General features: G+C 39.9%; 1 protein-coding gene across 2 annotated transcripts; it reads left to right on the top strand.

Moving 5' to 3' along the window:
• The first annotated feature begins 21,296 nt into the window (after positions 1 to 21,296).
• Positions 21,297 to 127,917, top strand: smarca1 (SWI/SNF related, matrix associated, actin dependent regulator of chromatin, subfamily a, member 1). Of its 2 annotated transcripts, none has more exons than XM_060832512.1 (25): positions 21,297 to 21,494; positions 23,943 to 23,993; positions 35,719 to 35,805; positions 36,784 to 36,950; positions 58,193 to 58,293; positions 59,217 to 59,317; positions 64,532 to 64,711; positions 67,460 to 67,615; positions 81,510 to 81,641; positions 85,581 to 85,649; positions 86,082 to 86,191; positions 86,941 to 87,167; positions 88,705 to 88,826; positions 91,198 to 91,350; positions 93,441 to 93,573; positions 103,649 to 103,797; positions 104,498 to 104,614; positions 107,749 to 107,859; positions 112,992 to 113,105; positions 114,191 to 114,313; positions 115,414 to 115,546; positions 116,836 to 116,954; positions 117,620 to 117,832; positions 118,943 to 119,053; positions 125,372 to 127,917. In XM_060832512.1, exons 1-25 carry the CDS (start codon positions 21,420 to 21,422, stop codon positions 125,441 to 125,443), a joined length of 3,126 nt encoding a protein of 1,041 aa, XP_060688495.1. In that variant the 5' UTR covers positions 21,297 to 21,419; the 3' UTR covers positions 125,444 to 127,917. The 2 variants fall into 2 exon arrangements, with proteins under 2 accessions (XP_060688495.1, XP_060688494.1); XM_060832511.1 differs by having other exon boundaries at positions 23,940 to 23,993.
• Positions 127,918 to 137,456: the final 9,539 nt, after the last annotated feature.

The raw sequence follows: 137,456 nt of genomic DNA, 5'->3' as shown, positions 1-137,456 counted from the left end.
TCATAACCATGGTTTTCATGATACCATTAATTCGGCCTCTCCGTCAATTCAAGTCTTAGTTCCTTCGTTTGAAAACATAAGTCTTAAACTTAACCATCCCAGCAGTGTCCTGAAACTTATAAATGCTTACTACCGAAAACTATACTACTTGAAAGGCAATCACTCTCTGGCATATAACTTCCCTGCCATTATTCATCACACTCCTTCTCATCTCTCCCTGTTTGGAACCAGAGTTCAGTTAGCAGTATTCCTCTGCTGATTCTGATAATTCTCCCCAAATTTCAGGGTCAAAATCTGCATCCTCACGGTATCAAAACCAAACCTCACTGCAATATTTGGCTCTCTCTTATTCTTCCTGAGAAGCTTCTAATAGACTTTAGTCTTCCCAGGCATTTCATCACCATTTATCAGATGCAGAATGGTTTCTTCAATCCCCAATTTAGAGGGCAGGATGTGATTGCTCATTATGAGGGAAATGCATCCACCAGAATATTGGTAAAGGTCCTGGATGTATATAAGAAAATCAGTTCTACAAGTCACCTAACAGGTAGTATTTGAAGGTACCACTTGCTCAGAGGCAATTAGCAAGATGTGTTTTAATTTACCTGAAGTTTGATCCAGAATGACCTTGAGAGATTCTCCCAACCTCATATTCAAGAACAGAAGCTTTGATTATCAATCTCTGCCAATATTGCCACCAACCCTGCATCCAGTTACCTGAGGAGTGCTGTTAACTGAACAGCCTAATTTTCACTGAATCTTTAATGGGTGAGCTACCTTTTATACCCCCATTATTAGCATGTCTCAAGCTTCCCCATTCAGGCATATACCAAACTCACTACATGCAGAGACTGAAGCACGACCAAACTTACAGGCCCATATGTTATCAGCTTCAAAACATATCCAGATGATTTTCCATGTTTGTGATTTCCAGGTAAATGTAATCACATTATAGAAATATAGAACATAGGATCAGGAGTGGGCATTCAGCCCTTCTCCACTATTCAATATGATCATGACTACTCATTCATTTCAGTACTCTGTTCTCACTTTGTCCCCATGTCCTTTATCACTTTATATTAGAATGTATTTATGATTTCTCCCAAAATAGTAAAGATAGGAAATTTCATTGCGTTTTCACAGGTCTTGTGCCTTAGTGGGTATATCTTTGTTTCTGGGTTGAAATCTCTGAGTTCAAACCCTACTCAAGGACCTGTTGGCTTTGAAACAACAATCATGATGTAGACTCACAGATTAATAAGCAGCAGGTTAATTCTTCCAACGTTTCCTCATTATCCCACAAAATGAAAAAAAAGTGTCTAAACGTACAAAAAAGCTCCGTTTTACAACAAAAATAATACATAGCAACCATATATAGCCATTATGACTGTGCACTGGAGCTACAAACAATGGCTAATTCAAACATGATCAGAGCTAAATTCACTATATTAGTGTAGAACTATCCCAAAAATACATTCTTATTATCATTTGAAATATTTTATTTAACAAACTTTAGCTAAACATTTTGACTTCTTTAACGATGAGCAATTTTTTGAAAATTTTTCCGACATAATACAGAATCTATATGATCCAATTCCTTCAGTGTTTTGACGTGAAGAATAACAGCTATTAAAGTCTACAGGCATTATTCCAATATGCTTATTGCAAGGTTAAATCTCACAGAATACAGGGAGAACTAGCCATTTGGATACAGAACTGGCTCAAAGGTAAAAGACAGAGGGTGGTGGTGGAGGATTGTTTTTCAGACTGGAGGCCTGTGACCAGTGGAGTGCCACAAGGATCGGTGCTGGGCCCTCTACTTTTTGTCATTTACATAAATGATTTGGATGCGAGCATAAGAGGTACAGTTAGTAAGTTTGCAGATGACACCAAAATTGGAGGTGTAGTGGACAGCAAAGAGGGTTACTTCAAATTACAACAGGATCTTGACCAGATGGCCCAATGGGCTGAGAAGTGGCAGATAGAGTTTAATTCAGATAAATGTGAGGTGCTGCATTTTGAGAAATCAAATCTTAGCAGGACTTATTCACTTAATGGTAAGGTCCAAGGGAGTGTTGCTGAACAAAGAGATCTTGGAGTGAAGGTTCATAATTCGTTGCAAGTGGATTCGCAGGTAGATAGGATAGTGGAGAAGGCGTTTGGTATGCTTTCCTTTATTGGACAGAGTATTGAGTACAGGAGTTGGGAAGTCATGTTGCAGCTGTATAGGACATTGGTTAGGCCACTGTTGGAATATTGCATGTAATTCTGGTCTCCTTCCTATCGGAAAGATGTTGTGAAACTTGAAAGGGTGCAGAAAAGATTGACAAGGATGTTGCCAGTTTTGGAGGATTTGAGCTATAGGGAGAGGCTGAACAGGCTAGGGCTGTTTTCCCTTGAGTGTCGGAGGCCAAGGGGTGACCTTATAGAGGTTTACAAAATTATGAGGGGCATGGATAGGATAAATAGGCAAAATCTGTTCACTGGGGTCAGGGAGTCTAGAACTAGAGGGCATAGGTTTAGGGTGAGAGGGAAAGGATATAAAAGAGACCTAAAGGGCAACATTTTCACACTGAGGGTGGTACGTGTACGGAATGAGCTGCCAGAGGAAGCGTTGGAGGCTGGTACAATTGCAACATTTAAGAGGCATTTGGATGGGTATATGAATAGGAAGGGTTTGGAGGGATATGGGCCTGGTGGTGGCAGGTGGGACTAGATTGGGTTGGGATATCTGGTCGGCATGGACGGATTGGACTAAAGGATCTGTTTCCGTGCTGTGCATCTCTATGACTCTATGACTCTCGAGGAATGAAAGGGGTTAAAACATTCATTTGTAAACTCCACTGCTTCACACCTGCTTTTCTTTTCTCCTTCTCACTTATCTCTATATTTCTGGACAAATGTACCATGCTGATAAGTCAATTCTACACTTTGTTAAATAACCATTCTTTAGGATATGTTGGCAGAAGTGTCAACCAGGTTCAGTTGTAGCACTCTTATCTCTAAATGACAAGGTTGAGAGTTTGAATCCCCTAGTCATGGATTGAATATAAATTTCAAGCCAACATTTAGGCGTGGAATGAGGCAATGCTGCACCACTGGAGTTGCTGTCTTTTGGGTGAGATGTTAAATTGTGGTTCTGTCTGCCCACTTAGGTAAGTATAAAAGATCCCATTGCACTATTTGAAAGGCGAGGAGGGGAATTATCTCTTGCCATTATTTGCCTCACAATCAACATCAATCAACAGATTATCAGGCCAATATCACAGAGTTGTCTGCGGTGCTCAAATTAACTGCTGTACTACCTGCATGACACACATGGCTACACTTTAAAATGTGTTAAAGTTTCTGTAAAGCATTTTGGAACATCCCATTCTCAGAAAAGATGTGGTCTAAATGCAAGTTCCTTTCTTAATCATTTGTGGAGTACATTACAGCCAAGTCTAATCTATCAGTACGCCCTGTTCAGAATGATCTGTCTTACATGTTATAACACATATCCCCAAGAATTAGAATGGCCTGATGCTTTCTTCTCTTCCTAGCCCCAGAACACTGACTCTAATTCAAGTTTGGAATGGCTAAGATCAGGTAATTCTGTCAAGATTGGGAAAGAACCTGACTAGTATGGCGCACAAGCACATCAGATTTACCCTTTAGGATATCAGTGGTCTGACATGTGATTAGTTTAGTAGAAACTGGCCATTCAGCCCAACAGGTCCACACCAACCCTTTGAAGAATAACTCACCCCCCTACATTTACACCTGACTAATGCACCTAACACTATGGGCAATTTAGCATGGCCAATTCACTTGACCTGTATATCTTTGGATTGCGGCAGGAAACCAAAGCACCTGGAGAAAGCCCACGCAGACATGGGGAGAACATGCATACTCCACACAGACATCAATCGAGGCGGGAATCAAAACCGTGTTCCTGGTGCTGTGAGGAAGCAGTGCTAACTGCTGAGCCACCGTCCAACACCATATGCTTAACAATATTTACCAAAAAGCTTCAAAGACAATTGTTTGAAATTCAATGAACTGACTAAAAGCATGATGCCTTGCAAATTTTCAACTGGGACAATGACTGCCTTGGTGATCTACTAAATTACAATAGGATGTGATACATTGAAAATCAGAAAAACCAGGAGATATGAGGAATAATAATCAGTTTATGTTATGTGAGATGATCTGAACCAAGATGACAGTTGCATTGTCACAAGTAATCTCCATGCAACTTAGTTAGGGAGGGTAAAGAGATATTCATAGTTCTTGCTGTAATTCATTCTCAACCATTTCTGCTGAAATATGCATGGTTGTGGAAGTTGAAGGAAGGCAGGATCTGCATTAGTTATCCTATAAAAATAGCTAACTAACATCAATTTTTGAGATTCACATGCGAAGAATGACCAAGTGGAGGAGTTGAAGGAGTTTGACTAACATTAATAAAATCCTGCCTGAATCAATTACTTCAGAAGAGGAGGAGAAAAAAAAGACTACAGTGTGATTCAAAAATGTGGCAGTCAGAGTCATCAGGGATACCATACAAACCTCTTAGTCTGTAATTGACTTGTGACATTAGCAGCTCATCTGTTGCACAATACTTAGATAGATACACATTATCACACAATTAATGATTGGAATAACAGATTATTTACCATGAGTAGTGGAGATCTGGATCCCAAAGTGGTATTGATGAAGAATTTGTTTATCATTCCAACAAGAATGGACAAAACCTGTTTAGTATTGTTTTCTTAAGGGGATTTGGGTTTTGCTGATTGAGCCAACATTGATCGCCTATCCCTAGTTACCCTAGAAAAGGTGGTGGTGAACTGCCTTTCATGAACTGCCATAGTTCCTTCAGTGTAAATACACCCCAAGTGCAGTTCGGGAGGGTGCACAGGATTTTGACCTAGCGACTACAGTACAATATTTGTAAGTTAGAATAATGAGTGGCTTACAAAGAAACTTGTAAGTAATAGTGTTCAACATATGTGATTGATTTTCAAGATAGTCATAGTTATGGGTTTGGACTTTGATGTCAAGGAAACCTTGGTGAATTTCTGCAATTTACTTTGTAGATAGTAATTACTGTTGTTACTGCACATTGTTGGTGAATGTTTGTGGATTTGGTGCAAGTCAAGGAGCCCTTTCTTGTCCTGGATGGTGTCAAGCTCTTTCAGAATTATTGGAGTTGCATTCATTCAACCAAGGGGGTTGTATCTCATCATATTTCTGATTCGTGCCTTGTAGAAAGTGGGCAGACTTTGGGGAGTCAGAATTAAGGGAGTCAGAATTTAGGTTACCTGCTGCTTAATTCCTAGCCTTTGACCTATTCTTTTAGTCACAGTATGTATGCAGCTAATCCAATTCAGGTTTTGGTCAATGGATGATCCCAGAATCATAGAATCCCCACAATGTAGAAGCAGGCCCTTCACCCAACAAGTCCACACTGACCTTCTGAAGACTAACCCACCCAAACCCATTCCTCTACCCTATTACTCTACATTTACCCCTAACTAATGCACCTAACCAACACATCCCTGAACACTATGGTCAATTTAGCATGGAAAATTTACCTAACCTACACATCTTTGGACTGTGGGAGGAAACCAAAGCACCTGGAGAAAACCCACGCAGACACTGGGAGAATGTGCAAACTCCAGACAGACAGTCACCTGAGGCTGGAATCAAACCCAGGCCCCTGGTACTGTGAGGCAACAGTGCTAACCACAGCTACCATTAATAAATGGCTGCCAGGATGTACATTGTGGGGGATTCAGCAATGGTAATGCTCTTAAATGATGGTTATATTTTCTCTTGTTACAGATAGTCATTTCTTGACATTTGCATGGTGCGAATGTTACTTGTCAGTTGTCAACTGAAGACTGTATATTATCCAGGATTTGTTGCATTTGAACATGGACTGCTTCAGTATCTGAGGAGTTATGAGTGGTACTGAACATTCCCTTTTCTGATCTCAGGCTAGGGTGAAGGGCGTTTATGAAGAAAATGAAGATGTTTGGACTGAAGAAGTCCTGCAGAAATGTCTTGGAGCTAAGATAACCAACTTCCAACTATGATAACTGTATTTCTTTCTGGTTGACATCGCTTCCACCAGTCTGGAGTAATTTATCCCCCTCACCCTCTGACTTACTAGGTCTGATTGAAATCTAACCCACTTAGCACGTTGGTCATGCCACACAACAAACCAGTGCACCCAGAAGAACCCACACAGACACAGGGAGAATGTGCAAATTCCACACAGTTGCCTAAGGGTGGAACCAAACCCAGGTCCCTGGCGCTTTGAGGCAGCAGTGCAAACCATAGAGTCACCATGCTGGGATACCATGAATATGATGATGATGGCAGGCTTTTGGTTGACTATTCTGTGGGACAGTTCTCCCAATTTTGGCACTAGCTCCAGATGTTATTGAGGACAATTTTCCAGGGTCAACAGTACTAACTTTGCTGATAAAAACCAAAACAACTGTGGATACTGTAAATCAGAAACAAAACATAAGTTGCTGGAAAAGCTCAGCAGTCTGGCAGTATTTGTGAACAGAAATCAAAGTTGAGGTTTCAGGTCCAGTGACATTACTTTGATTTCTCTGCACAGATGCTGCCAGACCTGCTGAGCTTTTCCAACAACTTCTGTTTTTGTTTTTGACTTGGCTGATGTTGTTGCTTCTGGTGCATAAGTCATTGCCAGGTGGTCCGTCCAGTTTCATTCCTTTTCTGAGACTTCTTAGCAGTTAGATAAATCTGAATGGCTTGCTAGAGGGCAATTAAGAGTCAACCACCTTCTGGGTCACATGTGGGCCCACCAGGTAAGGACAGCAGTAGATGAAAAAGTGAAATAGATGGGTTTGATTACAATTGAGAAAGGATTCATGATCATGATTAGATTTTTATTTCCAAAGTATTTTTTTGAATTCAACTTCCACTATCTACCTTGGTGAACTTCAAACCTGGGTCCCTGGGTGATTGCCTGGGTATCTGAATTCCTCCATGCCCAGTAACTATACTGCTAAAGTGACCACTTCTCAATATTTATTTTTATGATGAAGAAAATAATGTTGGAATGAATTTTCTGAAAAGAGCAACAGAAAGACATTATGGTTGTGTTAGAATTATTTGGTTTAGAATTCTTGTGGATAAATGTCAATCATTTCAGAGCAAGCATTCAAACCAACTATGTATTGACCATTTCCCTGAGACGATAATAAATCCAGCAACCTATATATAATTTATTTGTAACCCACGTCATGTATAATTAGGTGTATAGAAATAAAATTGTGTATCATTGTGAACAACATGGTTTCTGCTGACTCTTAGAGCAATCCCAAGGTACAGATGCTCTCCATTACATAATGGAAAACTGTTCCCTTTTGCTTACAATGGATATTAACAGTTTGACAATACCCTGTGAAAATTAGCAGTAAGGTTCATGAGTAGTCCATCCTGACACTGACATTGAGATAAGTAAGTCCCTGAAGACTTTGGTGGTCATATTTATTACAAAATTAAGTAACCACGTATCTCCCACTTTCTGCTAGCTTCTGAATCTTTACAGGCACTTAGAGATAAGGCTGCATCTTACTAGGTACACAACTGATACATTGCACTGATTCTGGTATGACTATTACTAAAGCTGACAGAAGAATAGTCTGGATGTGAGTTTGAGACACTGTACACATATATTCTGTGGTATGTCTGTCCTACTGCCATAATGATACATGATAAGTGTCTTGAGCACGACTCCATCATAATCATCGATACAGCTGTAATATGTGTGCAGTTGTGTCAATTTCACCTCTAGGCACCAGCTGAGCTCCATACCATTAGGTTGGCTCTATCTGTTCATCAATAATAAACTCAACAACAAGGAAATGTTACAATATCCACATCCTCACCTTCATTTTCTATTTTCCGTTGCTCTGAAAGATCATTTTACTATAGCAATTCTTTTAGGCTGATTAATAATTTAACATGACATCCTCATAACATTGGGTGGAACCTTCACAGCTTCTGAATAACATTAGTCGTGGTGACAAAGTTTGCTAAATTGGGTAAGCTGGCCAGTTGACCTTATCAAGAAGAAAAAAAAACACATTTTCCAACTAGGCTTTGAATAATGAGTCAAAATTTGAGATCATAAGAGATAAGAGAGCTATTTGCATGCATTAGCATTTCATTATTCCTTAACCTTGCCTCATTATTATGCAGTTTCCCATTCTTCCACCCAAGAAATAGAAAACAGACACCAAGAATTGCCGACATGGAAGTAAGAGCTATCACCTGTCGACTCCAGCTTTCAATTTGGTGTTCTGGATCTCAATCTTGGACACCTAGTACCAACATCTTGGGACTCACATTATTGACAGCACACACTCCGTATCCACATACATCATCCTCTGCACCATCATGCCACATCTCTGATTTACTTACAGTGTGGTTCTGCACTTCAATATTACACTTTAGTGCACACTGGTATCTTTCATTGGAATGTTGCTGCCAGGACTTTTTGAGTGCAGGGATGGGCACTCAGCTGATGGATCCATCCTGTGAGCATCTTAGGGATCCTGCTTGCTCTCTTATTGATTATTCCAATACTCACAATATCTCTGCCTTGTTACACTCTGTCCCCTAAATCAGAACTTAAAGGCTCAAGTACTTCTGTCTTGCTTGCAATTTTGCACAGATACAAATCCTGGCAATTTGTCATATCTGCGAGCAATCATTAGACAAAAGAGTGAACATTATGCTGTGTATCAATGTTTCATCTGCACTATGTGCTAGCAGCACATGTGAAACACATCGCATGTGCTTCAAATAATTAGTCATGCCTCAAAGTCTAAGGGAGGGGGGTATTAGATTAGATTACTTACAGTGTGGAAACAGGCCCTTCGGCCCAACAAGTCCACACCGACCCGCTGAAGCGAAACCCACCCATACCCCTACATTTACCCCTTACCTAACACTACGGGCAATTTAGCATAGTCAATTCGCCTGACCCGCACATCTTTGGACTGTGGGAGGAAACCGGAGCACCCGGAGGAAACCCACGCAGACACGGGGAGAACGTGCAAACTCCACACAGTCAGTCGCCTGAGTCAGGAATTGAACCCAGGTCTCTGGCGCTGTGAGGCAGCAGTGCTAACCACTGTGCCACCGTGCCGCCCCATGTTAGTCCTCAGTCAAGTTGAGTGAGACACTATTCAGTCAGGAGGACTTTGCGCAGTAGTCAAGGGCAGCCTCCAATACCAAAACATAGGCTTGGACACAGTCAGTTAAGTATGGGTTCAGTGCAACTAATCTGGGAGTTGTGGGCAGACAGTCAGCACTGAACGGATCTCATGACACAGTATATGGAGGAGAAAAAAGAATGAATTTTTAACGAACAAGGGGTAGACGTTCTGGCTTGTTGAGAATTCATGATGGAGTGAATGGGAGAATAGCACAGCAATAGACAATGTTTCTCATTTGGATGCTAGTATATGGATATCTCAATGTGCCCACAAGATAGTTCCAATTCTTGCTAGTGAGGGTCAAGAAGTTCTCTCCACGGGGCGGGGTTAGTGATTAGCCGAATGTCAGCACCCACTATTCTCCCTTGCTCTTTTGCCCCAATATGGGCCATTTTACCCTCAAATTAAACAAAGGCAGGCACAGCCCTTAGTGCCTGTGCAGGTGGGGAATGGTGGGAGGTATCCTGAGTAAGTAAGCAGCACAGAGGCCATTCAGGGTTAGAAGAGTGAGTGAGAAATTGAGTGAGAGTGCAAATGAGGGAAGATGTTGTATGCAATAGTTGGAGTGGTAGAGCATAAGTCTTGGTGAGAGGTGCATAAAATTGAGAGAGAGAGTGAGTATGAAGCAGCAGGGTGAAGATGATGGCATTCACCCTACCCTGTTACATGTTCTTTGGAGACCACACTGACACAGATGTGAACCTTGGACCCAGGGTCTCCACTGCTAGTCCTCAGGGGAACAGGATGGTCCTCTTCTAGAGCACCCTGTTCATGAGGACCTCTAGATCACTGTAAGTCAAACAGGACACTGATTTCCCTTTATCTGCCATGTCTGGGACAAATGTCACAAACTATGCGGGGTAACTCCAGGCTGATAGCCTGAATGGATACACAACAGCCTTTTAAAGATGGTGCTAACACCTGGAATCCTGGATGTCCTGGTCGTGAAGAGTACTTCAGCCTAAGGTGGGTGAGAGAATTCAACGATTGGTATGCCACAATAGAGTTATGGGTGGATAATGACCCAAATTTGGGACGACAGTGTGAGAAAATTCATTAGACTTTGTGGAGAGAGAAAAAATCCTTCATGAAACTCAACAAAAATGACACTTAACTCATTTCTGGTAAGACTTCGCCCATAATAACTTTAATGATGTTGCCAGTGATGCCTACATCCCCTGAAGAAATAACAGAAGCAAAATCTCAAAGACTGAAATAAATAGGAACTGAATCAGGCCGTTCAGCCTACTGAGTCTGCTCAACCATTCGATCATGGCTGAAACAGTTCTTAGCCCCATTCCCCTGTCTACTCCCCAAAACCATTGATTCCCTTACTGATCTATCTATCTATCTCTGTCTTAAATACACTAAATGACTTGGCCTCCATAGCCTTCTGTGGAAATGAGTTCCACAGATTCACTGCCATCTGGGCTGAAGACACTCCTCCTCATTTCAGTTCTAAAGGGTTGTCCCTTCACTCTGAAGCTTTGCCTTCCGGTCCCAGTCTCTCCTATTGGTGGAAACACCTTCGCCATGTCCACTTTATCCAGGCCTCTCAGTATTCTATAAGTTTTAATCATTACCCTGCTCATCTTTCTAAACTGTATCGAGTACACACAGAGTCCTCAACTATTCATCTTGTGACAATCTCTTTATCCCCGGGATCATTTTTGTAAACCTCTGATTCCTTCCAAATGCCAGCACATCCTTCCATAAAAAAGGGCCAAAACTGCTCACAATATTCCAAATGAGGTCTGAAGATACTTCACAGGGGTGTAATCACCAAACCAAAGAATACATTAGGACATTAGATCAAAAGCATGGTTAAGGGATAGGCTTTAAGAAGGGTCTTAAAGGAAGAGATGAAGGTGGGGTTGCAAATGGGGTTTTAGGAAGGAATTTCAGAGCTTCGCACCTGGAATTGAAAGAAGTAAATGGTGCGGTACAGAAAGTAGTTGTGGACAAGAGACCAGAGTTTGAAAAATGCAGAATTCTTACAGTTAGTGCTGAAAGAGATTATAGAGAGAGTGAGAGACTAGTTTATGGAGAATTTGAGTACAAGAAAGAGAATTTGGAGTGAAGATATCAGGGACCAGTAGCCTATTTAGGCCAGCAGCTGGAATGATGAGTAACAAGACTTGTTGTAGTTTTGGGCTTGACAGCAGGGTTAGTTTGGCTTAAATTTACAGAAGTTTAAAGAAAGAAGGCTATGCACTGGAATAGTCATATGTCAAGAATATCTTTCTCGTTTGAATCTTCTGGGCTTGGAGATTGTGAACCTGGTTTTCTTAGTAATATGGCTTCAATGTGAATAAATCCTTAATTAGAGCTGTTGACAGCTTGAGATGTGCTAAAATTAAAATGCACATTACTTCAAACATATCTGGTTTGCTGATCTCTGTGGCATTCAGCTACATAGGAAATGAAAATGAAAACTTTTGATACTCATGGTCTCATAGGCAAATATGCCATCTGGTACAATGATCGTATAGTTGAGAAGTTCATGTTTGGTTATGTGTATAAGCTGAGACACACACAGGTTGTGGCTTACAATTGTATCAGTAACCTCCTCCCCACTGTATGATGGCAACATTTTAATTCTATAATCATCAGTTATATCATGCTTGTGAATGTTGATGACATGAGAATTGAATTCAGATGCTATCGTTCTCCAAATGTGTACGACTAGCTTGAAAGTACAAAATTCCTCTGTAAAGAATGGCCAATTGATTTGGGGGTTTGAAACATTATTAGTGTCTGAAACCATTCCTAAGCAAAAAAAAAACCATTTTCAAGGTACTGGGAAAAGCACACATACGTTCAAATTTAATAGTGATGTTAGTATTATAAAGTTATATGCTTCACATGCAGAAATTGACAGGAAACCGGATACCAAATCATTAAAAAAGAGACTCAGGTTGGGGGTATTACTAAATGCATTGTTGAAAAGATGGACCTTGATCAGGTCTTTAAAGAAAAGGAGAAAAAGGAAGAAATGAAAAGGCATAGGGAGCCGAGGCAAGACAGCCGACAAGTGTGCCACTCGCAATATGGACAACAAACAGGGATGTTGCACAAAAGGACAGATTCAAAGAATGAAATGGTGTAGGGAGGGGTGGTCATCGTGATGTTTGTAGCTATGGTAGAAGATTGAAAGAAATTGCAGAGATAGAGTGAGATAATGCTGCGGAGAATGTTAATGAAAAGAATGTACATACATGTAAATATGATGGCTATGGAATAGCCTACTGGCCCATTCAGCTTACTCAATACAATCGTAATGCTTTATGTATCTCAACACAAGCATTCCACACCCACCTAGAGTCATGTAATCTCTGGCAGAGGTAAAACCACAGATAAAATCTCAAATAAATGCGGAAGAAAAGAAACTCCTCCCTGGCTTCCTTGAGCAATCAAAACTAAACTGGAAGGTTAGATTGTTCTGAGTTTATGTCTGAAGATGTCTATCTCTTGTGTGATGTAATTTCCAACCCAGCCAGAAAAAGGCTCTTGCTGGATGGAATTTAGCAAATCCATGTTCACTACTTGAACTGACAACCTGTTTGTATTCTCTGGAAAATAAAATGCCTATCATTCAATCTAATTCTATCCTTGCATAACTTGCAGGTGTGGCCAGTTGTCCTCCTTAATCTAGTCTGTTGAAATAATTGGTCTGTATTGACACAACTAGTTCCATCATTATTTTTAAAACCTTGATAAATAATTCTTCATTTGTGCTTTTTTTAAAGTAGGTGCACCCAGTTCATTACGTCAATCCAGGTTACAATGGTATTTTATTTCAGATTTCTAGCATTTACAATAATTTTGATTTTTAACATATTTTAAGCTTTAAGTTAATCATATGACCATTTTCTGTGATTTGTCCAAAGCTTCAATGTCCCTCATTTCCTTTGAAAAGGCCAAAACCCTGGCATTGCGTACTAAATGTGGCCAAACAAAGGTCTTGTATAAAGTCAAGATGACATCATCCCTTTTCTATAGTGATTTGTTCTGTGCATATACCTGAGAAACTGACCACTTAAAAAAGAAAGGTTGTACAGTGATAATGTTATTCAACTAGTACTTTAAAGGCCCAGACTAATTTGTGGGAGACACTGAGTTCAAATTACTAAATAACGTTTAGAGGAATTTAGATTCAATTAATAAATCTAAAGTAAAATGCTGATGTCTTTAATAGTGGTCATGAAACTACCAGTTTGTTATAAAAAGCATATAGTTCACTAATGTCGATCCAGGGAGGAAATCTGCTGTCCGTAGGCTCACACATAATACTAGACCCATAACTCTGTGGTTCACTTTTAAATGCCATATGTAATGGCACAACCAGCCATTCCGTTGTATTAAAATGTGTTGTATTACCAAGATTTTCAAATAATTCCTCACAAGCCTATATTTAGATCATTGATGAATGTCATAAATAGCAAAGAGCCCTGTATTGATCCCTGTAGGATTTACTGGGTAACTGGTCTCCAAGCTGATCCACATTTATTGATAAACAATTTTTGCGTACATGCAATTAGCCACTTCTCAATCCATTGAAATATATTAATACTAATTTCACAAAGTTCTTGTCATGAATTCTCTGTTGGACAATTCTGATTTGTTAGTATAATTTAAGATCATGGAGTCAAGACACGGAGAGCTGCCTGATCAACACCCTTTATTTCTATAGTATTACAAATCCAACACATACAGATTTATGAGACTGGTATCAACGTTTTACTCAGAAGTTTGTGAACTAAGTGCTCTAACAGCTTATTTCAGTCCTGTGCAAGACTAATTAGACATCCTAAGAGTGCCAATGTCTCCCACCATCATATTCTTCACTGGATAAGATTATCATAGGTTTGATGTACAATCATAACTATAGGGGTTAAGTGACAAGTTGAATAGTTGTATATAGGGTAATACGTGAACAGTTGTATTTTCTTATCTCTTAGGATATTTTACAATTTCAAATCTTCACACTTATCATTTTTCTACCAGAAATCTTCATTCTGATCATCATGTAATATTTCGTTTTCTCAAGATTTTCCAATTCACAACTTTGGAAGAATGGTGTTGGAATTGGTACTGTTAACACCATTATCAATGCACCTTTCCATTACAATGCTACCAGACTGTCAACTCAACTTACTAATAGTGTCATACACTGTGTCTATTTCAGTTTGCTGCAATTTCTATTTAGTTATGCTCATATGCTAAATCTTGTTCAAAAATTCAACCAAATTAGAAAGTCATTAAACTATTTTCCAAAAGGTATGTCCTTGACATAGGCTTCCTAATCAACATGTTAATTAACTGAATCAATCTTGATGCAAGATTTACAGATATGTGATCTGGAAGGACAATGGGTTTCAATTCAGATATTAAATTAGGAATTAGTGTAATTCAATGAGCATAGAGGTAATGAGCAACTGCTGTCTGAGCAGGGGACAGAACATGGCCAGCTGTGCTTTGGACAAATTTGTGAAGATAGAATGATGGAGATTGGAAAGGATGAAATGGAATAATTGAATCTAGATGTAATGATAACATGGATAAGGGATATAGCAGTAGAGAAGATGGGGTAAAGATAGAAGTTGAAAATGTGTTGCTAGAAAAGCGCAACAGGTCAGGCAGCATCCAAGGAGCAGGAGAATCGACATTTCGGGCATGAGCCCTTCTTCAGGAATGGAACCCTTCTTCAGTGCTCCTTGGATGCTGCCTGACCTGCTGCGCTTTTCCAGCAACACATTTTCAGCTCTGACCTCCAGCATCTGCAGTCCTCACTTTCTCCTAAAGATAGAAGTTGACAATATTTCACAGGTGGAATTAACCAATGTTTGTAATGTATACGAAGTTGGTTTTAAAGTTCAATACAAAGCGAAACAGAACACAAGTAAAAGTAATGAGTTGGAATTAGTGGCAAAGTACAGAATTTATATACAGTGACTTCAGACTTTTGAAGATTAAATTGTTGGATGGCAGCCTGACAACAAAGCAGTGTGGGTTAAAGTGGCTAATAGGGAAGTAATGCAATGTGACATTAGCATACACTTTGAAGCTGACTGGATATTTTGTATCTAGTGTTGCAGAATGGCAATACATGGTGGAATAAAGGAGATGAGCAAAGGCTGGAATCTTGGATGATTCAAAAGATGAAAATAGGAAGTTACAAATTTAAGCCATTGTTGGATATGCGTCAGGTGGATGAAAGTACAATGAATTAAGGCAGAGCCATAAAGTTGATCACAAAGGAAAGACAATGGAAGGATATGACATGATCCATTGCACCAAATGTTGCACAGAAGTTGTGGAAACGAAGGCTGAGTATTGCAGTCATGCAGGCAGTCAACCATAATTTTGTCTAGAGCTATGTCAGGTATGTGAACAGGATGGAGAGATGGCATAGTGCTGACAGATTTTGCTTCAAGAAGTATCATTCAAGTAGTTACAGAATTATTTGACTTGCTATGATGATCCAGGAAGTTTTCTTTTTAAAATGTACTTAATTAGGAATGTGAGTCTTGATAATAAGGTCAGATGTTATTGCTCAAGTCTAATTACCCTTGAGAAGGTGGTGGAGCACTCTTTCTTTGACTGTGGTCTGTATGGTGAATGCACACCCATGGTTATGCAGAAAATTCCGGGATTTTGATCTAGTGAAAGTGTAATGGTGATATAATTCAAATGTCCATAATTCACGATGATGTGTAACTTGGTGATTGGTGGTGTAATCCTTCTAGGCTACAAGTTAATAAAAACCTAAAACATTAAGCACGTGAACATGCTATAAATATATCTACTGTACTTTTTATTTTTCAAAAGCAAGTAAGACAGCAGCCTTTTTGGTTATAGTGGGCTTAAAGTGTCCCATTGCTGTATTAAGAAGACCAGAAAGATTTTTAAGGTGACCTTGGTGAGGACTGACAGATGGAATTTAATTTAGATAAATGTGAGGTGCTGCATTTTGGTCAGATAATTCAGGGCAGAGTTTGTACATTTAATGGTAGGGCCCAGGGGAGTGTTGCCAAGGATACAAGTGAATAGCTCCTTGAAAGTGGAGTTGCAGGTAGACAGGGTGGTGGTCAGTGCATTGAATATAGGAGTTGGGATGTCATTTAGCAGCTGTAGAGGACATAGGTGAGGCCACACTTAAGAGTACTGTGTTCAGTTCTAGTTTCCCTGCTGTAGGAAGGATATTGTTAAACTTGAAAGATTTCAGAAAAGATTTACCAGGATGTTGCCGGGATTTATACAGCTGTGAACCAACATTGCTCACTGGAGCCAAATCATTACACTGGTTCTAGGCTCATGGTTCCTGTTTTCTTAATTTACACTTCAATAATACTTCTTTGGCGAAAATGTTTGAAGGGTTAAAAGATGCTCGAAAAGCGCAGCAGGTCAGGCAGCATCCAAAAAACAGGAGAATCGACGTTTCGGGCATGAGCCCTTCTTCAGGAATGAGGAAAGTGTGTTTCAGCTCTGATCTCCAGCATCTGCAGTCCTCACTTTATCCTAAAAGATACTCGAAGAAAGTGTAAGCTTTATCTTAATCAAAGTTCCGTTCTTCAATAAAACAGCATTTTAATGTCGATCACTAGTTAATGTGAATTAAATAAATGTTAGTTTTATATTGTTCAAATGCGGTTCAGTGTCAAATATTTCTCAAAACATCAAGGTATTCCAACAACCTTGGATCTTGTTTTTGTCATTGTTTTACGATTTGACTGTCTAAGCGGCGCCACCTCACGGTCAACCTCAGGAACCGCCACTACCCAACAAGGTCGGCGAAAACCCAGGAAATAGAAGCCCTTTTGGGAATTCTGCTCCTTTTGCCGATTTGGAAAGTGCAAAGTCCCACGAGTGGCTTAGGGATTTGTGCTTTTGATTTTACAGTTGACTACTGTAACGATGGGATTTAAACCACTAATTACAAAACCCTTCCTATCGCGGAATACAGTAGGCAATGGAAATAATTCAACTTAAAATAAAACCCTCGATTTTACTCCAAAGCTGAGATGTAAGCGCAGGGAAACTGACAGCCCTTCACATGGGAACCTGGTAGCATCAGAACTGTTGCTGTTATGCCACAGAACCAACCCCATCCCTCTTTATCCAAGAGCCCTTTGTAACATAAACAGGATTCTGGAGTTCTGAGGTAAGGTCACTGGACCCGAAATGTTAATGCTGATTTCTCTGCACAGATGCTGCCAGACCTACTGAGCTTTTTCCACCAATTTGAGTTCCTGTTTCTGAATTCCAGCATCCGCAATTTTTTCGGAGTTTTAAAAAAATTCCCTTCCTAACTTATCCTGACCTCTGGTTTCTGTGGTGAACTGAGATAATACAATCAGCTTCTTTACACATACAAAAAAAAGTCTAAATTTCTCCCTCTTCTAGTTGCTAACTTTGTTTGGTCATGTTCCTGGTGTACCTCCTGCCCCAACCCATCAGTCAATTAAACAGCCTTTTCTTTGTTAGCCTTTGGGCCTTGTCAACATTTCTATAAATGCCCAATGGGTTAAAAGCAAATGTGAATATGTTTAATACTACAGTGCTTTAGCTTCTAATTCACCCAAGTGATTTCCAAAAGAATCCTTAATTCCTGCAGCTATCAGGATAATGTTGGAGGGTTGCTACCTGTCCCACTGTACAAAGCAACACTGAGTGGCAGAATGATGGGGCAGCCTAATAACTCTCTGCTTTAAGAAAGGGTCACCAGACCTGAAATGTTAACTCTGATTTCTCTTCACAAATGCTGTCAGACCTGCTGAGCTTTTCCAGCAACTTCTGTTTTTGACACTGTGCTCTAACTGATGCAAGGCTATCCTAGAGCTGAAAATGTGTTGCTGGTTAAAGCGCAGCAGGTCAGGCAGAATCCAAGGAACAGGAAATTCGGTGTTTCGTGCATTAGCCCTTCCTCATTCCTGATGAAGGGCTTATGCCCAAAACGTTGAATTTCCTGTTCCTTGGATTCTGCCTGACCTGCTGCGCTTTAACCAGCAACACATTTTCAGCTCTGATGTCCAGCGTCTGCAGACCTCACTTTTTCCTCGAAGGCTATCCTAGAGCAAAGATAACCACAGATTCCTTATCTTTACCATCATCTTCTTAAATCCCTGTCATCTCCACCTTCATGTCTAACAGTAAATGGGGAGCTCATGGATTTCTTTGACTCCTTTAGTTCAACTGCCTTTCCTGTTTTTGTCTCATACTGATTAACTGAATGTCTTGCCTCATCCCCAACCCAATCCTGAATCAGTTTATTCCCCATGTTTCCTCCTCACCTTGTCAATCTTATCCATTACTGTCCTCTGAGAAAACTCTGCCTTAAATTTTAATTTCCTGTCTTTTGTTGTTGCATCCCAGTTCGTATTTGTCTCAGTAACTTCTTGTTTGAATTGCTCCAAGCAAACTTCATCTTTCTACAGAGACAAAACCAAAATCAGACCCTATATTCTCCTTCTCAGTGCCTGTTTTTATTCTCACTGATCCCTGTGTAGCATTTAATGGACATTCATTCTCTGACACCTATTCACTGGTGTCCAGTTCTATGGGACTGCACTGACTTTCTTAATTACATTCTTATCTATTTAGTTGCAACCAATTCCTGGTAATGATTTTCATATGCACTAATAAAGTATCATCTCTAGGCAACACCAAACACACATCTTTAGTCCTTGCTGTACAAACTGCCCCTTAGTGACATCACCCATAGCCATGGGTACCTCTGCTACATAAATACCAATCATTTCACTCAATCTCTCCCTGCCTCAATTGGAAAGATCAACGTGCATGTCTTTGGCTCTGACCATAAACTGTGTACAGCAATTCTATCATACCTTGGCAACTTAACTAGGATCAAATTAGATTGTTCCAACCTTATATCTTCCCCATCATAACCTTACTCATTTCTTGGCAATTATAATTCGAAGGTTTGAAATTCACCTAACTAAAATCTTTATTATTTCAATAAACTTTTCTACCCTTATAAACACACTTTTACACTTACTTATGGTACACACCCTCATCCATTTTCATCCTGATCTTATCTTAACTCTCTTTGCATCCTTTAAGAGATTAATTTAAGCCCACTTATTTGAAGTGTCTTAATTTTTCACATCCGCGATGTGCTCTGGAATGTTTGTCTATGCTACAGATGGTATATAAAGGCAAATTATTGTTGAAAATATATCAGATGTATTAATGCAGTTTGCATTAATACAATGTCATATATATATCAATAGTAGGAAATAAAATGGTTGTAAAAGAGCAGGTAGCTGGCAGAATGTTCCCCTGACATATATCCCAACCCCATTAAAAATAATTTCTGAAAAGGTGGTCTAAAGGGGTAGGAGGGAAAGTGGAAATGAGTCCACAATCAGATAAGCCATGGTAATTTTAAATACAGGGTCAGGCTTGAGTGGCTGAATAGCCTACTGATCATATTTCATGTCTGTATCTCTTGGTCATAGATTTTCATTTTAAAATTTACCTTTTCTCAAAAAGCAGTGACCATATTTCTTAGTAAATTCATTTATTCTAACATCAAGTAATTTTCAAACACTCTTCCATTTACCTGACGTCATCAGAAAATGTAGAATACTAAGTATCAGAAAAGATTCACAGAGCCTTTGAGGGAGCTAAAAAAAATCCCCTGTTAATCACTAATTACTAATAGGAAAAACAATTGAAGTATATGTTCAAACATTCTTGTCAGGTAAAATAACATACCTTGGAGAACTCAGGTCATAGTTAATGACACTGTTGCATCAGTACTAAGTGGGTGAAAAGCTAACTCATTTATCACAGCAGAACTCAGTCTGCTATAAGCCGAGTAAGCAGTTGCAAGGCAGTGCATATCGTGTGAATTTTGATGATATCACAAACATTTGTATCATCAGACTTGCAACATTAGCTGCCAACATAAATTCATTTTTCAATATATCCAGACAGGACAGGATAATTTAAGATAACTTGTTGAATTCAGAGCTTCTTTCAAGTGAATTGAAATCCTAACGCAGGTTGGTACTCTTATAGATTGGTTCTTAAATTACAATCTTGTAGCTTTCAGCTTCAAAATTGATTAGACTACATTTAAAACGTGTGCCATAAATATCCCCAACCATATATGCAACCTCTTTTGGGGTTCTATAGCTAATGTACAGGTAAATAAAGGCAAAATCTTCAATATTTTTGCATTTTACCTGTTGTTCTGATGAATATATGGTTCCTATTTAGATTACATATTGGAGATTTTTCCTGCCATCTGATTCGGCGTGAATGTCTAGCACATTAGTAACATGAACATGGAAGTTAGTTCATTCTCAGTATTTGAGTACCTGATTCTTCAAACAAATAATGCTGGAATTTTAATTTATCCATAAATCTCTTCAAAAGTAAACCAATTAGTTATCAACTTAATGAGTGGTAACAATGTTGTGACAATCTCTTTTACCCAGGCCAACTGGGAAAGTATTATCTAAACATAGCAAATTGTTGTGAACCATGTCGTTCACTTGCTGCACTCCATACAATAGGGCTTTTACAAGTACCTTCACCACAATCAGCAGAAAGCCACTACAAAGCAAAGTACAAATCTTTTGTTCAAAAAAAAGAAGTCTGCTTTATATTTTAGCTTGGAGATTGCCTGTGGACAGTGCATATGAAAAGCTATACAGTCTGTGATAACTGGTCTTACACCAGAAAATCATGAGAATGATGTCGTTTCTTGCACCAAGGCATTTTCCCAAGTTTGTTTCATCGCGGTATCAGGAGTAACTGCTGCCCACAAAGAGCGCATTTCTGCATCAATCTAGGAGACTGAATCATTCTCTGGGATGCAATCAGTCAGACTTAAAGAGTAACCATTTCCCTGACATTTGGGGAGAAAGAAGAAGGTCGTTTCTGGTAGCTGATCCCTGGGTGGGGGGCACTCACATTCGAAATATTTCACAGACTGGCATAGGAATCTGCCGAATGATTGGCGGAATGATGAGAAATCTCGCGATGTTTCTGGAAAATGACAGAACGGTTTTTCTTCCTCTCCCCTCAATAACAACAACGTGATGAGGAGGATCTGCGTGCGAGCGAAAGCCTGATACCCTTTTGCTGGTTTGTTGTTGTTTGTCACGCAGGCAGCAGAGAGAAAGTGTCGGCGGGATGAGTGAGGAGGAGGAGGAGGCGGCGGTGGCAGTGGCAGCGGCTGGTACCTCTGGCCAGGGGGACGCGCTGCGGGTGAGTGTGTAACAAGTACCGGCTCATTGTTTCCAACTTTGTATCCATTGGCGATGGAACGTCGGGGGAGTAGCAACGTTCGATGGCGGGAAAAGTCCACTCTCCGCTGCTGCTGCTCCTTACCCTGAGGACACTGCTTCCTTCCCCACAGCTTCTCAAAACCTGCGGGCTTCTCTTTAATTAATAACACACATAACATACAGGGTGCCGAGACTGCACTGCGACTGTTTATTTTCCCGATGGAAGTACGAGGAGAAGTTTAATTTAAAAAAGGACATTGTGTATATAAATATTTCAGCTTCCCTCCATGTTTGGGCCTCAGATTGTGTGCTGCTGGCTGGCCGTGTTGGTGACATGTCGGCAAGGGTGAGCTGCAGGAGGGACAAAGCCTCGCAAAGCCAGGCCTTTGCTCTACTGTACGTCAACGCTGGCCACTTACGTGTATCAATGTGCATTGTGTGACGCCTCCCACTAAGGAACATTCTGGTTCAACTGAGGGGAAAATATAAACACCATCCTTTTACATACCGAAAACGAATATGGTTGACAAGACTGACTTTTTTTTCCCGCTCTATAATGGGAATACATAAAAAGGTTGTTGAGAGAGCATGAAATGTTAAATTGAGTTGGTGCAGAAACATAAATAATTCGAATGATACCAAATAAAACAATATTATAGGGGAAACGGATCTTGTCAGGGGAAAAAAAAACTTATCAAAGGGGCAATAAATACACGGCACCTCTCAGGAAAAGCAAGACTTAATTTTGAAGTGCAGCGAATGATCTTTTATAATAGACATACACTTGTAATAGACCAAATAAGTTAGTAAAAACAGAAACATTGGTCATACTCAAATTACTTACATGCTGTGGTATGAAGGCAGATTAGGTCTGTTAGAGGGATGTTTTTTTTGATAAGCTATATAGTATATTCTCAATTGAGACTTTTAAATTATTTCCTTAATAATGCAGCAGTTAAAACTTGATGTGAGTTACAGTGCTACCACTTTATTCCCCTTTCAGGACATTGCAAGAACAAAGCTAGCTGTACAAAGTGACTTTAGTGAGCGCCATTGAACTTTTATTATATTTTCTCTAATTTCTCTCCCTCTAATATCACTACGAAGGAGATGGGATCAGTCATGAGTTTACCATGACTCAGTGTTCAGTCCAAATTATTATAATTAAATATTTAGTACTCAAATATTCCAGGAACCTTTTCACACCTGAAACCTCAAATGATTTCATGTCTCAGAGCATCTCTGCATATTTCATCCCAATGTTCTGTCTACTCTTCAAGGTCCTAAAATATTGTTGACTCCATGTGTACTGTCCCTTTCTCATTTCTCTCAAATATTAGGAGACCAATAACTCCTTCCACAACTCAGTATCCTGCTCCACCCATTCCTTTAATCAGAGTCAGCTTTAAATAATGCATTTGGGGTTTTGTATTATCACTTGGTGCCTGGGACTAATACTTACCGTTCGCTCTAAGGTGAACAGTACTGCACTTTATTTCTTCTTCTTTGGTTCATTAGGTCTATACATCCATTACCAACCAGGGACCTCCTAAGACTGCCTAACTTAAAGGAAAACTGAAGTCAGCAGTCTCCCTCTCAAAGCTGTAGGTATTTCGATTTAAGCTTAAAAAGAAACAACTTCCAGGAGTCGCTAACAAACATGAGGACCCATCATTTACCTAAAGCCAGGCTTCAGATCTGTTTAAAAGAAATTACTGTGGCTACTGAAATACCGTATATACTCATGTAAAAGTTGATTTTTTTTAGACTTTAAGGTTAAATTTATGGTTGTTTATTACATGGATATTACTTCTGAGGGCTGAAATTCATGCTACAGTCCAAAATACCATATCATTAGCAAAAGGCCAATTGATCTCTAAATGAGTAAAGAAAAAACCTGTTGATTTGTGATCTGTGAAGAACTAGGGTCGACCTTTACATGAGATTTATGGAAAAGTCCAGATCATTTGACCAAAAATATTTGACAAAATCAACTTTTACTCAACTGTATATGGTACTTGCAAGTTAATGATTAACTTGAGACACACAGAAAACATGTAGGTTATTAACTCAGAGTGAAAGTGAGGACTGCAGATGCTGGAGATCAAAGCTGAAAAATGTGTTGCTGGAAAAGCACAGCAGGTCAGGCAGCATCCAAAGAGCAGGAGAATCGACGTTTCGGGCATGAGCCCTTCTTCGGGCTCATGCCCGAAATGTCGATTCTCCTGCTCTTTGGATGCTGCCTGACCTGCTGTGCTTTTCCAGCAACACATTTTTCAGCTATTAACTCAAAGTGCAAACTTACAAAAAATGGTTATCTCTGTTTTATATATGTGTATGATATACACATAGTTTACTGCACAGAAGTTAAGTTTATAGCTGCTGTAAAATATGATCGAAGTAATACGCCACAAATGTTTTTCAGCAGCTGTGTGAACAGGCTGGTCTTGAAGTTAAACAAGAACCTTCAAATGTGCAGGTATGTAAGCAATATCACACTGGGCTGTTCACTCCGGTATGTACAGGTGCATGGCATTTATTATTAAATTGTTGACATCTGTGGACTTCTTAGCTTGTACTGTATTTAATTTTTTTAATTTAGTTCAAGTTTCAGATGAACCGTTTTGCAGCGGAGTTTTGTTGTTGAATAACTTGTTATGAAGTTATTTTTGTTTTCCTCTTTTCCAAATTTTCCCAGTTTTTAAAAAAAACGGGTTTCAAAGCTCGTTGGTTGCAAGATTAAATGAAACAATGAGTGAATGATCCCCTCCCTGGTGTGGTGCAGACAATGGCCAGAAAGTTGTTAAAGTGTGGTGAGAATGAAAAAGCGAGAACCTTGATTTCAAAAAAGGAATGACCGATTTGTTTTTCCCCTTAAGCTTTAAACATTGACTTCAGAATCTTGCTATTCAGTGGTGATTACCTTATTCAAATGCATTTGCATTTTATTATGAGCCATAGAGATGTACAACATGGAAACAGACCCTTCGGTCTAACCTGTCCATGCAGACCAGATATCCCAACCCAATCTAGTCCCATCTGCCAGCACCCGGCCCATATCCCTCCAAACCCTTCCTATTCATATACCCATCCAAATGCCTTTTAAATGTTGTAATTGTACCAGCCTCCACCACTTCCTCTGGCAGCTCAGTCCATACATGTACCACCTTCTGTGTGAAAAAGTTGCCCCGTAGGTCTCTTTTATATCTTTCCCCTCTCAACCTAACCCTCTGCCCTCTAGTTCTGGACTAATCATCTCTCCATTTTCTTTCAGTCAAAATATTTTACATGTATTGTGACCAGTTTCCTAACATCCTGAAATGGGACTTAAACCTGGACCTTCTGGCCCAGAGTTACGGTAACTACCATTACAACATAAGTCCTGTGAAGACATCTCTTTTTGTAGATAATTAATTAACTATTCACCTTACAGCTCCTTACACACACTCTTCCCACCTACGTCTGCATTGTAGATATTTTTAATTAACCTGTTCATACGTGTTATGACACATATCTGGAGCAGTTTGAACTGGTAACAAAGCCTTCTCGCCCAGAGTTACAGACAGTACCACGGTACTAGAAAAGCCCTATTGCTTCTACTTTATATCAACCGAGTAAATTAATCGATAAATTAACCTTGAGTGCTTGCTTAACTACTATATTTACAGATTCCCCTCTGCTTATCTAAAACTTTTGAAGACATCCAGACAATCCATGAAAAAGAGCTTTTAGTGCATTGGTAGGGTATCTACTTCTGGCCCTGAAATCCTTTCTATGAGAATCTGGCCCAGTTTATCAGGATTCAGTTAATACCTTCCAACTAAGGCTGTTGATCTAAAGTCACTCCTGATATTTTCTGCTTAACTTTTCACCCAACATATTTGAAGATCCCTGAAGCCTGACTCCCAATCTTAAATTCCCTTTTCCTTTTATCTCCCATACATTGCACAAATTCTGCACAACCTCCTCAAAGGAAATTAATTATCAATCTGCATCATAAAGATGCCTGCCAGTTTCTCTTGGTGATACTCATAGAACATTTCTGGGTTTACTTGAAGCTGAGTGCTCCTAAATTTCAATGAGATGTCCTAACAATGAAATACTATTTAAAAAAACCAAAATAACTGCTGATGCTATAAATCAGAAACAAAGACAAAAATTGCTGGAAAATCTCAGTAGATCTGGCAGAATCTGGAGAAGAATCAATGTTTGGGTCCAGTGACCCTTCCTCAACTGAAATATCAGACCTTGGCTGAATCACTCAACTTAAACATTAATTCAATTTCCGTATCTTCACTTTTTAATCACCTGCTTCTTCAGGTTGTTTTAAAATTATTGTTTTTGAAACTTTCCAGCTTGCAAAAATACAGCTTTTATATTGATTAACTTAAATTTGCAGGAGTTTGTTACTTAAAAGAGCTATGAAGATATTTAAGAGTACTTTCCTTGTAGGAGGAGAATCCACTCTAACATCTGGAATACCATGCTTCTCTTTAGAAACCTGAGGCATTTTACTGGCTTTAGCCTAGTATATCCCATTAGGGAGCACTTTTCCTTTGCATCTGTAAGATAAGTCTGGCTGTCTGCAGTCAGTTCAGAGGGAGGTAGGTTGAAATGGGTAAGGGGGCGCGGGGGGCAGAGAAATTGAGATGACCAGTGTCATATCAAGAGTTCTTGATGAACAAGTTGATTGCAGGTAAGAGGGCAGAGGGAGGTGCTCCAGGTGGAGGGAGAATGTTGGAGGTGGGTGAAAGGAGTTGAGGGACAGGGAGAGGACTCTTGCCCAAAGAAATGGGCACAGAGGTGAAGGCAACAGAAGAGTTCAATGTCATGTCGTGTCAAAAATATATTAAGATGGGGATGCAGAGGGATAAAACTGAAACCTTTGCTGAGTGCAAAACATCCAACATCAGAAAGCAGACAGTCAGGAGGAATAGTAAATACATGACAGGAAGTGGGGTTGGGGGAGTGGATAGAGTCAAAGGGAAGAGTTGGGGAGGTAGGTTCCAAACAGGCATGAGTATCTTAGGTTGTTGCATCTTGTGTTCCTTCATGCCTGAAAGGAAAAGAAAACATTTCTTGTTAGAATATCAAGTCAGAGGATGAAGTGGAATTGGGAGGGCAGGGCAGCTCTGAGCCGGTGTGAGATCATGGTCTTAGAGAGAGTTTGAGAATATGCATATGGTAACGCATGGCACTGAGTGTGGTTCTCAGAATGTAGCGAGAACAGGTGTCTGAGGAACGTTGTACATCATGGAGATCCTATGATCTGGTTACATTCAAAGCACAAAGGATGAAACTTGAGTTGGAATCCTCATGGGGTGTGTCTGAGCCAGAGGCAGTTACTGAGGAATATGATGTAGCTGTGGAAGAGAGTTTTGGCAAATAACTGATCAAACATCAGGAGTGACAATGAAAGAAATGACAGTGAACAAGAAAGAAAGATTACAATGAAAATTCTGTCGGAGAGCGGAGCCGAATTTCTTCAAGGTGGCCATAGCTGGAAGAAATGTGACAGTGGGTTAAACACTCAACAAAAAGCCAAAGGACTTGCAGATGCTGGAAATTAGAAACAAAATCAGAAATTGCTGCAAGAACTCAGCAAGTCTGGCAGCATATGTAGAAAGAAAGCAGAAAAAAGGTCAATGGAATGCAATGTTAGCTCTGCTTTCTCTCCACAGATGCTTCCAGGCCTGCTGATCTTTTCTAGTGATTTCTGATTTTGTACTTGTTCTCCAATCTTGTTCTGGACTACTATAAGATCTTCACCTCCTATGATCACAATTCCTTTTGCAAATTTGCAACCTTTTGCTTCAGCCATTTTGACTTCACATTTTGACTTTTGGAAAGTGTGCTGCATCTTTACTTCAGTTTGCTGATTGTGGATCTTGCCATCTCGTCCTCATTTTGCACGTTCAAACAGTTTCTATATTTTCAAATTGTCTTCCCTGCTATTCTTGTGATGATGGCATCTCTATATTCAATGGCCCTTTCTGGCACATACAGTATTTTAGTGCCAATGTTTGACAAGGCAAACAGCCTTGTCCTGCATCTCTGTTTCCACTTTGTCCATATTTAATCAGCCCATCTGCCATAAGCTGGTTCACATAATTATGCAAAGTGCATGATACCTCATTATTTTCCATTTCTTATTCAGTTTCTGTAAGTGTGTAAGCACTGCCAGTTAATCTTGAGGTCAACCAAAGCTGGTTGCCGTGCTGTAAAATTCATGTTTTTTCCATCTCCGCCTATGTCCTTAATATACTTTCCATCTCATTCTGCCCTTCTATTTTGTACTACACCCTGGATTAATTTTTTTTGCTGGCTCTATTTAATTCCATAAGATGCTCAAATTTTTTCTGAAACCTTCATGAACGCCACTCTCCCTGCATGCAGGGCATTCAAATCCTCAGAAAAACAGGGGATAATTGGGTTATCTTCTCAAGCCAAGATGATCACTCATTGCTGAAAGGAATTTTTGGATTTCTTCCAAAAACCATTTAATATGGACTATAGTTGCCAACCATTTGCAGTTCTCTACATGGACTGTCTGTGTCATGACAGTTTACAACATGGATGTCTTGTTAGATTTTATGAAGCATTTAATTGATGACTACATGAGTATTTCCACACAATCTTGCTTGTTCTCCTCCTCTCACATGCTTCACCCCATCCATTGCCATTTAGGAATTTAGCCAATGCCTCCAATCCAGTCCCTAAACACTTTTTCAATGCATTGTTCACTATTACAATTTTTAAAAAAAAGTATGTTATTATAAATCGACAAAAAGTAATTGTTATGCCTACAAAATGCAATATGATTATGCTTTTTCCTTAGATTCCTAAAGTTCATTGCTCCTACTTTATTAAAGTTTCTTGCTAATTGGAGACTCACTGTGATTCATGATGATATGTTCTCTTTTAAATTTTTCTCACATTTATTGGTAATATTTTGATAAATATACAGTACTCCTCAACCCTTATTCCTGCACTTTTTTAGTATGACTTTTAACTTGTAAAGATGGATGAGAAAAATGCTGATGTAGTCCTAATATAATTAGCCCTTTTCTCTTTAATTTCCTATCACTGACACCAACACCTTCTTAATATTTTGATTCAAGAAGGTAGGCCTTAGTAAAGGAATACAGTTGTGTCTGTATTGTGCAAACTAAATCTGCTGACTTCCCAAAAACATTTGCAGGTGAGTTTCATTCTGGCCATTTACATTGATGGCCTGTATAATAATAAAGTTATTTCACTTTTCATTACACTTGCTGATGAAATCCTTTACCCCAGCTATTTTAGAGAATCACAAGTCTTTTTTAGTGGTGGCAGTTCATTATCATTCCCAAACCATGAAGCAGGTAGAATTTCAAATATATTCAGCGAAGGAATAATTATCTGACTTTCCAGATTTGTCAAAGTATGACAATATTTGCATTCATTTAACAAGCCTTCCATCTTATACATTTGTCCATAACTGTCAATGTCCTTACTCAGTGTTTAATTCTTGGCCTCAAATTCTGGGAATACACCTGATCCACTAACTGCATTTTTGTTTGTTCTGTAACATTCTAATCTGTGTCTGTATCTACTTCATTTTTCATTTGATCACTAGGTTCACAGCATGTTGGTGGGAAATTGTACTCCAACAACTTAGACACATTCTTCTCAAACTTAAATGACATTTTTCTGTAAGAAAAGAACTTAGTTTCCAAACTTCACCTTTAGGCAACCTCCTCTCCTATCAATGTCATTCTGCAGTGAAGTAGAGACCAAGACATCTTTTTCTGTGGATGGAGTTTTTTAACTGATCAGTCTTTCAGCCCATTCTACACACCATCTCCAGCTGTTGCTTTTATATCTACCGAGTCAATTAATCAATTAAAGTCATTTAATTACTTGCTATAGTTACATCTCTAAATCTGCTATTCTTGCCGTTTTAACTTTCATAACAAATGTATTTCAAATTTCATTTTTGTGATGAAAGTAGCTTGGTCTTGGTATGTATTCCTCTTAGTTTTATGATGAAAATATTTGAATGCTTTTGAAGGAAATGTGAATGTACACAATCTAGCTAATTGATTAATATGTATTATTGATTAAAATGTATTAGCAGCTGCGACATTTTATAATTTCATATTCTAAAGTCCTATTTGTTTATGTAAACCCTGCTGAAGCCAACATCCTGCCTAATCAACCACAAAATTAAATCTCCCTCAATTGTTCTATTTGTCTGTCTTTTTAATCTTGTTATGATTTCAATGTCAGCAAAAAAGGGTTGCTGTCATAAGATGTTCTGCCTCAGTGTCACCAATTGAAAAAATCCACATTTGTCTCAGATTCTTATGCTTTTGAAATTTAGCTTGAAACAACTGGCCAGATTTTCTGTGCAGTTGGGCCATATCTTGAAACCTTTCCACAGGTGGGATTCAGATGTGGAATCCAGCTGATATTTTCAGCAGCTCCCATTTGTGCTGGCAGGGGAGTGTGGTCAGGTAATGAATTTCACTTTCAGCAGGGTCATTTGAAACTTGGAACATCAGTTATGTTGAGAACATTTTGTTTGGGTCCAGGGGTGACAACATAAATGGGTAGGACCTATATCAGCGTCCTGGGAGTTACTGTTGACTGGAAGCTGAACTGGACATGTCATTTAGATATTGTGGCTGCAAGACCAGGTTAGAGGCTAAGGGATTTTGTGGTGAGTAACCATGATGGCAAACCAAAATCATCCATAATTGACTGACAGAGTAAGCTCGATAGACGATATGTTCTAATTCTGTTTGGATTTCACGTTTTTCTGTTCAAACAAAACAGGACTTGAATAGTGAGATTTTAGCAATTTCTCCTATGGTGAGATGGCTTCTATAAAATTTTTAATTTTATTTCTTGTCATTATTTTTCGCCAAAATATCAAAAAACATTGTTGCATTTTTGACACTTGTCTTCATCGTGTTAATAACTGTGCCATACGGAAAGGAGATTACCTTAAACTACAATACTATTTGTGTAAGGTTGATCATCTCCAATGTAACCATCTTTACTTTATCCCAGAATGATACACCTCAAAATGATCTCAAATTTAATTCACATTCTGACAATGAGGTGGATTCTTCACAATATAAATGAATAGACCAGTTGTTTGAAACATTTGCATACCCATCATTAATATTTTACTGAAATTCTAATACATTCATTTAGTCTTTTATTTTAGGAGAATATGGAGAAAATAATGGGAAGAAATAAGAAATTTGCAAACGGATATGGGTAGGTGAGTGGGCCCAAATTTGGCAGAAGATTCTTAACGTGGATAAGTGAAAGTTTATGCATGAAACACAAAATTACTATGCAGTTAATGTAGAGAATAAGAAAGGCAAAATGGAATTTTGGCATTTATTGGTAAAGGAACAGAGTTTAAAAGTGGGGAAGTATTGCAGCAATTTTGCAAGACATTAGTGAGACCATGAATGGCATATTGTGTAAATGTTGGTCCTTTTGATTGAGGTGGGATGTGGTTTCATTGGAACCAGTTAAGAGGAGGTTCACTAGGTTGATTCCAGAGATTAAAGCTTTGATTTAGGAAGAGAGATGAAGCAATTTCTGCCTATACACTTTAGAATCTAAGAATGAAAGATTTAATTGAGATATATCAGGTGCTAGAGGGAATTGACAGAGTCGACATAGAAAGGATGTTCTCTCGTGGAGTAATCTAGAATGAGAGATCATCGTTTTAGAGTAAGGAGGTAGCAGATCCAAAACAGATGAGGAAAAATTACTTCTCACAAAAGATCATGATTCTGGAATTCATTATCCCAAAGTGTGGTGGAGGCTGGGACATTGTTTATCTCTTCATCAATTTTAACCATTTTTAATTAGTAATTGGTTAAGGTTATGAAGAACAGGCAGGAATGTGGCATTTATGCTGAGATGAGGTCAGCCATGATCATATTGAATGGTGGAGCAGGCTCAAGGGGCTGAATTGCCTACTCCTGCTCCTAGTTCTTATATTTTAATGAAAATGCTGTTATATTTATGAAAACTGTAATGAAAATCTGTTATGGAACACTAGACAATGATCAGATAATTGATTATACCAGTGATACTAAGACAGTGGAGACTGTTGTGACCGTCCCTCCTGCAGTGACCTATGCCCTCCAAGGCTTTATCATCTTCCACCCTTTATAAGGAGTTGACCCCCACCCCACACACACACACACACACACCCACCCACCCACCTTTTACAATATTATCCCCTCTGCATTGCAGCAAGCTGCCTCCAATTTCTACAATTGACTTTACCAATGTTCCAATGACAGTAGTGGTCCCTGTTAGGCTCCCTTAACTTTAAGAGCACAGATCTCCCAGAATGATCATGGCTCACTGCTGTAACCAGATACGAAGGACAGCCCTGACTGACACGTGAGCAGAACCTTGACTGATCTCTGTACGGGACCTGCAGGACTGATCATGGCCCACTCCTCAGTTGGAGTACTACAGAGTATCTGATTCAGAATGCACCAAGCACTGACTGTGTTCAAGCCACAGGGTAAAAACAATGACTGCAGATGCTGGAAACCAGATTCTGGATTAGAGGTGCTGGAAAAGCACAGCAGTTCAGGCAGCACCCAAGGAGCAGCGAAATTGATGTTTTGGGCAAAAGCCCTTCATCAGGAATATTCCTGATGAAGGGCTTTTGCCGGAAATGTCGATTTTTACTGCTCCTCGGATGCTGCCTGAACTGCTGTGCTTTTCAAGCCACTGGACCAAGATCAAATGATGCCCTAGACTGACTAACGTGGGATCCCTGATCGAAATCAGTCCCTCTCGATGTGACTGAGAGCTGCTTCCTTTAGCCTTTCAGATAGGGCCGTTAGGTTAAAGTATTTTTTAATGCATTTGCCATGTAGGCTGCTGGCACAGGGAATAGATGTGAAATTTGTGTCGCACAGACAGTAACAAGCTCATCTCCTTGATTCTTCATTGCTGGCAAACAGTACAAGTTCCCTGGCTTAATGCCTACATTAAAAGGCAAGGTAAGGCAGAAATAATGCAAGCTTTTTAAGTCCTGAACATTGTGGCAATGCACAGAAAAGTAAGGCACAGATGTTGTAAGCATCCAAATAAAGGGAGTGAACATTGAGAGTAAGCTAACAGCCATGGGATGCACCCTTTACCGAGTCATGAGATAGGTGCCTATCTCTGCGATCAAAGTGGCTCAGCAGCAACATTACAATGACAAAGTGCCTGTGAGTTTCAAATCATGCCATTGAAGTTGTGAACTGTTGTGTAAGTGAGTTGGCGCTGCCATGTTGGTGTGCTGAGACTGGTATATGCTTGATACCATCCTCGGTGGACAAGGGAGAGGTTGGCAGGCAGTCACTGCCCGAGGAGTGTGCCCTGAGGAGTGGGCAATGCTGACCATGACAGAGACCCACAGAAGATGGCAGCAAGCACCAATCGAGTCCCGCTGAGACTTTAATGTTGGAAATTAAGAGTCTGCTTTCTCTCCATTGTATGGAAAAATGGTAACTTGAATATGAATGAGGTGAGACAAGGTCAGAAGGAGATGTTAATGCATGCAAAGAGACCCCTCACCTCTCACTAGCAAGATTCTCATCTAGCTATTTAAGCCTTCAGTGGAAAATTGTAAATTTCTTTCTTGACATTGAGAATCTCGTTTTCCTGTTCTCACCATTCTTGCAAGGGGCTGGGGAGATCTACCTGACTTTATAACTGTGAGTTTATTTTCCTGAAATCTTATCTCTGGCTTTAGAGTTAATTGTGAAGTTTCACTTTTGCTTGTTTCCCGATTCACTTGCTGTACCTGCAAAACAAGGAAATTGACTGGCTTTCTTAAAAATACAGCTCAGTATGAAAGTATTTCTGTTGCAGGAGGATTGTATCAGCCTTATTTAAAGTTCAATTAATGCTGAAATTAACTCAATGTAGCTTTTATTTGTGATTATACATTGAAGAACTCTGCCTGTTTCCAGCCAGTGGAATCTTCAGATAGTCCAGGATAGTAACATTTCTGTTTTACCTTCTGTCATTTTACAGCAATTTTCATCTTGTTGCATTTTTCTGTTTTCTGTTGGACATTCGATTTACTTAATCTATGATTGGTCCTGTGATACTTTGTATGTATTTCTAGAAATGTTTTTGCTTTTTATTTCCCTGCCTACTTAGACTCCTCAACATCTTAATCTGTTTCCTTTAAAGTATATACTCACCTATTTGGGATAATTACTGCTGTTTGGTTTCAGAAGATTGCTACAGGCAGATTTTATCCACTGTGGAGATGATCTCCAGCTGCCTTAAATTATTTGATGCTTAGATAATATTAGATATTGGGAGTCAAGGCATTTGAGAATGCCAGATGTTATAAAGCATGAGGAAATCCTATGTAATTTAAATCTGATTGGCCTTATACAAAACACAGTTTCAAGATATAATTTGAGACCTCTTTAGTGGACTGCCGAAGATGACTAATACATTTAAAATAATATATATTTAATGACTGTTGCAGCTATTTAAGTTAAAGCCTACTAGAACAATAATGTATCCAATTTATGGATCAAGTTACAGCAACTAAAGGGTAGTCTAAAGTGTTTTGTGTTATTTAGATGAGACTAAGCAATTTGATATTATAATGAGCATGTTTCTTTTGGCCCTTTTTTCCATTCTAGACAAATGTAGAGAAGATACGATCTTTTACTTGGAAAATCTTTGAGCTGTTCAAAGTAGGTAATATTGATAGGTAGTAGAATTGAACCAGATGCAAAAGAAGGCTTAACCAGAGCTGCTTACAGCAGGAATGACTTCAACCATAGTGAATAAGCAATGGAGATTACAACTACACATTTGATCATTCATATTCCTTAAAGAGAAAGGACAGGTTATCTTGTAGGGGAGGCTTTAAGTTAGTGCTCTTGGTCTTCTATAAAAAAGATCTTTATGTCTTTTCTTTTACATATTGATGGCCTATTGTTTATAACCAGCAATTTCTGTTACATTATTTTATAAACAGCTGTCCTTAGCATTATATCACTGCACCGTATATGGGGATGTGAAGTAAATATTTTTTCCAACTTGTATTGCACCTCATTCCGAATAGCTCAGGAGCTGAATGGGAGGTAAGATTACAGTCACACAATAAGTTGCTGATGATTACAAACCAGGAAAGACTCAAGTCTGATCCCTGACTCTTTGCTTATTTGAGTTAGCTGCCCTCAACAGGGAAGACCATTTCATTGGGGAACAAATCCAAGTGACTCAGAAACAGAAAATGCAGTTAAACAGAACATTTGCTTTGAATAGCTGCAGGCATTTAAGTCTTGAGGCCACTCTACAAGAGGCAGCAACCTGATGAGCTGAGATTCCTGAGCTAACCTATTGTCATGTGGGATTGAAGCAGTTGGAATTGATGCAGTGATTGACAAATTTACTTGTAACTAATGTTCTGGCAATGCCCGCCAGTAAAGCATGAGTATGTTCCTTTGGGCCAGTTCCTCTGAGTATTCAGAATGTAGCATGTTGCTTTTATTCAAGAGTTACGAGCGGTTCTTTGTGGTCTGTATCCTTTCCTTTGAATATTTGAAGGGAAGAATCCCTAGATGCTGGTGAAGTGGGTGGATTGTCAGACAAGAATTCTTTAAATAAATCACAAAAGCATCTAACTTGTGTTAGATGGAATGAGCTTGCGGCATGTATTATGGAGATGAAGCTGGATGCTGCCTCCTGCTTCTACAATATCTCTCGAATCCAGCTATACTTAAATGTACGGAAGGCAGAACCATTGTTGATCTTTATTGCAGCAATTTGACTATGTCTTATCACCATGTGCAGTTTTTCCAGAGCCCTTAGCTGATGTCTGCTACATTGTTTTACATCAAAAGTTTGCTTTTTGAATATTTTGAAAGAATGTAATTGAAACCTTTTAATCTATGCAAGTAGGAAAGCCACAACAATAATCATCACTCTGAACTGTTCACGGTGCTCAGAGAGCCACTGTTGCTCAGCTCAGATCATTTGTGAAATATTTGTAGATATGGCTTTCCTTTTTCTGCAAATATTAATAAGCAATTGAGCACAAATGAAGTGATCTGTTATAGTTTAATAATATCCTTAATTTAAAGAATGAAACTGAAGTTTAAAAATAATATATACCCTGAGACTGATTTTATTTTGTTTCCAATTTTCAGAGCTACGTTTCACCTTTGCAACTTAAAATGCCTCTGAAGACCACAAACCCAGGGAATGATGTTGATCCTGAATATGAAGAGAAAATGGTAAGACATAGTCTATGAATATGGAGACCTCCATTATCTACTATCTTGTTACCTCTCTATGATTTCCAATTATTTCCCAGCATTTTACTGGCAAAATATTTTGCATGTCATCAATCCTGATATTTAAGGAAGTTGTGGGAGGTGGCAGTAGTCTTGCATTTGTGAGAAAGTGGATTCCTGTCGAATTGAGTGGCAGAACCAGCTAACATTTCTCAAGTCTGCATTATGGCAGCAGTGAATGAATTGAGAGTCTGACTGGCAAGCAGACAAATAGGTCTCTGTTACCATGTTGCAGCCAGGATGTTTGGAAGAGGAAGTGATGTATCAGACTTCTGGGTGGGAGGGGGCATGGACATTTTAGAGGAGTATTTGTAAAGATCGGGTGGGGCTGGAAAGATGGGCCATAGAGATCAGAGGAGGGAGAGAGTATCAGAGAGGAGATGGAGTAGGGTGACAGGTCCCTCATTCTGGGAGTTTGTGGGGAGTTCCAGTCACCTGGGAGAATGAAAGATAGTTTTACTTGGGAGCTGCAGTGACGAAGCACTTCTCCTTTGGCAATCATTTGACTCTGAATTAAGTATTGTTTCATTTGAACTAACTGTTAATCAGAATTTTTTGGGGGGACAAAAATGACTCCTCTGATCATGAGTTTGAATTGTTGATTAATAATTTTCCATGAAAACTTTGTCATGAAATAAAATGACCTGACTGCTGTGGCCCTGTTAAATGAAATTATTGTAAGCTTTTGTCCTTTTTTATGTCTTCATTTGTGCATGAAAGCTATTTATTTAACTCTGAACTTTAACACTGTTTGGCCATTGTCAGAGATGGGGACAGAGGGTGACAAGGGGAAGGGAAACCCTCTTCCTTTGTCAGAGCTAATGTTGGTTCCACCCATATCTTACTCTTGACATTTATTTTGTGCAAAGGTGAATTTTTTTTTAATGAAAATTATTCTTTTGATTTTCTTCACAACAGAAAATGGACCGGACCAAAAGATTTGAATTCCTTTTAAAACAGACTGAGCTATTTGCACATTTTATCCAGCCAGCTGCTCAAAAAACCCCATCATCTCCACTCAAGCTAAAACTGGGGAGACCTCGAACAAAACAAGATGAAAAGCAGTCACTGCTTTCAGTTGGCGAGTAAGCGCTTCATTATTGATCAGAAGTTGGAATTTTTTCAATCTGTTTAATTGTCTGCTTTTCTAGTGCATGTTCACAGTTGGACTGATTTGGTGCATCAGCACTTTTCAACTCTTTAGTTTTCATAAGTTGAATCCTGAGGCTGTTTCTTCTTGTCAGAATGTACTGACATTAGATAAGTTACCGTTATTCTGTGCTTTATCTTCCCCACTTTGACCAAAATTTTTTTCTTCATTTGTTCCCAGTTATGATGGTCTGTGTCTGTCTGAAATAGTAAGCTATTTTACTGCTTTCAATTGATTATCAAACTGCTGCATATTTCCAGACGATCCATCATTGACTCAAAAGAAAAACAATAGGGTGACTGTAATTTTTAGTTTTAAGATGCCAATAATTTGAGCATGAACTATTGAAGTGGTCTAACTGAAGGCAGTGGACAGTTATTGTTGAGGTGGATTGTACTATTTGCTTTGAACCCAGTTGATGGTATTGAGTGTGCCTTGTAGCTGTAGTTTTGCTCAGAAAAAAGAAACACAATCACATGAATAACAATAAGATTAATACTTGAGAAATATAACAGTTTCATTGGAATTTATGATTGTGCAAAAATCCTGAATGCTCCTTTATTGTATTTAAAAAGCTAATTTGGCTATTAGATTGAGGTCTGGGTCATTCTACTTGTCATGGGAGAGGCAACATGAATTGTGAGGATGTATGCAGAGAATATCTATTGCAAATTTCTTCTGAGACCCCTGTGAGGCTTTTGTGATCTGCAGCAAAAATTAAAGCTATTTTCACTTCCAAAAAAACATTTATTTGATTGGGTTGGTGTTAATGTTCCAGTTACATTGGGAAAATGCCTCAGCAATGCATTAAATATTTATTGCAAATACTGCCTACAGTAATTTATATTCCTCAATACTTTCTCTCACAAGTCTTAGGATTTGTGTAGTGTATATCAGGTCATCTCTGGATCTCGAGAAAGATGGGTCTATCGAGGTCTTTGTAACAGTACTACTTGTACCTGATTGCTATCATGCTATAAACAGTATGTTATTTTAAGACAAGAATCTCTTCTCATTAGATTGCTCTGTGTTTTTTCTTTCTACCAAATTATACCAAGTAGGTTCTGAAGATCTAGTCAGAAAAGAAGATTGAGGTAACAATCTATATGGCCACTGCTGGGTTGGTGCCATATGCTCATAAGTGGTGCACTTAGGGTTTTAGTTTATTAGCACAGAACTAATTCCAGTGATCTTAGAGGAAATTTCCGACTACAGCTACAAGAGCAACTTGGGCAGACATTAAGCAGCAGATTTTGTTTTTTCTTGGCCATCCTAGATGTCCTTGGAGAAGGTGGTGGTGAGCTGCCTTTTTGAACTGCTGCAACCATTTGCCATAGGCCGAGACACAATGATGATAGGGAGGTAATTCCAGGATTTTGACCTAGCAATAGTGAAGGAATGACAATATATTTCCAAGTCATGATGGTGAGTGGCTTGGAGGGAAACCACACGTGGGTGGTGTTCCCGAATATCTACTGCCCTGGTCCTCCTTGATGCACTGGCCATGGGTTTGGAACATGCTGTTTAAGGATCATTGGCAAACTTCTGCAGGACATCCTGTAGATAGTATAAACACTTTCTGCCCCTGAGCATCGTGGTAGAGTGACTGAATATTTGTGGATGTGGCGCCAATCAGGCAGCTGCTTTGCCCTGGCTCATGTCAGGTTTCTTGAATGTTGCCGTAGTTGCACTCATCAGATGAGTGGGTAGTATTCCATCGTACTCCTGACTTGTGTCATGTAGATGGTAAACAGGCTTTGGGTAGTCATGAGGTGAGTTACTCACTGCAGTTTTCCTAGCCTCTGAGCTGCTGTAATAGCCACTGTGTTTATGTGCCAAGTCTAGTCCAGTTCTGTTTCTCATCAATGATAACCATTAGGATGCTGATCATGGGAGATTCAGTGATGGCCATGCAATTGTGGGTGGTTAGATTGTCTCATTGGAGGTGGTCATTGCCTGGCATTTATGTGCGATCATTACATGCCACTTGTCAGCTTAAACCAATTGCAAACTCTACTGAATTCTGTCATCTGTGCTGTCCAGTATTGATTTGAATAGAAATCATTTCAGCCATTGAATTGGGCGAAGACTGGTATCTGCAGTGCTGAGGACTGCTAAAGGAGGTTGATCATCCACTAGACGGTAATGGTTAAAGATAGTTGCGAATGCTCCAGTCTTCTCTTTGCACTGATGTGCTGGATTCTTCTGTTATTGAGGATGGGAGTATTTGTGGATCCTCCTCCTCCAGTGAGTTGTTTAGTTACCCACCATCATTCATGGTTGGATGTGGCAGGACCACAGAATTTAGATCTGATCCATCTATTACTTGCTGCTTCAACTGTTTGGCATACAAGTAGGTCTGTTTGGTAGGTTCACTAGGTTGACACCTCATTTTTAGGTTATCTGATACTGCTTTTTGCATGCCCTTCTGAACTCTAATTTGAATCAGGGTTTATCACCTGGCTTGGTGGTGTGATTGTGCTGCTGTTGAGTACCTCATGGATGCCCATTCTTGAGTTGCTAGATCTGTTTGAAGTCTGTCCCATTTAGCATGTTGAAAGTGCCACACAACACAATATGATATGGTATCAGTTTGAAGGTGGGACATCAAATCCCCAAGGACTGTCAGGTGGTCACTTTTACCAGTGGTGTCATGGACACCCGCAGCTGGCAGATTGAGATTAAAATTAGATTAGCTGTGATTTTATTGAATGGTGGAACAGGCTGGATGGGCTGAGTGGCTCATATATTTGTGATTGGCGGAAATGTTTTCTCTTCTTATTAACACTGAAGAACACAGGACAAAAATCAGGAAAATTTGCGAGAACTTGCGCTGTGTGAAGTCATTGATAAATTTTTACCTGAAGTTGTTTGGACAGAAACACAACCTGGGAAACAAACTGTTTTGACAGATTTGAATTGCAACACCTATCCAATCCTTGGCTTTCCAGTGGGCATGGGTGGGGGTTGGAGGGGAGGGAATGCAGAATGTTGGTTAAAACAAGGACCAAATTGAGTCAGCATGTTTAAACACTGAATCTGCATGTTACAGCACAGATTGACCTGCAGGTTGAGAATAAAGACTTGCTACTACAGATTGAAGATGGGCTGCAATAAAATCCATTGAAGCCACTGCTGAAGTGACAAGTTTAGGACACCAAAAAGAAACAGCTGGCACAGAGATTCCGGATACTTTTGATGAAATTGCCCTGCCTTGAAATCCACAATACTGCAAAAAGTAAATACATGTTTCAGCAGGAAAGAGTTCCTCTGTGACAGAAATTCTCAACATGAGAGAATCGATTAATTGCACGGTTGAGTAGAAACAGTATTCTCCATGAAGAACATTCAAGGGATACAGAACTCATGGTTGCAGAACACAATCAAAGACAATAGTCCTCGAGAGTCATGGACCTATAAACTTCCAAGATTGAAGTGAATAACTTCTGGAAGAATTGTGAAATGTCCAGGGCACCTGAATTTGTGAACCATTCAGGCATGATAATGTTTGTAAATGTAATTATGTACAGGAATGAGAAAATGTGAACTATAAAGAAAAAAAATCTTGAAAGGCGATATTGCATATAGTAATGACATGAAAGGGTTAATGCTGAAGTCATACTAAGCTTCTTTCAATCTGATAATACCGTAAGGATTTGGGTAGAGAAAGGCAGAACAGCTCTGGATTCGATGAAGACAGAAGGATCACCTAGGTTTCTTGTTTGCCACAGGGTCCATAACTTGTACTTGACTGCTATCTTGTTCCAGATAAGAACCTCCTCGCACTTGCCTTCATTGCTGAGATTTTTCAGTATAGAAGTTGGGAAGCCATGTGAGGTTGTACAGGATGTTGGTGAGACCTCTTCTGAGATGGTGTTCAGTTCTGGTTGCCCTGTTATAGGAAGGATGTTGTTAGATTGCCAAGTTTTCCTCTACCATTTTTGACTAAGTCAAAAGAGCAAATGGTTGGAAAGATTGCAACCCATCATGCACTGAAGTGGTTGAAATTATGTGCTCATAAGACAAGAAGTCCATGCTAAAGAGAAGCCAAAAGAGAAAATGCTGGAAAATCTCAGCAGGTCTGGCAGCATCTGTAAGGAAAGAAAAGAGCTGACGTTTCGAGTCTAACTGATCCTTTGTCAAAGCCCCTCTCTTTTGGTTTCAGATTCCAGCATCTACAGTAATTTGCTTTTGCTAAAGAGAAACTGTTATTCATTCTGATTTTAGAGTGTAGACAATTCATGGCCAGATAAAATAGCTCTTGGAGCAGACTGGTCCTTCTCTGGTAAGCCAATCAGCAGTGTTTCAGCTTGAAAGGAGCAGCAAGTTGCAGTGAAAGCTTAGTAAGGAATAAGGTTCTCATTGGGGCACATCTCTACAACACTTATAAATGTAAAATAGAAAATGTATTTTGAAATCAGACGATAGCTGTTGTAGATGGGGCCATGGAGGGTTGTGGGTATTGTGGAGTAGTGCAAAAACTACCTGGAGTCTGGCCTGTGGCTGCCCTCTGCTCCTAGACTGACAGGGGTGGACTCTCAACCTGCCTGGAATGCTGGGCCTATTGCTCACAACTGGGAGGTGGCTTCCGGAAGTGAAATGGGCATTTGCCATTTGCAGAAATCTGGAACTTGAATTCTTCTTTAACAGCTTTACTTGGCCCTTTATTAGCTGGTTGAAAATGTGTTGCTGGTTAAAGCGCAGCAGGTCAGGCAGCATCCAAGGAGCAGGAAATTCGACGTTTCGGAAAACGTCGAATTTCCTGCTCCTTGGATGCTGCCTGACCTGCTGCGCTTTAACCAGCTACACATTTTCAGCTCTGATCTCCAGCATCTGCAGACCTCACTTTTTACTCTTTATTAGCTGGACCTGCTGTATTATGGTGTGTAGTCCTGTCTTAAACATGCCGCACCTATAATGCCTCTGTGAAAAACAGCCTAGGGGCAAGATAGAGCCAGTGAACTGACAAGCTTCTCAGGGTGGGAGGAGGGCAGTTAATGCCTATTTCCGTCTGCTTTTGGCCCTAGTGAGAGCTGAAAATCTTACACTGGCTGGTTCTTTGGCATTGCGTTAGCTATTTCTGTAACCTTTGGATTAGTTTTAACAATTGACTTTATTAAAGTAATGCTTTATTGCTGCTGATTATAGGCTAACTGGAACATTTTGTGCCATAGTCACAAAGTATGTCATCAATGAGTGAGTTTAAGGCCATCATGGGAGTGGGTGGTGGTACATAAAGGGAAAATTTTTTGTGAGATTGGGTCTGAGCAGACAGCTGAATAAGAAGGTCCACAGCAAAGGAACCGTAGAACAGTTGAGGTTGCTGTGGTAGTAGCCTCAGTGGGCTCTTCAGGCAAAGTCCACCAGCACAGAAGTCAGCAGGGGCTTATCGAAGCATATTGGTAGCTGGGGGGATGGGGATAGTATATATGGGATGGCAGATAAATAATGATGATATGGAGCCAAGAAACAAAAAGGCATGGCTGGGGGACAAGTAGGGTAGAAGTCACAAGAAGAGTCAAAAGGGGAAGGAAACAGAACTAAGATGGAAGTGACGGACTAAAGGTGCAAAGGTGAAATTGTTAATGGCTAACTGATATTTGTGGTGTAACATGTATGAATGTCTTATTGTTCACTGATTTAAATTTTTTTTAAAACCAGTGGAAGCTTTTCTATTTCCAGTAATGGCTGACTTGGCAAAACATGCTGGCTGGAATATTTCCTCAAAATTGAAAAAAAACCAGAAAACCTGCCAAAATGCCCTCTTGCTTATGTTGTTCGAGAAAAATCCAGACTGTATATTGAAGTGGATTCATTGCAGTAATCTTTACTTTCAATAATGGTATTAACTTGCTTTATATCAATTGTTGAATGTTTTACAAACCATCACTCATCATAGTCTGTCAGACTTCAAGTTGAAATAATTGGTGACTTATCACAGTTTAAGTTTGCATGCTATTTCGTTATAACTGTGAAGCTTCTCAGCTCTCCGGAACAACGTTGGCAGTGCTTAGTCAGTTGGAGAAATAAGATGAGGTCGGATTTTCTACATGGAGAAAATAAAGTCTGATTCTGCAACCGTGTTTGAACAACAGCAAGGCAAGAATCTCACTCGTCAGAGGCAACAGACTTACTTGCCTGCATCTACATGTCGTTACTACCTAATCTTGCCGTAATTATTTGAATTTCTCACCTGTTAGATGTGCTAGAAATTAGACAACAACAATTCCTGACATGGAGCTCAGCAAAGCTGCAGTTTGCTGCTTCCTTCTTGGTCTCCAACTTGGATTGCAGATCCCAACACCTCAGATCATGCTCCATGGGCAGCAGCTGCCTGCACCCTCCACCCTCAGACATGCACCTGCCTCACCACATCTCCATGGCACATCCCTGACCTACATAGAATGCAGTTCTTGACTTTACTTCAGCACCTCAGAGCACACATCCACCTTGCACTGTAATGCTGCTGCCAGCCATTTTGCGCTTCCGAACAATTACCTATCTAATTGATTTGATTAGGGTGCATCTCAGGGCACTTTGCTTACTCACTCCATGCTCAGTCATTTTGGATATGTGCCAAGTACTTTGCAGCAGTCACACAGGGTGTGCTACTGCCAAAGGCCTTTGTCTCAAAGTCTATGGTGAGCAGTCCTTGGTCAGGTCAGTGGGGTATCTGGGGCCATGCTGTGGTAAGACAGCTTGGGAAGTCCTTTATGGGGCTTGAAGGCAGTATGCCCTGATGTAGAAGAAACAGTAATTTTGAAGGGAAAGCAACTCAATGTATAAAAGTGGGGAGCTGAAAGGGAGGAAGGGTCATCAATGGTAACAACCATTCTGGCTTTGCTGGGGGTGGGGGAGGGAGACAGTGCAGCATGGTGGTTGGCGTGACTAAGTTGTAGGGCCAGGGTTCAGGGAGATGAAGACATAAATTCAAGATTTGGATGAGAACGTGGAAACTCAGAAAGTGGCTGTGACCACATCTGCTGGAGTAAATGGTTTATGCGTCTGAGCATGTGGACGATACTTGCGAGTGATTGTAAGGACCAATTGCATTAATCAGCATTTACACAATACAGACCGAAGACATCCTTATGCTGAATGTGAATCGGATTGAACAAAATAACTCCATGAAGCAGTCATTTTCGCAGGCAACCTTAGAACTCTTCCCTTGGGCCACAATTCATGAGGACAGTCTGAAATCTGATAGGCTACACAAGGACAAGGAGCTGATTTCCTCTCTCCTTGAACTGGAAGTATTCACCAACATGCTCTTATGTGCGATGCTGCTTTTCATGGGTGATGAGGTTGGTGGGCTGGGATGCAGAAAGACCAGGGCTAGAAGGCACCAGTAATCGTACTGCACTTACAACCTCCTATTGTATTTGTGAACTTGGCTTGTGCTGCGTACATTGGAATAAGGTTTCCCCAGGTCAGTGAAAAAGAATGCCTCTACAGAGTCCTCCATGTCCCACTGTGTGGAGGACTCTGCTAAGCTGTCTTTTGGATTACGAATGCTGGGTGTTCACATTACTAAGGAACTGTTTTTTATTGATATTCCTCACACAGGTTCATCAGAACCATTACCAGTGGATCCAGCTATAGCAGGGGGTTTTGTTGCTGTGGCCGTGATGTGAAGAAAACCGAGAAATAGAAGAGGAACAGATAAGACCATAAGACATAGGAGTAAAAGTAAGGCCATTCGGCCCATCGAGTCCACTCCGCCATTCAATCATGGCTGATGGGCATTTGAAATCCACTTACCCGCATTCTCCCCGTAGCCCTTAATTCCTTGTGACATCAAGAATTTATCAATCTATCTGTTAGCAAGCCCAGGATCAGCAGCAATCTTACACAGTTTTCCAACAGCCTCTGCACGAAGAGGTTGTAGCTGGAGGTCTCCTTGTGATGCAGAGTACCTACAGGAGGCCCAGAGCATATCATTCTCAATTCTATTTCCTCCAGATGCGTGAAGTGCATTTCAGCTGTAAACTGAAGATGTTTAAGTTACAGAAGTTCACCAACAGCTGTAGTGGAACTTGTGACCTGAAGGAGTGGGTGACCATTCGATGTTGGCTGTCATCAAGATGACAGCTGCGTTAAGGTTTCATTCAGCTGGCTGCTTCCCTGGATCAACTGAGGACCTGCGTGGGATCTCTCTTTCCTCAATCCACGGATATATTAAGGCTGTTACTAATGCAATCTATGACAGATCACACATCTTCAAATTGTTTCCCTTAGGAGAGGGGCACTATAGACTGTAACAGATTGCATTGAGAGCATCACATCAATGCAGTAGACTTCTTCTGTAGAAAACTGTTATGTTCATTGTAGAAATGATCTTAGGAATCTGTGCCAGGTACTCTGGAAGGTACCATGGTGCCTTTTTCTTTCAGACCTTCCATGATCCTGCTTCATTCGAGAGCTGATGCCTTATAAAGATGGTTCATGGGCTATAAGACCTGCCCTCTCCAACTACGGCAGCACAAATAAAATTGTGGAGTAGATGATGGGCCAATGGAAGATGTTTCAGTTTGTCTTGGGCCATGGTGGGGCTCTTTGCTGCTACATCCACACAGAGTGCGCTGCTTAATTCTAGCACACTGTGTTCTGCAAACATGGAACAGGTTAAAAAAAGAAAGATGGAGGATGTTGACCAGGAAGAACATTATCTTCACCATGATATCACAAGCCAACAGGGTTTAATTAATACTCGGTTCCAATACATATGAGTTCAGTGCAAGGAATTATTCATTGGCCATAAGTCTGCTGCTACCTGAAAGGGAAGCAGTCCCTGTCTGTTTCCATTAGCTAAAATAGCTTTTTTTTCATTATTTTCCCTTTGCTTTTGCTGCTTTTGAATAAAAGTGAATGCTTCCAATTGTTTGGAGCTTATCCAACTTGTAATAGTTACACATTGGACAACGAGAAGATGTTATGCCACTCTGTGCATTTGGGAACAAGGATCACTGCCTTCGATAGGGTTGTGACATGGTGCTAAGGGTAGGGCAGCTGGTATAAGTTGATCCTTGTAGATGCATCTACAATAACTGTTGATCAAACAGGTGACAATATGAAAGTGAGCTGTCTTTGCAATGAAATGTCACCTTGCTGCTTACGTGCCCTCGGAAACTTATCTTTTTTAGTTCCCACTTCATGCACTGGCAGTGCTCAGTTTGGTGCCCGGCTGAGCTTTAGATACAGCACCAGCACAGGGAACTTTTCAGCAGCGTTCCCTCTAATTTGCTTGCAGGCCTCTGGGGTCCCTGCATAGCCACGATGTCTGGAACCAGAAGTCAATACTGTATTTGGTGCGCCAACGTAATCGCCATGCGCAGAACCTTGGATTCTGGATTAGTGGTGCTGGAAGAGCACAACAGTTCAGGCAGCATCCAAAGTGCAGCGAAATCGATGTTTCAGGCAAAAGCCCTTCATCAGGAATAAAGACAATGAGCCTGAAGCGTGGAGAGATAAGCTAGAGGAGGGTGGGGGTGGGGAGAAAGTAGCATAGAGTACAATGGGTAAGTGGGGGAGGGGATGAAGGTGATAGGTCAGGGAGGAGAGGGTGGAGTGGATAGGTGGAAAAGGAGACAGGCAGGTAGGGCAATTCCGGACAAGTCATGGGGACAGTGCTGAGCTGAAAGTTAGGAACTAGGGTGAGGTGGGGGAAGGGGAAATGAAGAAACAGTTGAAGTCCACATTGATGCCCTGGGGTTGAAGTGTTCCGAGGCAGAAGATGAGGCGTTCTTCCTCCAGATGTCTGGTGGTGAGGGAGCGGCGGTGAAGGAGGCCCAGGACCTCCATGTCCTCGGCAGAGTGGGAGGGGGAGTTGAAATGTTGCCACGGGACAGTGTGGTTGATTGGTGCGGATGTCCCGGAGATGATCCCTAAAGCGCTCTGCTAGGAGGCGTCCAGTCTCCCCAATGTAGAGGAGAGTGCATCGGGAGCAATGGATACAATAAATGATATTAGTGGATGTGAAGGTAAAACTTTGATGACTGTGGAAGGCTCCTTTAGGGCCTTGGATAGAGGTGAGGGAGGAGGTGTGGGCACAGGTTTTACAGTTCCTGCGGTGGCAGGGGAAATTGCCAGGATGGGAGGGTGGGTTGTAGGGGGACGTGGACCTGACCAGGTAGTCACGGAGCGAACGGTCTTTGCGGAAGGCGGAAAGGGGTGGGGAGGGAAATATATCCCTGGTGGTGAGGTATTTTTGGATGCAGAACCTTGGAAACTAGTGGGAAAATTGATTCTGAGAGGTCCTAACAATAGTGACTACTTCCACCATTAATGAGCATACAGTTAGTGCCATGCTTGCCCTTATATATGTGGTACATATTTAATAAGGTGAGCACTGGACAATTGTGTGAGATAAATCATATAGAGCTCACAGAAAGAAACTCTCTAAGGAACATCAAAATTCTGACAGGGGTGGATAGACCGGATGCAGGGATGATGCTTCCTCTGTGCAGGGGCTTTGAAGCAAGGAGTCACAGTGGCAGGGTATGGAGTAGGCCATTTCAGACAGACATTTCTTCACTCGGGATGGTGAACCTGTAGACTTCTCTACTACACAAGGTAGTGAAGACCAAATCACTGAATATGTTTGAGTCAGAAGCAGGTAGATTTCAAGAGACTAAAAGTGTCAAGGGATATAGGATGAGCATGTAAGTATCATGTTGAGATTGACGATTAGCCATTGTCATGGTAAATGGCAAAGTAGACTCAGTCGACCAAATGTTTTTCTATTTCTAAATCCCCAGGAATTGACACTTGGTCATTTTTCAGTGAAATTCAGCCCATTTTAACCATTCACTGCTGAAAAATCACTTACTAGTAATGCCTATAATGAGAGAGCAGCTTGATTAAGGCTGGCATAGATTAAACAATCCATACAGGCATGAATTATCACAGGCAGAGACACCAACCTACATGACAGGGAGGAGGATAACCTTTTGGAAAGAGTGCCAACTATGAGATATCCTGTAGGGTGTAATTATCATTTTCTCTTACGTTGTCTATGTATTAGAGGTTTAATTGAGATTAAACAAGTCAGCTCTACTAAGTTAACAAAGTTTAACTGAATAGTCGCAGTAGAAATTTGTTTGACATTTTGAATTATATTCTGAATTATAATCAAAATGTGGAAACTATGCATTAAAATTGAGGCCGTCTGTGGATGAATGAATGAATGCACCACCAGGTGTACGTACATACCCGAAAGTCCTTGAGCAGTTCGCCACATGGGCTCTACTTGGGATACCACAATTACCTTTTATATTGTAAAGTTGTACATCAGGTGAGCTCAATGCATTCTATGCATGCTTTGAACAGAAGGGCAATGAAACAATATTTGTCCTCTCAGCCTTAAGTGCATGTGTATCCTTGGTCATTGCCTCATGCGTTAAATCGAACTTTTCAAGGGTAAACCCACGGAAAGTGACCGACCAGGTTGGAGTTCCTGTGTGAACCAAATGGCAGGAGTATTCAGAGACATCTTTTTTAGATTAGATTACTTACAGTGTGGAAACAGGCCCTTCGGCTCAACAAGTCCACACCGACCTGCCGAAGTGCAACCCACCCATACCCCTACATATACCCCTTACCTAACACTACAGGCAATTTAGCATGGCCAATTCACCTGACCCGCACATCTTTGGACTGTGGGAGGAAACCGGAGCACCCGGAGGAAACCCACGCAGACACGGGGAGAACGTGCAAACTCCACACAGTCAGTCGCCTGAGTCGGGAATTGAACCCAGGTCCCTGGTGCTGTGAGGCAGCAGTGCTAACCACTGTGCCACCGTGCCGCCCAATCTTCAGCCTCTCCTTACTGCTATCTGAAGTCCCCACCTGTTTCAAGAAGACCACCATCATCCCAGTACCAAAGAAAAATCATGTAGCATGCCTCAATGGCTACTGCTCAGTGACTTTAACGTCTGCACAGGTCATTCTGCTGTAACACATGTTTCGTTAACACAACTTTGCTATAATACGATAGACAAATTGGGGACACTGTTTCAAAAGCGCCAAGTTTTAAAGTGTGTATTGATTGTAACCTGATTCTAGCCCCTTTAGTTTAAATGATGCTACTATTACACGATTTTTTTAATAACATGGGATTGCATGAGAATGGAACTACTGCATTTATAGCAGAACTGATTGTACATGGTGGCTCAGTGGTTAGCACTGTTGCCTAACAGTGCCAGGGACCTGGGTTCGATTCCTGCCTCGGGCAACTGTCTGGACGGAGTTTGCATGTTTTCCCCGTGTCTGCTTCTGTTTCCTCTGGTTTCCTCCCACAATCCAAAGATGTGCAAGTCAGGTGAATTGGCCATGCTAAATTGCACAAAGTGTTAGGTGCTTTAGTCAAGGGTAGATATCGGATAGGGGAATGGGTCTGGGTGGGTTATTCTTCAGAGGGTCGGTGTGGACTTGTTGAGCCGCAGGGTCTGTTTCCATACTGCAGAATCTAAACTAAAAATTATGAAGTACTTTGAGAGGTTGGTCATAGCTCACTTCAGCTGCAGCCTCCCAGATTGCCTTGATCATTTGCAATTAGCCTATGGTCCTGCACTCTTTCCTGGATCATGTGAACAATGAGGATATTTACGTTGGGCTCCTGCTTACTGACTACAGCTTTGCTTCAACACCATAATTTGAAACAAACTCATCTCCAAACTCACAGACCAATGTCTGTGCTTCTCTCTCTGTAAGTGGATTCTTGACTTCCTGACCAACAGATTGCATTCAGTAAGAATAGGTGACAACACCTCCTTCATGATTATTCTCAATATCCCCGCGAGACTGCATACTCAGCCCCCTGTTCCTTATATACACACACGACTGTGTGGTCAACTTTTGCACCAGCTCTATTTTCAAATTTGCTGATAGCACCACCGTTGTAGATCAGATCTGAAACATTGACAAGATGGTGCTCAGGAAAAACATTGAGTGCTTAATGGTTTGAAGAGAACAATCTCTTCATCGATGTCAGTAAAACAAAGGAGCAGGTCATTGAATTCAGGAAGTATAATGGAGGACATGCCTCTGTCTGCATCAACGATACTGAGGTGGAGATGGTGGACAGCATCAAGTTCCTCGGAGTGATGATCACCAGCAATATGTCCTGGTTCACCCATGTTGACACTACAGTCATGAAAGCACAGAAATACCTTTACTTCCTTAGAAGGCTAACAAAGTTCAGCATGTCCTTAAAGACACTTACAAATTTTTAAAGATGCACCATTCAAAGCATTGTACCTGGATGCATCATTGTATGGCATGGCAGCTGCTCTTCCCAAGACTGTAAGAAACCATGGAGAGTTGTGAACACAGTTCACCCCATCATGCAGACCAGCCTTCTGCCCAATCAACATAATCAAAGACCCCTCCCACGCCAGTTAAACTCTCTCCAGCCTCTTCCCTAGGGCAGAAGATAAATGTTTCTATACACGTACAAACAGAAGCTGTTGATGATTCTTCCCTGCTGATACCAGAATTTTGAATGGACCTTTTTAATGCTGATGTTGATCACACTCTGTACCTTCTCAGCAGCTGTAACACTGTATCCTGCACTCTGTTCTATTTCTATGATGCACTTGTATGGTACGATCTGCCTGTAAAGCATATAAGACAACAATTTTCACCATAGCATAGTACGCGTGCCAGTAGTAAATCAAATGAAAATGAAATAAAAAAATATAGGACATTGTTCATGCTACACATGGCCCGAGCTAGAGATTTGCAGTCCCAACATCTGCACTATTGCAGCAGTGTTTTTACAGGTTAAAAGTTTTGTTCCTTGTATGAGATCCTCTCTTTGCACAAGTTTGGAACATTCTTTGCTCTCTCTAAATAAAGGTTACTCGAAAATCAATTTTAACCCTTCCCCTTGCATCATCTGGAAAGGTATAAGTGAAGAGTTAAAGATAATTGGCCAAATCTTACCATATTCTGATAGAACGTAATTTTCGTTAGTTTTCAAGAAGGCTTTCCCTCAGCGAGGCATGGTGACACTTTTCATGCTCTCATCCTAAACTCGTCTCATTAGCTACCTAATGCGCTCCCTATTACACTCCTCTCAGCTGATGTTAGCCCGATTCATTCACAGTGGCCAGACATTCTCAACTGCTGCAATATCCTTCGATTCCTTGTGCTCTTACCATCTTTGAAAGGCTGCTGTGCACCATGTCAAGCACTGTCAGTTCAGGGCTGCCCAGCATGGATTGTAACGTTCACTCTGGGTGGCCAGGGACCTGGAGGATGGGGTTCATGTGGAAGGCTATCTTCTTCCCCTGGACTGGCAGAGGAGGCCACGACATTCGACCCTGCCTGCTGGTCCAGGATTGGCATCCTGGTCAGTGTGGTCTCAGCTGTCTAGATGAATATACAGCAGTATAGGGAGAAAGACAAAGATCTTCTCTGCTCCTGCCTACTTCAGTGCCACCACTTTCTCTCTCTAACATCATACTCACTATCTCTGCCAATGGCACACACATCCCACCAAGGCTCATGCTTTACCACTCTCATGAACACATGCAGCATTTTCTTTTATTATTTGACCTTCCCCACACTCTAACCTCCCAGTGACTAACCCTGCATGAACTCTGGGCTGCCTACTCGCTCATTTGGGACATCTCACCACCTTTGTTTCGCCTGCTAAACTATGCCTTCCACTTTCATCTCACTCAACCTTTCCCTTTGTCTCATGCCAGGTGGAAAAAGCCCACAGTCGGGCAGAAAGAGTCAAGGTGGACAATGCAGTGCTTGGCATTATGTAGCTCACTTCCTATGAGGAGAGGATTCTGACCGTGACTGCCTGAGTGGCCAAATAACTGAGCCCAAATGTCTGGATTAATAATAGACTTACTATGCTGGGAACCCCAACAGATGGAGACATGGCCATTTGATTAAAGTACACGCAGTGTCTTTAGTGCATAAGCTGCTGGCATGTGGTGCAGTTATGAAATTAATATAACATGGTGCCATATAACAACGTGTCCAGCCCTTTGACTGATGATTGCTGACAACCATGAAAGTCTTTCTGGCTTTGTGGCCTAAGCCAAGTCAAGATAGAAGTACTTTGTGCCTCTGGGCATCAAAGATCCCATGGCTTGCTATGCGATTACCTATCTTGTAAATGTTTTTGGGTAAAATATTTATTTTGAACCTGGTTACATTTTGGCTAACAGTGGTCTTGCTTTGAAACACAGTGATTATTATGTTGAGAGTCACTGTCGTGTCCCTGACGAATAATTATTTGAATGGCTCTTGTAGGATATTTGCTAATAGCCTTCCAACAAAGGAAAATAGTGAATGGTCTTTTCTAAGTGAATTATTCCTACCTTTTTATAATTACTATGTTCTGGGCCTTTTCCAGAATGGTTTCAGAATTAGGTCAAAATATCTTAATTAAGGTTCATAATTAATTGCCCACTTAAATGATCATTTGACGCCACATTTTTACAGAACAACATCTATAACTCGTCTGATGTCTCCACAAACTCACTTCTCATTTTCACTTCAGGCAACATATTATTGTCCTAATGCTCTAGATACTAACATGTAGTCAGAATGAGATAGCATTCACATTATATAATTAGTGACAACTTTGTTGTTTAGTTAAAGTTTAGCAATTACTCATCCATAATTGCCACAGAGTCAATTAAATGTTTTCAAGGCAGAGATTGATAAATTCCTTATCTTGTAAGGAATTAAGGGCTATGGGGAGAGTGCAGGTAAGTGGCATTGAAATGTCCATCAGCCATGATTGAATGGCGGAATGGACTCAATGGGCCGAATGACCTTACTTCCATTCCTATGTCTTATGGTCCTAAATGAAAAAATAACTATATCAAACCATTGACCAAACATCATATGCTGCTAATCTCCATTAGGTTCCATCTCATGGTATATTCCTAACTGCCAATCGTAGCAGTTTTTGCATGAACTAAATGTTGTTACCTGGAGTGAATTGAAAGACAGCACTGAGATTGATTTTATAACTAGTATTGTTACCGTATGGAGAGCTCTTCTTCTTATTAGATTTGTGTTAATTCAATATGTGTGTGAAAAATAAAGAATGATAGCATGCTATCTATTCTTGTAAGACTTGCATTCTTCAACTTTATTGTATGCTGTACAGTGCACATATATGTATTGCAGCGTTGTGCATATATATATTCACAGGTCATGCAAAGTTAAACTTTGAAAAAAAATTTGGCAGGATAATTGGTTAGATACTTTCAAACAATGACGCCTGATTCTAGTATTCTTAGGCCATGCGGTTAAGAGACCACTTGCAGCATCGGCATTGTCTTGGTGACATTTTTATATATTGTCAATACATGGGGCATGCCTGGAGAGCCCTGCATCACCACCTTTAGTGAAGCCTCAATACGTTAAGTGCCAGTCAGCGCAGGACTTTCCCAGGATTGGGAACTCTGGGCGAGGACATGCTGACAGCTGCTGCACAGTCAGAAGTAGGTGGCTCTTCACTGAGCAGCAATGCCTTGTGGAGATGGTGGATACTGATGTAAGTGGAGGTACTCTTCGCCCAAATCAAGATTAGACCGATTAGTAATGGCACAAAGTGGCTCAAGGAACTGGTTTAACTGTATGGACAAGGAGTGACATTCAGCAAGACACCCCTCTCTACTGCGAGGTCCCTTGATCTGACACAAGAAGATACTGCAGATGGAGACATGACCATTTGATTAAAGTACAATCCGTGTCTGTAGTGCTGCAGATGCTGAAATCCAAAGTAGACGGGCAGGAGGCTGGAGGAACACAGCAAGCCAGGCAGCATCAAGAGGTGGAGGTCGACATTTCGGGTATAACTCTTCTTCAGGAATAGAGGTGGGGGTCGGGGGAGCTGCGGATAAAGGGTGGGGGGGATGGTTTTGGTTGGGGAGGGGGTTGGAATGATGAGGTAGTCTTAGATGAATACAAGTGGTGGGTATGACCTGTCCCTTGATTTGACCATCAGTGTCTTTGAATGAGGTAGGGCATGCTCACAATAACACAGATTGAGTTTAATTTCTTGGATTCTCACATGGTGAGTCACCCACTAATCACTGGGTAAATACCAGTAGAGGCAAGATAATGCACTAAAGGGAATATTAATTGACTATTTAAGGGTCTCCTATGGCACTGGGGTTGGAAGGACATCCATGGCCCTTTCAGCAATAAACTCAACTGGAGCAGAGGCAGGAAGATAACGGGATCGCCATTTGCCTCATTTGCCTCATTTTGATTAAATGCTCCACCCTGCCTAGTAGGAGGGCATTAAATTCTGCTCATGATTTTTCACAAACTATTATGTGTGAATGGAAACTGTGATCACAGAAGATATTAGACAATGTTATAAGATTCCATAATGTCTAAGATGAATTATAAGTGATGCTGTGTAAGTACAAGATATTGATTTCAGGGTTTTTATATTTCTCAGTGATTGTTATTTGTTATCAGAGCTCGATTATGAATGTCCAGGTTTGTGTAGTATGTCATTCCATTACTCACCCATCTGCTGAACTTCCCCATTACAGTAACATCCTCAAGAGAAGATGAACAGATATCCCTATACTAGGATAAATATATTGCAAGTTGATTGGATAAGTACTAGTCTGCATTGCCAAATACAACAAATTTTGTATTAGAAGAGATGGTCAAGTTGCATATATGCTGGAATACACAAAAAGTTATCTTTATGCAGAATGGGTTCATGTCTAGCTTACATTGACTGGTTGACCTCATCATGGGTGTCAGGCACTTGTAGGAATATTGTAAGTTAGAGAGAGAAAAGTTAACATAAGGCATCCAGGTGAATCGGCATAAAAATGACCAACGTTTTCATTTCCTTATTGCTGTCCAGTGAGCCCTGCTAGATTGTGCACAGGTTGACTATGAGATCAACTTCCCTTCAGATGAATAGCCTGTCATCATTCTCTTCTTGCAGATGGTAACTCCTGTGCATCTACTAGAAAACAGCTGGTTGTCTTGGTATTGCATGCTGACAAAGGGTCAATACTTTCAGGGTGTAGAGAAGAAGTGATAATAAAGGGAGGATTCTGTAAACCAGGAAGCTATGCAGTCGAGGAAAGCTTGGAAGGAGAGTTGAATTGCCACAACAATTGAAGTTTGGAGTTTAATGATTTTTTGGAGTCACAAAAATCAACAATTCTTTCATTTGAAATTCTCAGTGACACAAATATCAATATCTGTTGAGTAATAGCTTGCCCAAGTGAATGATCTTTCACCTACCAAATATTCCTGGATGATTAATAATGTTTTTGCCTGTTTTATGTTTTAAAGATTATGGCATGGGAGAAAAGAAATGAGAAAAACAAAATGGAAGAGAAACTGGTAACAGCTAATCAGGGAGCTAAGAATATAAGATTACCATTTATACAAACCAATAGTTAAATGTGATTTAAGCCTTACATATATAACTGAATGATACTGAGTAAGGAATATAAGGATGAATCTTTTCAAGAATGGGAATAATAGTTCAAAGCATTATACATTAATGTAAATTTATGATGGAAATGCAAACTACATATGTGGCCTTGGGCACTGAAACAACTCCCTGCTTTGCTCTTTTTGTAATAGGTAAACCTCTGAAAGTAGGACTTGGAAATTTAAATACCTGATTATTAAAATTCTGAAGTAATCAGGCAGTAATTATGAACAAATCTCTGGGGATGAAAACATTATCTGAGAAGAGATATTGTTCTGGATGGTTGAGCTCAGATAGGTTTTGAGGCCTTTTACTCCTTCATGGAATGTGGACATCACTGGCAAAGCCAGCAATTGTTGCCTTTCTCTAACTTCCTTTCGAAGTGAGTGATTTCCCAGGGCTGTTTCAAACAGCAATCGACCATGTAATTGTATAAGGATGGAAGATTTCATCCCCTAAAGGGCCAAATGGATCTTTACGACAATCAGTGATGGCTTCACAGTCACAATTACTGGGATAGTTTTTAATTTCCAAATCCTACCATGGCAGATGTGAAATTTGAATTCAACAAAAATCTGTAATGAAAAGCTAGCCCAGTGGTGACAATGTAACCATTTCCAGCTGTTGTAAAAGCCCATTTGGTTCACTAATATTCTTTAGGAGAGAAAATCTGCCTGACCTCACCGACATGTGAATCCAGGCCTATGGGACTTGTGGTTGATTGATAATTCGCCATTCGGCATTTAGTGATGGGAATAAATGCTAGTCTAACCAGCTATGCTCACATCCTCTGAAGGAACATTTTAAAAAATGGATTGGATTGGAATCGAGCATTAACTTGGACGTCAGGATGATTGTTTCATTCACTACACCAGCATCTCCTCCTAAATGGCCTCCCTTGTTCATATCACTCTTTCGAATATGAGCCTGCTACTTTTCTTTTATTAGACTAACTCCACTAAGGCTCTCAGTATTTCGTCAGCCTCCTACAAGACAAGCTGGAATGTACTGTACATTCCATCATGACATGAGAATGTGACTCTAAAGGTGCACTGGGGTCAGGTATGGTGGAAGTTTGCGAGCCGTCACAATTTCATTTAGAACATCCTTGGTAGCTGCTGGTAGATTTACAAAATAGCTCTGCCTTTTATTAAACTTCTTCGTTTGTTCTTTGTTCAACCTGCTGTTTCAACTGTCTTGAAATAGACTCCCAAGTCAAAACCAAAACAAGAAAAGTGTAGAGGAGTTTGAATGGCCAAACTTGAGGATTTCTAAAATTGGATTATTTTTCATCTACATTGCCAATGGAATTGCCATATCTTATCATTTTTAAGCACCAACAAAAAAGGTTGTGTTCCATGCAGCTCCACAATGCTACAGCATCTTTCAGCACTTATTTTGAAACAAAATTTCCAAAGGAAGGAAAAGACTTGCCACATCACATCTCTCGAACGTTTCTTTTACATACAATTAATTGCATAAAGAGTGATGGATGTTTTGGAGGTAAATGCAATAATTCTGTTTTCACACATGGATGAATGAGTCAGTGGTATTGATTTTGGGAATGTTGGTGAGGATTCTGGAAGAAAATGTTTACTTTGAATAGTTTTATGGGATTTTCAAATCAAATCTAAGCCTGAATTGCAGATGGCCTCTCTTAAGTTATTTTTTCTGGATGTACCTGGCACATTTATGCGGAATTGTTACAATGTAAGGTGCATAAAAACAGTTACCGCATCCGAAAGAACTATTAACTATGTGAAGTATACAAAACCCAATGGACGAGATGTTAGGAGTAATGAATAAGAGAGCCTTCACCATTTAATTGCTACAATTGGCACATAACTTATCCAAGTAACAACTACAGATATGATTCTTTAATAAAGGATTTCAGTTTAGAAATCAAATTTGATTTCTGCAATTTTTACAATGCAACTCTGCTTATGTAGGCATTTCCATAGTTTAGTATGGAAGTGTGTTAATGGATTTTAGTGTGTCTTAGGCATATAGCTCATCTCAAACCCATTCATTCCTTCCCCCTCAAGGAAGTGATGGATGCAATATGGACACATCGACATATACATGAATAGGAAATATTTGGAGGGATATGTGCTTGCAGCGGATAGGTGGGAGTAGAATAGTTTGGGATTATAGGTAGTTATGCTATAACACGCATTTCGGTAACACAAATTTGCTGTAATGCAATTGACGAATTGAGGATAAGTTTCTAAAGTGAAATCTTTTAAAGCGTGTTGGCTATAATGCAGTTTCATTGCCAACATTTTAAGTGCTCTCACAAAAGTGCAATTTTTCTATAATGCGGGGTTTCACAAGAATAAAGTCATCACATAATAGAAGAACTGCCTGTATGTTCGGCATGGACTGCTTAGACTGAAGGGAAATCGATGTTTCCTGATGAAGGACTTTTGCCCAAAATGTTGATTTTCCAGCACCTCGGATGCTACTTGACCTGCTGTGCATTTCTAGCACCACACTCTCGACTCTAATTTCCAGCATCTGCAGTCTTCAGTTTCACTTGCTTGGACTGAAAAGTCTGTTTCTATGCTGTATGACTATAATGACTCTAATAAGATTTGTCAGATTATCAACTTACCATTATTGTCTTATTAAAAATACTGCTGTAAAATAAATATCCTCTTATATTTTTGGAAAGTTCTGATTTTCCCTATTAGTTTACTGATCCTTATTTTATTGATGTTAAGCAACCGTCATCGGCGTACTGAACAGGAGGAAGATGAGGAACTACTTTCTGAAAGCAAAAAGACATCAAATGTTTGTGTTCGATTTGAAGAGTCACCATCCTGTAAGTATGACAATTTCATTTTTGGGATTTGTCATGGTTGGTAAGGGCCAGATTTTCATAAACAGCAACCTATCAGGCCTCTGGGTTCTTTTCTTAGTATAAACTGAATCGTTTTTTTAAACACCTACCAAATATGTCTATGACCTGAGTTGTGCTCCATCCATCCTTGTCTCAACCGTTGCAAAGCCTTTCAGTGCCAGTGAGTGGTGCTGCTGCACTTACAGTAGTTGAAGTTATTCAACAGTACTGTAATGAATCCACATTGCCAACAGGATTTAAATCACATTTTTCTCTTCTCATTTTGCTATTGACTAATCACATTTACTCAAGGGCTGAAACCTGCAAACGATTTGAGTGTTGAATGAAGAACAATAGCCTGACCTTGTGTAAGAGGGACTTTGTTGAGCAGTGATTAATTTTTAATGTGCACATTTTTCTTACTAGTTTAGGAAAAAGTAAACATACTAAAATATAGATATTCAGAATTTCAGTTGACTGTATTACCTGGTGTAATGATGTTAAATTTCATAAGGCCGTTATTATTCATGCCGTTCTATGATTAACTGCCTTGAGATCTGTGCACAGGGAGTGAGAGAGATTCATCACGCTGATATTTTGTTTGAAATTCTATTGTGTATTTGCAGTAGCTCTTTTTCTGCAACTTATTGCCAGAAGGAACTTAATTTTCCAGCAATTCTTCTGTAACAAGTGAAAATAATGGAATTCTAAGCTTTATGGTCCAAATGATGTGCTATTGCAATCTTTTGAGGATAGCACTATTATATAAACTGAATTTGCTTACAATTTTATACACTTTTGAGAGGGGTTTTAAGTAACTTCTAGATTAAATTCTAGATTAATTTTGCAAGTTTATAAATATGGGATTAAAATAAATATTTTTTTCAAATGTTTTTGTATTCCAGATGTGAAATCAGGAACACTTCGAGATTATCAGATACGTGGGCTGAACTGGCTGATCTCCCTCTATGAAAATGGTATTAATGGTATCCTTGCTGATGAAATGGTATGATTCAAACTTTTGAAGATCAGAATTGCTCATGAATTTGTCTGCTTTTAAGTCGTGAAGTTAAACTGATGGTCTTAGGACCATAGGTAACTGATCTTGAACATAAGCTTTCTGATTGTGATGTTAAATCTGATGGAATGCAATTCGTCGGGTACAAAGTACAATTAAAGTTAAAAATTGTACAAAATACAATTAAAAATTCAATCTAAGTAATTGAAAACTGGAGGGAGGTCTTGTGGTACAGCAGTGACATCCCTACTTTTGTGCTAGAAGCCGAATTCAAGTTAGGACTTGATGGTCATTGGTGTGCTTGTAAAATTATCAAACAAGTTGATTATCAGCCCGTAAGTCCTTCCAGGGTGCCTGATGGTTGGTGATAAGAGAGGGAAAATGTGGTGGTTAACTCTTTCATAAAAAGCAACAGTATATCTCCCTGCCATGCGTAATCCTGCAGCAAATTATTGGTAGTCCATGGATGACAATGCCATCCTAAGACATGGTGCTAGACAGAGATTGAGAGACATCATTGTCTACCTACAGCAGTTCCAGAGTAACACAAAGAGGTGCATCTCTTGCTTCAGACTTGCTTTCAATATCAGTCAGCACCAAGAAGATGTACTGACGCAGCTTCAGTCTTCCTTATTATATACAGGTGACTGAAAATTTTCAAGGGGGCATGAGGTGCCAGAATTGTAGCCATGACTATCATTTGTTAATATGAAGGAAGTCGCAAGCATGCATGATTTGCTTATTTTCTTTGTAATTTTAACATTGCTTATTGTTGATGCCATCTTGAGAGAGGATATAATGACTTGTTTGCGAGAGTATTTTTGTCAGTATTCACGCTTTTTGTCAGTATTCACGTTGTCCTTTTCCAATGTTGGTCAGAACATGGTGATGCATGCTACTAGATTAGGTGGGATTGCGGTTGAGGAGGTTTTAGCAATTTTGGAAGATCTGAAAATAGGTAAGACCCTGGGCTGGATCGAGGCCCTTAGGCTCATCAGAGAGAACGAGATCTTTCTGGACAAGACCTTCAGCTAGGTTATTACACCAATTGTAGCAGAAGAGAGCAGATGATGAGGAAGGCAGAGAGGAAACAGGTGCAAGAGACCCCAGGGGAAGTACCTGTCAGGAACAATTGAATCTTTTGGAAACAGTAGAGACAGATGACACTGCCAGTCTGCGAGGCGGCCAGGTCTGTCAATCAAAAGTGGTGTGGAGACAGAGTGGAAGAGTCGGGCTTCGCACAGAGCCGTGGTAATAGAGGACTCCATAGTGAGAGGATCTGACCGGGGTTTTTGTGGCAGCAGACAGGACTTAAGCATGGTGTGGTGCCTTCCTGGTGCCAGGGTTAAAGACATCACACACAGAGTGCAGGAAATCCTCAAGGACGAAGGTGAAGAGCCAGAGGTGGTGGTACATGTTGGCACAAATGACGTTGGGAAGAAGAGGAGGAACATACTACAGCGGGACTTCGGAGAACTAGGAAGAAGGCTGAAAAGCAGGATGTCCAAAGTGGTTATCTCCGGTTTGCTTCCAGTTCCTCGGGCTAGTGAGGCCAGAAACAGGGAGATAATGGACTTGAACGTGTGGCTAGGGAACTGATGCAAGAAGCAAGGATTTAAATTCTTGGATCACTGGGGTATGTTTTGTGGTAAGCATAAATTATACAAGAGAGACGGTTTGCACCTTAATAGGTTGGGGACCAGCATTCTGGTAGGCAGGTTTGCTACTGCAACATAGCTACGTTTAAACTAAGTAGCAGGGGAGAGGGGACAAGTGGATGTTTAAGAAGGAAATTGGAGGGAAAGTTAGAACAAGGGAAGTCAAGAAAGACAACTGTATCAATGAGGCAGAAAACCCAGAAAGGGAGCATGCTGTACCGTTGAGTGAAATAGGAGTTAATGGGAAGGGTGAGGGCGGTAACAAATTAAAAATACTATACATGAATGCATGAAGCATTAGAAATAAGATGGATGAGCTTGCGGCTCTTTTGGAAATTGGCAGATACGATATTGTGTGGATAACTGCGACGTGGCTTCAAGTGGACAAGGCTATCATAAGGACGGACTGACGGGCAAAGGGGGTGGGGTGGCCATGTTGGTAAGGGATGATATTCAGTCCCTTACACGGGGGGACCTAGAATCGGGGATGTAGAGTCAGTGTGGATAGAGCTGAGAAATATTAAGGGTAAAAAGACCCTCTTGGGAGTTATCTACAGGCCCCCAAACAGTAGTCTGGATGTCGGATGTAAGTTAAATGAGGAGCTGAAATTGGCCTGTTGCAAAGATGTTACTACTGTTGTTATGGGGGATTTCAACATGCAGGTAGACTGGGAGAATCAGGATGGTATTGGACCTCAAGAAAGAGACTTTGTAGAGTCCCTCAGAGATGGATTCTTAGATCAGCTGGTGCTGGAGCCGACCAGGGAGAAGGCAATTCTGGATCTGGTATTGTGCAACGAACTAGAATTGGTCAGGGACCTCGAAATGAAGGAGCCATTGGGAAGTAGTGACCATAATACAATAAGCTTCAATCTGTAATTTGAGAAGGAGTGGCTACAATCGGAAGTGACAGTACTTCTGTTGAATAAAGGGAACTATGGAGCTATGAGGGAGGAGCTGGCCAAAGTTCAATGGTGCAATACCTCAGCAGGGGTGACGGTGGAGGAACAATGGCAGATATTTCTGTGTATAATGCAGAAGTTGCAGGATCAGTTCATTCCAAAAAGGAAGAAAGATCCTAGGAGGAGGCATGGGTGACAGTGGCTGACGAGGGAAGTTAAGAAACATATAAAGTTAAAAGAGAAAAAGTATAACATAGCAAAGGTAAGTGGGAAAACGGAGGATTGGGAAGCTTTTAAAGAACAACAGAAGATTACTAAGAAGGAAATACGCAGAGAAAAAATGAGGTACGAAGTTAAACTGACCAATAATATAAACGAGGATAGTATAAGTTTTTTTAGGTATGTGAAAGGCAAAGAAATGGTTAAGATTAAAATTGGGCCCTTGAAGACAGAAACAGGGGAATATATTACAGGGAACAAATAAATGGCAGAAGAATTGAATTGGTACTTCAGATCTGTAATCACTGGGGAAGACACAAGCAATCTCCCTGAGGTAACAGTGGCTGAAGGATGTGAACTTAAGGGAATTTATATTTGCCAGGAATTGATGTTGGAGAGACTGTTAGGTCTGAAGGTTGATAAGTCCCCGGGGCCTGATGGTCTACATCCCAGGGTACTGAAGGAGGTGGCTGGAGAAATCGTGGATGCGTTGGTGATTATTTTCCAGAGTTCGATAGATTCGGGATCAGTTCCTGCGGATTGGAGGGTGGCTAATGTTGTACCACTTTTTCAGAAAGGTGGGAGAGAGAAATTAGGAAATTATTAACCAGTTAGTCTGACCTCCGTGGTGGGAAAGATGCTGGAGTCTATTATAAAGGATGAAATTACGACACATCTGGATAGTAGTAAGAGGATAGGTCAGAGTCAGCATGGATTTATGAAGGGGAAATCATGCTTGACTAATCTTCTGGAATGTTTTGAGGATGTAACTCTGAAGATGGACGAGGGCGACCCAGTAGATGAAATGTACCTGGACTTTCAGAATTTTTTAATAAAGTCCCACATAGGAGGTTAGTGAGCAAAATTAGGGCGCATGGTATTGGGGGCTAAGTACTAACTTGGATTGAAAGTTGGTTGGCTGATAGGAAACAAAGAGTAGTGATAAACGGTTCCATTTCGGAATGGCAGGCAGTGACCAGTGGAGTACCGCAGAGATCAGTACTTGGACTGCAGTTTTTTACAATATATGTTAATGATTTAGAAGGTGGTATTAGTAATTACATTAGCAAATTTGCTGATAATACTAAGCTAGGTGTCAGGGTGAAATGTGAGGAGGACGTTAGGAGATTACAGGGTGACCTGGACAAGTTAGGTGAGTGGTCAGATGCGTGGCAGATGCAGTTTAATGTGGATAAATGTATGGTTATCCACTTTGGTGGCAAGAACATGAAGGCAGATTACTACCTGAATGGAATCATTTTAGGTAAAGTGGCAGTACAGAGAGATCTGGGTGTTCTTATACACCAGTCAATGAAGGTAAGCATGCAGGTACAGCAGGTAGTGAAGAGGGCTAATAGCATGCTGGCCTTCATAACAAGAGGAATTGAGTGTAGAAGCAAAGAGGTTCTTCTGCAGTTGGTGAGACCACACCTGGAGTACTGTGTGCAGTTCTGGTCTCCAAATTTGAGGAAAGACATTCTGGCTATTGAGGGAGTACAGTGTAGGTTCACGAGGTCAATTCCTGGAATGGCAGGACTACCTTATGCTGAAAGACTGCAGCGACTGGGCTTGTGTACCCTTGAGTTTAGAAGACTCAGAGGGGATCTGATTGAGACATATAAGATTATTAAAGGATTGGACACTCTGGAGGCAGGAAACTTGTTTCCGCTGATGGGTGAGTGCCGAACCAGAGGACACAGCTTAAAAATACGGGGTAGACCATTTTGGACAGAGATGAGGAGAAACTTCTTCACCCAGAAAGTGGTGGCTGTGTGGAATGCTCCGCCCCAGAGGGCAGTGGAGGCCCAGTCTCTGGATTCATTTAAGAAAGAGTTCGATAGAGCTCTCAAGGATAGTGGAATCAAGGAGTTCAAAGTTTGTGAGAAGATTTGTAGCTCGGGTGCTCGTTGTTGTGGTTCTGTTCACCGAGCTGGGAATTTGTGTTGCAGACATTTCGTCACCTTGTCCCCTGTCTAGGTGACATCCTCAGCACTGCAACACAAATTCCCAGCTCGGCAAACAGAACCACAACAACAGTACTAAGGGTGTGGAACGGCCTGCCTGCAACAGCAGTAGACTCACTGACGTTAAGGTCATTTAAGTGGGCATTGGACATACATACGGATAATAATGGATAATGGATAATGGATGGGAATCAGATTAATTTCACAGGTCAGCGCAACATTGAGGGCCAAAGGGTCTGTACTGCGCTGGACTTTGCTCTATGCTCTATGACAGTTTCCTATCTCTCATCATAAAAATGAAGGATTGCCATTTTTTGACTTCTTTACTTTCAGGTGTTGGATATTTTGCATCGGTTTCAATCTTAAATCTTACAATTCATTTAGCAAATTGGAATGATTTGCTATTTTGAAAATAATTCCATTTCTAAAATTTTATTTCTTTTTATTTTAAAAAAATAGGGTCTTGGTAAGACACTACAGACCATTGCATTGCTGGGTTACCTGAAACATTACAGAAATACACCTGGGCCACACATGGTTTTGGTACCAAAGTCCACGTTACATAATTGGATGAAAGAGTTCAAGCGTTGGGTTCCATCACTTCGTGCAGTTTGTCTTATTGGAGACAAAGATCAAAGGGTAAAGAAATTTATTTTCAGAATATTTCTGAATACGGCCTGTATGTGTATGCTTTTCTATGGGACACCATTTAACATTTATAAGAGTCTGTTAAATTCATGATTGCTAAAAATTTCCATCTGTGTGTCCCCCCCCCCCCCCCGTTCAGTTTTCTCCTACATTTTTGAAGACACTGACTGTCACCTCCAATGCTCCGCTTAAGAAATCATTCTTCATATGTGAAATGAGATGGAGAGTGTTGGCAGTCTTGGGATCATGAAATCATCATTGCTGAGTCAAACTGTCTAATCACCCAGTTTTAGCACAATCATGCTTAACAGCAATATCACTAGATCTGTCAGCATGGAATTTATGGCTGATACATTTTCTGCTCCTGCGCCGATATTGGTAAGAACAATTGTTTCCCTCACACTGACCCGCCTGAGAACAAACTCAGCACAAACCAATATTTGAAACTGAGATCTACTGATCAATGTTGCTCAGACCACCCTTGCCAACTCAATGATTTTGTGTATGCAAGCACGGGTCTACCATATCATAATCATAACCTCTTTTGGTTGAAGAATATGCTTATTACTTATTCACGGTTATTCCCTTGAGAACTGTAGGAGCTTTTCACACTTCTTTGAGTGTTTACAATGATGTTAAATCAAACAGTGTGCTTTTGAATGATTTTCAGTGCTTTTGAGCTGATCAGAGTGCTGCTGTTGCATAGAGAAGGTGTTGTTTGCTCAGAGATCAACATTTGCAGATGAAATAAACTTAGAGGGTGTCGTAAATTGAGAAAGTGATGGTCGTCAATTTCAGCAGATCATTCAACTGGACAGGATATTGATGTAATTTATGTAGAGGAATGTGAACTATGTTTTGGAGGAGGTATGAGGATAAATATGCACCAATTGTTAATATTTTAAGATATACAGGTTATAAATAGATTCAAGGAAGTATTTGGATACAAATATTTGAAATCTAGTGAGTGAAGCTACATATTTTTAAAGAAAATGGAATGCTAGTTTAACAATTAGGGTTGTAGAGTACAAGCCTAAAGGGATAATGCTAAACTAATACAATTCATTTGTTAGGTTGCATTTAAAATATTGAATCATGTTACAGAAAAAAAGGAAGATCAGCGAAAAAGTGCAGAAGTGGGCTTTAGTTACAAGGAAGGAATAAAGAAACTGAGATTCTTTCATTGGGTTGTCGGAGTAATATACAGAAATCTAAATTGAAAACTGCTAAAATTACAAATAATTTTGGCCAGGCAAGGAGGGAAAAAGAAATGCAAGAGGTTCGTAACCAGACAACTCAAATCCAAGATTATCTTCATAAAGAAAACAGAGATTAGGAAACTGTGGAGATGCTGGTGTTGGACTGGGGTGGACAACATCAGAACTTATATGACACTAGTTTATAGTCCAACAGGTTTATTTGAAATTACAAGCTTTCGGAGCACTGCCTCTTTGTCAGGTGAAGTGAGGAAATGCATATAGGCGCAGAATTTGTAGGCAGAGAGATCAATGGGTAGAAAGATCAAAAGATCATACAAATGATGTGATTGGAGTAATGAACAGTAGGTTTCTGCAGATGATCAAAAAATATCAGACAGTGTGAGTAAAGTGTCAGCAGCTGAATACTAATTGAGGGGGAGGACCTAGTATCCAGTTAATTGAGGCAGAGAGATAATTAGAAAAAAAATAAAATGAGATGGTCCTGGAGGCAAACCAAACAGGTGGAATAACACGATAGGTATAAGAGTTGCATGTCAAGGGTCTCATCAAAGTAACATGTAATCCAAAACTGAACAAACTAATTAAAGTAGGGGTATCATAATAAGTTATCAAGGTGATGATGTTAACATAGGACAGTAAGGAAGATTTTACAAATACAGAACAGTATGATGGGTTACATGTAGTGTGACATGAACTCAACATCACAGGAGATTATGATAAATTAAGATTTGCCAAAAACAAATTGTACAGGATATCAGAAGTGATGAGGGAACTGAATCCATAACGCTCTTAAGGAGATAATGTATAAATGGAATGAAAAGAGATTTGAAGATTAATAAAGGAAAAGACAGGACAATGGGCTTAAATTGGCGTGGGCACCACAAATCAAAATGCCCTTTTCCCTATGCCATAAACTTTGCATAGCACAGAAGATCATAGGTTCAATTGTTCATCTGACTCAGGTTGGCGAAGGCTTGTCAGAATGCCAAAGAACTGCACTCAGTGGTCTTTGTAGAGAGAGAGGAGGCAAAATATCAGCCAGAGTATCTACTCCTCACCTCTGCTCTGGAATACATGTCTGACTGCAGTAATAGAACAGAATTTAAGGCAACACATGCTGCCTTGCATCACGCATGAATAATGATTTTTTTTATTGCAAAGATCTGTTAAGAAGTTGACATTTTTATTACCTCTTAGGACTTTTAATATAAAATTGTGGTAGTCAAGCAGGAAATTGGGTAGTAATTTGCGGACGTTTTCATGAGATGTCATGGCATGACAAATCACTTGCTTTAAGAGTGGCTACTTGAATGAATGACTGCAGGATGTTGAGTAACTGGAACTGGAAACCATTTCTCAGTACTGCTGAGTATCTTCAAGAGATGAGAAAATGGAGGGGATCAAACAATCAGCAGTACCTTTCTTAATCTAGAAATATTGTGCCTCTGCACTGAAGGTATGATGAAAGATTTATAACCATGATAATATTTTCATCAAAACTTCTTTGACTTGAAACCAGGCTGCCTTTATTCGAGATATCATGATGCCAGGCGAGTGGGATGTCTGCATTACATCTTACGAAATGGTCATAAAAGAAAAATCTGTTTTCAAGAAGTTTAACTGGAGATACTTGGTCATTGATGAAGCTCATCGAATCAAGAATGAAAAATCCAAGGTAAGAACACTACCTTATTCCTAAGTGTAAACTTCATCTGAGCAACTAACTGGATAGACAGTGAAATGAAGGGGAGGTCTCCAAGGGAGAGGGGACATTTTTGAATGCTAAAGGGATTTCACTAACATTGCAAGGCTATGTTGCAAAAAAATAATGAACAGGCTTGTTTGTATCTTTTGTAAAAAAGATTAAGGTGTAACCTAATGGATATTTTTTAGAGAATTGAAAATGGCAGAAAATGGAAATGGTATAATAATAATTGTAATAGTGTAAAGGAAAATGGGTAGTTGCCACTCAATGGTGAGATTCAAAGGTTGCTATTTAAGGCTTGATTTAAAGAAGACAAAAATGGTTCTCAGTCTTGAGATTCTGGTTTTCTCAGTCTTTCTGTATTTCATCACCTTATGTGCCATTGGTCACACCACAAGGAGGGGAAGGTTCTGCCTTTTAGCCCTAAAACTAATTTATTTGGATTCTGCCAGCAGGCATTCAATGCCAGACCTCAACATAGCAACACAGACGAAAGAGCTGGACTGAACAGGTGAAGTGAGAATGACTGCATTTTCATGAGTGCATCATTGTGGCAAGATTGTGGCATTTAGGGGCTGACAGTTAAATTGAATTCAGAGTGAAAATCCTTCCCCTGATTACCCACGTTCAAAATACATAAGATGGCAGGTGGATTCACCCCTCCCTGCTGCCAACACCCTTGGTTCCTCCTGAAAATTAAATCTCAAGAAAGATCCATTTCTAAAAAAGTCATCTCTCTATAGAGGAGAGAGGCATAATCTGTGAAGAGCTGCTGCAGTCGAAGATTCTGTTCCTCCCTTGCTCACTTGTCATTCACAGATTGGCTCTCTTAGAAACCTGTTGCTACTTCGGTGACAGAATCTGTGTTTTGACGAGCACTAAAGGTGGGAGGGAAGCGCCTGGTGATTGGAGGAGCTGATAGGCGTTCTGTTGGCAGCAGAGATCTAGGAGGAGGCTGGAAGTATGGGTACTTAGAGAGGTGAGTATCCATCAGGGCCATGCCCAATTTTCAGCAAGGAAGAGAGTAGAGATGGAAAAGAAATCAGACCACAAATGAGAGCTCGGAAAATGTTCACAGACACTAGAAGCTACTTTGATATGCTGCAACTGCACCTGCTATAAAAAAAACATTATGTTGGTGGTACACTTTATCAAACCTCAGGGACTAAATAATTATGTTTGAATTGTTGCATTGAAATGTGTGGTGTCTGGATAGGTATTTTGTTGAATTTTTGATTTTAAAATAGTTGTGTAACTCAAATGTTGTCAGGGCATGTATGACCTGAATGATGACCAGGAGTGGGAAGGACATTTGGCAGCTACGTTATTCTAGATAAAGTCGTCAAATAGCCCGAGAGAGATTGGGCATGCCTTTGATGTTTATGTGAAACATCAAACCTTTAGTGCCTCTTGAGATTTAAAAAATGTTTGGTTCATAAAAGTCACAATATATTGGTACTGTGCAGGGACTCAAACTAAAATGTTACAATGGCTGTTCAAGCCTTCAATAACATTAAACAGTTCAAGATGACATTGCTGAATCTCGACTAAGGGAGCGTGAGGTTATTGATGGTATTTTAGCAAAACAATTTGGCTGTGCTGAAACAAGGAGTGAATATTGTAAATGGTGTATGTTGAGGAAGAGGGTCTGATTACAGTGTGTTTGATCCAATTTTGGCAAGATCCTACAGAAAAATTGTTTTTATCAGAGATTATCTAGTGTATGTTATTTATAAATTTTAATTTAAATGATTTTATAATTTGTATGTATACCATCTTTTGTGTTGTGCTGTCTGTTAAGAAAGAAATCCTATGAACATTCAGCAGACTTACAGGTAATGTTACAAGCCTGCATCATCCAGTGAAGGAGATAGAAAGCTAGAAAAATTTGCTCTTAAAATCAAAAATTATTAGATTAGATTGGATTCCCTACAGTATGGAAACAGGCATATCAGCCCAACAAGTCCACACCGACCCTCCGAAGAGTAACTCACCCAGAACCATTTCCCTCTGACTAATGCATCTAACACTACGGGCAATTTAGCATGGCCAATTCACCTAACCTGCACATCTTTGGACTGTGGGAAGAAACCGGAGCACCCAGAGGAAACCCATACAGACATGGGGAGAATGTGCAAACTCCACACACACAGTCGTCCAAGGTTAGAATCAAACCTGGGACCCTGGTGCTGTGAGGCAGCAGTGTTAACCACTGAAGCACCGTGCTGCCCTTGAGAATTAACCTTGAGAATGTCTCAAAAGTAAACTATTTCGACCCCTGGATTGGAGCCACAATCAATACAAGTAAAGATAATTGTTAGAGGTCAGTCATTAATCTAAGGCACAACTATAGGCATTCCTCAGAGCAAAGTCCTAGGCTCAGCCTTTTCAACTGCTTCACCAATGACCTTTCCTCCATTATAAGGATGGGCCAGGATCCTGGAACTCAGTCATTAATAACACCGTGGGAATACTTTCACAACATGAGTGATAGCATTAGGGAGATGCACTGCTGTGACCCTCTTGAGGATAATTACGGATGGGAAAAAAATGTTGGCAACATTCCATAAATGAATAAAAAGAAAATCTCTGTAAGGTATTTAATCAATAATAGGCCTCTCTGTGGCGCAGACCTCTCAGTGGAGTGTTTTCCAGGGTGTATGTGGTCAAAAGTATAAACTGGTTCTGCAGTTTCTTAACAAAGAATGAATTCCAACTTAAGATGATATGATAAGCCATGTTACCATACTGCAAGCTGGAGAAGAAAAGTCCATTGGAGAGTATATATGGTACTACAGATGGATTGTGTAATCTGGACAACTTTGCTATTAAAGGATTTGTCTCACTTTAGAAGGAAATGATTCTGTAGCATCAAATGACATTGTGTTTGGTATCTACCATTTACCAAGATGCAGCCAGTCCTTTGGGGATGATGTAGTTTTGTATAATACATTTTTGTTGATGTCTGAAGAGACCAACACATAAGCGGCAAGTACTTTCATAACGGGTGGTTACCAAGTGCTAGATTGCTGTTTTTGGCATTGGCTGTAATTTCCCTCTCAGTTGCAACTCCAAGGGATCACACTTGCCAAACAACATGCTGTCAGCATTTCCATTGACTTCCAGTTTTGGAAGTTGCTGCTGCACGTGGACCTCAGAGGTCCATATGGATGAAAAAGAAGTAAGAGGGATCATATGTTGGTACACATAGTGGCAAAAATACTAAACAAATTGCTGGATGACAGATGATATTGCTTTGTCCATTTCATTGGCCGGTGTCTCCCAGATGTGAAGAATTGATGTTTTGTTCTTGATGTCAGGCTTTGGCGTTTTAGATATCCTACTGGTCTTCTGACTTCAATTATTTTAATTAAATTGTATTAAGTTTACTGTTATATGTACTCTCATGAGTACAGTGTAAAGTTTACAAGTCACCACATACTGTGCCATCTTGGGTAGAAAGGTACTTATGTACAGAATCTTAGTTACAAAGCAGAAAATAAGGAAAACAAAGTTTAAAAACTTAAACATTATTGTCCTTCTTACTAAAAAAGTATAAAAACAAACAAACACAGTTTACAGCTCAACTCTCCATAAGTGCTTTGCCATGTCTGGCTAGCAGTCTTCACAAGGGTTGTACCTCACCCACCACTCTCTTCTCCCCCCCCTCCCCCCCAAGCCATACTGGGCTCCCTGATCCTGTTGATGTCACTGCTTTCATCATTGCTGCTAAAAAGAAGAAAAAGATGAAGGTGAAAGAGCAAAGAAGAAAGGAAAAGAAGGATGCAGCCAGTCTGCTAGGGATCAGACAGGTTCAGGTACCAGAAAAATACCCATCCTGCTGCTCCCACCATCTTGAAATACAGAAAACTGTGTTGAGGATATGGAGTCTTCAATCCTAAGAACTATCCTAGTTATATTTGCTTGATAGCTGTTGCTATACTTGGAAATTTTGTCTTCGTAAGGATGGTTGCTTTCATGATTTTGTCCTTCCAGGAGGTACTGAGACTACTTCGCAGACAATGAAGCTGCTAGTTGTTGGTCTTCCTTTCCTGGTTTCTGTAAGTTCTCCATGTTTCACAGCAAGATACGATGCTGAGAACACAGTTGTCATAAATGGAATTTTCCCAGCCCCTGAAATGATGTGGACTATGTGCGAAAATGGACAGAATTGTGAGTGGTCAGTGGTAAAGAGATTCCCGATGTCAAGAGCAAAAAATCCCATCCTCCAACCAAGACAAGATTCTCACAAGTGAACAGTGAGAGGCCTGTTTGCCTGCATTAGAATCCTCAATATCATGTCATGTAGCCTCATTGATATGCAGTTTCCCAGTCTTCACCCATTGGATAGAAACGAGACGGTGACAAAGTTTGCATGTGGTACTCAGTTACCTGGTGAATCCTGCTTGCTCCTTGTACGACCAGCTCTCTGTCTTGGACACTAGGCACCAACATTTCATCGCCCGCCATATTGATAGTGACTGTGACTCACCTGCCATCCACCAGGTTCTCCAGGTCCCTGTCGACAAAGTGAGGTGACAGTTGCCCTCAGTTCAACATGTCACTTGCCAGAGACTATGCAAGGCAGTTGCAGACTGCAAGTGTTTGACCGGTATACAGGTAGCATCCAGTGCTGGGGACCCCTGGAGGTCCCAGCAGCAGACAGTACATCTGCCTGTAGCAAGTGGGAGAATTTAACAAGCAATACAGTACAGGGCTGTTGTGTAAGTAATAAGAACTGTTTGGGATGATGGCATGAGAAACCTCACAGGGTTCATGTAGAGAAACCTCCATAAAACTCAACAGAATTGACACTAAATATATGGCCGTTCCTTTACTTTCGCTGGGTCAAAATCCTAAAATTCCTTTCCCAATGGCACTGTGGGTCAACCTGCAGCATGTAGATGTAGTGGTTTAAGAAGGCAGCTCAAAATCACCTTGAGGGCAGTTAGGAACAGGCAAAAATGCTGGCCAGCCAGAGATGCTCAGGTCCTATGTCCCACAACTGAATAAAAAAATGATATAAACTATTGGCAAATTACATTACTAAACTAAAATACTGAACACTTCATAAACTCCTCATTTACAGAGAGATGAACTAGTACGGAAAATAGCTATTGGCAGAGGTAGAATAATCTGGAAAGCCAGTTCTTTGCATTCCCAGTTTCGATGTTGATATGATTTTTCTTTGACTAGTCAGTCATTCAGTTGCCTTTCTCTGGAAGATTTCACTAGTTTTTAAAAAGTAAGTGTGACTGAGTTGTCTCCAGCTGCTGCAGGATGGATAACTTGCTTTTCTTCAAGTTTGAACTGAGTCTTTTTATTGCAGAGCACAGGCAGCTTCTGCTGGGCAGGAAAATAGCACACTCTTCTCTGTGTTTTTGTCTCCCAACAGTCAGTATCAAATTCCTTACTGCGAAATTATGCAGCCATCCTGGTCAATACCTGATTTCCAAACGACAATTCTTCTTACACTCCATGATTCTTAAAGGCAGAACCTTAAAAAATAATTGTCGTACCAGGAGAGACATAAATTGACCAGTTTTCAAAGAATGACTGTTCCTTTAAATTCAGCTGCTTTATACATGAGTTTTAGCAAAACGTTTGCAGTCCTGATCCATGCATCAAATTCATTATGATGCAAGATTGCAAATGTATTTGGTTACAGACTAGAGGAAAAAAAAATGTCCTTGAGGACTGGAGGGTAGCTGATGTCCCCTTGTACAAGCAGGGTAGTAGGGATATTCCGGGTAAGTACAGATCAGTGAGCCTGACGTCGGTGGTGAGGAAGTTGCTGGAGAGGGTACTAAGAGATAGGATCTATTTATATTTAGAAAAGAATGAGCTTCTCAGTGATAGGCAACATGGTTTTGTGCAGGAGAGATCGTGCTTTACCAACTAATAGAGTTCTTCGAGGAAGTGACCAAGTTGTTACGTGAAGGAAGGGCTGTTGATGTTGTATATATGGACTTTAGTAAGGTGTTTGATAAGGTTCCCCATTGTAGACTAATGGAGAAAGTGAAGTCACGTGGTGTGCGGGATGTTCTAGCTAGGTGGATAAAAAACTGGTTGAGCAACAGGAGACAGAGAGTAGTTGTTGAAGGGAGTTTCTCGAAATGGAGAAAGGTGACCAGTGGTGTTTCACAAGGTTCAGTGTTGGGGCCACTGTTGTTTGTAATATACGTAAATTATCTAGTTGGTATGATCAGCAAGTTTGCAGATGACGCAAAGATTGGTGGAGTGGCAGAAAGCATAAGGACTGTCAGAGAATGCAGGAGGAGACAGATAGACTGGAGAGTTGGGCGGAAAAGTGGCAGATGGCTTTCAATCCAGACAAATGTGAGGTGATGCATTTATTCAAGTCTAATTCTAGAGCGAATTATACAATGAATGGAAGAGCCTTGGGAAAAGTTGATGGGCAAAGAGATCTGGGAGTGCTGATCCATTGTACCCTGAAGTTTGCTGCACAGGTGGATAGAGTGGTCAAGAAGGCATATAGTATGCTTTCCTTCATCGGATGGGGTATTGAGTATAAGAGCTGGTGAGTCATGTTAAAGTTGTACAAGACATTGGTTCGGCTGCATTTAGAATATTGTGTACAGTTCTGGTCACCACATTACCAAAAGGATGTGGACGCTTTGGAGAGGGTGCAGAGAAGGTTTACGAGGATGCTGCCTGGTATAGAAGGTGCTAGCTATGATGAGAGGTTGAGTAGTTTAGGTTTATTTTCACTAGAGAAAAGGAGATTGAAGGGGGATCTGATTGAGGTTTACAAAATCATGAAGAGTATAGACAGGGTGGATAGAGACAAGCTTTTTCCCAGGGTGAAGGATTCAATAACCAGAGGTCGTGCTTTCAAGGTGAGAGGTGGAAAGTTTAAGGGGGATACACGCGGCAAGTACTTCACACAGAGGGTGGTGGGCGTTTGGAACGCTTTGCCAGCAGAGGTGGTAGAGGTAGGCACAGTAGATTCATTTAAGATGCATCTGGACAGATGCATGAGTAGGTGGGGAGCAGAGGGTTACAAATGCTTAGGAATTGACTGACAGGTTTAGACAGTACATTTGGATCGGCTCAGACTTGAAGGGCCGAAGGGCCTGTTCCTGGGCTGTAAATTTTCTTTGTTCTCTTTGTTCTTTTAAACAATGCTCTGTGATTAGTTCACTTTGTGGCTGATCTTTAAAATTTCAGTAGTGGAATGGTTTCAAATTGCCTGTGTTTTATTTGTGGGAATCTTGGATGTAATAGACCAATTCCCCTGACTGTGGTGAGAGGACAGTGCAAAAGGATCAGTCTGGAAATTGCAGTGAAATAACTGCCAGTTTAAAGTGCTACAGGAGAAAAAAAATGATTTGGATTTGCAAGACATTAATACAGTTTTCTGTAATATCGGTAAGTTCGTAGAAAAGAAATGCTGTACCTTAAAGGGTTAATTATAGAGTTTAGCTTAGTTCTTTATGTTGCAATCGTAATATTTCAAGCAAAGAAGGAAGGGCAGCATAGTGGCTCAGTGGTCAGCACCACTGCCTCAGCACCAGGGATCCAGGTTTGATTCCAGCCTTTGGTGACTGTCTGTGTGGAGTTTGCATGTTCTCCCCATGTCTGTGCGGGTTTCCATTGACTTCCTCCCACAGTCCAAAGATGCGCAGATCAGTTGGTTTGGCCATGCTAAATTGTCCGTAGTATCCAGGATGTGCAGGTTAGGTGGATTAGCCATGGAAATATGGGTTTACGAGTCTTGGCCTGTGTGGGCTACTCTAGAGGTCATTGCAGACCCAAAAGGCCGAAAGCCCTCTTTTTGCACTGTAAGGATTCCGTGATTCTATTCTATGATTCTAAAAGGATGGCTGTTGTAAATGCTTAACTTCATTGGTTATTTTGCTGTGATTTTCAAAGTAAATTTTCTTGATAATTCTCATTTTAAATAGACTCTGTTGCAATGTTGTCCCGTGCTCAAAGATTGCTTTTGTAATTGCTTAGTTCAGTAGATGATATGAAACTGACACATTTTTTTCCATTATGTCCCTGAACATGGCAAAAATTTAACTTACTCTCAAAGCAAGGACAGATACATTCAAATGAACTGGAATTGGGACTCAACCATGGAAGTGATTTCTGAAAAAAAATAAAAGTATCTCAGACCGGCTTAAATCTTTTTGGACTGTGTTGGTAATATGCTTGTGCTATAGCTTAATATCACCCATTTCTTTCATAAATGGGACACCTGTTGCTGACTGTTGCAATGATGATAAAGGCAAGACTAGGGAAGTAGAGTTGAGAGATTTAAGCTAGGAAGCAAGAGGAACGATTTTTTAACGCAGGCTATAGAATGTACTTGAAGGGTTAGGAATTAATTGTAAAATATGCCAACATTTGCAAATAGTTACACAGGTACTCGGAGAAATGGGAAGTAAAAGGATATGGGTAAAAGGCAGGTACATGTGATTAAGATTATTGATCATGTGGGAAATAAACACCAACACACACATGGCTGTGTGTTAGCTGTGGCCCATTTGCAACCTTGCTTCTGAGTCAGTGATTATCATTTCCTGTATCACTGCACAACTTGATTACAAAATGCGAGCTGATTCGCCAGCACAAGAGGACTGCTACACTATTAAATATACCTTCTTTTGGATACGATGTTAAACTGAAGCACTGTCAGCCCTATCAAGTTGATCTAAAATATTGCAAACAATAATTACTGTTATGCATAAATCAAAACAAAATGATGGTGTAATTATGATGGCAATGTAAATGCTGAACCCTGTGAAGGAACATCGAGAAGACATAGCTTAGGTTGAGAGAAAAAGGAGGCAAGAGACTGATATGATTTTGTCAAGAAAATGATCTAATAGTAACAAACACCATCAATAAGCAAGCACTGCAGAATTCACCAAAGATCCTAAGGTAACCCACGACTATTTCCACCTCAAAGGACAAGGGCAGCAGATACATGGGAACACGACCACCTGCAAGTTCCCCTTCAAGCCACTGTGAGATATTGTGTTATAGATATCTTTACTAACTCACTCACCAGCTCATTGTATTCATTAATAACGTATTCCCATTCATTCATTAATTCACCATACTTGAGTAATCCGTTGTTCACTATACCACGTTTTCATTAATTCATTCATAAAACGGCATTCTTGTAGTGCAGTTTACTATTGCAAAGACTAAATTAACACATCCTTCCAAACCATTATCAGACCTATTTACATCAAAATCTACCCCTGAATAAATATCAAAGACTACTCAGAAACAATACCTTCCCCACACCGTGTCTAGACCACACACCTGAAATTATGGAAAAATTATAATATTAATCAGCCCTTACCAACCATCTCTCAGGACCTGAATAGATTACAGAACATCAAACCGTTTCCCTAACTAGTAAATGCAATAAACTCTCCCCTTTACTGTCAAAACAGTGCTTCTGTGAAATTGCATGAATGAATGAAACTCACTCCGACAAATAGTAAACAAATCTCAAGACCCAGTTGCAATAATCCGTTTAATATCCTTGATTCTTTTATTAAGTGCACGTATAATTTCTAATTTATTCAGAGCACATAGGTTTCGTACTTCTACTAATATTTACCAACTTAAAAGCTAAAAGGACAAATACCTCTCAAGTATTCAAGGAAACCGGACAGACATTCTTAATCCCATCAGAAGTAACAGCCAGCACTTAGCAAATGTTGAAACAATCTCTTGCTTACAAACCTTTGTGTATGATAGATAAAACTATATAGAACCATAGTGATGGAATTTTAATATTTGCAAGAACTGTGTATCAAGAAGCTGCTGTAAGAACTGTACTTCAGATTCGATCACCACCTCAAGCTGTGCTACTACAGTTGCTGAATAAAGATGTTGGTTTCGTCACTCACCGATTTCATTTGTTATTTGAACATGTTCCAACACCACTCACCCTCCTGACTTGGAAATATATCGCCATTCCTTCACTGTTGTTGGCTCCAAACCCTGGAATTCCCTCCCAAAGGGAATTGTGGGTCAACCTAAAGCATGTGGACTGCAGCATTTCAAGAAAGCAGTGCCACACCACCTTCTCAAGGGTAACGAGGGAAAGGGCAATAAAAATGCTGACCAAACAGCAATGCTCATGTCCCACTCATGAGTGGAAAAAAAATGAAGAATGTACATTTGGAGAAGTCCAGGTTATGGGCACAGAAATTAAATAGATTGTATGATGTGAAACAATGTTATAGGAACAGTGTAAGGGCATTCACATATTTCAGGTGCAAATTTCAATTCAGTTCACAGTCTTGTTGTGGGAAAAAAATAACACGAAATTGAAAATGCCAAAGATAAGAACATCAGAGAGATATTCGGCTTTAATTTTAAAAAAAACTGTCTTAGGAATGAGAAAACTGACCAAACATGAAACTTAACATGCGGCAGAAGAATGGAAAAGAAAAAAAGGAATGAATGACATAAGTTTCTAGTGACGGTGATAGAAATGGGGAAGAAAAGCTACATTTGACTGAGGAAATTGGGGGAAAAATATTGAAGTAAAAAATGAGGTCTGCAGATGCTGAAGATCACAGCTGCAAATGTGTTGCTGGTCAAAGCACAGCAGGCCAGGCAGCATCTCAGGATGCTGCCTGGCCTGCTGTGCTTTGACCAGCAACACATTTGCAGCGGAAAAATATTGAATGCATGTACAGTCAGTTCTTCTGTAATGCGATGGTTGCATTCTTGTGCAACCCTGTGTTATAGAAAAATCGTGCTTAAAGTATTGATGAAATAATTGCGTTACAGCCAACGCATGTTTTAAAAGTTTGCGTTGTAGAAACAGCACCCCCAGTTTGCCAATCGCATTATGGCGAATTTGTGTTAATGAAATGTGCGTTCGAGCAGAACGACCTGTATGGAGACTAAAGAGAGTTGATTGGTCTAGCAAGATGTCTGATGAAGTACAGGAACAGGAAATATATCATAGAATGAAAGCTACAAACTAGGAGGTGAAATCTTTGGCTGTTAGAAAGAAAAGGATAATTCAAAGAATGGGTGCACAGAAGATAAACGTGGTAAGATATTATTTGAAAGGGACGGAGAAGCAAAAAGATGGATAGACTATATATATATAAATTGTACAATGATCCAAATTGCGGAATCCTTCAAAGTATAGAGGCAAATGACCAAACATTATGATATAAGAGGTAAAGAATGCTTTGAAATTGATGAAGACAGGAAAAGCTTCAGACATGCATGAAATAACATCAACACATGAAAGTTCTTGCAAAAGTTGAAGAGATAACAGAAATTTCCATGAACGTATATCTCAAAAGATATGTTTAAAGTTACTTGAGACATTTGTTATTTGTTAAGATACCCAAGAAACCTAAAGCAATTGAGTGCAATCGGTTTAGGACCACAAATTTAACAAGTCATCTCATTTTAAAGTCATAGAGTTGTACATAATGGAAACAGACCCTTCGGTCCAACCCGTCCATGCCGACCAGATATCCCAACCCCATTTAGTCCCACCTGCCAGCACCCGGCCTATATCCCTCCAAACCCTTCCTATTCATATACCCATCCAAATGCCTCTTAAATGTTGTAATTGTACCAGCCTTCACCACTTCCTCTGGCAACTCATTCCATACACGTACCACCCTCTTAGGTCTCTTTTCTATCTTTCCCCTCTCACCCTAAACCTATGCCCTCTAGCTCTGGACTCCCCCACCCCAGGGAAAAGACTTTGCCTATTTACCCTATCCATGCCCCTCATAATTTTGTAAACCTCTATAAGGTCACCCCTCAGCCTCCGACACTCCGGGGAAAACAGCACCAACCTGTTTAGCCTCTCCCTATAGCTCAAATCCTTCAACCCTGGCAACATCCTTGTAAATCTTTTCTGAACCCTTTCAAGTTTCACAACATCTTTCCGATAGGAAGAAGACCAGAATTGCACGCAATATTCCAACAGTGATCTTGAAAACCATAATAGAAAGAAACAGTAACAAGTCTGAAGCAGATATTGATGAAAAGACTTGGAGTAGAGAGAAGAGAGAATATTTAACCAAAGGACAGTCTTTTAGAATATTCTATAAATATAAAGAATTAAATATCTGATAGATGTATTGCTGAAGTGTGTGACTTTGATGTTACAAAGATGTGAGATTTACCCTTATTCCACATTGGGATGAATTAGTAGGCTGACTAGAAGCTGTATAGTCAGACATGTTTCAAATGAAAAGAGATATATGACAATGCTGAAAATTAATTAGCTAGTATACAGAACAAATATTCAATAGCAGTGGGCTCTTCCAAAGGTAAAATTTGGAGGCAGGAACATAACAACTTCGAAAACTCAGCACTACCTGTAAAATCAGAAGAAGTGAAAAAATATCTTGCAGCAAGCAGAATCTCAAAGCTTAGAGTAAGATTTAAATTTAAAAACTGAAAAAGATATAAAACAATGGTCATCGAAAGAAATACATTAGAGGAAACTAGATTGAAATGGATCTTTGTGTAGGACAAATGTTAAAAAGGTTTGACAGAAATCAAAACTAAAGTCTGAAGAAGGACGGTGATAATCAGAAATAATCTGGCAAAGGTGAAGGACTTATTAGTAACAAGCTTGAAATGTGGAAAGCAATCTTTGAGGTGCTACATTCTGTTCACTTTGCTGTGTGTCTCAGGAATCTAGACAATAAGTAAAGATCTGTGGAAGGAATCAGAAGCTTTTATGATGTGGATCCTAAGAGGTATGCTAAAAAATTCCATCTACAGACTGTGAAACAAACGAAGAGGTGCTTCAAACTTCAAGAGTGATAAATGTTATCCAGAAACAAAGTATAATTCTCAGTCATTTGACCAGAACTAAAAAGCTATGGCGATCTCTTCGAGAGGGCAAAGTGGAGATCAGCAGAGAGAGGCGCCAAAACAAAAGATGGATACCACAGAGAGGTTGAAAACAAACTACTGTGGCTAAGAAAACACCACACAATGACAGAAGACCCCCTGGTAGTAGCCAAGCGGCACAGCACCAGAGGTTCTTCTGGCAACAAGCAGGGGAGCTTTTCCCAGGGTCCTAGCCAGTATTTATCCCTAAGTCAGCATCACAATAGATTGAAATCTAATCATTATCACATTGCTGTTTGTGGGAGCTTGAAGTTCACAAATTGGCTGCTGCATTTTGTACATTGCTTGGATTGATTCAAGATGGCAGCACCAGCATGGGTAATGTTCAGGCTGAGGCCGTCCGCTTCATGCTGGCCAAATTCTTTTTCTCTCCTTTGTCTTTTTTTCCTTCATCTTCGTGATATCACAGAGAAGCCAGAGCGCTGTTGGCGGTGACTCCTGACTTGTAGGCCCAATGTAAAGATGCAAGGAATGGTGGCGGAGCAGGGATCCCTGGCTGCAATAGGCCCAGAGCGTGGACTCTTGGTGGTAGTGGGCTGTTGACTGCAGTGGTGTCACTGCCCAGAACAGGGGACTCCTGGCAGCGTTAGGCCCAGAGCAGGGACCTTGCAGAGGTCCTGAAGCTGTGTTTGGGACCCTGGTCAATGAAGATGATTTATAGTCAAGTTTTGAAAATTCTTTTGTACCTCAAAATGACGCCAGATTGCGGCAATAGAACACATTTTCTTTGTATCTCCCTAGATTATGTGACAATAAATCATTCATTCATTAAAACAGTGACTATGTTTCAAGAATAGTTTGTTATGTGTAAACACTTTAAGCAATCCTGGGCTGTGGTAGGCATTGTATCTTTGCACTTTTTTTTGAAAAGTAAGTTTTGTGATTAATTGAATACATGTAATTATTCTTGAAATTTGTTTTACTCTTGTATTTACACAATTATTAAAATTTTTCTTTTTCTTCTCAGCTCTCTGAAATAGTACGGGAATTTAAATCAACAAACCGTTTGTTACTGACAGGGACACCTTTGCAGAATAATCTCCATGAATTGTGGGCTTTGCTCAACTTCCTGTTGCCTGATGTATTCAATTCTTCTGATGTAAGTTGAGACCTTTTGGTTCTGATTGTCCAGTATATTCATGTTTCTGTCCTAATCAGCCTATTACTTTTCCATAATTCTGCCCACCTTCCGTCATATTCCTCAAGCCCTTCTCTTTTTAGAACTGTGTCAACTTATTTCATCTCCCAAACTTATTCTTCAACTCTTCCCATCTTATGGGCAGATGTGTTCTGTTAACTTAGCTTTCCTTTGCTTGGATCAGTTTCTGTTGTCTCATGATGACACTATGATCAGTGTGCATAAAGTTCCCTCCTCAAGGAGCTTGTGAACTGTCCAATATAAAACAATCTGTTTGCTCGGCATCCCATCCCCTTAAATATTCACTCTCTTCACTACCTGTGCACTGTCATAGGACATAAGACATAGGCATGGAAGTAAGGCCATTCGGCCCATCGAGTCCACTCCGCCATTCAGCCCATCGAGTCCACTCCGCCATTCAATCATGGCTGATTGGCATTTCAACTCCGCTTACCCGCATTCTGCCTGTAGCCCATAATTCCTTGTGACATTAAAAATTTATCAATCTCTGCCTTGAAGACACTTAGCGACCCGGCCTCCACTGCACTCTGCGGCAATGAATTCCACAGGCCCACCACTCTCTGGCTGAAGAAATGTCTCTGCATTTCTGTTCTGAATTTACCCCCTCTGATTCTAAGGCTGTGTTCACGGGTCCTAGTCTCCTCGTCTAACAGAAACAATTTCCTAGCTTCCACCCTTTCCAAGCCATGTATTATCTTGTAAGTTTCTATTAGATCTCCCCTTAATCTTCTAAACTCAGTGAATACAATCCCAGGATCCTCAGCCTATCCTCATATGTTAGACCTACCATTCCAGGGATAATCCGTGTGAATCTCCGCTGGACATACTCCAGTGCCAGTATATCCTTCCTGAGGTGTGGGGACCAAAACTGGACATAGTACTCCAAATGGGGCCTAACCAGAGCTTTATAAAGTCTCAGTAGCACAACGATGCTTTTATATTCCAACCCTCTTGAGATAAATGACAACATTGCATTCGCTTTCTTAATCACAGACTCAACCTGCATGTTTACCTTTAGAGAATCCTCGACTAGCACTCCCAGATCCTTTTATACTTTGGCTTTATGAATTTTCGCACCGTTTAGAAAGTAGTCCATGCTTGTATTCTTTTTTCCAAAGTGCAAGACCTTGCATTTGCTCATATTGAATTCCATCAGCCATTTCCTGGACCACTCTCCCAAACTGTCTAGATCCTTCTGCAGCCTCCTCACTTCCTGTACTTACCTGCCTGTCCACCTAACTTCGTATCATCGGCAAACTTCGCTAGAATGCCCCCAGTCCCTTCATCCAGATCATTAGTATATAACGTGAACAGCTGCGGCCCCAACACTGAACCGTGCGGGACACCGCTTGTCACCAGCTGCCATTCCGAAAAAGAACGTTTTATCCCAACTCTCTGCCTTCTGTCAGACAGCCAATCCTCAATCTATACCAGTAGCTCACCTCAAACACCATGGGCCCTCACCTTGCTCAGCAGCCTCCTGTATGGCACCTTATCAAAGGCCTTTTGGAAGTCTAGATCGACCACATCCACTGGGTTTCCCTGGTCTAACCTACTTGTCACCTCTTCAAAGAATTACAACAGTTTTGACAGGCATGACCTCCCCTTACTAAATCCATGTTGACTTATTCTAATCCGACCCTGCTCTTCCAAGAATTTAGAAACCTCATCCTTAATGATGGATTCTAGAATTTTACCAACAACCGAGGTTAGGCTAATTGGCCTGTAATTTTCCATCTTTTGTCTTGATCCTTTCTTGAACAAGGGGGTTACAACAGCGATCTTCCAATCATCCGGGACTTTTTCTGACTCCAGCGAGTTTTGAAAGATCTCAACCAACGCCTCCGCTATTTCCTCAGCCACCTCCCTCAGAACTCTAAGATGTAGCCCATCGGGGCCAGGAGATTTATCAATTTTAAGACCTTTTAGCTTTTCTAGCACTTTCTCTTTTGTAACGGCAACCATACTCAACTCAGCCCCCGACTCTCTTTAATTGTTGGGGATATTACTCATGTCTTCCACTGTGAAGACTGACGCAAAGTACTTATTAAGTTCTCCAGCTATTTCCTTATCTCCCATCACTAGCCTTCCAGCATCAGTTTGAAGTGGCCCAATGTCTACTTTTGCCTGTCGTTTGTTTCTTATGTATTGAAAGAAACTTTTACTATCATTTCTAATATTACTGGCTAGCCTACCTTCATATTTGATCCTCTCCTTCCTTATTTCTATCTTTGTTATCCTCTGTTTGTTTTTGTAGCCTTCCCAATCTTCTGATTTCCCAGTGCTCTTGGCCACTTTATAGGATCTCTCTTTTTCTTTAATACATTTCCTGACTTCCTTTGTCAGCCATGGCTGACTAATCCCTCTCCGGATAATCTTTCTTTTCTTGGGGATGAGCCTCTGTACAGTGTCCTCAATTATACCCACAAACTCCTGCCATTTTTGCTCTACTGTCTTCCCTGCGCTCTGCTTCCAGTCTATTTTCGCCAGTTCCCTCTCTCATGCCCTCATAATTACCTTTATTTAGCTGTAACACCACTGTCGCTACAATGTTTACCATTCACAGGATACATTACAAGATCTTGCCAAGGCTTTACTTACAGCAACTCCCAAACTTCTTGGCCTTCACCACCTAGAAAGCCAAGAGCATTCAGAATGTAGGCACTTCACAAACCGCAAGTTTGTCCCTAAGTCAGCCCTTATTCTGACTTGGCAATATATTACTGTACCTTGATTAATGCTAAGTGTTCAAATCCTGAAATTCCTGATCCTATCACAGGATTTTTAAATTTATGTTATTGCACACCTCTGATGATATCCCTTCCTATTAATCTCATAATTGATTCCCTAAAATATAATTCAATATAAAAATTTTGTACTACCTTTGTTCTCCAGAAATATAAGGTTCGTCACACGTTTTACAAGAGCTCCCATTTGCACAGCCTAGATTGTTTTATGATAGTTATAGTAATAGTTATAATATAGTTATTTAAAGATAAAGGTAATAAGAATCTCTGGAAAGCCACATTTATGAAAACAACAAAAGAAGTACTTGCAAGCTAATTAGAGGACTCAGACCAGGGCTGTTATGGCACACTGATAGTGTTCCTATCTCTGAGCCAGAAACCCCATGTTCAAGTCTGATCTGTTCCAGAGGTGTATAATAACACCTCTAAACAGGTTGATTAGCAAGATCCAAATGTCAAATCCAAATTTATGTTGTGTTATTTACATGCATTAAAATAAATTACTCTTTCAGGCATTTTATGTGAATAAACTAAACCAATTTAAAACAAAAACTGTTTCAATTAAAGTGTCCTCACATTTGCCCTGTAATGAAACAAGTCATAAAAGTGGGTCTATTCCACCATTGAGTCTATGTTTGACTGGGTCACTGTGGTAAATTGCACTTAACAGCTATAGCTAAATGCCTCGATGGTATGACAATAGTGTCTTATTAGCTGGAATTAAATAGAATGAAATAATAATACCTTACCTGCTTGATCGTTACATACAATTACACTGTGAGCAATTATTAAAAATAAACTCAATCCTACATCCTGATTACTTTTTCAACACATGTTGAGATCTGCACTTACCAGAACCAACTTAACATGCCATACTGTATCCAAAAGCCCAATCATTGCTCATTAATCCAGGTTTGTTGGTGAAGATGAATGATTATTTTGGCAATAAACTCGAATCAAGTTGCCACTTAAAAGTCTTTCTATTGGTGACCTGCTTCCACCAAGGGTGAAGGGAAGAAAATAGAAGAAATTAAATATGAGAATTCTGACAAGTGATTTTGAAAGAAAAAATATAGTACAAAACTTTTTCATACTTCTGTGCAAAGACTAACTTTTTCCTTGGCATATGCAGGATTTTGACTCATGGTTTGACACAAACAACTGCCTCGGTGATCAGCAGCTAGTGGAACGTTTACATGCGGTAAGTTTATCACCCCTCTGGCAAGTGGCATGCTACATGCATTTTGTATCGTAAGCTTGTGAGACAAAGAATTTATTTCTTGAAAAAAAACTGAGGAATTACAGGATGATGAGGAGTTTACAAACTGGCCAGATCTCTCCATGTTCATGACTGCTTTTCAAAATTTCATAATAATTCTGGAACTTCAAAGACTCATTTCACCTTTCTGTTTAAATGAGTAGCCCTCAGGTTAAACCACCAACAGTCATCTATGTATAATGAGAGTGAAACCCTATAGTCTGATCAGATTATGACAACTTTTACAATTCCATCTACTCTCAGACTGGCAATGTTTATTGCATCTTTACCACTCTACAGGAAACAGTCGGCAAATTCTGCTTTTCAACTTTCTCCACCTTCTAACACTATTGTTCCTCATCTTGAAACTTTAAGGTACTCCGACCATTCTTGCTTCGGCGGATTAAAGCAGAGGTTGAAAAAAGCTTGCCTCCTAAAAAAGAGACTAAGATCTACGTTGGTCTCAGTAAAATGCAAAGGGAATGGTAAGTGAATATCTGTTGTTGAATCTTGCTAAGTTCCAGGGCACTGTTTTGAGAAGTCAGTAACTTCCACGACCTTGTTGTGGATTTAAAGTTTTAAAATACTTTTGGATGGCACCCAAACAATCTGCTTTTCCGGAAGTGATTTGCTGGCTTGCAAATGCAAGCTCTGCATTAGTAAGCAGAATAATCGAGTTTGAAATACAGAAGTTTTTGCAGTGTCAAATTTGTTTAATTGGTAGCACTGTCGCCTCTGGGTAAAATTTGGCCTTGCAACATGAGTTGACATGATGCAGGCTGACATTGCAGTGCTGGGTGTGTCAGAGGTCTCTCCCTTTGAGGATGTTAAAAGCGATGTTTGTCTGTTTGTTCAACTGGATGTTAAAAAGCTGTCAAGAGAAGAGAATAGGCTGGTAAAGACAAGTCACATACGAGACCATTTTCTGGTTGAATTTCTCATTCTTACATTAGCTTCCTAAATTACTTGTGCCTTCAGACTTTATGGCTCCAAAGCCTGTCTTCAAACACGACATTTGATGAGGTTTTAACTGATGCTAATATGGAAGTATTTTCAGTTTTTGCATTTCTCCTGAAGTTTTTCTATGTTGGTGAGTGTGGGTTCAAAGTGCGCTGGCAGCCTTGCAATACTTTGTCCCAATAGCCACTTTTCATCTGTGAACCTCAATTTTGAGCTTTGTTTTGCCCTTTTAAAACTGCAATCTATTTGTACATTTATTTTTTAATGTTTTCAGGTACACAAAAATCTTGATGAAGGACATTGACATTCTAAACTCTGCTGGAAAGATGGACAAGATGCGCTTGTTGAACATCTTAATGCAGCTCCGAAAGTGCTGTAACCACCCGTATCTCTTTGATGGCGCTGAACCTGGTCCTCCTTACACTACAGACACTCATCTTGTTTACAATTGTGGCAAGATGGTGGTTTTGGATAAGCTGCTGCCCAAGTTGAGGGAACAGAGTAGGTATTCATCGAGCGCTGGTGCTAATTTTAGTTGGAAAATTTACTTAGTTGGGTTTCCTAATTCCTGTCTTATGAAAGCTATGAGCACTGTTATCACCCTCCACCCTTTATATGTGTAGCCTTAATTGGGCTTTTGCGCTTTCCTATACAAGGTAGAGGCAATTAATAAAAGATCTTGGTCACATCTCTGGTCCTGATATGACTAGCCCAAAAGCAGGTTTGGTTAAACCCCTATGTTTGCAGGCTGCATTGTTTTTGGCTCCCCGTAGGTTCAGTTATGTGACTTAAAGGTGAATAGTTGGGGCCAGTAGAACTGCAAATCTTTAGGCAGCTGCAGTCAGCAAGAGTGAATTATGTTTGTAATCCAATATTCCACACATATGCCTTTTGCTACTTTCTTTTGTGCCAGTGTCGACAATGGAAACTTTCTCAGCAAAAAAATTGCCGAGTTGGCAAGTGAATGAGGCTAAGCCAGACTTCCTGTAAGCTTGACCTCGTATTACACTGCAAGATTGGCTTCCAGTCACACGTCCAGTTCACCACCAAGACTAACAAATTCTATTTACACAACTGCACCCAACTCCAGGCCTACCTTAGCCCATCCACTGCCGAAACATTCACTCTTACCAGCATTACTTCAACATGTTCCAATGCTATTCTTCCATCTTGCACTCAACATAAATGTGCACACATCCAGAAAGGTGGTATTTTAGTTTGGTATCGTTTATGACTAATAACTTTGAAGTAAAAGAAATCTGGGGAGGAGTAATCAGTATTTTTGAATTTTAGTAAGTTTAAAGTGATAAAATTAAATCCAAAATCAAGTCCTAAATTCAGAGTTTTAAAAATCAGCAAAGGATACCCACGAATTTGCTTAAAAGAGAGAAATTAGGAGATGAGCATAAATAGTAAATCATACAGAAATTGACTTTAAAAACTTTTACAGCTGTATGAGAAAAGTTTAGTGAAAATAAACTTAGGCCCCCGAGAAGCAGAGATAGGGGAAATTATAATTGGGAATGAGGATATGGAAGAGGTTTTGAATAAATATTTTGTTACTGGCATCATGATACAGGATACAAAGAACAAGTCAGAAATTGTGAGGAACTAAGGGCATAATGGAATAAACATTAGAATTGAAAATATGCTGAAACAATCAATGGAATTAAAAATTGTCAACTGTCTAGGATTTATTGGCTCACACGTAAAAGGGATTGGTACAGATTTATTGGCTGCATTGACTTTAAGAATTGCTTAGGTCATAGAATGATGTCCATGGATTGGAAAATAGCAAATGGAACTAATTGAGGATGGGCAGTAAGTTTGATGGTCAGATTCCATGAAATAATTTGAAAAAGCTCTCATGTGTATAATCATGTTGCTTATTTTTCATAAAAGTCCTTTTCTGTAACCAGCTTTTATTATTATCTGGGATTGAGTTCTGAATCATGAAATATACCCCTTTCAGAGCTGCTGATATCTGACTATTTCAATTTGAGACTTTTTTTCCTGCTTTCTCATAACTGTCCTAAAGGTTCCAGAGTCCTCATTTTCAGCCAGATGACCCGTTTGATGGATATTCTTGAAGATTACTGCATGTGGCGTGGCTATGACTATTGTCGTCTGGATGGACAAACCCCCCATGAAGAAAGAGAGGTCTGTGATGATGCTCATTTTCCCTAAAGTAATATGTACTTGCCCAGCTTTCACTGATGAGTTAACAGGTAGCAGAATTGTCCGTTGTACATCTGGGTCATGAAGATCAGAAAATTGTTGGTCTCAGCCTCATTTTGTGTTTTGCTGTTGATTCTGCATCGTAGAGCTCTGTTAGGCCCTGTGTCAATGTTGAAATTGGTTTGGGCTAGTTTGTGATACCCTTGGATAATCTGACCCAATCCTGTCACCATTTGATATCCACATCTGGGAGCATTCCAGCTGTTGTCACCTGATTTCATTTGTAGCTGTCTGCTCTAGTTTAGGAGCTTAGAGACAAAGTTAGTAAATACAGCTGCACTGCCTGTGGTGAGTCACATTGTTATAGAGCTGGGATCATGCCTTTTGGTCTTCGATTACATGCTGTCTCTAAGCATGGTTAAGCCACTAGAATCTTTGAATCTCTGAGCAATACGTTTAATGCCCATATTGCTTAGGTCAGTCACTCAGGCTGATCTTCCAAAAAAAAAGAGATATGCAGTACATGGAATATAAAGCATACTTCTGGGTCTCCTTGCATAAAACCTTCTTCCAGCTCCCTGTCATCAGAAAGCACACCAGTAAAAATAAATGTCATATAATGACATAACTCAGAAGGAGCCCATTTGACCCTTTAAGCCTGCATGTTTTGGTAGAACTGTACAATTAATCCTACTCCCACACTATCCAAACTGTATCCTCTGCCGCTTAGAAAGACAAGGGCAGCAGATGCATGGGTGCACCATCACCTCCAGATTCCCCGCCAAGCCACATACCAGTCTGACCTGGAACTATATTGCTGTGCTTTCACTGTTGTGAGGTGTTAGTATTCTGGGGGAACTCCCTTCCTCCAACAGCATTTCATCAATATGGACTGGAGCAGTTCAAGAAGACAGCTTACAGGCAGTATCTCCAAGACAGAGATGGGCAATAAATGCTTGTCCAGCCAATTGTGCCCATATCCCTTGAATGAGTTTAAAAAAGCCTGTAAAATCTTTTCGTCCAAGTATTTAGAGAATTAGCTTTTAATCCAATTACAATTGAATCTATGTCTGCCCTTCAAGATATTACATTCTCGGTTACTCTCCTGATTTGTATGTAGCTTTGCAGAATTATAAATCTTGCCCTTTACACTAAGTCATGAATACATATCAAAAGCATATCAAAAAGAGTATTAGCTTTTATACCAACCCTGGGGAACACACTTCTTCGCTGTCCTCTACTTTCCTTCCGTTGATTTTTTTTTCCAGGCTGCCACTAGCACTTTAATCTCATAGGCTTCAGTTTTACAAACAAGTATGCTCTATGACACTTCATTAAACACTTTATGAAAGTTCATGTGCCGCAACGTCAAATGCATCAAAACTTGCACCAAGCTTCTTTGTTCAAAAAATTCAAATATATCATTGAAGAGCGATTTTTATTAACAAATGCTAATTTTAATTTATTTGCCCATTCATTTTCAAATGTAAGTTTCTTTTGAGTTGGATTATTGTGTCCACCATCAATTTTAGGCTGTCTGGCCGTTAAGTTTATCCAAGGACCATGCTGTTTGGCAATTGATGTTGAAGGTTTAACTTTGGCAATACCAGGAACTTATTGCAAACCCCCTCAATTTTTAAATTGCACTTAAATCTGTTGCATATTGCTCGGTCTTGAAATTCCCCAAAGCAGCAATGAATGGACATCCTTATTAAACGGTCCTACGATGTTTGCAATCTTTTATTTTTCTAGCATCACCTGTCTATCAAAACAAAAACTGAAAGTTGTGACCAGAGCCTTCAGATTGTCTGCATTTTCTTCCTCACTATTCTGTCCGCATTGGATGACTGCACATTTAGCTTAGCGATGGCTGCCCCTCATTCCCTCCTATTTGGAATCTGACTCGAATTGATGTGACTTTCAATTCTGCTTTGAAATTTTAAAAATTGAATCTTCCAGAAATGAAAAGAAAAATTAAAGGTGGAAAGCTAAAATCAAACCAGAAACTTATCTGAGAAAGAAAGTACCAGTTAATGTTTCGCATGAAATTTCTTCAATGTTGTACATGTGGATCTCTCCTGTACCAACTATTTACTGTTGTACTTTTTTCAATGCTGAATATTTAGGAGTTTAAGCACTCTTAATGACACCTTTTTTGAGATGGAAATGTCAATTCAAACCTCATCAGTTGACTTTGTTAGGAAAATAGAATTTTGAAAATGCACAATAGGTCCGTTCCCATTTGAAAGAGAAAGTAATCTTCTAACCATGTTTCGAGTTTTTTGGAAAGTGCTGAACTGACTAAATCTTGCCATTGTATTTATTGATTTTCTTTTATCTTTGATTTAAACAGCGGGCAATAGATTCTTTCAATGCTTTCAACAGTTCGAAGTTCATATTTATGCTGAGTACCAGAGCTGGAGGCCTTGGTATCAACCTTGCAACAGCAGATGTCGTCATTTTGTATGATTCAGATTGGAATCCACAAGTGGATTTGCAAGCTATGGTATGTAGTGGTGCATTTTCCGGAAAAGTTTGGACATTTTTTAATGGCCCTTTGGCTTACCCACTGGTATTTATTATCCTTCAGCAGATGCCTTGTGATTGTAAACTCAAACTTCTCTCGAGTTATATTCCACCATATTCATTGAAAATGCTGTTTGGCAAACTCGGTTGAAGGTTTAACTTTGGCATTGTCGGCAACCTACTGCAAAAGGCCTCATTTTTAAAACCGCACTCAAATCTGCCTCACATTGCTGTCTCTTGAAATTTTCCAAAATGACAATGCATGGACAGTTTTTCCAAAACCACAATAAACTCTTCAATGTCCTCACTAGGTAACTGATTCCTTGTCTCAGACAAATAGCTTTCTGCAATCTCCAATGCCTATCATGTGGCTCAAGCTCACACACAGTCTGCCAGCGCATGCCTCTTGGTTTAAGAGAGATGTGTAGAATCGCGAGTGAGCTAAACACTTCTGGGCCTGCTCCGGTCCAAAATATTCTCCTTTTCCTTCCCTTTACAGCAGAGGGATAGCAGGACTATCCAGGATAGCGGTGAAAAATATCTCGAGCGTCATCACACATGCAGCGAAAGACTTTCAATCGCAAGTGTACTTTCCCTGTCTCCCAGGAGGACCTGTTGAAGCAACCACCTTTGTAGGCCAGTCCAGCCATGCTTATTTATCATTGAACAAAATCCTCATAATTCCTCCACTGAAATTTATCCATACCAAATTTATTCAACTAGGAACATCCCCATCCCAACCCATGCCACAAGTGGGATCATTGCAGATAATTAGAATAGTTAGGTGGTTGCCTTTCACCAGCACGGACTCGATGGGTGAAGGGCCTTTTTCTGTGCTGTTGATCTCAATGATTCTATAACTTAGCACATTGAGAATTGACTCATACAGTACTGAGCCACTTCTTTCCTTATATAGCCATGTATAAAAATGGCCACAAGAGGGTGCAATTACACAAGTAAAAGTTGATCTGTCAGCATTCAAAAGGAGAGCGATTTGAGTTAATATTTCTCGAGGAAATCCTTGGTCAGAAATGTTATTGAAAGTGTAACTTATTTAAAAACTCTATTTTCATTATAATAGCCTACCAGGATTCTGCAAAGTTTTCTGAACTGTCAGTAGCAATTTCTTTTCCCTGCCTTTATTACACAAAAGATTCTGTTTTTTCATGGCGTGAACTATATGATCAATTGGGCAAATAATAATTTTTATGTTCACTTACCCAATTAGTTAAAACTGAAGAAAATTTAGGATCATTAATGAAACTTAATTATCTATAATTCATCAAACCAAAGGAGATTGATAATTACAAAAGAGATTTCAGGTTTTCAAGAGCAGAATTTCATTATTTATGTGCACAGTTGCACTGTTTCTGTTGTTTGTTTGAAGTATTTCCTTCCTTTCCTTGTCTTTCCTCTTTTTCTAAAGGGCTTGATGCCTTCCTTAAAATATGTTGCCTCAGATATTAGTCTCCTCCAGTACTTTCCTGTGTAGACAGATGGTATTGACAGTTAACTCTGTTGTGTACGATATTACAACTGAGCCTCATCATACCCTGAAGGGATATTCAAGGGTACAGTGTCTGCAATCAAGTCACTGCATCAGAGTAAAGAGGGCTAATTTTAATCCTTGGTATCTGAAGAGTGCTGAGTGTATTTGGATTACCCTCAGTATTGCTCTGACTAACAATACTAATTAGGATTTAAACTTGAATGTGGTCTTTACAACTGCAACTGATTAGTTTTATTAGTGTCTTATTTGTTTGGGTTGCTGAAGATGTTGATTTTAACCTGTTCTTCTGTGGCTTTGATGTATACTTTGGCCAGAATTCTGGAATTCCTTTCCTAATAGCACTCTGGGTATCCCGAAACCACAAGGACTGTGGTCGTTCAGCAAAATGTTACCACCTTCTCATGGGCAATTAGGGATGGCCTGTATCCAATGACTGAATAAAAGTATTCTGTCAAATGTACAGATTTCAGGGAGGTTATCAGAACTTTGCACATGTCTGCAATTTTATTCTGTGCATATGACACTTAAAAAAAAAAATTGTGGTGTTCTTTTACAAATAGGACCGCGCACATCGTATTGGCCAAAAGAAAACCGTTCGTGTATTTCGGCTTATCACAGACAACACCGTGGAAGAGCGGATTGTGGAAAGAGCGGAGATGAAACTCCGACTTGATTCCATTGTTATTCAGCAAGGTAGGACTGCATCGCTGACTGGGGAAATATAGTTAGGCCAGCCAATATATTCAATCTGTTGAATTCCCAAGTGTGACAAAACATTCTTCTGGACTTAGAAACGTTGGGATGGATTTTCACCATCGAGTAAGGAAAGTTAGAAAACCTGTCTTCTTTAAAAATATCCCCACTTGCTGTATTGTCATTCTAAGGGGTGAGGGCATTGTAGATTATGGTCTACTGGCTTCAGTTGGCAATGCAGATGGTAGATAGCAAGGTTGGCAGGCTGGAATGCCTTTCCCTATTTACTGGGACATTAATTCAGTTTTAGAATGAAACATCACAGGCCCAAAGCCTCATCCGTCATCCCAATGCAGATACCTGCATGGTCCCAATGCTCCCCGTGCTGTTTCATTCCTTCCATTCTCTGATACTTCACATGCTCCCTTATATTCTCCCATGCCACCTATATATCCTCCCGAGCCATTCACCCACTGTCTGCTGTGGGCAGACTTTAAAAATCATATCTTTGAAACGGAGATTAAAAGAATTAAGCTTCTATTTAAGCACTTGAAAGAAAATGTCATTCACAAAATTAATTTAAAGACTTTAATCCCTTAAATTGGTCAATCTGTTGAAACCATGTTTAAGGCAGATAATCCTTTACACTATCTTAAACAGTCAATCAAATGGTAAGTAGCTCTCTGATGAGCTTCTGAAGTTCAGCCGAGCATTCACAATAGGCTCAACTTTCAAAACAAACCTCGAAACTGAAGGAACAAATACTTTTCTCCTTCAAACCACATGAGATATCCTGTCAATGAAAACAGTCTAAGAACAACAGATTGTAGCCGTCATATTCTCTAATTGAAAGTTGCTGAAGGTTTTCAATTTAAAGGATTTGGGGAATTTAAATCACCTCAGATTATTATACGAGAATTTTTTTTCCAGTTTTGAATGTGTTTTCTCTCAGTGAAGAACAACATACAATACTGGTCAATGTATGGTTAATGTACCTTTCCAGGACAAAGCCCTATAATCAGTCAGTGCAGCAAACACACATCTTTCTTTCAATACAACATATAAGTATTGCAGAAAAAAAATTGGTATATATTGAAAAGCCTGTCACTGAAAGGGTATCAGCATCAGGTTGCCTTTTGTTGTTTGCCCACCCAGGATTTGGGTTCCACTGTGGGTCACACCTCCTATGAGCCGTGGCTGAAGGGCTTGACTCGACTCTACTAAAATTGTGGAGGGGTAATGGTGAGCTTTGAACTGCCCACCACCTCTTTAGAGCCAGTGAGGGTGTCAGTGCTATGTACAGGCTGACTCCCTTACCTTTATAACATGCCAGCAAAAAAAGGTGCTTGAAATTGGAATGGGAATCCCAGAATCTAGTGTCACCTGCCATTTGATGAACATATGAGCATTTGCATGACTTACCTGTAGTGAAATAGTGATCTTCCTGTTATCACTTACACAGCTAATATGTTCCTATTGTAAAATGGTGGATCATTGAACGCATTTTGAGAAACGCCAAGGAAGATTGACTTAGTTATAGAATCATGGAGATGTACAGCATGGAAACAGATCCTTCGGTCTAACTTGTCCATGCTGTCCTAACCTAATCTATTCCCATTTGCCAACACTTGGCCCATATCATTCTAAACCCTTCCTACTCATAAACCCATCCAGATGCCTTTTAAATGTTATAATTATACCAGCCTCCACCATATCCTCTGAACTCATTCCATACAGGCACCACCCTCTGCATGAAAAAGTTGCCCCTTAGGTCCTTTTTGGATTTTTCCCCTCTCACCCTAAACATACGCCCTCTAGTTCTGGACTCCCCCACCCCAGGGAAAAGACCTTGTCTATTTGCTGTATCCATGCCCCTCATGATTTTATAAACCTCTATATGGTCACCCCTTCAGCCTCCAACTCTACAGCGAGGACAGCCCCAGCCTTCAGCCTGTCCCTATAGCTCAAATCCTCCAAGCCTAGCAACATCCTTGTAAATCTTTTCTGAACCCTTTCAAATTTCACAACATCCTTCCGATAAGAGGAAGACCAGAATTGCACACACTATTCCAAATATGTATCTATCATCATTGTAGTTTGTCAATGCAAAATAGAGATTTTGCAAGTTGTTTTGTCATATGTTACCAGATTTTTTTCATATAGCTAGAAGCAATAGGAGGTTAATAAGATCACAATATAAATGTATCTGACCCAGCCTCCGATGTGCTTGTCAAAAAACAGGAACAAATTGTACACATCTGCAAGAAAAATATGTTTCTAGTCCTTTGTTCGGTTTGATTCATTATTGATACTTGCTTTACAATAAATAGAATTCAATCTTTGTTTTGAAACAATTAGAAACTACCCTTTTTAAGGCATATTTTGCAGTCCCCTGTACTATGGGCAAAAGTGATAGCCACTTTATATATGAGAAGATCCCACAAAACCCAGTGAGATGGAAGAATAAGTGATCTTGCTTGAAGGGGAATTATTGGTCAGGTCAATAGGAGAATTTCCTCCCAATCTTCAAATGGTCCCTTCGGATCTTTTACTGACATTAAAACAGACTAACAAACAAGCAGTCTCAGGTTGTAAGTTTGATCGCTGAGCTGGTAGGTTTATTCTCAGACCTTTCGTCACCGTGCTGGATAACATCATCAGTGAACCTCTGTCGAAGCGCTGGTGTCCTGTCCTGCTTTCTATTTGTGGGTCTTGATCTGTTAAGGTGGGTGATATCATTACTTAAACGGGTCACAACACACTGCAGCACCACAGGCAGAAGAAGAAAAATACCCATACAGCATAGTCAATATACACAGTTTGCCGATTCTTAAACAGCAAACCCAAACAAAAAGACACAACACTTCTAAAGACTCTATTCACACTACCATACATCAAAGACAACTCTGAGATGATGACCAGACTACGTCAACCTCTTGGCATCATGGTAGCCCACAAACCTACTAACACACTGAAACTAGCTCCTAATGAACCTAAAGGACCCTATACCAACAACCAGCAAATCGGATGTCATACAAATTATCCTGCAAGGACTGCAACAAAACACTACCTCAGACAGACAGGCAGGAAACTAGCCACTAGGATACATGAGCACTAACTAGCTACCAAATGACATGACCCTCTCTCACTAGTATCCTAACACACAGATGAGGAAGGACACCACTTTGACTGGGACAACGCAACCATCCTAGGACAGGCTAAACAGAGACATGCATGGGAATTCCCAGAGGCCTGGCATTCTAACAGGAACTCCATCAATAAACACATCAATTTGGACCCCATTTTCCAATCTCTGAGAAAAAGAACCGGAAATGATATCTCCCACCTTAAGACTCATAAATAGAAAGCGAGACAGAACACCCATGCTTCAATGGATGCTCACAGATGGTGGTACCTAGCATGGCGAATGAAACATCTGAGAACAAACCTTTCAGCTCAATGAGCAAACTTACAACCTGAACCTCAACTTGAGCTAAAAATTGCAAACAAGCAGTCTTACCTGCACCAGTCTAATTCAGGTCTTAGAGAAGGCATTGAGCACGTAGACCTCTGAATTGTTTATTGAAAGTGCTATCAATTGGACCAAATTGACAAATATTTAAATGATATGAAATTCTTTTGACTTTGCTCCATTGAATATTTCTACACATGAGGTACCAATTCACAAACATCCAACCTTACAACCACAATCTTGTACTGGAATGTATTTTAAAGACTCGAAATGAACTTACATGAGCTGTACTTACGAACAGCTCTTTTATATTGTCTTTTGTCGTGTTCCAACTTGCAAACGGATTCCAGAATGAAGCCTGTTTGCAAATAGGGAACCGACTCTGTAATTAGCATTGTAACCACACTTGGATTTTGAACTTCAAACTTTCAACGGATAGAACATCATTACCATAAACACAGTCACTGTCGGAACTAGTAATTGTCAGCAAGATCAGGGCTGGGAAACAAGGATGCAAAAAAGTTGCACTTTTTATAAAGGAAAGAGAATTGTTAAACTTGATGTTCTTGTTTCAGTTTGTAGCTGACCAAGTCATTGTGTGCGGTATTGAGATTTATATGGAAGGACAGCACATACCTATACTGCAATTTTTTTCATATTCCCCCAACTTTATCTTTTGTTTTCACTGAGGTAGGTCATGTGACTTGGGAAAATTACTTTTCATGAAGACACCCAGTTTTGACATCAAGCAACCCCAATTAAAGTTAATGCAAAGCACTTCCTGTGCTGCACTGCAACGCATTGACAATTATAGATCAGCATCCTCATTATCTCACACTGGCTGCTGATTGAGATAGCAAAACGCTGCTTGATTGAATTGTTCTTGTGCTGTTGACATTTAACTAGGAATGGCGATGCAACTTCCTGAATCATACCTGAATACAAGTTCATTCAGTTCTCTCTCTCTCTCTCTCTGTTGCTTTTACCTCTCCTCACTTCCCTCCCCTCTTTCTTTCGCTACCCCCAACACAACACACACAGATAAGTAACATACAATCCTGACTCACAACATAATTAATGTTTGAAGCTAGTTGTATACTTGTACAAGAACTGGATGAAATTAATTTGCTGCATTTATTCAGGTCACAACTCGCACTTGCATCATATAATATGACATTCACCCATAATTCCATTACTTTTGACAGACTTGATATAATCATGCCTGTGACATTTGGCACCATAACACCAATTTTCACAGCCACCAGAGTCAATTTTATTTGACATCTGTCTTTATTACAGGAGAACCTGACTACCCGTAACTGTACCACATCATCTCTCTGTAAATTGGCAGCTAACATACAAGTGAATTCAGAGGTCATCTGTCGGCATAAGAAGAGTGAAAACGGTTGTCAGGAGCAGTGGTGCTGATACGGGGCCTAAATGAAGATGTATTAGTGGAGGCAGAGGCATGGCTGATGTATTACTGAGGACTTTGCATTAGCAAGGAAAAGGACTGTGCCAAACCTACTGTAAGCAAGGAGATTGTTGCGATACGAAATGTGACAAAAACAAAGAGGTAGTTTAGGAAAAGTGGTCGTAAATAAAATGGCTAAGTCACCCTGTCTGGTCAGGAGGTATCGTTGGTTGCTGAGGAGAGACAGAGTTGAAGTTGAGATTGTCAATCCTTGAATTCTCTTCCTCACACACACTGTGGGTGGATATACAAGCCAACAACTGCATCAGGTCAAGAAGGCAGCTCACCACCACCTTAACAGCAATTAGATTAGATTAAATTCCCTGCAGTGTGGAAACAGGCCTTTGGCCCAACAGGTCCACACTGACCCTCCGAAGAGTAACCCTACGTTTACCCCGATTAATGTATCTAACACTATGGGCAATTCAGCAATTCACCTGACCTGCACATCTTTGGACTTTGGGAGGAAACCCAGGCAGACACTGGGAAAATGTGCAAAATCCACACAGACAATCGCCCGAGATGGGAATCGAACCCAGGTCCCTGCTACTGTGAGACAGCAGTGCCACCCCCAATTAGGAATGGGCACAAAGTGCTTATCTAGCCAGCGAAGCCCACATCTCGTAAATACATTTTTAAAAGTGTTCCAATCCTCCTTAGTTACAAGGCGGCACTTGTTGTCAAGAGGACTGCAAATGTTACACCTTATTCAAAAAGGAAGAAGCTAATAACCTTGAATTTAAGGGCTGGTTAATTTACAGTTACCTGTGGGAAAGCTTTCAGATGCAGTAATTCAGAGAAAATTAACAGTCCATCATCCATTAGCCTGAATGAATAAAGGAGGACCAACACACATCTGTTAAGGGTAACTTCTGCATTACTAACTTGACTGAGCTTTACTGGACAGGGTGGATAGGGGCAAGTGCTGTTGATGTTGTGGGTGTATTTAGACTTTGGAAGGATATTTAATAAAGTCTTACAAATCAAGCTTGTTAGTCAAAGTGACACTGCACAAAAAACAGCATAGACATAAAACAGAGAGATGTAGTGAATGGCTGTGTTTTTCCTGGTGGGAGATATATCATGGTATTTCCTAGTGTTCAGTTCAGTAGAATCACCACTGTTTTGATATATATTACTTTGACTTGGTGCAGTGCATAACTTTTGATATTTGCAGATATATAAAACTTGGCAGTCACTAAACAGATGATGAAAGGTTTCAAGAGGACATAAATAAACTCATGCAAAGGGTGTGCACATTGCAATTGAAATTCAATGTGAATGCTGTACCCTGGTGGGATGAATGAGGAGAGACAAAGTGAATTAAATGGTAATATTTTATCGATGTTGCATGAAGACAGAGATCTGGGAGTGTTCATGTGTAAATATTTGAAGGTAGGAAGACAGGTTAACAAATGAGTTTTCCCAGGCTTAATAAACGGAGGTATAGAGTATAAAAGCCAGATGGTTCTGCTAATTGAAACATTAGTCTGGCCTAATTTGGAGAATTGTGTCCAGTTCTGGGAATCTGAAGAATTCAAATGCTATGGAGACAATACACACAATTGACTGTAGTTTCATGGTCATCATTAGACTTTATTTTATTGGATTCAAATTCTACTACATGCCATGGCTGAAGTTGAACTTAGATCCCCAGAACATTACTTGGGTCTCGGGATTAACAGAATGGATAGAGTGTTGAGTTGGAAAGAACCCAGCAGGTCAAGCAGCACCACAGAAGCAGGGGAGTTAATGTTTCAGGTCAGAACCTTGCACCAGTCCTGATGAAAGGTTCTGATCTGAAATGTTGACTCCCCTCCTCCTCTGATGCTGCACGACCTGCTGTGCTCTTTCCAGCTCAACATTTCATCCACACTGACTCTCCAGCATCTGCAGTCCTCACTATCTCTGAGTCTCTGGATTAACAGTCTAGTGAAAATACTACTAGGCTATTGTCTCCCTGAGAATGGTCACGGACAAAAGGTATCACTGTTATTTGATTGGAGAAATTAAGGTTCTTCATTTTCGTGCAGAAAAGGTTAAGAGGAGGTTGATAGACATCTTTAAAATCAAGAAGGGTTTAGATATATTAAATGAAGAGAATCTTCTTGATAACTAAGGAGCCTATAACCAGATGACAACGATTAGCAAACTAACCAGAAGTGACATGAGGGAAACTTATTAACATATCAAATCGTTAAGATTTGAAGTACAGTGCCTGATTTTGTGAAGGAAATAGTTTCAATAGTAGTCTTAAATAGAATTAGTTAAATACCTGACAGAAAGAAATTGCCAGGCTATTGGAAATAAATTGAGAGTGAAACTCATGGGATTGCTCTTTGATAAAACTGAAACAAGCTGAATGTGCTCAAAATCCTCCTATGCTGCACAGCTCCATGATTCTGTATGCAACACAAACACTTTATACAACGTACAAGCTAACTTCCTGATGATCCAGACCTGAATCACACTATGTTTGGTGTGCAACCAAGCTATGCACTGCAACTCACAACCTGTGTTCAATTAGTCGTTCTCAGCTTTGGTAGCCATTAGGATGACACAATTGGTCTTTTCTCATTTCCCATTTTCTCCCAGCAGGACACTATAAGCCAGAGAAGGAGGATACATTTGGAATTCTCATCATGAATGCTATCTGTTGAATCCTGCTGGAAATTGTAGGCATTATAATGGGAACTGGTCAGAACCATAGTTAGACTCTGCTTGGAGTACTAAGAGCAGATGTGGGCACTACACTTGAGGTAGGATATATTAGAAAGTGAAGTGCTGGAGATCAGAGTTGGGATGGTGGTGCTGGAAAGGCACAACAGATCAAGCAGCATCCGAGGAGCAGGAGAATTGCGTTTCGGGCATAAGCCCTTCATCAGGATTCCTCAGATGCTGCCTGACCTGCTGTGCTTTTCTAGCACCACACTCTCGATGCGGGATGTATTAGCCTTGGAGGGACAACAAAGCATAGGTCTAAAAGAATAATACCTGGACTTCAGGGGTTAAAAGTTGAGGAGAAATTACAGAAATTAGGCTGTTTTATCTAGAATTTAGAGGGTTAAGAGGTGATATGATTGAAACCTTAAAAATATTAACAGGAAAAAACAGAGTAGATAAAGAAAAACTATCTCCACTAGTGCGGATTCAGGAACAATGGGTCATAGTCTGAGAATTAGGCCTAACCATTCAGGAGAGATGTTAGGAAGCACTTCTGCACACAGGATGGTAGGTGTTTGGAAGTTTCTTCCACAAACAGCAGTGGATGCTGTGTCAATTGCTAGTTTTAAATCCAAAACAAAGTTTTGTTAAGCAAAAAATGTTAAGGGATATGGGCCAAAGGCAGAAAGGTATATGGAGTTAGGCCACAGATCAGCCAGGATCAATGTGAATGATGGAACAGGTTTGAGGGCTGAATGCCCTATTCCTATTCCCGTATTACTGCATCTGCCCTGGAAGATGATGCAGGTGAAGTCAGCAGGTACTCTCACATGTGAAGCTGATTGGGTGAGGTAATAGAGTACAACTGCTGCACTCGTATCCATAACATACGTTACTGCGGTCAGTGAAGACAAGTCTGGCAATGAGAGGATGAAGGGAAAGTGAATAAACTTGCACTTGGTTTCTCTGGTCTTAGCAGAGATATTTACATGGTTATTATTATCGCCATGAACTATTTGATGCCAGTAATACAGAAGTTACCTGACAGGCTTCTTTTTGTTTTGCTTTTATTCTTCACAGAACATAGAACTTAGAACAATACAGTGCAGAATAGGCCCTTCGGCCCTCAATGTTGCGCCAACCTGTGAACTATTCTCAGCTCATCCCCCTCCATTGTCCCATCATCATCCATGTGCTTATCCAAGGAGTGTTTAAATCTCCCTAATGTGGCTGAGTTACGTTGGCAGGTAGGGCATTCCATGCCCTTACCACTCTCTGCGTAAAGAACCTGCCTCTGACATCTGTCTTAAATCTATCATCCCTCAATTGTAGCTATGCTCCTTTGTACAAGCTACAGTCATCATCCCAGGAAAATGATTTTCACTCTCTACCCTATCTAATCCTGTGATAATCTTGTATGTCTGTATCAAATCACCTCTTAGCCTTCTTTCCAATGAGAACAGACCCAAGTCTCTCAGCTTTTCCTCATAAGACCTTCCCTGCAGACCAAGCAACATCCTGGTAAATCTCCTCTGCACCTTTTCCAATGCTTCCACATCCTTCCCAAAATATGGCAACCAAAACTGTACACAATATTCCAAGTGTGGCCGCACTTGTATAGTCGCAGCATGATATTGCGACTCAGGAACTCAATCCCTCTACAAATGAAACCTAACACACCATATGCCTTCTTAACAACACTGTCAACCTGAGTAGCAACTTTCAGGGGTCTATGTACATGGACTCCAAGATCCCTCTGTACATCCACACTACCAAGAATCTTTCCATTGACCCAGTATTCTGCCTTTCTGTTATTCTTCCCCAAGTGCATCACCTCACATTTATCTGCATTGAACTCCATTTGCCACCTCTCAGCCCAATCCTGCAGTTAATCCAAGTCCCCCTGCAACCTGTAACATTCTTCCAAACAGTCCACTACTCCACCGACTTTAGTGTCATCTGCAAGTTTACTAATCCATCCACCTATGCCGTCATTTATAAAAATGACAAACCGCAGTGGTCCCAAAACAGATCCCATGGCACACCACTAGTAACCGGACTCCAAGCTGAATATTTTCCATCAACCACCACTCGCTGCCTTCTTTCAGAAAGCCAGTTTCTAATCCAAACTACTATATTACCCTCAATTCCATGCCTCTGCGTTTTCTCCAACAACCTACCATGTGGAACCTTATCAAAGGCTTTACTGAAGTCCATGTATACCATGTCAACTGCCCTACCCTCATTTACATACTTGGTCACCTTCTCAAAAACCTCAATGATGTTTGTGAGACACAACCTGCCCTTGACGAAACTATGTTGACTGTCTGAAATCAGATTGAAATCATATTATTTATTTACTGTTTATTTAATGGAGTAAAATAATCAGAGCAAGTTAGTTTTTTTAAAATCCAATTTGTTTCAAAAGTACATCTAGACATTTGGCAATTTTTTTATTTTATTAGGCAGGCTGATTGACCAACAGACCAACAAACTAGGCAAAGATGAAATGCTACAGATGATTCGCCATGGTGCAACCCATGTCTTTGCCACCAAAGACAGTGAGCTAACAGATGAGGACATTGACACTATATTGGAGAGAGGAGAAAAGAAGGTATCACAACCAAATATTTAATGAGTCCATGTTTTCCTGCTTGTTTTGTTCTTAACGGTCAGCTACTAAATAACTTGTTCCCTGTATTTCTTTGCTACGTGAATGTTGTGATTATAAGGAGAGAGCTATTCAATGTTTGGAAATTCAGTATTCTCTCTTTCTTCAAGTAGTGCAGGTTGAACCATGATGCTGACCTTTGACAATGTTGACATGTTACCTGACTCTAGATGGAGGGTACTTTGTCTGAGCCTAATACTGTCCACACATACTTCCAGCAGGCTTATTGGCTAGTGATTCAGGCAGGAATATTCGTTGTGGTTTTTCTTCTTGTGAATTCAGGTGTTCTGAAGTTGACAGAAGTCTCCTGCTGTTAGCCCAGTTAACAATGGCCAAGGATCAATCTTGAGCCTTTCTTGGTCTGTGTGAATAAGTTGTCCACTGTTCAACAGGTCAGGCCATCAGGGGAGTCACGTTCAGACTTTAGGCATTGTGAATTTCCTGTGCCTCTCTCCCTGACTCAATTGTTAATGTAAAGCATTATGTATACTGACTAAAGCTCAGAAACACCTTTTTCTAATGTTTAATTTCTATTTTTTTATCTTATTAATGCTGTCATATTTCATTTGGAACCTGACTTTATTGATGGTCTTAGGCTGCAGCCTGAAAATGTAATTGAAGAAAATTATTTTCTCCATTATAGACAGCTGAACTGAAAGAACGTTTGCAAAACCTTGGTGAGAGTTCTCTTCGATCGTTTACAATGGAAACAGAAAGTTTATATAGTTTTGAAGGTGAAGATTACAGAGGGAAACAGAAGGTATGTGTTAGTAACTTTGAGTTTAATACTACTATTGAGCCTTTTTTGAATATGTAATTTTTTTAAAAAATGAGCTTTAATTCCTGCAGCGTATCAGTACTGCAAGCTAAAACTATCACCATTTCAGTGACCATTTCTGATATTTAGCATTCCAGGCAAAGCACATTTAAATCTAACTGCCGATCCTTAACACCTTACAGAGAAAACTTTGTTGCTGTGCCACATATAGATATATTTCTGCCAAGCAGTTCTGGGCTTCCTGTATATGGCAGGAAGTTTAGTGGCATGCTGCCCTGCATATTTAAACACACTGACCCAACAAGAGGGATTAGAATCACAGCAGGATCAGGTGATTTGACAGAAGATCCCACTCAAATTAGTGAAGGAAAATAGTTTGTGAAAGTAGGTGCAGTTACTCATGTAGAACCTGTAGCGAGAAAGTATAGAATAGGATGCAGGATGATGTGAAAAACATCAGGAAATGAAAAATGCTGTCATTAAAAGGCAGAGGATGTCGCAGACTGAATTTTCTGCAATCACCTCCCAAAACAGGTGGGGTGACAATGAATGGCTCAGGTAATGCTCGCAATATGCTGGAAGCATTTTCACAAAGTCCCGTCATCAACTGTTGATGCTTCCTAGGACCGTGTGAACAGGTACATGAAAAGCATATGCCACCCTCTGCACAATAGTGGATTTGGAATCACCTTATCCTCAAATGTAACTTCCCTCTAGTGGTGCAAAGAACGTGTGCCACTCTTCAGTTTGTTCCACATCTTCTCTTCTCTAGTTTCCTCAAAGCGTTGTTTTCAAAGTAGTGCTAATGCTTTTTTGATTTTTTTCACAAATATGTTCACATGTTGTGAATATTGACAATTTATCAGCTGGTGGAATTATCCCTTGTTGCAAAGTATGTCAGATCATTTTGTGTATTTGCTTAAGTACTGGCTTTAAAAATCACTGTCTGAGCTGAGCCAAAGTTCTCATATTCAGAACTATCTGTCCAAAATATTCTCTCATAGGTTGCAAATTTCTGTTGTAATTTGCCAATAGACCCTTCTTGAAGCCTGTTCATTCCAACTTTCAGATAATCTGCTTAAAGGTTGCAGCAGGAGATAAAGTATTATCGAAGGTCAGATTGCCAAAGAAATAGAAACTGGGAAATTTTATGATGCGTTATTTGTACTGAATTAGGAAATACAGACTATCTGGATCAGCCACTTTCACTATAAAAGGGGTGTACCTTTTATTTATTTGCTCTGCTGATCAATCCTTAATCCATTCATGGAATTCTACAATAGTTGATGAAAGTTGAGTAATTAAAATACTTGGCTTCAGAATGTTGGCTTTTGATCTGGAATATAAATGTAATAATAACCCATAAACAAATTAAGCAGAACATGTCTTGTTGGTGTCACACCGTAACCATATATTAAAGTATCATTGGCTCCAATAACCACTCATCTGTTTGGTTACTAAACAAAATTTAATTGATGTTAAATAAATCAGAATCATTTACATTCCATTGGTAGTAGATGGTAATGATCATGAATCAGAAACCAGTAGACAGCTAATGAACCCAGCTGTTAATTTTTATTTCAGGGTTATTATTCATTAGCAAGCAGTTAAACTGACCAATTGCTCATTCAGATATGCAAACAATTATATTTCTAACATACTACCTATATGCAAAACTATACACTTCAAAAGATCACTCAACTTCAAACATAACATAAAGACTATTTTTCCTGTCCTTTTAATCACACCATAATGCACTCCTGAGCTCCATCTATAATTTCTCTCCACATATCTTCTCTATTTCTGTTAAATTGATACAATTGGACAGGACAAACAAGGCAAGGGATGCTGAATGGTAAGACCTTAGGAAGCACTGAGGAGCAGGAGGACCTTGGTGTGCATGTCCACAATCACTTAAGGTAGGAGGACAAGGCGATAAAGTAGTTAAGAAGGCATAAGAGATACTTGCCTTTATTAGCAGAGACATTAAGTCTAAGAGCAGGAAGGTTATGTTGGAACTGCATAAAAGTTGGTTAACCCACAGCCAGAGTATTATGTGTAGTTTTGAAATCCACATTACAGGAGGGTTGTGATTATACTGGAGAGGGTGCAGAGGAGATTTACCAGAATGTTGCCTGGGGTGGAGAGTTAGGGATGGGATGAACTGGGGCTGCTTTCCTTAGAACAAAGGAGTCTGAAGGGAGAGGCATGATTGAAATGTATAAAATTATGAGGGGCATAGGTAGGGAAGACAGACAAAGCTGTTCCCCATAGCAGATTGATTAATGCCCAGGAGCATAGATTTAAGGTAAGGGGAGGAGGTTTAGAGGAGATGTGAAGAATCTTTTTTCACCCAGAAGGTGGTGGTAATCTGAAACTTACTGCCTGTAAGAGTGGTGGAAGTGGAAACCCACAAATTATTTAAGAAGTATTCGGATGTGCAACTCTGATGCCAAGGCGTACAAGGCTGTAGACCAAGCGCTGGAAAATGGGATTAAAATAATTTAGACTAGCATAGACTCAGTGGGCTGACTGGCATTTTTCTTGTACTGTACAGCTCTATGATTCTGTGATGTGTTAAGGTACAGCAATTAATTATGAAGACCAATGGAATGTCAGTCTTTATTGCAAGGGAATTGGAATGTATAAGTAGGGAAGTGTACATTGTACATTGTATCAGTCTGACTACATCTAGAATACAGTGTACAGTTTTGGCCCTTTTTAGGAAAGGATATACCAGTGAATCAGAGAATTTTCTCTCACTTGATTGTACAATGAATGCACCCAATAAACCATTGCCACATTCATATTATATGTGACCAGGTTTTCATTTACATCTTGAAAGGGTGACCACCCATACCCATAACAGTGGCTCACATTTTATGCGTGTACGGAGGAATCTCGACTATCCGAAGGAGATGGGCAGGGAGTATTTCGTTCGGTTAATCGAATGCCGGATAATCGAGGTTCCTCTGTGTAGGTCAGTCACCATATCTGGACACTTCAGAGGTTGCCTTATATGCTGTGGGGCTTGCATATCAAATTTAATGATCTTGTTGTCAACTTTAAATGCAGAGTGTTAATAAAAATGTTATTTTTTTTAAAAAAATGAACAGATAGGTTTAACAGAGTGGATTGAACCTCCCAAACGAGAGCGGAAAGCCAATTATGCGGTAGATGCATATTTCCGAGAAGCTTTACGTGTCAGTGAGCCAAGAGCACCAAAGGTAACGGGCTGAAGAAACCTATGTTTACAAAGTAAAAGCCAAAAGAACTGCAGGTGCTGTAGTTCAGAAACAAAAAGAGAAGTTGCTGGAAAAGCTCAGCAGGTCTGGCAGCTCTGTGAAGAGGAATCAGCGTTAACATTTCTGGTCCAGTGACTGTTCCTCAGAACTGATAGGTACCTAACGTTAGCCACCAACAGTCTCCATTAACAGTGTTTCACCCTCCTAGCCCTTTGGTTATCCACTCCTTTATCTGTCCAACTTTCTCTGGGCTCCATCCTCACCTATCGTTTATTCCTTACCTCGTCCCCTGCATATAAACTGACATTTTCCTGGCTACCATCAATTCTAGGAAGGGTCACTAGACCCGAAACGTTATCTCTGATTTCTCTGCACAAATGCTGCCAGACCTGTTGAGCTTTTCTAGCAACTTCTGTTTCGTTTATGTTTTCAAAGGATAGTTTGAATTTAAAATGATGGTGTTTAAGGTTATGTTTAATAGTTTGTGATGGTTAGAACTATCAAATTATACAAAAGCACAGGAACAACATAAAGATTTCATCATGTGACAGTATACTTCCTGGATACCTTATCCTCTTTGATTTCTTTGGAGAATGCACATCTGTAGCAGGTTGCTGACGATGGTGCACAGAGAAGAGTTTGCCCTATCTGTATGAAAATTGTAAACCAGTTTTATGAAGAATGAGGTTTGTGATTTTGTTGCATCATGCTCACAGGGTAAATTTCCTCTTTTGTCCTACATGATTATTTGAATTACCTCTCAGAATATCAAAAGAAACTTTTTTTCCTGTCAGAAAATGTGCAAGTTGACTATTGATGTGTTTGGTGTTGGGGTAAATAATATTCACAGGACGGTTGTTCAGTTACTATATTCTTGCCCTTTGTACTTTCTCATCAATGCTCCCTCTTTCAAAGCCTGCTTACATTTTTGCCTTTGATTGTGGCATTGGTCCCCTGGCTCTCTCAAACTCTTTTATCTCCTTCTAAAGCATTCCCCAAGGTTCTTCTATATCATGAGCATTGAATAAATACAAGCTTTTATTTGATGAAATGATTAAAAATACTGCAGTGATGTCTACACTGAGGGAACATTAAAAGACATCTTTGGTTTTGAAAGTAAATCATGGTGCAAGAATTCAGACATGGTATTCCCCTGTCTCATCACATGAAGTTGTCTTGTTTAATTTTTATTTTAACATCCTCTCAGTTCAGCATTCATCATAACATTTGTCTTGGGTTTCCATTTGAACAGCATAAATATGAAGATACATAGAAACAGTGAGCAAGAGGCCGTTCAGCCCCTCCAGCATGTTTCACCGTTTAATAAAGATGTGGCTGATCTGATTGTAATTTCAAATCCACATTCACACCTAACATTGATGACCTTTTACTCCCTTGCTTAATAAGAATTTATACATGTCTGCCTTAAAATTATTCATACACTTTATTTTCACCATCTTTTCTGAAAGAGACTTCCAAAGACTCTCAACCTTTAAAAAAAATCACTTAATCTCTGTTTTAAGTAGATGGCTTCTTATTTGTAAACCAGTGATCGCAATTACTAGATTCTCCTTTAAAGGGGAAATTCCTGTTGACATATAATCTGCTAAGATGCCTCAGCATCTTTCAATTTTGAGTCAAATTGCCTCTTACTGTTCTAAATACCAGGAAAAAAGAATTACTTTCCAACCCTTCCCCATAAGATAACCAGAATTTGTCTTGTAAACCTTTTCTGAAAGTTCTTTGGTCTACTGATAGCAATAGACAGACAAATTGAATGGATGAATGAATTAGATTTATTGTCACATGTGCTTTCATGAGTACAGTGAAAAGTTTACAAGTTGCCACTTATGGTGCCATTTTAGTACAAAGGTACAGATTCTTAAGTACAAATTCTGAGGAAAAGGTAGAAAAAAAAGTAAAAATTCCAGCATTACAGACCTTCAAAAGTACAAAATCTCAGTGATAAATTTGAAAAATAAAGAAATAAAATAACTAGAATAACAGTATTTTAAAAAAAATTAAGACCCAAGTCCACTTGTGTGAGACATGTAACAAGTGACTATTCAGTTACTGACTATTTTACCCCATTTAACAAAAGTTAGAATTCATCCCCAAAATCCCCTTTGATCATCAGAGACAATTCCAACTCAGTCAGAGTTATTGCGTGGAATCTTCCCGTTTTTAGTTAATGCATCTTGTCAAGTTTTCTGGTGTCCAGTCCGCCGCAGCTCAGAGCAATTTTTATCATGCAGTTACAATTATTGACACCAGGTTTTTGCGTGCCTTTTTAGGGAATTGTGGGGCAGGAGGGAGCTTGTAGGTGTTGTTGATTTCTGGTGTGCCCATCATTGGTGCCATACTTAAAGCCTAGCTGCAGTACAGATACTGCTGACCAGGAACTGCTCCTCACTCTGTGGTGATCAACTGTTATCACCAAGAGCATAGCCTGGAGTAAAGGAAGACTCACTCCCCATATGGGCGCAGAGACATGGAGATCTTAATGGAGAGCAAGGCTGACTTTTTTCCTGTGAATTACCACAGGAGATGAGATCACCAGAGCACTTTATTGAACTAACAGGGTCACCCAGGAGTGCAGGAAGAAGGCTGATGATCATCTGTACTCTCCAAGGGTAAATGCCACCGTCTCCTCTCTGTTATCTCACCCCTCACTCAGAGACCACTGTCTAACTGTGCACATGTCTCTAAGGCTCATAGACTGCAAGGCGTGGTGTGGCAATCGTCAAGTACGTTCAATCGTTCTCACGCACCTCATCCTCCCAAACTGCAAACATTCCTAACCTTTGCGTTTCCTACTCACTCTTCTGCTAAAGCTTAACCTCTTCCATCTGAGTTGAACTCCTTCCATTGTCTCAATGCAGGAAACATTGACCCTTCTATTCTGTACCAGTATCTCCACAGACACTGTCGACTTGAACTTCCAGACTGGTTCAACTTGAACTGCAGGATTGACCATGGCCAGATTCCCAGATTGTAATAGAACCAAGCACCTGACTGACCATGGCCAACCCCATAGAATGGGATCAGATGAGTGCTTGAACTGACTGTTGCGGTACATCCTGTGTATCCTATTCACTTCACTTTGTTTTGCTTCCCTTTGATTTTTACACTTGGCCATTTGCTTGAAGCACTTGCAGTGTGTTTGTGTGTAAACTGTGGCATATACTGGGGATGTGACATTGACCGCATGGTACCAAATAGCACATGTCCACTCATTTGCCTGTTCAGTATTGGCCAGCATCACAAGCTGTCTGCCTCTCCTTCTGCATTTAAAAGCAATGTAAACTAGGTAAAGGTTGGCAGTCTGTAAGTCAATGAGGACATGCCAAGAAAGCAGTGTGTGGTAGACAGAGGCAGGTGGCCTCAAGTTAAGTGCAAGGTGATTTTGTGCTAAGAAAGCAAGCCAACAGTCATAAAGTGACTGCTGAGTAGATGCATTTGTGTCCCAGCATGCAAACTGAACGTTTAGATTTAGATTAGATTAGATTACTTACAGTGTGGAAACGGGCCCTTCAGCCCAACAAGTCCACACCGACCCGCCGAGGCGCAGACCACCCATACCCCTACATTTATCCCTTATCTAACACTACGGGCAATTTAGCATGGCCAATTCACCTGACCTGCACATCTTCGGACTGTGGGAGGAAACCGGAGCACCAGGAGGAAACCCATGCAGACACGGGGAGAACGTGCAAACTCCACACAGTCAGTCGTCTGAGGCGGGAAATGAACCCGGGTCTCTGGCACTGTGAGGCAGCAGTGCTAACCACTGTGCCACCGTGCCACCCATTACACCGTGCAAACACACAATTCATGGGAGCCCATGAACTCCACAGCAAAATGTTGAAGAGCTGAACTGGTGCATGAGCCAGTCTGATGGCAGGCATGACGATGTGGTAAGGCTGGTGGTTGGCCACTGCCAACTGTGAATGAGAGGTTACCATGGAGCATGCAAGGATGTGTTGTGAAGAAGAAGTTAAATGAGGCCAGGATAGATAAGCTGCACCTGCCAGGTACCTGCTGTGAACTATATATGGGCAGTTGTGCCATCTAGCTTCTTGGGAAATAAAGAGTAGATTTGGAAAGGGCATATAAAATAAAGCAAGTCAGGGTTTTAATGAGACACACGTGGAACTGTGATGGTTGCCGCTCGATGACAAGGTCTATGCTCATGCCAGACCGATAGAGGGGAAAATTCCACCCAGTTTTTTTTCTCCTTTTATAAGAGGTCTCTCCCTATCTTTGAAACCTTCAACTTGCTTTGCTTTGAGAACTTTCTCGGTGGACTTAGACTTCACAGATAATCCAACTTCAAGTTTGCAGACTCGCTTATTGTGATTCTCCTTAGCCATTTGATCTTGCTGACTGTCTTGGGTACTGCAGACACTTCCTTAAAATATGCTTATTCTGTTGTAAATTTCATTCCCCCTGAGTCCTTTCACCTCATTTGTAAAATTCATCTCTCTAGACTGTAAAAAGTTGTCTTTTTGTCTGAATAATATTATATAGATCATAAATACAAATCTTAGTTAACTCAGCCAAACTAGGGGCATTTAAATAGTCCTTGGATAAGCATATCGATGATGAGGGGATAGTGTAGGGTGATGGGCTTCGATTAGTTCACAGATCAGCACAACATTGAGGGCCAAATGGCCTGCTCTGCACTGTATTATTCTGTGTTCTAAATGTGACTTTTTCCCCCCCTCAGCCTGGTCCTTTACTGCACTTGTACTTGGCGGGTACAAACCAATCTTGGCAAAGGTCTGGGTTGACACATACTGACCGCACCACTAGGCTTGCAAAGTGCTTTCCTGGAAAATTGCTTACGATTCCATTAAAGATGAATTTGTTTTTCCTGATCCAATAAAAAGTACTTAATGATTGAAATTTGATGTTCTTATTTGGTTGCTTTGTTGTAATTTAAAAACGTGAGAATGATCATTTAAGATGTTTATTTTTCTTAGAAGTCTTTCATAAAGAGCAAAAGAAAATGATTAAAAATAACAAAGATTTATGCGCAGCTCTTGCAAATAGACAAAAGACAAAGAGGTACTGAATGTTTCCATTCTGATTACAGTTATTATATATTGTAGGCACCTCGACCTCCAAAACAGCCAAGTATTCAAGACTTCCAGTTTTTTCCACCACGCCTATTTGAATTACTGGAGAAAGAAATCCTGTCTTATCGAAAAAGTATAGGCTATAAGGTATTGCAGTGCAAATGTCTTAAGAATTGAGTAATTGGCTGAAATTCATTGTATTGAGGTGTAAGTGATTCTGTGATTTTCTATGAAATACTTCACAGTGCACTTTGCATTCCAGTACAACGAACATCAACAGCATCACGCAAAGCCAGTCTTTTCCCATTGAAACTCCTTTATATTTGTAGAGAAAATGAAGACATCCAGTCAGTTCTGGAGGTGCAGAGTGCATGGCTTCCCAGTACTTTTTGCGTGATGCTTCTATCCTTCACTATGCATTAAGATTTGACCACATATTTCATGTTAATATTAGTGTGCACTTGCATTGAGTCAACAAAAATGGAGTGTGTTCATTTGCTATGCGTGACTACTACCTTTGGATGCTCATGATTGAGATTGTATTAAATAATTGAACTTGGGCGAAGTTTTCATGGAATCACAGAATTATTATCACACGAAAATAGGTCATTCAGCTTATGCCTGTCTGGCTCTCCAAATGAGCATCTCACTGAGTTCTGCATTCTCCCAATAAGCTTTTCTGGCAGTCAGTTTGTGGTCAAATTACTTGAGACAGTGAGCAGTTGAGACACATGTTCAGTGACAAATCTCTTATCACCTCAAAGCTCCAATTCTGGTCCAATTGATGTTCTAGTTTCTGCATGTTGCCAGTATTGGTGATGGAAACCTAATCTGTGGTTGAAAGTTTTGTTCCATAAATGAGCTTAATCTTAATCTTTATTGATTACATTTAATCTTGACCCTTGTGTTCAAATGCAATATATTGTGTTTGGATGACAATCTGTAATCTTTTCAGTGTTTGAATCCTTAGTGAAAAGTGACATTGAAGGTACAACTATTTTCCAAATAAACAACTTTTTAAGAATCAAAAGAATACATGAAATGCGGATGCAGTTTAATACAATGTTGAGATTTGAAGGTAACCTATCTTTTGAGGCACTTGGTAACTCTTTTCATAAGTAGACAAGCCAATTGGATTTTTTCTTTGCATTGTGTTGGATGCTGCTATAAGAATATAACAATATGGAGTAATGCATTTAAGTAACTTACTGCCCATTTGGGAATGATTCCAGGTCCCCCGGAATCCTGACTTACACAATGCAGCTCAAGTACAAAAGGAAGAGCAGCGGAAAATTGATGATGCACTGCCTCTCAACCAGAAGGAAATTGAGGAGAAAGAGAAGCTTCTTACACAGGTGTACTTCCAAGCCTATTGCAGTTTAGACAAAAGATAATGCTGATCTACATCTTCTTCACTATTGGAATTGGAATATCTTTAAGAATGCATTATATATAAATATAAAATACTATAATTGCTTGCATAGCATCTGCACATATTTTTCAGTTCTTTTGTATAATAACTTCTGTCATTTGTCCAACAAAGTTGAAGATGCAATTTTTTTTATTTGTATCTTGCATATCGTTCACAAAACAGCAGTAAAACAAACTCCTAAGCCAACTGTCACAGAACTAGGACCCACGAAAAAAAAAACTCCTCAGCTACCTTTAAAAATAATATTGAGGAAGTGAACTAATTAAATGCTGTGTGTAAAGCTGTTTTATTATCAACATCTTGTTTGCACAACCGTTAATGCTGCACTGTTAATAAATGGAACTCATAATGTAGGAAATGCAAAAGTATAACATGCTAGATATGAATTAATTTGCCAGTAAAATTGCTGACGCGTGTTGAAATTGCATGCAGTACGTTTTGACCCGAAGATCTAGTCTCTGTTGGTTTTGGAATTTAGTCATTAGTTGAATGTCTGAACCCACCAGAATCGCAGGAGCTTTTGGCTGTTGCACCTAGATGCTTTGTGAGCTTTGTCTTGGGAGTGTGAAATCATTTCTTTTTGATAAAACCTATCTACTCTAACTATCTGAGTCCTATATATAGCTTAGAAATTGATTATGAGTGTTCCTTCAGTGCCCTATCATATTGAGCTGTTAATTAATTTTTAATAATTAAAAAGAGGTCTGCGTTCAAATTGTAACCTTCCATCACGTGCCATCATATTAATCCTACTAATTAATAAATACGATTAGTCTTCACTTATTGTGTAAGTTTGTTTTGCATATTTTTGGAATTAATTTATTTGTATTGTGAGATAATTATGATCAAAACACATTGACATTTAACTAAAATTAATGGAAGTCACAACTCTCCATATTTAATATCCTTACTCCAAAATTACCTATTACATTTAATGATCACTTGTGCTTACATGTAGTAATTAACTTGCAGTGCAAATTTAAGTTGTGTTACTCAAACTGCCACTGGCAAATTGTTTGCTAGGGTTTCACAACTTGGAACAAACGGGACTTCAATCAGTTTATCAAAGCCAATGAGAAGTATGGTCGAGATGATATTGATAACATTGCCAGAGAAGTTGAGGGCAAGACTCCTGAAGAGGTCATTGAGTATTCTGGTAAATTTGTTCCCAGTTCTTGACAGAATTAGTATTCTTTTTTAGTTTTGGTCATCAAACATGAGTTGTAAATCTAGGTTTGACCAAAAAGGATCTTATTGTTGAAGATATTTGTCGGTTTGCATTCTTTTCCTTCGGGATTTAAATTTTCCTGTTTAAATTGACCATAGTGTTTTATTTAAAAAATCTTTTAACCGTGAGATTTGAATCATCCAGCATTCTGTCAGCCTACCCGTGGGTCATAGAAAGTGGAAGATAAATAAGAATCTTTTGTGATCAAATTGGGAAGTGCGCTGATATTCGAAGCCCCCATTCCTGGGATTATCATGCAAGCTAAAGTTTTCATTGAGTTACTCAAAGTCTCCAGTACTCCACTTTCACAAAGAAATTAATTTTAACCACAGCTTTATAAAACTGAATTATCACTATAGAACTCCACTAAGCTAAAACTCTAGCCCCCTTCTTAAACCACTTCACATGCATATAAAGACATACAGAGACATGGATGTTATGGGTGGAGAAAAAGTATCGGGGAAACACATTTCGATGGCCACATGATTCAGAGAGGCATCTCTTTTGTTTTCCAGGTCTTTTTCACCTTCAAGCTTCTCATTCTCTCCAAGTTGTTTTCAGTTCTATAGTGCAGACACAGAGCAGTTGATACTGTAATTGTTTAGTCACGGCATAGAGGCAACTGCTTATAGCAGGTGGGAGACAATAGCTAGCTATTTTTCTAGTTTTGTTACCTCACTGTAGAGAAAGAAAGAGAAACATTCTCTGTTTATTCACACATTCTCAGGCTACCTGCCCAGAAACCAGACGGTGTTTTTCCTTGCCTCCACAACTGGACCTTATTGCATAAACCAATCGTCTCTCTCTCTCTCTGGGCGGTTTGCTTTGATCACATGGCCATGTCATGGCAGCTTATACTTCTTCCTCCACTGCTTGAACAAGCAACAATATAAATACAGTTCACAATGAGTTCCGATTGCTTGATTTAAAACATGCAGCAACTCCTTCCACAGTCCTTGGTTTAAAGCAGTCCTTTTCCCAGTTTAGCCCCTAGTGCACAAGAAAAAAAATAAAGGAAATATGGTCTTTACACTCACCAAATTTAAGGCTGACACTTTGAACATTTGACAAGCTGACAGCTCCCTTTTCAGTTGAAATTCTGGGAGATGAGCAGGAAAATTGAAATGGGAACTAGGGTAGTTGATGTTTGTTGTGTGGTCAAATATTCTTTGAGTGTTGCAGGCTGTTTCATTCTTTACATGTACTTGAATCTTTAGCTGTTTTCTGGGAACGCTGCAATGAATTGCAGGACATCGAGAAGATCATGGCCCAGATTGAGCGTGGGGAGTCAAGGATTCAAAGACGGATTAGCATAAAGAAAGCTTTAGATGCAAAGGTGACTTTTTTTTTGTTTTACTTAATACCACTAAGTGTCATGCAGTGTTAACTCTAATTCTTTTTTGTTTATGATGTATTCATTTGAGTGCTCAGGCAGTGAAACTTTAGGCATACTCATGTATACATGATAAATGTATGCAAGAGGATTGACGTGCTCAATTTGAACAGGACTTCTGAACTGCATAGTTTTGATATACCACCAGTGGCATGTGTGAAATTGACAGTATGGAATATAGAACTATTTCATGATTCACGTGTTGGTACATATCTGTCTGTTAAAAGATTGTGGGATTAATATCCCTAACTTTCTAATCTGGGTTGACAGTCCCTGCAATATTGATGACATGCTGTGCAGTCAAAAGCAAAGTTAATCCTGTTGTGGAATACACTGAAGAACTATTTTGAAGATCATAGCACTGTCTGTATCCTTACATTTAAAATTACCAATGGATTAGAATATAAACTATTGTTAAATCAGAGAGTTCAATATTCATTTTTTTCTGTAAGTCAAGTGTTGCTTTAAAGATGATGTTGGGTGATTCACTGCATATGCATTACCTTGTAATCTGATTCCTCGTATTACTGAAAAAGAGTGAACTTTCTGATGTGGTACATGTTTCTTGGTATGTTGTTTTAACTTGTCCGTCTGTTCCTTCATTTCAGATGGCAAGATATAAAGCTCCTTTCCATCAACTGCGTATTCAGTATGGAACTAACAAAGGAAAGAATTATACAGAAGAGGAAGATCGCTTCCTCATCTGTATGCTGCACAAGATGGGCTTTGATAAAGAAAATGTGTATGAGGAACTGCGACAATGTGTGCGCAATGCCCCACAATTTAGGTTTGACTGGTTTATCAAGTCCAGGACAGCAATGGTAAGAAAATGTTCAGTTAATTTGAAAATGTTCACTAGGTTTTCAAATTGTTGAGTCTTGAATTTAAATGCTACAAAGATTCGAACTCCCACATTTTCAGGCACTAAGATTCCTCACAAAGATCACACTATGTTAATTAAGTGCCATTGTGGTACTTGTTTTGGGAGAGTTATAAATTGTACATTTAGAAAAATCAAATGTGATAGTATCATTCATATGTAAGATTTACGTGGTGCTGAGCAAATTCAAAAACCTATTAGTCTTTTAATGTCTATTAATTTGGATGAGTTTTATTCACAACTCACAAACAATTACTGGCATTTATGAAATTCTATTCATAGGAAAATCCTTTTCCTATAAGAACAGGTTTACACAGGAAGACTGAAGGTGCCTTTGAGAACAGTGGCTTTGGTTTGCTTTTTAGACATGACTGTCATCTTTAAAGAAAACTATTTGCATGTAATTTATTTAATAAATAGGTTTGAAACTCAGCAGATTACAAATTTGTGCTAAATGTATTCTTCAAGTGGTCAAAATAAACAGGGGTATAACACATTTTCATTTTACGTAGGGATAACTTTCGTTTGGCCATTTTGGTCTTTAAGTTAGGCAAATAAATTTGCTCAATTAAATTAGAATTACAATCTTTAAATCTAATAGCTGTGAGAGTAAAACTGGACAGTTATCTGCTTCTGTGATTTTACTGTAAAATGGCTGCTGTATTCATTAGTCCCAATCTGACAAAATAATTAGAAACATAGGATGTAATTTTCCCCTTCGTGGAGGTGACAAGAAGTAGAAGTAATTGAGTGAGTCTTCCCTGGTAGGAAACTCACCCCTTTCTTGCCATCTCTGCATTGAAGTGCTGAGTGAGAAAGTCCATGGGTGACATTCTTGATTCACCCACAATTGCATGGCTCTGAACTGGTCTGTCAATGATGACCCCTAATTTTTAGACTTTGGCCCTTGGTTCTTGATTCCCAGTCAGAAAACAAATCCCACACAATATCTACCTTGTCTAAACCTTCAGCAATGTCATATATCTCAATGAGATTGCCCTTTGTTATTGATGACGATAACATTTCTTTCTTCATACTCTTCTTACATCAGGAACTCCAGAGACGCTGCAATACATTGATATCTCTAATTGAGAAAGAAAACTCAGAACTTGAAGAAAAGGAACGTGCTGAGAAGAAACGACGAGGACCTAAAACTGGAACGGTATTTCAAATTTTGTTCAGAGTAAATAGAGAAAGCGAGGTGGCAGATAGTCTTGATATGCAGCTCTGAAAGCAGTTCCCTTTCATGCAGGGAACCACAAGAAGAGGGAGCACTTCATTTGCTTAAAAAAATCTCACCTACCTCCAGTAGTGGCTAAATCTGTGACTGAGTTTTGAACCTTCTAATACTATTGATGAAATGTCCATCTCTGCTCGCCACGAAATCACTCTGGGTAATCTCAGAAGGTTTCTAGTCTCGACAATATAATTCCTGACATGAATGTCATCTTCTCAATCTCAGAGAGGTCACAAGATGACTGGTGGTGGTAATGAAATATTACGCTCCTGCAGTAAAGGGTGCTTTTTTTTCTGAAATTGGAGTTATAACACATTAGAGCATTAGGATAATGGAATTTTACAGCACACAGAGGTGCCAGTCAGCCATCATACCTTGGCCAGCTCTCTGAAAGAACCCTTTATTTATTCCCACTCCCTCTGCTTGCTAACCGTCAATTTTTCTTTTTCAATTTGCAGCTTACGGATAAGCTATGATTGATTCTGCTTCCACTGTTTCTGGAGATGCATCCAGATCCTAACTGCGGTTTAGAAAGAAAAGGCTCTTTAATAATTATCTTAAATTTATGCTCTCATGTTAGCAATGTAATAGCTGCCAGACTTTTTTAAATTAGTTAATCTTATCAAACCACCTTGTAATGTTAAGCACAATTATGCAATCTCCTCTCAACTTTCTCAGAGTCCCTGGACAGGAATTTGTTGTCAGATTATCATAAAACTGCACTGTACAGCAAATAATTGCTCATTGTGATTTTCCCTGCAGAGAGCAGGCCTAACTATCCAAATAAAAATAATGGATGATCTCTTGAAGCTGGACAGCCAATCAGAGGGCTTGCAGCTTGAAAATAGGAGCAGGCTGGAATGCAAGCGAAGTAAGGGAGATAGATCTTCAATGTGACCTTTCAGCCAGGAAACCGCTGAGAGCCAAGGGAATTACCTCATTGGCTGCATGCTGCTGCAGTTCGGCAAGTTGGGAGGGACTTCAGGCCTCCCTTCTTGGAGTACTAGTCGTCCTCCTCTTCCTCCCCCACCCTCCCCACACCGAACCCAGCTTCCTGTAGAGAGTCCACCTCCAAGCATCTAAGCTGGCTCTTACCGCCAGCAGGAAAACATAAGCTGACTGGACCTACTTTGACTTCCTCCAGTTGGTTTTAACGGCCTTTAATGAGTAAAATTGCCTACACACCACGAGTGAGAAGGGCTTTTCTGCCACCCATCTTGTTGTGTCTTGGAGCTAAGGAACTGGCATGCAGGCCAGCAGGGTTATTAAGGAGAAATGATTTTGGTAGATTGAGAAGAATTGGAGGGTCCAGGATGAAAGAAGCAGTTTGGAGCCAGACCTTTCAGGAGTGAAATCAGGAAACAATTTGTCACACAGAATGCAGTGTACAATTCTGGTGGTCCTCCTGCACGTTGTTAGACTTGAGAAGTTGCAGAAAAGATGTGCAAGAGTGCTGCTGGGACTGGAGGGTTTGTGTTATGGGAAGAGGCTGGGGCGTTTTTTTCCTGGAGCATCAGTGGCTGAGGAGGTGACCTTACAGAGGTTTATAAAATCATGAGGGGCATGGATAGGGTGAACAGCCAAAGACTTTTTCCGAGGGTGGGGGAGTCCAAACCTTAAAGGTATATGTTTAAGGTGACACCAGCAAGATTTAAAAAGGATGTGAGGGGTAACATTTTCAGGCAGTGGGTATTGTGTGTATGCAATGAGATGCCAGAGGAAGTGATCAGGGTGGTACAATTACAATATTTAAAAAGCATCTGGATGGGTTCTTGAGTAGGAAAGGTTTAGAGAGATATGGGCCAAATGCTGGTAAATGGAATTAGGTCAGATTTGAATGTCTGGTTGGACTGAGGGTCTGTTTTCGTGCTGTTTGATTGTATAACTTTATGACAAAGGGCTGTAAAAGTTTGAAATTTTCCCACACAAACAGCAATGCCAGATCATTTATTAATTTTTAAATCTGCGATTGATAGCTAGATAGAAGGTACCATATGATATGGGCAAGGGTATGGATCTAGGTCCTAGTATAGCCATTGCCTCATGGAATAGTGGAACAAACTCAATGGGCTAAATGGCATGTGCCTAGTGCTAGGTTTCTAAGACTGCCAACTCTATTGTGAATGTGTTTCTATCTTGTTAATGGTAGGCAAAGACATTGAAAATTGATCATGTTGAGTTCCTCCTAAACGGAGACTCTTTCATTCTCTAGTATTAACATTCTTTGCTTTATGATAGCAAAATTTTAAAATAAATTGTTTAAAAAGCAGTGTCATGTACCAATATTGATCGTAATGAGGCTATTTTGGTTTGTTGGCTTTAATAGAACCAGATTTTTCACTTTATTTTCACACTGACTTCAATGATGAAAAGCAAGGATTTCATTCTAAGTGTAAATGGAAAGCATAAATGAGTTTGTATTTAAAAGGTCAGAAGATGTTTGAAATTGCTTCGATAATTTTGGATAATATTAAACTTCTTTGCCCAACTTTATAACTGAGCTCTCTGGAGTTAAAATGCATCTGAATCTAGAATGAAAAATACTGTTTGAACCCTTGTAGAATGTTGACAGATGTCAGTGAAGTATTTATTCTCATTCTCTGCCTCAGGAATTTGGAAAATAATTGAAAGGACACCTCCATGAAACATATTACAGAGTCGTGCTGAATAAATTACCCTTTCTCCCACACTTTCAAATATAGATTCCATCAGAGAAACAGAGAATCTCTGCTTCTGGCAGTGAACATTTATTGCTAGTTTTTTTTTAAGTTAGCCACTTTAGGTTATACACTAACATAGAAAAGCTGAAGTGAAGTTTTTGTTTTAGCAGAGTAAACTTGTTATGAAGAGTTCTTGATGTGCAGTAGTAGTACTTTTTAATGATTGCATACTTACTGATGTTAGTTCAGTTCCTCCTCGTCGACTGGCTTGGGAGCATTCGCTCCAAATAATGAAGAACAATGAAGGACTTTTAAAATATCCACTTTGTTTTAGCTTTAGGAAAGTAAAACAAGTGGCAATGACAGCTTTTGCCATTTTTCCTCCATTTTCTCCAGTCCTTACCAGAAGCTGCTAGCTTTTGCTGGAACACTTGTCTCTGTTTGGTGCCAGCCCCCCGATATTATGTGCACGTAATCTTCTTTTGGTTTTGTCAGTCCAGCCACTGGATATCAGTTAGACTATTTAACTGAAACATCAAAACAGCTGATTATGTCTGAAGAAGGGTCATACTGGATTTGAAATGTTAACTCTGTTTCTGTCTTCACAGATGCTGCCATACCTGCTGAGGTTCTCCAGCATTTACTGTGTTGGATTATGTCTGATATTGTCCAAGCTATTCATACTTCCCAGTTGGGGTTCTTGTTGAAAATCTTAAAATGAAACCCTGGACACTTTTTTTTTTCCTTATCCATTTGCTAGTTCATTGAGCTCAGATCAGTTGCTGCCTGAAATGTCCTAAACTGGCTAGAATGAATGCAACATATGAACAATACCTAGAAGTCTGGTTTCTCAATAAATTACTGCTACACTTGATTGTGCTGGCAGGAGGGCTGAGCCAATGCACAGAATATTAAAGGGCCATGAACAATGCAGGCTCACCTGAGATTTGTGGCAGAATAGCACGAGAAGTCAATCGAGGATGATCTTACTGCTGAGAGGAACTTGTTGACTTTTATGGATCTTTTGAGCATTTGAGACAAGGCTCTTGCTAGGCAGCAGTGAATTGCCTATTAAGGGGGACTATTGTTCGTTAATGACCTTATTAACTGCACATCTTGTCTTATCAATATGCAGCTTCCTATCTTATGAATTGAGCCAAGCAGACTATAGAGCAAGAGTTCTCAACATGGAATTCAGAGTGTGTACGTGGTAACTTCAGCTCGCTACTGGCTGTGAACAGCGTTCGTGTTACCCACTACATAATACAATCCATTGGCACGCATCCCCTGGGCATGGGCATTTACCAACCCCTCAGGATACTCATGGCCCCTCTCTGATCCACTTCTATGATGCTTAGGAAGGGCAGATCTGTATTGCAGAGCACATCAGCAAATAGCATTGACATGCTGCTGCAGGGATGGTTTGTGTCTACAGGCAGGCACCCAGCTCATGGATTGGAAAGGCTGTATCTCAGGGCCTCTTGGTGGCTATCTTATTACTCACGCACTTAGCATTCAGTTTCAATGCCGAGCCATGCCTTTTAGCACGTTGTTGCTTCAGCCAGAGCGTATCAGTACTGCCATAATGACATGCTCTTTTGTACAGTCACACAGGCACAAGCTGCTTGTCATGCTTGTCAGTAGGCATCTCTTTGGGGTTCAGGGGAACATCTTGCTGTACACTTTACTGAGACGTCAGTCTGAGACCTACGGCATGTTTTGACTGTCGGTACACAGACCCATTATATTCAACCAATGACTATGTCGGAAGGTGGCTGGGGGCTAGTTTCCAGTCCAGTCAACGAGAGTCGCTGTCTGTCAGAGCTCCCAATTGTGGACACAGTCTACACACAATCAAAGGCCTTGGCAATGGTCATTAATTTACTCAGACCACTTATGGTCAGGACACCTGTCTGATTACAGTCCAGGAAGTAAACAATGGTCAGTCCTGTAGGTCCAGCACTAGCAGTCATGCAAATCGAGTCTCATCAGTTAGGGACCTACAAAAACAGCAGTCAGGGGTCTAGTCGGTCATGTTTAGGGGCTACTCATTGAAGTCTGTCAGAGGTCAGGGGTGAATACAGACCTGATGGTCCATGCCTTGATTGTTCACAAAGAAGCAAGGGAGACTGTAGGGGCAAAGGGAGGATGATCCTTTATTAATGTGATGTTTTAGTCACTCAGCAGGCATGGCACTTCTGCCAAGTTGATGCCCATGCTGTGACCAAGGCCATGGTGGGGCTGACAGACAGTCGGGCTGCTGAAGATGCAGTTCCACTGCTTTCAGTGATCTGGGAGGGTACATTCATTCTAGCCTGGATGGAGTATGCTGCCTCATCCCAGAATAATGTGCTGTGCAGAGATTGTTTTTCAGTGCTAATGAACTGAGAGGATGTGATCAGCTTTCTGAGGAGGAGGGGGACATTGGAGAGGAGGAAGCTGTCTTGGTGAATGACACAGCTCAGCTGCATTGGACAGTGCTAGGAGCTGATTGACACTTGGTTCCAGTAAATGACAGCTGGATGTAGCAGACTATCATGGAATGGACAGCTACTGGGTGTATAGCAGACAGCTTCAGTTTTGTTTCTTTGTTTTTGCCAGTTGTAAACAAAAGTTCATGTTTGTAGTTGTTGGATTTCTCACCTGTATGTAATGACCTCATGCTGGACAGTAGACCTGTGGGTTGACAGTGGACATTGGAAGCAGTGCAGCGGTGACTGAGAGAGGGTGGTTAGCTGTGATGTAGGTAAGAATGCGTTGAATGTGTAGTCCAATGGGTTAAACAGTGGGCTTGTGTGTATGAGGGAGTATTAGCCATGTTGGCTGTCTGCCAAGAGCACCTTGTTTATGTGGCCACTGTGCCATATTGTTGTTGGGGTTGGGCAATACCAGATTGCCAGTGCTTCTTCAAGCACACAGCAGCATTCTGAAGATGGTGTGGGAAGTCAGGATGTCAGTCTTTTAGCAGATATCCAGTGAGTGAAGAATTGTTCAAGGAATGGCATGTGGCAAATATGGCTGTAGTCAGAGAGAGATGCCAGTTTGGCGAGATAGGTTACAAATGAGGCAAGTTTAGTAAGGATACAGTGGAAGATCTCACTAAGTCACATAGCCTTACTCAATGCAACTGACACTTAGCCAAAGCAACAAAAGATTCAGCAGATTGACTCGAGTACAGACATGGAAATATGTAATTTAGAGTGGAAATAGTCAGTTAAGCTCAGTCTGATGGGCAGTCAAGTTTGTCTGTTTACTCCCCTGGTTCCAATTGGAATTCTGTTTCCAATGACAGCCAGGTACACAAAGGATTTTAATATTCTACATGTGAAGTTGAACTAATAAAAAGTGAAATTAATTTGAAACTCTGTAGTACACAGTAAATCTGTTAGTGTCTGAGGAGAAAAGACAGGTTAACATTTTGAGTAGGGCTGCTTTGACAGAACAAAGGTTCTTTAACCTAAGTTTTGATGTACCTTTTCTCTGTTAGATGCCTGTATATTTGTTCCTTTTCAGTATTTTTTGTTTGTATTTCAGATTTTTTAATTTATTATCCCATTTGTAACAACTGTTTATATACTGTTAGGCACAGAAGAGAAGGGCAGAAACAACTCCAGAAACGTCTGGACGAAAGGATTGGAAGAAAATGAAGAATTAAGCTTCTTCCTCAAATGAAGACTACGTCTTGGTTAACCCTATAGTTTCATATTGCTGCCTTTGCTCAATTGTATATTCATTAGAAATATATTCAGTTGATGCAGTTTAAAACATTTTATGGATTAATGAATGCATTCACATTGAAGCTGGAAATTGAGATTTTCTTTAGTCCTGTGCTGTGGATGCCTAGTTATTTTCCTTTTAGCCTATTCCATTCCAGTATTTTATGTCTGTTCTTCAGTTGTATGTACAGTGATTGATTTGTATTTGAATGGTTCACTCCTTGCACGTGTTTTAATATGGTGGATGTTTTTAAAGTAAAACATAGGGAATCTCTTTTACGTGAGTGAGAATCAAAACAGATGTGGATTTGAAGTATTCGAGGAGGCATTCATCAGGACCTCTGAGCCAGTTAACCAAAAGAACCCTATTTTAAATAAAGCAACTTGTTTCTTGGATGTTTACCTTTTATTTTGTTTAACAGTATCAACTGTAAATTAATGAAATATTATTGATAAAATATAAATCTCAATGCTCAATAATGTTTCAATGAATGTGTTTAACTTCTAATGGAACACTGCTGTCTAGGAAGATCACAATTTTGTACTAGTGAATTTTGGTGCTTCAAAAATTCGTTTGAATTCTACGTTTTTGTAAAGTTTGCTCAGCCAGCAGCTCCATTCTGACCTGGCCAATTGTTGCTGTACAGAAACAAGGTACCAGTTTATTAACATTCTGTGCAGGGAAATAATGTAACTGTAAGACATCAGAGCTGTTATGTATACACAGCCTCTCCTGTTCAATGCTGTGGGGTATAAAACTGCAAAAGCATCAGTGAGTGTCATTGTCAGCACTGCCAATGAGACCTTGGGAAAACTGCCTCTCACTTGGCTCTCTGAAAATCTCTGTTGATGGTTAGACTGAAAAGTAGTATAATAAAGGCTGCATAGATAACAGAAGATAGTGATGACCAAGTCATTTCCTCCATCCCTGAGTTCCTGCACCACCATATTATTTTACCCTTGACTGTATGTATTTATCTTTGAAGACCGTGTTTAAACTGGCTCCCACTTACTAACTCAATTATGGACCTAGTTGATATGTCTGCAGGTTGTACTTATCCAATTTCTCAATTGACTCCAATGACACCGTCTAGCAAAAACAATTGAGATTAACATGCAATGAACCAGGGGCAAGGATTACAAAGTACATTTCATGTCTACTTACTCAGCTAGAGAGAAAGCATTAAAGGATCCTTTTTTTCACTATATCTTCCAGATCAACCAATTACTCCAGTTAGAAACTGGCTGGTTCAGTGTTCCAGTAAAATGGCTAGTATACACAGATCAATAAGCAGTTAGGCAATTTCATTGTCCACATAAACTCACCCTCTGATACTGTCCAAAGCAGTCATAGCACCTCAAAAAAAATCAGTTAAAGTTTATCACCTCTGAAAGCACTCCTGGAAGTTTGATAGCCTGATACTCGATTCCTATGACATTAGTTGACTGAGGTGGGTGTTCTGTGGAGATGAATATCTTGGCTTGTGGCTGTGCACTAGTCGAATCAGGGTTTCCCTAGCCTTTGAATCACTCCCTTGGTGGTTTCTTTTGTTTATCCTGAGCTTCTCTTGTTTGCGTATACGCAATAGAGATGTGTTGCAAAATAGTTTCTGACTGGAAATCTAATGCAAGCAAATGAACTAATTTAATCTGTTTTGCAAACGGACAATGTGATCTGATGCTGCATCAAAATATGTGCAAATTTCCAGCAATGCCCTTATCCAAAGTTGGCAACTTTAGACATGGGTGAATGTAGTCATGAGGTTTAGTTTAAGGTGTGTATTGTAACTGCAATCTGTTGCCATTCATTCTTATGTCTCCATTCATTCATCCTTGTCTTGAGTGTTTTCTTCACCCATAAATTTGGGCAGTAAAATCATACATTTCTGATTGTAATAAACCTATTTGAAATAAATTAATTATTGTCAGTATAACAGTTAGGCCTGATTTTGGAAACCCAGCCCATGGCAGGTCGAGCGGTGTTTTTCTCTTTCAGCTTCCAAAATATATTGATCTCCAGCTACAAGGCTTGGGAAATGTGACAGATTCCACCCTCCAGTTCATCAGCTCTGATGCCAACAGCGATACCAACATTCGTGCCAAAACTCCCCACACAGATAAGCGACAGAATCTGAACTTCTTCGTCAAACTGCTAATCCTTTCAGAAATTCCTTTGTCTCTTGTAATCGCGATCATCTAAATATTTGTGACAGCTAATGTCAATAGCAACAATTGTTGTAGCTTTAATATAATAGTTGTGTAGAACTGAAAATTTCTCAGACAGAGCTTGAAAGCATAAATTGTGCAACAATTGGACAGAATGCTACAATTTCCCTGATTTGGCACAACCACCTGACGAAGGAGCGTCACTCTGAAAGCTAGTGTGCTTCCAATTAAACCTGTTGGACTATAACCTGGTGTTGTGTGTGATTTTTAACTTTCTACAATTTCCTGGTATCCTTTGTGTAAACGCCAAATCAAAATGTAAATCTATTCAACTGAAAATGGCAATAGTATCCAGTACTGTAATGCAATACAGAGCATCTGATTAAGTTTGTGATCCTCTGAATTTTCAATTAAATGTCAATCAGCGAGAGTGATATGATTTTGAAATAACTTCAAGCTTTTATAAATGTAAGAAAATAAACATTTTAAGTTTATCATAAAAGTATCAATCTCAGAGCATTAATATAAATTTCAATTATAAATGAATCCCTATCTAACTTATAGTAATCTAACATCACAGCACTGTCAGGTATATTAGATGCCTACCGTTAACAGCAGCTGACTGAAAGCTAATTGTGAGATTTTGTGTATCATGCAATGAAATAGGTAAAAATTGCATATTAAATGGGATATATTAAAAATGCAGTTACTGGTACACACAAAGGAATTGAAAGATATCAGGAAATAATATGTAGTCTTTTAAATTGTTGCGTGGTTTCAAATTAGAACATGGGCATTCCAATTAGCTTTTTAAGCAGTAATGACAAAAATCTGAAAATTAATAAACAAAATGAAGACTTCTACTCATAGTTCCTGATGACATTCTCCAAAGCATGTTACATTTAAACACTTTGAAAAGTAGTGATTTGCACAAACAAGTTAAGCCTTTACTTAGCCTACAGGATTCCACAAAAAGCATCTGAGTTGAAGAGCTTTCATTTGCCCTGTTGGTGATGGCAGAGCCCAGCCCTAAAACCCTCTGGGCTCCTCCAATTCTTGCTTCTTAAACATCATTCTTTTTCATTCTGTTATTGGTGAGCATGCCTTTGCTGCTTAGGAAGAACTAAGAGTTGTATTTGATTGGCACCACTTATGGCCTTAAAATATCCTAAAGAACTATGTATATGAATCACTTTGAAACAAAACCTGACAGCTAATCTCAGGGAAACCACCGTGCTAGTGACCAGATCTGCAATTTTAGTCTTATGTATTTTAATGTTGTTAGGAAGCAATTAAATGTCTCTTCTGAAAGACAAACCCTAACCTAGGGGGCTCCCTAAATATTTTCACTGCTCCACCCTCTTTGCCTCCTGTAGAATGCAACATAAGACTTTAACTTATACTAATATCTTCTAACACAGATTAGTTTTAAATTGTGTTCCTGAGAAGCACTTAGGACATTTTCCTATGTTAAGGGTGCTACAAAAATCCAAGCTATGGTTGAACAGGCAACTAACCAGAAAATTGGAGAATAGTGTGCACATTTAAAAATTTAGAAGAAGTAGAAGATGTTGTTTTGCTTTAATTGCATGTAAAAAGATTGTTTTTGAAGCTGTTGATTAATTATATTGATATTTTGATGGATTTGCCAGAAACATAACAAATGGAATTCAATGCAGAAAAAATTGAGGTAAAGCATTTGGGAGGGAAACAAAGACGGAGTACACAATCAATGGATATTGACAAGTGTCGATTGAGAGAGTGCAGGAGCATAGGTCCTTAAAGTGGGCAAGTATATAAGGTGGTACACAAGCAAATGGAATGCTTTGGTTTAATGAACGAGAGGTGGAATACAAAAGCAGTGATATTAAACTGGAAATTAAAATTGCTTGTTAGGTTACAGCTGGAACTTTGTGGACACTTTTGATGATCATATAATAGGAGGAACGTAATTGCTGTGGAGAAAGTGCAGGGATGATGTGCAAGAATGTTGCTAGTGATCGAAAACTTTAGTTTTGAGAAAGGATTGGATAGGATAGAGTTCCTGAGAAGAAAAAGGCTGCAGGATAATGTAATTGAGCTTCATAAAATCATGAGGGGTCTATGTCAAGGCCAGACCTGTTTCACCTAGGGGAAAGGCAAAAACAAGGACTGCAGATGCTGGAAACCAGAGTCTAGATTAGAATGGTGCTGGAAAAGCACAGCAGGTCAGGCAGCATCCGAGGAGAAGGAAAATAGACGTTTCGGGTAAAAGCCCTTCATCAGAATGTGGCTGTGGAAGCGGCCATGATGGGGGCGGAAGTGATGTCATCAATCACTGTGGGGATGGTAGCTGCAGCAGCCACATGGCTAATGGCATCTGAGCAGTTCCAGAGGCTGGGGGAATGTTCTGGAATGTTTGAGGAGTGCTGGTTATGGAGGTGGGTATTATGGGCGGCACGGTGGCACAGTGGTTAGCACTGCTGCCTCACAGCGCCTGTAGACCCGGGTTCAATTCCCGACTCAGGCGACTGACTGTGTGGAGTTTGCACGTTCTCCCCGTGTCTGCGTGGGTTTCCTCCGGGTGCTCCGGTTTCCTCCCACAGTCACAAAGATGTGCGGGTCAGGTGAATTGGCCAAGCTAAATTGCCCGTAGTGTTAGGTAAGGGGTAAATGTAGGGGTATGGGTGGGTTGCGCTTCGGCGGGTCGGTGTGGACTTGTTGGGCCGAAGGGCCTGTTTCCACACTGTAAGTCTAATCTAATCTAATCTAATAACTTATATTAAGGAAATCTTAAAACTCCTTCTGGGTTTGTAGTTTTATAGATAGAGGGAGCAAGGAACCATGAAACAGTGTGACATGGGTGAAAATGATCAAATGTGGAATTTTAGGCATCATTAGTGAGTGTCTTAAACCAGTCGTAAGGGCCATTTTAAGACAGTGCATAGGGATTCAATCCATGAGGGATGACAGCACTTTTGAGAATACAGGCTGATCACCGAGTGTAACCAATCCCCACCTGCCACATAAAAATAAAATATTGTGGATGTTGGAAGTCTGAATGTGCTGGAAATCTGACAGCATCTGTGGAGAAAAAAAAAATGCATTAATGTTTTGAGTCCAGTATGACCTTTCTTCTGAATTGAAAACAATAGAACTGAGCAGTTATTATTATATTGATAAAGGAGGAATAGCAATTGGGACAGGTGCCCAGAGCAAAAGACAATGGCAGTGTTGGTGGTGAAGGAGTAATAGAAATGTGAATTGGGTGTAAACGAAGGTATGAAAAGCAGAAAATGGGTCTGATCTGCTGAGATCAAAGTTAATAGGACAGAAGAAAAACTTGGCTGGGGGTGGGTGGCTGAATAAGAGAAAAATGGAGGACAGGAGTCATACACTGAATTTGTCATCCTCAATGTTAAGTCCTAAAAGCTGTAAGGTATCTAAACTGAAAATTCAGTTTTGTTTCTCTCGTTTCCATTAAGCTTAATTGGAGCATGTAACAAGCCCAGAAAGGAAAGGTTCGCAGGAATTGAGGTGGTTTATTGAAATAGAAGATCAAGTCATTCCTATGGAGAGAGCAGAAGTATTCCACAAAGTGGTTACCGAGTCTGCTTCTGTAAAGGAGATTACCTTTTTTATCTAATACTTATAAATTTTACAGCTCTCTCACTCCTTTAGGATAAGGCAGCTTTCACCTTCCCCAATAATATCATAGTTCCTTATGTGATACTGAGTCAAAATCCTAGACTACCCTCTCCCAGGGCATTAAGGATCAACTTATAGCACATGGACTACAGTGGCTCAAAAAGACAGCTCATCACCACCTTCTCAAGGGCAGCTTGGGATGGCCAATAAATGCTGACCTGACCAGTGCTGCCTGCACCTCATGAATGATAAACAAAGAACTACCATGGTTGGTCCATCAGGTGTTAATTGTGGTCCTGAGACAGATTGACCTGTCATGACCCTTCTTCTGAATGCAGTGCCAGTTCATTCAGTCTTGTCCCTTTTATGATGATTCTTATTAAAATATCATATGCAGATTTCCTAAAGCTGTCTTATTGAAAACTATAGTCAACACTTTGCACCCTCATTGATTGTTTTACTCTGTTCCAGATGAGTGTGCTCATGTTAATGCCATTTCTGCAAAATGCATCGCACCTGGCCCCAAAACTGATCTTTTTAAAAAGATTTTCTCCTCCTCCGTGACTGGAGTGAATGGCTGTTATTTGGAACGTTTTTTTGGTTGTGACAAGGCTTCCTCCATTTTTTAATTTGATATGCGATGGTGTTACTCTATGTCATTGTTGTGATGGTGTCCCAAATTTCAGTCCTTTTAGTAGTACAACTGGCTCTGATATAACATGATAGTCCCATTCTCGTGCGATCTCACATTATAAGAAAATTGCACAATACCCACATCATTTAAACTAATGGTGCTGGAATCATGTTATAGCTAATGTAAGGAAAGTTCGCATTCTGCAAATAACAGTCTAAATTCTTCAATTGCGTTAAAGCCAATTTAAATTGAAGAAACACGCGTTATAGCAGAATAGACTATATAGATTATGCTGTCATGTGGAATGTGTGTGAGGTTAATTCTCTGTGTGCGTGTACACACATACACACACTATCTGTGTGTGTTTTGTACTAAGGTTTAGCTTTTATTTACGCACTTTGTGTCCATGGGGTATGGGTTTTTCTTCCATCATGTTTCAAAGTGCAGTCCAGATTCTAATCCCATATTAGTCCATTCTAATTTCAGTTTTACACTCAAAGTAACCAGAATTCATTAATCCAATGTTAATTATGTAAACCATACTCTGGAGAGATGCAATGGTCTTCACATTAGCACATCAAAAATTTCAAATAACAAATTTGTTATTTAAAAAAAATTATTAATTTATATTTTGTTCAAATGCAACAAATTTCAATACAGCTCCAGGATGATCTGTGAATACTTATCATGCTACAGAATGTAAGATCAATGCATGGGCCTGTTATTGACAAAGTCAGACAGCAGAAATTCCAGATGGCTGATACAGAGGATGATCAAGGGCTGCATACGAAGACAGAGTCACTGGAGAGTTCAGGATTCAACTGTTTTGAAAAAATGGTAGATTTTGTTTGAAAAATAAAAACAAGTTGGTGGTAAGATTTCAATATATATATGTGCCGAATCCAAGTTGAAATAATCTGAATTTCTTAATATGTAAAAATCAATTGGCTTTGTATATATCATAATATAATATATTCAAACCAAGATCATTTATTTTTTAAATAACTAATGCAAACCTGTCTGTCAGTTAGATTTAATATTTTGAGAAAGGTGTTAAATTATTGCATCCAGAAGCCACAAGAGGGAGCAAGAAGACTACATTACGAACACAATATGCTGGAGAAGCTCAGTGCGTCTGGGATCATCTATGGAAAGAGAAAAAAGAGTTATCTGAAATATAAACAGCAGGAATAAATGCACCCTGCTTTGACGGATCAGTGCACGCCAGGCGGGATAGCTCTACGTTAACTAATCTTAGCTATAGTGGCAGAATCTTCTCTACAACTGGTCTCGGAATCCAACATTAGAGAAGCAATATCAGTCAGAACTCTTGCTCCTGATCCCCAGCCAGTGACCCTTACCAGAAAGAGTATGTGCGCTGCTGTCAGATAACAAGAGCTCGACTGTTATGTCTCCCAGCAGTTGAATAGCATGCTAATACTCACTGTCAAGACTTACACATGAAAATAGCCCCCTGAGTAAGGCATGAGAGAACACATTGGGGGCAGGGATCAACACCACTCTGTGCAGAGCGGAGGAAAGAAAAATAGAAAATGTTGCTGACTGTAAGCTCTGTATTTCCAAGGAACTTTATCACCAGAGATTTTCAGGACTTGCAGAATATCTTGTTGTCTCTATTGCATTAAATGTTTCCTTTGTTATTCACCAGTAAGTACTGTCTCTACAGACACGTATACAGCCCCATTAATTTTTGTTTCATTGCAAGATGGTGCAGAAGCAAACCGAGGAGTCCTGAACAGGGTCCTATATATAATTTCTCTAAGCCTCACTCCAAAAGAGGGGAGGAATGTCACATCAATTATACTCAGCAATTTTAGGGATATTCCTGTAATATTACTGAATACATTATTAATGTTGTAGTTAAGTAATTTCCTAGATACAGGCTGGAACCAGTCAGAGCATGTGCAATGATACCATCTTGACAGTTATACCAGGATTGTGTCTGTTAAATTCTAAAGTTGACTTTTCTGAAGTTTATGGAGGCAGAAGAGATTCTCAAGGAGTGGCCAAGTTTGTTTGTTTGTGTAAGCATTTGTGAAAGAGTTAATTGATCTCAGCACATGTAACAGCAGTGTCTCTATCGTTTACTACAGAAAACACACTGCAGCAGAGGTTAAAAATCTCCAATACTGCCTCTTCTGATCATTATCTTGTGCTCCTACTGGAAACTGGCTGTGTATGAGTGTCAGGCCATGACAGAAATAGACACTGTTGCTGCTGAGCTTCTTCATCAGTTCTTATGAGAATTGGTCAAGTAGTATGATGAGGGGTCTATAGAATAATATATCTTTCAGAAAGAGTTATGAGAATATACATTCAGGGTGCCATTTTTACTACTGCACTTGCAGACAGGTGCTGAGCAGCAATGTATCAATCTACCAGCCAGATATAAACCGGATGAAGCACAAGAACACATGAGGACACAGGAAATACGAATAGACTGTACAGCTTATTGAGATTGTTCCAATATCCTTCCCATGTAACTGAAGAAGGTGCAACCCTGCCCCTTCACTTCTTCCCTGCTCATCATTCAAGGGCCTAAACTGTCTTCCCAGGTGAAGCAGCATACCGTCTGTACCTCCTCCAATCTAGTCTACTGCATTTGCTGCACCCAGTGTGGCCTACTCTACCTTGGAGAAATCAAATGCAGTCTGGGTGACTGCTTTGCAGAGTACCTCCGGTCTGTGCGCAAGCATGAACCCGACTTTCCCATAACTGGTCATTTTAACACAGCATCCTGCTCGCATGCCCACTTGTCTGTTCTCGGCATGCCACAGTATTTCAGTGAATCACAGCACAACCTGGAGGAACAACATCACATCTTCAGACTGGGCATTTCATAGCTTTCTGGACTTAATATTGAGTTCAATACCTTCAAATTGTGAACCAACTCCCATTCTTTCCCTTTCTTTTAGCTTTACTTGTTACATTCTCTGTCACAACATCCTCTCTCACCACCCCAAACTTTAGTGGACTGTCTGTTCTTTCCTATCTGGCAGTTAGACACATTGTTCTGCCATTCTCACACTCCCATCACTTAATCTGCATTATCAATGCCCTTTCTTGCCCAACCCTCCACCTCCCACTGTTGCACAAATGCTGCCCACTCTATATTTCATGTCAGCTCTGATGATGCATTATCTAGACTGGAAACATTTGCTTGCTCTCTCTATAGATGCTGCCTGACCCATTGTGATTTCCAGCATTTTTTGTTTTCAGTACAGATTCCAATATCTGCAGTAATTTGCTCTTCTCTTTAATATAATTATGCTGATATTCAGCATCAACTCCATCTTCTTCCTGCTCCCCATATCCAATGATACAGTCTATCTCTTTATCCGAGAGACCACGCTGTAGATGTGTTCAATGATAGAGACACCATCATCCATTGAGGTAAACAATTCTACACATTCTTGGCCTTTGAATTAAGTACTTCTCATCATCTCAGTCTTGAATGAGTTCCCTCTTCTCCTAAGACTGTGACTCTGTACCGTAGATACTCGAATCAATGAAAACAATCACTCAGCATCTAGCCTTTCATCATCTTGAGTCCAAAAGTGAAATTATTTTTAATTTATGGAAACTAAAAGACAATACAAGTATGTCATCAGCAATTACTGGGCCTCCACTTAAATGGAGAAAAATACTTTCCTCAGAAAATAATTGTTTATCTTGTTTCTCAGAAAACTGACTACAATATAATTATTGAGTTATATGCTTAGTGCCCATTCTCATCCTCTGCTGAAACTTCTGCTCAGGCATTGTTCACTACACCTCATCATACTACCTGATCAATTTCTCATAGGAGGCAATAAAGAATCTCAGCAACAATTTGATTGTTGCAATGACCCCACACAGTGTTTATTTCTGCCATTGCCTGACTCTCACGCACAGTCAACTTCCAGTATGGGCACAATATAACAATCAGGAGAGGCAATATTGACAGATTTCTAACTTCCACTGCAGGTGAATACTAAAGCTAATTCTTGAGTCACTGCTGCCACACATGCTGAGATCAATTACTTCTAGTGACTGAACGGATGACATCTGAATCTGTGTGGTCGAGTCACACTCACCAAGGAATCTGAGAGCATTATGTCTTTTAAATATACTTGGTAAGGTTTTAAATTCATAACAATTATAAAATACAATACTGTGTAATTTTGGAAAAGCAACTCTTAAGATTCCCTAAATTGCAAGCAAACATTCTGTCATAAAATACTCCATGCTATCAAATAAAATTAACTAATTCAAAACAAATATAAACCCCAAAACAAAACAAATTACAGATGTTGGAAATCAGAAGTAGAAACAGAAATTGCTGGAGAAACTCAGGAGGTCTTGCAGCAACTGTGGAGAGAAAACAGAATTAACATTCCATTACGTTATGTTAATTCTGCTTTCTTTGCACAAAAAAATCCCTCTTTCTTTAAGAAAAACCTTTCTCGCAATGCAACTGTTCCAATCATTAACCTTTTCTATGTTATTTCTAATCAAAGAATAAGATTAATTATCTACCTTTATAATCAAAACTGAATAATTTAAGAGGATTCTTTTATCTGGTTATATTTTGAGAAAGCATTTTTCACAGTAGCATTTAGGTGACAGCATGTTGTGCCCTTCTTGTAGATTCAGCATTCACTGCTGTCAGTTGTGATTTAACTCAAAGCACAGGGGATGTAGTGCATGTTGCTTCTTGTGCCGTAGGAGTCATGCTTGATGTTACTGCTGGATCTGCTGCTGGTGATGTTGATGTTTTACCAATTGATGGTGGTTCTGCTGATGTTTTCTCATTGGTTAGTGATGTTGCTGTTGTTGTTGATGACCATTCTGCTGTTCCAGTTTAGCTGTTTCTGGACCCAGTATGTTCCTTTTATTGCTATTGGTACTTTACATTGGGAATAACTCACTGGTATCACTGTTGGATCAATAGCAGTGTGATAATCAAAATCTTCAAAGGATCCAACTTTCTCATTGAAACACTGAAGACAGAGTTGTACCGGATCTGTCTTACTTCTGATTGGAGGCCCTTTCAATGGATGCACAACTTTCAACTACATGTTGCTTTGGATGTAGGTTTGCTTGCTGAGCTGAAAGGTTCATTTCCAGACGTTTCGTTACCTTACTAGGTAACATCTTCAGTGGGCCTCATGCGAAGCTGTGCTGAAAATTCCTGCTTTCTATTTATATGTTTGGGTTTCTTTGGGTTGGTGATGTCATTTCCTGTGATGAAGTCACTTCCTGTTCCTTTTCTCAAGGGGTGGTAGATGGGGTCTAACCCGATGTGTTTGTTGATAGAGTTCCGGTTGAAATGTCATGCTTCTAGGAATTCGTGACTTCCTGAAGATGTTACCCAGTAAGGTAAAGAAATGTCTGGAAATGAATCTTTCAGCTCAGTGAGCAAACCTACATCCAAAACCTCAACCTGAGCTACAAATCTTCTCAAAACTCCATGTTGCTTTTTTCAACTTGTGATTAATGGAGAGAAGCAGCAGTTCTTCACA

The sequence above is a fragment of the Hemiscyllium ocellatum genome, chromosome 11 (genome assembly GCF_020745735.1).
Source record: "Hemiscyllium ocellatum isolate sHemOce1 chromosome 11, sHemOce1.pat.X.cur, whole genome shotgun sequence".
Lineage (NCBI taxonomy): Eukaryota > Metazoa > Chordata > Chondrichthyes > Orectolobiformes > Hemiscylliidae > Hemiscyllium > Hemiscyllium ocellatum.
Note: the sequence above shows the minus strand (reverse complement) of the source record. Positions and strands in the feature narration are given on the sequence as shown.

Coding starts and splice junctions, on each gene's coding strand:
- smarca1 (XM_060832511.1), top strand. CDS start 21,420: ATGAGTGAGGAGGAGGAGGAGGCGGCGGTGGCAGTGGCAGCGGCTGGT. Junction 87,168..88,704: donor GCCCAAGTTGAGGGAACAGA/GTAGGTATTCAT, acceptor ACTGTCCTAAAG/GTTCCAGAGTCCTCATTTTC. Junction 104,615..107,748: donor ATTACAGAGGGAAACAGAAG/GTATGTGTTAGT, acceptor AAAAATGAACAG/ATAGGTTTAACAGAGTGGAT.